The 144,179-nt window shown below is 40.0% G+C and overlaps 1 protein-coding gene across 1 annotated transcript; it reads left to right on the forward strand.

The window, feature by feature from the left end:
- The first annotated feature begins 4,054 nt into the window (after nucleotides 1-4,054).
- On the forward strand, nucleotides 4,055-112,679 carry LOC309601828 (F-BAR domain only protein 2-like). Its single transcript, XM_082335003.1, has 24 exons — nucleotides 4,055-4,176; nucleotides 12,549-12,640; nucleotides 21,575-21,649; nucleotides 22,951-23,092; nucleotides 23,184-23,336; nucleotides 28,478-28,582; nucleotides 35,008-35,106; nucleotides 36,532-36,628; nucleotides 62,219-62,263; nucleotides 64,649-64,721; nucleotides 70,814-70,838; nucleotides 76,769-76,823; nucleotides 80,960-81,172; nucleotides 83,045-83,087; nucleotides 83,747-83,841; nucleotides 93,059-93,162; nucleotides 95,113-95,242; nucleotides 98,606-98,717; nucleotides 100,501-100,656; nucleotides 102,959-103,091; nucleotides 106,307-106,506; nucleotides 109,490-109,554; nucleotides 112,018-112,182; nucleotides 112,436-112,679. Exons 1-24 carry the CDS (start codon nucleotides 4,147-4,149, stop codon nucleotides 112,456-112,458), a joined length of 2,430 nt encoding a protein of 809 aa, XP_082191129.1. The 5' UTR covers nucleotides 4,055-4,146; the 3' UTR covers nucleotides 112,459-112,679.
- The last annotated feature ends 31,500 nt before the right edge of the window (nucleotides 112,680-144,179 follow it).

Genomic DNA, 144,179 nt, shown 5'->3' on the forward strand with positions numbered 1-144,179 from the left:
GAGTCTCCGAGGGCTTCCATGGGGGGTCTTCAGTGGTCCCTGGTGGTCCCTAGTGGTTATTGAAGAGGTGTCTCTTAGTGTTCTTTTCATGAACTCCGAGTCTTTCTTCCAGATGTGGTCTTGTCTTAGCTCATCCCTTTGTAGAGTTCTCAGTTTCCTTATCTTGATTTCAATGGGTTTATCTGCACTCCCCCAGGATATGCCAGTCACAGTTGGAAAGTCATGTCCTTGGGTGCATTCTTGTCTGAGGCCCCTGATAACAATCTGCATTCTTGTCTGAGGCCCCTGATAACATATATATTTCAGAAAAGGGCATAGCCTGTCTTAAGATTGTGTTGGAGAATTCCCAATACCCTTTGAATAAATTATTTCAAATTTGCTGTATTCACTGCTAGTTTTTATAATCTCTTACTCTAACCAGATATTTTTTTTTTCTAAGCTTTTCTAGCTTTAACTTCTGTCTATGGGCTTTCATTACACTTTTTGTATGAAAAACAGGCTGTGATAAATCTCTAGTCATGAAAGTAATGTGTAGGTCATAAGCAAGTGAATTTTTAAACTTCTGGATAATGTCTGCAGGTATTCAGGTACAATTGCTTGGTTAGAACAATATGTAACCTGATAGTACTTAGCATAGTTAAATGACTCTTGAAAGGGATTTACCTAACAATTCACTCTGTCTTCTTTCCCCATCTTCTGTTCTCCACCACAGTGGTAAACAGTTCTGGCTTTTTATATCTTCTGGTGCTCATAATCTTTTGGAACCAATCTCAAATGGTAGTATAAATTCCTGTTTACCTATCAAGATTCTTTGTGTAGTTCTTTTAACAAGGACAGTAAAGAAAATGCATTTTTTCAAGGCATATCCTCAATCTGGTATATAAAATGGCTCCACCTCCATCTGCTTCTTCAGGTTCTCTTTAAAGTGCAGTGTTAGATTATGTGTTTTACCTGAATTGGTTTCTTACTAATTTTTTTTACTTAAAAAGAGCTTTAAATATTGACTGGCTCTTTGGCAGTTCATTATGACATTAAATAATGTAATAATTGCCAAATATAATTCCGATTGTTTGGATTATCTTCATTTTTTTTTTGTCTTAAAATATTACTGCGTTCAGTTGTAGGTTCATGTATCAAGAGTTTTACTAATAATTGTATGCATTTATTTTACCTAGAGCTCATAATCCATTTTCAAATGGCTTAGACATAAGGCAAATTAACTTAATTACTGTAGGTAAAAATACAATATACAATCCTTATTTTTCAATTGTATTAATGTCTGTAGTCTAGATGCACTGTATCTTTAGTATCATATTTGACAAATTCTTTCATGTAGCAACTTAGTGTATATAATGCTACATCTCAGATAATCTACACCCTTTAAAAGAACTGATTGTTAAAAATGAGTTAGTATTAACACTTATAAAACCAGAAGCTGAAAATATGGGAGGATGGGTAAATGGAGATGCAGAGAGCAAACTGTGCAATCAGGGATGCTTTTCTGAGAGGGGAACTCTGAGCTAAATACTTCCTTTCACACATATGCAATCCACATTAATGTCAAATGGCATCACTTTGCAAAATTAGGATTGTATTTGTGAAATATAACTGTTAACTAGTACAGCCAAGAAGTCTCTTTAGTCCTTCATACTCTTACTGTGAGGTATATTGTTGTGGTTCTTTGTATATTGTTGTACTTTTGCAAAGTATTCCCACAGGCTTCACTAAGTTGCAAATCAGGGAATTTCAGAATAAGTAGTATTCATAGAATGGTTTGGATTGGAAGGGACTTTTGAAAACCATCTAGTCCAACCCTGCTGCTGTGGGCAGGAACATCTTTCACTAGATCAGGTTGCTCAAAGCCCCATCCAACCTGACCTTGAACATTTCCAATGATGGGGCATCCACAACTTCTCTGGGCAACCTGTTTCAGCGTCTCACCACCCTCATTGTAAAGATTTTCTTCCTTATGTCCAATCTAAATCTACGCTCTTTCAGTTTAAAACCATTACCCTTTGTCCTGTCGCAGCAGGCCCTGGCAAAAAGTCTCTCTTCCCCCTTTAAGTATTGAAAGGCTGCAATAAGGTCTCCCTGCAGCCTTCTCTTCCCCAGGCTGAACAACCCCAGCTCTTTCAGCCTTTCCTCATAGCAGAGGTGTTCCAGCCCTCTGATCATTTTTGTGGCCCTCCTCTGGACCCAATCCAACAGGTCCATGTCTGTCTTGTACTGGGGACTCCAGAGCTGAACACAGTACTCCAGGTGGGGTCTCACCAGAGCAGAGTAGAGGGGCAGAATCACCTCCCTCGACCTGCTGGCCACGCTTCTTTTGATGCAGCCCAGGATACGGTTGGCTTTCTGGGCTGCGAGAGCACATTGCTGGCTCATGTCCAGCTTTTCCTCCACCAGTATCCCCAAGTCCTTCTCCTCAGGGCTGCTCTCAATCCCTTCATCCCCCAGCCTGTGCTGATATTGGGGATTGCCCTGCCCCAGGTGCAGGGCCTTGCACTTGTCCTTGTGGAACCTCATGAGGTTCCCATGGGCCCACTTCTCCTGCTTGTCCAGGTCCCTCTGGAAGGCATCCCGTCCCTCAGGCGTGTCGACTGCACCACTCAGCTTGGTGTCATCTGCAAACTTGCTGAGGGTGCACTCAATCCTGCTGTCTATGTCATTGATGAAGATATTAAATAGTATTTGTCCCAGTACGGACCCCTGAGGAACACCACTTGTCACTGTTCTCCATCTGGACATTGAGCCCTTGACTCTAACTCTTTGGATGTGGCCATCCAGCCAATTCCTTATCCATGTTACAGTCCATCCATCAAACCCATATCTCTCCAATTCAGAGGCAAGAATATTGTGGGGGACTGTATCAAAGGCCTTACAGAAGTTCAGGTAGATGACATCCATAGCTCTTCCCTTATCCGCTGATGCAGTCACTGCATCGTAAAAGGCCACTACATTAGTCAGGCACAATTTGCCCTTGGTGAAGCCATGCTGTCTGTCTCCAATCACCTCCCTGCCTTCCATGTGTTTCGGCATGTCTTCCAGGAGGATCTGCTCCGTGATCTTCCCAGGCACAGAGGTGAGGCTGACTGGTTAGTAGTTTCTAGGGTCCTTCTTTCTACCCTTTTTAAAAATGGGTGTGATGTTTCCCTTTTTCCAGTCACTGGGGACTTTGCCTGATTGCCACGACTTTTCAAATATGATGGAGATTGGCTTGGCAACTACATCAGCCAATTCCCTCAGAACCCTGGAATGCATCTCATCGGGTCCCATGGACTTATGTATGTTCAGGTTCCTCAACCCATTACAGATTTTTACTATGGATCTAGAGAAACCTAGAAACTTTGTCCAGTTCCCCCTTTCTTCCAACTTGACTGAATTCCTTGCTTGTGCTTTCATTAAAACGAGTTCAAAATTAAAAATACATCTTCTCTATTCCTACTCATGAGTTTTCTTTATATCTTATTATTTCTTAGTCATTTCTTTTCCAGCCTGAAGAATTCTAGTTTACTTGGTAGATGTTTGTTTCCATATCATGGATTGTTTTTTGTTGCTTTTATTTCAATCTTCTGGATTTTTTTTTTGTTTTGTGTTGGGTATTTTTTGTTGTTGTTCATTTGTTTTTTAAGATAAGGGGTACTAGTATTGTGCACAGTATTCATGGTGCAGGTGCCCACACACACAGGTTTTATACACTGGATGAATTAGGTTCTCTGTTCCTTTCCTAATACATCTAACAATTTGTTCTGAATGTGACTGAGCATCAATCTCTGCTTTTAAGTACTGTATTTCTGAGTCTGCCTTCTGCAAGTATATTCATATTTTTATAGAGATCAGGGTTTCTTCACTTCTGATATAGCACTTCTCAGCTGCGGTGGGGCCGGCGCTCTGGGCACGCGCGCCGCTCCTCCACCCGGGGGGGGGGGAATGCGACGCGCTTGCGCAGGATCCGCAGCGCCCGGCGGCAGCTGGGCACATGCGCAGAGTCGGAGGTGGTGAAGTTCTGTGGAAGGAGGCGGTTGTATCCTAACGGGAAGGGTGGTGCGTCGTGACGGCGCTCGTTTCCTCTGTTGTGTCTCGGCGGCTGAGGCGGCCGGGCTCGGGCTCGGGCTCGGGCTCGCTGAGGGCCGGGGCGGCGGCGTGATGATGGCGTACTTCGTGGAGAACTTCTGGGTAGGGAAGTGCCGCGGGCCGGTTCCTCTGTGTCGCGGGTGGGACGGGCAGGGTGCGGTGCAGTGCAGTGCAGCGCAGCGCAGCGCAGCTGGCGTACTCTCCTCGGGAGCAGCCTCGACTCTTACTCCACCCTGGGAACTGGGCTTGGGCCTTGCCATGGGGAGCGCGGCGGAGGGATGGTGGCCGCCGTCCCTTCCGCGGCACTCTGTGCCTCCTGCGGTGACCTCCTGCGCCTGCCGCGGCTTGCCTCGCCTCTGCTGGGCTGGGCCGTGGGGGAAGCGCCCTGCCCCTGCCTCGCGCAGTGCTCGGTGGTCTGTTAGGGAGAAACGATGGGGGAGAGGGTTTGCTGGGCCAAGGGATGTGCAGATACGAGCGGGAGACCATTTGCTAGGGGGTCTTACTCTTGCAGCCACTGTGGTGCATAGATGGGGCTTCTACTGCAGTCTGTTCTCTTTTCGTTAGGCCTTCCATACAACGCAGTTGTTTGGGGGAATGGCACTAACTGTAACAACTTACAGTTGTATTATGCAAAAGCAAAACTGCATCTCGGAACTTTATGCTTTTGTCCTGACAACTTATTTCTATCTGCATGATAAAAGGTACAGCCTGAACAGCAGCCGGCTAGAGAAACAACAGACTTTCCAGTCTGTTTTAAAAACATAATTTGTCAGTCTTCTCTGTGCAGTTATTTATATTTTTAATTGGGTAGTTATACATGGAGAAAAACTTAAAATCTGGATTTGGATTATTGAGCCTTGCATGAAACGAAACTTTTCATTGTGACTGTAGCTGGTCCGAAACATTAAAGTGTTCTTGTAAGTTATTTCTATTATACATAGCTAGGTTTTGTCACTTTGAGTACACTCATACTGGTACAGTAGAAAAAAAAGTATTTGTTATCATTGACTTATTGTTTTCTTAGCACTACTTAGGAAGTGTTGCATAAGCTTTGACATAAGTTTGATTTTTAAACTGACTGGTGCAGGTGATACTCTTGTTAATTGTGAGTCTATTAAACTGTTTCAGGTCAACCAAAATAAGTCAGTTCTAAGTCAGTCAGTATATATTTGGTAATTGTTTTAAATTAATTTGATTCAACTGTTGGAAGTTCTATGTATAGCTGGAACTGGTCTCTGTGTAATGCTGTGCATGGTAAGTCTGGAAGTTCTGGGATATAAAAATGTGTGTTTAAATTGGTTTTGATGAATTCTTTTTACTTTATCTTTTTAATTGCTGGTGTTACCTGTAGATTTTTGAGAATGGCTGCAAGGAAGATTCCTTTCTTTTCAAGTTCTCTTGTAACATGTAAGGGCTGGCTGTGTCCAGGGTTATCTTAGCTTTGTGAAGAGGCTTGCTCTAATGAGTGTAAGACACATTCTCATATGCACTTATGTGATATGAGTGATAATGAGACTTGTCATGCTTCCACCTGGAGTTCCATTCACATGTCTATGCAGTGCTACTCTTCTGCTTGGCATACAGTTGGATGCTCAGTTTCAAGAGAGCCGTTGTGCAATATTTGCTCAGTCTCCTTCCTCTGTGTGTGCATTTATCATGTGTTGACAACTTTTCATCTTTTTGTTCAAAAAAATATTTTAAATTATCTAGATAGATGAAAATATCTGTTCTTCATATGCATAGAGCCTCTCTGGAGCTGATCTTTATTTAATTTATTGAAACTGGAAGAAGAAAATTGAAATTGCCAGGTTGCTTTTGTGTTCAAACTCCTCAAAACTTTCAGAACTGAAGAAGATATGTCGGCAGTGTAAACATCAGATGACTACTTTTCTTATGTTTTGATGCTCTCAATTTTATGTAGCTCTTTCAGACACTTGGTAATTGAAAATTACTGCTAGCTAGCTTTCAAAAATATAACATCATAATATTAATCAGAGGAATATTTTCATGTATACATGGTCCATTAAATAATTGCCTAGGTGGAAAGTATGAAACATATGTTGCTTATTTGAAACTGCAGCAAGCAGCAACAGTTTAAACAAAATGACAGTGATGTTTGTCAGAGCATCTAAAATTAGTTTAAATTTACCTGGAGTTAGGTGAATGAAAAGAAGTCAACAATACAAATGGACAAACCATAATGACTAGTATATGTTTTTCTAAGTTTGTGGGTAAAGAGAAGATTGTTTTTGGTTAATATTTGGAACTTTCATTTTAGCATTACAGGAATGTACACCCAGTTTCTATTGTTCTGTTGCACTAAAATTTGTAAATTAATTATTAAATAGGGTATCTTTTAAGCAGCATAAATCAAATCTTGTCATTGTTGAAAAGTTGTACCTAGTTTCAGCAAATACTTTATTTCACCTATAAGAGGGAGTTGTGCTGCCCCCCCCCCCCCCCGATTGTCTACACCAATATTTGGCATATTGGTGTAATTCTGGAATTTTCTTGATACAGACAAAATTTTTCTACCAAAAGGATTCATGTGCTATTATAATTTATCTGTATTAGAATTCTTGCGTGCATAATCTGTCGGCCAGGGGTGTGGTTTTTTATTCTCCTGACAGAATAGTACAGATAGTACTTTTAAGTGTAAAACTAGCTGTAGGACAGCTTCTTTGAAGCTGACCAAAACAAGAGGCAAAGGATACAAACTTTTCAATTCTCATCCCAAAAATTGAAGCAAGTGACTCTATTTCCCACATTCATTCTTTTTTAGGCTTTTCCTATTTAGTGTTTATCTAACAAGAGGGGCGGGTTTTTTTGGTCATATTTCATTGATATATCATGTTTGCCATAGGCAGTTGTAAGGTTTAACTAGGGTTTGGAAACTTAATTTGGAGATTATCCAGTCTTCATTTTATGACAATTTGAAGTAAATTAGGGACCTAAACTTTTTATGGTTAAAAAAAAAAAATCCTGTAGTTAAAGTGGAGTACCACTTCCAAATGTTGCAGTTTGAATATTTGCCTGTTTCCTGGAGAATAAGTTGTGGGCTTGGTAGGCTGTTTTAAAAAGAGGATTAAGCAGGTTATGACTTAAATTATTTATAATCAAAAGTATATAGTTTTTCTCAGTCTGTTCCATTTCTTCAGTGTAATGTGGTGATATGGTCATGTTTAAAGGGTTAAATGGGGTGAAGGATGATTGTGCATGCTTAACCACTGCTAATGCACATTATAAAAGCATAGGTTGAAATGATGGTAATTCACTTACTGTCAAATGTTTCTTTACTTGCTGAACTTGGGGGGGGGGGGATCAAACTTTGTCTGAACTTCTCTCATCCAGCTTCTGAAGTTTGACCAAAATCAAAATGTGTTTGAGAACTGCATGTGCCTTTTATTGTCTCATCTGCTCTGGTTTTCTGTGAAAACAGTATTTGCAGCTGTCCTCTTCTTGTTTCTCACATTAGCTCAACAAGTAGTAAGTATCTGATCAGTCATGGGAACTTTAGAATCATCTTAATAGTTGAGAAACACTTGTTTACATTGAGTAAAAAGAGAGTGCTATAATAGAGAGTATTAGCTTTTTACACTAATAGATGTTAATGTGGAACGGTTTTGGTCCAAAGTAGACAGAGCTTCCACTTATACAATTTGATTAGAAACATAGGAAATAAATACTGCTACAGATAGCCAGAAATTTTTGTGCAATTTTACCAAACATAAGTTTTAAATTCAGAAACATCTTTTATATGCAACACAAACTTATTCTTAAAATTTTTTGAAGTCTATTAAGTAGTTTAGTAAAACAGAGTTCTTGTAATCTCTTTCCTGTTTATGTACAAGTCATGGAAATGTTGAATTCTGACTTCACAATTGCTGACAGGGTTACTTTCATTTCCATGAGAAAATCATTGCAGTTAGTTCTCGATTAAGGGTTATGGAAGGACCATCTGCCCTCTTTTTCCATGACTCTTAACTTATTTTGTATGTAAAGTTGGTCAGTAATGCCTCATTGTAGGCTTATTTAAGTGAAGTGTTTACTTGTATTTGAAGTCTTGTTTCCTCTTATGGCTTGCTGTCAGGAAACAACTATACTATATCCACAGAAAAGCTCTTTTATGGCAGTGTAAAGTGGGAAACCTCAACAAGAACACTAGCTTCTGAAGAGAGTTTTGTTAGCTCTAGGGGAAAAAGGAGAAAACTGCTAATGAACTTCAAAGTAATTAAATGGAGCCTATATGGAGAGAGGACTGCTTACATTTTGCATTCTCATACACAGTTTTACAGTTGTTTTCTGTTGAGTAATGATGGGATCATCCTCAACAGATGGTGTTTTACCCCGAAATGACATTCAGCATGATCTTTGATGTGGAAGTCTGTTGCATATAACCTGATATTATAAATGATAAGAGATTCCTCTTTCTCCAAGGTTCAACTTATAGAAGAATCTGCATCTGACTTCACTGTCTGTCTGTCATAGCAGTGGATGGTAATCGCTTCTGAATGGGAGTGAAAAGTCTCATCTCATCTCCACTATATGCTGCCTTTATTGTTACGAAAATTTCATAACTAGCTTGTACCCACCGAGGAGAGAGGCTAGGATGCAAAGAATAGAATTACAAGAGTAATTCTTTATTCATGCGCATGAGGGGTCCCATTCAAATTGGGGCACCCCAAATGTGGTTTTACCCAGGGTTCTTATACCTTTCAAGTGTTCAGGTACAACGTGATTTGACCAATCACTACTTAACACGCACTACTGTTTTGCAAAGCAACTATAATTCTATGGTGTCATCATCTATCTGCTTCTTTCTTGATCTAAATGTCCCTGGAGTCGGTCTTGCTACAGTTACTTATCTATGATGCCAGATAACAGGAGGGTTTCACAGAGGTGTCGGAAAGGCTGGGATGCTGGCGTGATCTGGGTAGTCCAGGAGTACTCTTTATTCTTCAGGGTGGGGGCTGTCATCCTCCTCCTTGCAATGAGCTGGGGTCCTTTAGTCATGCTTACTTAACCATGACTATGCAGTATACAATGTAAACTATATATATCTTAAGAAAGTTCATACAATTTCATACTATAAAGACTAATTGGTACAATGGTTAGGGAATGACATTTTTCCTGACATTATTTATTTTTAAGTAGGCTGGTACTGGGCTTTTTGTGATCCTAGCTATTACTGTTGCCATCAGGAAGGAGCAGGTAACAACACATAATGAAGAAAAATTGGCTAGACATACAATTTCCATGTACATAATTTTATACAATGTGTATGGGGAGAGGTAGTGTTGAGGAAAAACAACCAAAACACAAATAAACAGTGTTGATGGCTGTTGTGCAGGTAGATAATACATACTTGTTTTTTGTAAATTGAACTACCTTTTTTCCTCTTAGCTGCAGCATACATCTCTGTCTTTATCCTAAATAGAGAGCCTTAACTCTGCTGTTCCGTGTATGAATTGTTTGAGCTACTCTTCATGAAAATAAGTACTAAATGAAGTAGTTGTGGATAGGCCATGTAGCTTTTCCTAAGCAGAAAAATGTATGCTCTCTGCACTGAGGTACTGTACTTTGACATAGGTACACATAGGTCTCCAAACATGAGCAGAAGATAATGTAATTTATAGAATTGTCATCAGGTTAATAATCAGTACTCTTGATCATGTAACTTGTAAATAATTGAACAATTTTGAAATCTAGATGTTTGTGCTCATAGGTAGAGCCTGATATTGGCTGCACTTGGCATTATATTTGCAAGTGAAAATGTTTTGGCTGTGCCAAGCTTAAGCCACGTAGGCCCTCAAATCTGGGAGTCTGCTTTGGACTTGCTGCTTTGTTTAAACATTAATATATTTTTCACATAGCCTCTTAGTCTGTGATAACTATTGATAATATATAAAAGGTGTGGCTTTCAGGGGACTTTTTTAATTGAGGAAAGTATCTGTTCTGTTTCTCTTGTGCTTTCTGCTATTCAATGTGAAGTCAAGAACAAGAGTAGGACTGATTTGAAAACTTCGTTTAAGTAGAAAAACTAGTTTGTTTGCAGTAATCTTCAGTTACAGTTAGGGAACAAGATGATGATGGGAGTTGTTTTTTCTGTCTCATTCCATTCTGTAAAGGTTTGCAAAGTTACATTTCTGATCAATTATCAGCCCTCAGGAAGGCTGCAGCCAGAGGCCGGGTCATGGCTATGCTACCCTTCCTGTATTTCTAAACTGGCAGGAAATTTATGGAGCTCCAGTATAGAAAAGATTAAAAGCTACCCCATTATGAAAAGTTGCTTTTAAAAGATCAGAAGCAGTCCACGTTCAGCACGTTTTGATCAATGTGTTGGTTTAGGTAGAAATACCTTAAAGCAAGGGAAAGAACACTTCATAAAGGAGAATTTTATTAGTTTTTCTGGAAGAAATGCTTAACACTTTTACAAATAAGTTTATCTACAAATTTGGGCACAATAACAACTTTGGAGTAGTTAAATAAGAGGGTTTTTTGTATTCTAATTGAAAATATTAGTAAGGTCTTAATTACAGAGTTATTCTGGTGGTTTTGTAATGCAGTGGTATTCAGGGTTTATATTGAGTAAATACAGAAAGTTAATAAGGTACCTGTTAGTGCACCAGTATTCAAAATTATTCTGAGCCTCAAACTGGCTAGATAGGAGTGAAATTGTTTACTTTTTGCATTTTCAGATATCTTATTTTTAGTAAAAGTGGATTTGGCTTCCTCAAACCTAATTTGCTAGTTATTAGTTCTTAATTGCATTCCCTGTGCACAAAGTGTTTAAAAACATGTTTGTATAGCATCATATTTGTTGTCATTAACTACTCCAAACAGTTTATTGAACTGTTATGATTAGACTGGTACTTGGAATAGTAAGACTATGTTTTTAAAAAAAAAAAAACAAAAAAAACCCCACCACATTTCCTACTACTTGGTGTTCTTATCTTATTTTGAAAACTAAAAGAAGGATATTATTTTTTTTATTTTCCTTTTAAAGTTTGCTGTATTTTGGTGTATTCAATTTAGTTCTGCTTGTACTTTTTACAGACCTTTCTGTAATTGCACTTACGCTAAACTAATCTGCATTTTGATGAACTTTTTCAGGTTACAACTTACTGCAGTCTTAGGAACAGTCATTTTATAGGTGTCTGTCTTTTTGTTTGTTTGGTTTTGTTTTTTTTTTTTTTTGTTTTCCCCAGTGCTTGGAAGAAGTAAAGCAAATAATCCTAGTGCAGTTAACACTTCACAGAAGTGGGCCTACTACTGTGGCTGCTGTGAGGTTCCTCCATCCACCTGTGGCTGCTTCCACTTAAGCTGGCGGATCCCTGCTGTCTCCTACTTGCTCACATCTCTTTTGCTGAGCAATGCAGCCGTTCGTGTCGTCATAGTGATCTGAATCACTGATCTTTATTTTTATTTGCTAGCTTTATTTTTTAGCTGTATAATTTCCCTGATCGGGTGTACCTTATGGATGCACAGACAAACTTTTACAGAACAAAAAGGACAGAAATGATTGGAGTGGTGTCTGACCAAATCCTTAGGCTTCTTTCACTGGAGATGTAGAGCTGCCATTGTGAAAAGTCCAGGATTCTGCTTCCCATCCTTCTTTCCCTGCTAACATGAACATGCACGCGATTTTCCCGAGGTTGTGCTTCTGTGTCTTTAGCAGCAGCAGTGTTATGGATCTGAAGATTTTGGAAGGCAGGAGGGGAATGGATAGTTTGATAGGAAAACTCTTATAGTAGCAGTGTTGTTATGCCATGCCTTGCCTTGCCTTCTTTTCATTTATTGTTGCTTTCTCGTGTTCGGGGGAAGTTCACCATGGTGCTGGAGGTGATAAGCTGGCTGAGTTTATTAATTGGTTTTTAGGGCAGTGTCTCAGTTTTAATGGTGAGATATGCCTTACTGATTGGAAAATGTTTTAAGTTTTAAAACTAAACTTAAGAATAGACAAAGGGAAGTTACCTGTGAGAAGGAAGAAGTTAGTGATTTTTACCAATTTTACAAAAAACAGAGAAATATCCATGAAGTATGAGGAATTGGGGAGGTGGGATATCCAGTGATCCCAAAGTGTGAACTTTAGTTCATGGGGAAATAATGAAAGATATGAGGGAATGAAGAGGGAATGCAGTATTAAGTATGTGTTTAATAAGATGGGAAGTGAAAGAATACAAGACCTATAGAAATCTAGAAAATAAAGGGCTTTAAATATAGTCTAGAAATATGTAATAGAAGAGTTGTCATTCAAAGGGTAGTAGTGGCTGCTGAGGTGATTTTTAGTTTGTTTTACATATAAGGGATTGAAGGGAACTAACAGCAATTGGTAAAAAGCTGAAGCATTAGAAATCATTCACTTCATGAAACTTGATCAGTTATTAAAATGCATAGGTTCTATACTTTGTTCTGTAATTGTTTTAGCATGTTGTGTTTCATAGTTCTAATTTCTTTTTATTATTAATCTTTAGGGAGAAAGGAACAATGGTTTTGATGTCCTCTATCACAATATGAAACATGGACATTTGTCAACAAAAGATTTAGCAGACTTTATAAGAGAGAGGTAAGTATTCATCCTTGCTAATCCTGGCTTTTTAATACACTGTTTGTAGTTTTTATTTAAGTTTATCGTTATGTTTTACAGTAACATGCAAAATATATAAAAATCAACGAGCATTTTAAAATATCTCTCGTACCGTACAAGAACATTTAAATTTATTCCATTCGCTTAAACTGAATAGTGAGTCTTAAGTATTAATTAATAACAAGCTTCTAATTTTTAGGCTTGAATTAAAAAACATGTAAAAAGCTAAAATGTCACATTAGGTGTCCAGCAGTTTATTTAAATTAATCCCAATTTTTTGTCATGTTTGGAAGAAAAGCAATAATTTCAGTAGTAAAAATTATCAGTCTTTCAAAGTTTTTGACCATAGATATAGAATTAGGGTGTTAGCAACTTCTAGTATGATCTTAAAAAAATTATACTTTTAGATTAAGATGTTGAGAAACTAGGTTGGTTAAAGAAAATGGAGTGATATGTATGGGCAAGAAAATAATATGCAGAAAATAACCCAGGTGGTTCTTTATGGGATGGAAGGGAAAGAACTGAAATCTGCAAATGTGACAACTTCCTAAAAGGATGTTTTTTATAGAAGACGACTGCTGCTGCTACTTTGAACATAAGAATTTCCATTCTGGATGAAATTAATGATATGTCTGCTTCAGAATTTTGTCTTGTTCAGTTACTGACACCAGATGACGCATGGAAAAAAACTTACAAGAGGCTAATTGAGGACCTGTTTCAGTGAAGGTTTCTTGCAGTAAAAGTTATCCAAAAAACTAGCCTTTGTTTTCTGGATTTTTTTCATCAGAATTTCAGTTTTGGCCTGAAATAGACCTCAACAAAGAATTTTTTTAAAAAAATTTCCACAAAATGTAACCATGATGGATCTGGCAGGTACTCAGTGACACTGACGTTTGCATAGTTTCAAAGTGAGTTGAAGTGGAGAAAATGACAAAAATCTTTCCACTAAGTGAAACAGGTGAATTCCAGAGTTCATATGTGATGGGCAGTCTCCTGTTGGAAGGACTGCACAAACCAAGGAATGTTGTGTTTCAAGAATCCCTGATCCCAGAAAACACATTATGAAGCCAGACAGGGTTCCAGTGAAATCCTGCTTTGGATTTAGTCGAGGGATATCACGCTGTTGATGTTTAGTCTGAAATATTTAGGGCTTTACAAGCTGCTAAAAAAAAAAAAAAAAAAAAAAAAAAATTTAATTTCAAAACTGCCTAACTGCTTTTAATATTGACTGTTATGAAAGTTTGCCTTGTGTTATCTTTGTGAGTGCCTGGATCTTTCCTTTGAAACCTGCTTTAATTCTTGGAATCAGTCATTTTTTTTTTTATAGTAGTAAGTCATAGACCTAAGCTGTACATCACTTGGACACATATTTAATTTTATTAGTTTTAAATCTGTTGTGTTTTTATTTATCTCCATATTTAGATCAGAAGCTTCCTCGCTCACTCTGCTTATCTCCTTTATGTTGTATTCTTTGGGCACGCTCCATTTTATTCATACTGATCCTAAGGTGAAAGGTCTTACGTAAATGGGTAAAAATAACTTGATGCTATATCTGTCTTGGATTCTTTGCTTTATTATAGTGACGTAAATAAAACTTGACAGTTCATTCTACACAAAATTACCAGTAAAAAGAATGTGGAATTCTAGTTTTATTTTTCACTCTATTAGATCCTTCAAATGAAATTTTAAATAAGATGTGCCTTTACAATCAATAAATAAAATATTTGGACCTTTCTCCACATATTAAAAATGTTTTAGCTGAAGTTTCTGCTAATTAATTCTAGTGATTTGGCAAGAAGGAGGCAATATTTCTTTTCCAAGTAAACAAGTTTAAATAACATTTAAGACTAAAGATTAATGACTGTCTAGGAACACAAGAGAGATCAAGAAATGTAGTTTCTCTTGTGAATAGATCAGGACATGCCAAAGAGATGTGCAGTCATCTTACCTACAGCATTTTTGGTAAAATATATGAAAAACTTCAGTTCAAGTTAACATACTGATATTCACTAGAACCTTAGCACTACGTTTTAATTTATTTGACAAGACTTCAATATACTTCCTTAAGAACAACTTGCCCTGGGATTGGAAAATCTATCAGTTATGCAGGTCAGCAGCAACTAAGTTCAGTCCTTTCCAGTGATCTTCTCCCTGTCAAATATTAAACCTGGTATCCTAACTGTTCCATTGTGTTTTCTTCAGCTCTGCTTTATTGATCCATCTGGGTATGCAGGCTGCCATTAAAAAAAAAAAAAGTTGAATGCTAAATAGATGCTTCTTTTCAAGTCAAGGGTGCATCACTGATGAATTTCAGTCTAAGCTAGTGGTAGTTTGTAATTTCAAAGAAATAGATGGACTTTAAGTATTTGGTGTCCTCACTTTAGTAAAAATGTTTGAGTGTCCATATCTAGGCAGTGAAGCCCTTCCATTACCGTTGTGAGGTTATTGCAGTATGTCAGTCTATTTCCCAGGAAATAAATATGGTTCAGTAGCACACATTTATTCATGTGGGTCAAATTTTTGATCTCAAAAGAAATTGTATTGGGCAGTACTTCAACAGTACTTTACAACAGTCTGTCTTGACTGTATTCTGTTTTGCATCTTTGTTTATTGCAAAGAAATTAAGAGGTGTCGCACACAATTATCTTTCCTCTCCTTCCTCCACAGTATAGTCTGAATATTATTTTGCAGTACTCTTTTCTGCTAGAAGTATGTAAGTGGATGAGCAAGATTGATTAGGAGGCTCCTAGATCGAGTATTTTTATGCCCTGCTTATACCTGATTTTCTGAGCTGTTCCCTATGAAAACTAAGCTTAATATATTTGCAATTTCTTCACATCTGCCCTTCCATTCCTTCTGAACATATTGGCCAGTTTTATTCAGATGTGGAGATATAGGAGAGTGAAAACTGAAAACTGCTGGCTAGGTAGAGGAGACACATCTGAGTTGGTGATAGTACTTACAAAAAGTTAAAGTACTGTCAAACAGTATATACAGTTGTCGTCAGCTGTGAATGGGAAAGACTTGCTCAGTCAGTAGTTATTGCTTTCTAGGAGGTTCAGATATATGTCTCCTGAAAGAGTGAATTTTGTGGCAGGCAATCTGCTCAATGTTGGTAAATCTTGGGTGTAGCAGGATATCTGTCTGCTGAAAGATAGGTATCTTTGTTCTATTCTTGATAAAGCATGTAGAAATTACATTTTTAAAGAAGTTAAAATATAAGAAGATTGGGCTGCCCCTGCAATGTTGTGTTGTTTTTGTTTTTTTTTTTTTTTTTTTTTTTTTTCTTTAAATACTAGGAAGATTTTGTAGGTGAACTGTCTTGTGTTTGTGTGTTTTTAACACCTAAAATGTTTACGTGTAAGAAACCACTGTGCTCAGCTAGGAACTGAATAGATATTGTTGACTTTTCTCCAGAAGTCTTTAAAACATTTTTATGTACTAGTTGTCTGTAAGTGTCATAAAAAAGAAACTCCTTGATCAGAAGAAACTGGCAATGCACATATTCCCATTTCAGTTTAAATGTTTAACAGATTACAATCTGTCCTGGTTTCAGCTGGGATAGAGTTAATTTTCTTCTTAGTAGGTGGTATAGTGCTCTGTTTTGGATTTAGGATGAGAATAATGTTGATAACACCCTGATGTTTTAGTTGTTGCTAAATACTGCTTACACTAGTCAAGGACTTGTCAGCTTCCCATGCTCTTTTGGATGGACAAATAAAGTGGATGTCGTTGTGGGAGTCTACTATAGGCCACCCAGCCAGGATGACGACACGGATGAGTTATTCTTTAAGGAACTAAGGGATGCTTCCAAGTCATCTGCACTTGTCCTTATGGGGGACTTCAACTTGCCGGATGTCAACTGGGAATACCACACAGCTGGTACAAGCAGGTCCAGAAGATTCCTAAACCATCTGGATGATAACTTCTTGGTACAGGTACTAAGGGAACCGACCAGGAAAGGTGCCTTCCTCGATTTGCTGCTTACTGACAGAGAGGGTCTCGCGGGTGACGTGGCGATTGCTGGCTGCCTTGGTCACAGCGACCACGAAGCAGTCAAGTTTAAACTCTATGGTAACAGGAGGAAAACTGCCAGCAGGACCCCCAGAGCCCTGAGCTAGAGAACCATGACTGCGAGAACAACAAACTCCCAACCAACCCCGAACTTGTGTGATATTTGCTGCTCCAGCTGGATCCCTATAAGTCAATGGGGCCCCATGGGATTCATCCGAGGGTACTCAAAGAGCTGGCTGATGTCATAGCGAGACCTCTCTCAATGATTTTTCAATGCTCTTGGGAATCTGGGGAGGTCCCAGTTGACTGGAAGCTGGCAAACATTGTCCCAGTCTTCAAGAAGAGCAACAGGGATGACCCTGGTAACTACAGGCCTGTCAGTCTCACCTCTGTGCCTGGCAAAATTATGGAGAAGATTATTCTGGGAGTTATTGAAAAACACCTGAAAGACAACGCAGTCATTGGTCCCAGCCAGCACGGATTCACGAGGGGAAAGTCCTGCTTAACAAACTTGATTTCTTTCTATGACAAGATTACCCACCTAGTTGACCAAGGGAAGCCAGTCAATGTAATCTTTTTGGATTTCAGTAAAGCCTTTGATACTGTCTCTCACAGTATCCTCCTGGACAAAATGTCCAGCATACAGCTGGATAAACACATAATGCAATGGATGAGCAATTGGCTGATGGGTCGGGCTCAAAGGGTTATAGTAAATGGGGTTACATCAGACTGGCGACCAGTCACTAGCGGGGTTCCGCAGGGATCCATCTTGGGGCCAGTGCTCTTCCATATCTTCATAAATGACTTGGATGCAGGACGCGAAGGTTTGTTATCAAAGTTTGCCGACGACACAAAACTGGGAGGAGCCGTTGACACTCTTGAGGGCAGAGAGGCCCTGCAGAGAGATCTGGACAAATTGGAGAGCTGGGCAATCACCAACCGTATGAAGTTTAACAAGGGCAAGTGCCGGATTTTGCACCTGGGACGTGGCAACCCTGGATGTACATACAGACTGGGGAACGAGAGGCTGGAGAGCAACCCCGCGGAGAGGGATCTGGGGGTTCTGGTTGACGGCAAGTTGAACATGAGCCAACAGTGTGCCCTGGCAGCCAGGAGGGCCAACCGTGTCCTGGGGTGCATCAAGCACTGTATTGCTAGCCGGTCGAGGGAGGTGATTGTCCCGCTCTGCTCTGCGCTGGTGCGGCCTCATCTTGAGGACTGTGTGCAGTTTTGGGCACCACGGTACAAAAAGGATATGAAGCTACTAGAGAGTGTCCAGAGGAGAGCCACGAAGATGGTGAAGGGTTCAGAGGGGAAGCTGAACAAGGAGCAGCTGAAGTCACTTGGTCTGTTCAGCCTGGAGAAGAGGAGACTGAGGGGAGACCTCAGCACAGTCTACAGCTTCCTCACAAGGGAAGCAGGAGGGGGCAGGTACTGATCTCTTCTCCCTGATGACCAATGATAGGACTCGAGGGAATGGCAGGAAGATATGCCGGGGCGTTTTAGGTTGGACATTAGGAAAAGGTTCTTCACCCAAAGGGCGGTGGAGCACTGGAACAAGCTCCCCCCCGGGAGGTAGTCATGGCGCCAAGCCTGACAACATTCAAGAAGCAATTGGACAATGCCCTCAGACATATGGTGTGAATTTTGGGGTTGTCCTATGCAGGGACAGGAGTTGGACTCGATGATCCTTGTGGGTCCCTTCCAACTCGGTACATTCTATGATTCTTTGCTCTGCCAGGTGCATAAAAAGCTGGGAGGGGGCATAGACAGGACAGCTGACCCAGACTGGCCAAAGGGCTATTCCATACCATATGAGGTCATGCTCAGTATATAAACTGGGGGGAGTTGGCTGGGGGGGGGGGGTAGCGATCGCTGCTCAGGATCTGGCTGGGCATCGTTCAGCAGGTGGTGAGGAATTGCATTGTACATCACTTGTTTACTTGTTTGTATATTCTTTTATCATCATTATTATTATGTTACCTTCCTTTTCTGTCCTGTTGTTGCGAATGGGAGAAGGGTGATTTATAATGCTTAAGGAATTGCTGACAGAGGTATTAGCAAAAGTGGTTTTAATATTATGTTGTGAAAGTGTGACTTAACAAAGTTCGATGGCAAGGTTCACTCTATTAATTACTGCATGGAAAACTCATGCAAAGGGAAGTTGAGTTACACTTGTTAAAATGATTTACAGAGAGATTGAAGATGCAGAGAGTAAGGAGGACCTGCCTGTTGAGTTATGAGGTTCAGAAAGGACCCCCTTGCTTTCTAAACTCCTTCCTCAGAGAGGAGTCTAGGTGCGGCCGGATCCAATCCTAGTCCCTGACTTGGTCAACAGTTTGTGTCTAGAGGATTATATATGCAAAGCTTATATAATGTTTCATTAGCATCAATTCAGCATGCAATCAAAGTTACCAAGAAAAAAGGTTATGTGCAATATCAGTTGCTTACCAACGATCTGTTGTCAGAAAAAGGTCTCTCTGCTTCAAGGAGCAGCCTTGAGAGGTGTCTGGGGGTGGGGTGGGTGACCGCCATGCAGCCACACTGCCTAGCAGGGAGAGCTACAAAAAAAAAAAAATGCTCACTTAGGCTGTCATATTTATAGGATAAAGTGGTTGACTTGTAGTCAAAATAAGAGAGAGAGTAAAGGTATGCAGGAGACTCCTTGTACCCACAGCTTGCTTTGTTCCTTGATAAAGGAGTTGCTCTTTTCTTTTGTGGGTTTTCAGAAAATAGATTGAAACTAGAGGCTACAACTCAGTCCTTTATCTCTTTTGGAGCCTGCACCAAGCCACTGCCAGTCTGTTCAAGGGGTTGAGCCTATTAAATTGTCTTTATGTCAACCTGTGAGTTTTGCCTTTTTTTTTTTTTTTTTTTTTTTTTTTCCTTCTGATTCTCTCCCCCATCCCACTGTGGGGGGAGTGAGCAAACGGCTGTCTGGTGTTTAGCTGCCTGCTGGGTTAAACCATGACACAATCAAAGACAGATTTTCAAATCAGTGAAAATTAATTTCCTCAAATGTTCATAGTGTGCTACCAGTGCATCAGAATGCTCTGGGAAGTCAGTTTGACAAAACAAATGTAGATATGCATGCCCAACTGGTCAGCAACAGCATATTTGGTTGTTAGTGTTTGTAACTGTTTTATGTTGATAATGTGTAGTAAGTTGGGGAACTCCAGTTTTGTGGTGATTGCTCATGTAAGTATTTTGTTTTGGTCAGAAATCTTGTGCTTAAAAAAATAAAGCATTGAGGTCTCAAATCTAGAAAACTTTGATAGAAGCTGTTGATAATTAATCAAAACATATTGTTCATCATGGTAATTAAAAAAAAATCCGTGTCTCTTCTGGGTGTCTGTACATATGTGCTTGTTGCTGTGCAGTGAGCAAGAATTCCAAACCTTGGAAACTTAAACTTTTTCAGATCATCAAGAATACTTACATATGGGGAAGGAGGAGAAAGTTTAGATTTTTTTTTTTCTTTTTTTTTATGGTGATTAACTTTGTAGTTGTTTGTAGGTGAGATTTAAAATGTAATTGAATTACTGCATTTTACAACTGAATCCCCTTCTCCAAATTGATTGTGTAACTGACTGGATTGTTATTTTTGGAAGTTCAGTAGGTTTAAATACATGCTCCTCTGTCAAAGTTTCAGGTGACTGCTACTACTTTGTTTCATATTTTCATAAGAAAATTCTTTTTGCTTGGAAAGTGTTGCTGTGAAGGAGAAATAAAAACATCTGCCTCAGCAGTAAGTGCTTATAGTCATGGTAACTTGAGAAGGGTGAATTTGTAATCTCCCTTTTTTCCTCTTCTGCCCCTGAATAAAGGTATTACGAAGCAGGAAAGAAATTGCTTCAAGCTTTTGGATTTTGACGAAAACCAATTACAGCATTTGCTCAAATCCAGGATTCTTCTAAATCTAAGTTGACGCTACACATTGAGTATTGATTTAGAGTGGAAAATTAAAATAGTGTGTATCTTAAGGTTAATAATAGGAGGGTGAGGAAGATTGATGGGGGAAGGACTTCCAGGGGAGTCACTGCCATGATATGTTGTGTGTGACTGCTGTTCCAATGCAATTGCCCCAGCACAGGCTCTAAGGAGGAAATCTATGTGGACCCTTGGATTTTGAATCTCCAAAAGACAAGTAAAAATGTGGGTTTGAGTGCAGGAAAATATAATGAAACTTTATGTAGGGAAGAGTTTATCCAAAAGAAATCAGAATGTATTGAGAGAAACTTCTTTAAAAATAATTATAAACAGTAGAACACAATACATTTCATTGCGTGTTATTTGATTGTGGTTTCCAAACTGAAACATCGCTATGCAAAGAACTTTAAACAAAAAAAAAACAAACAACAAAAAAACCCAAACCAAAACAAAAAACAAAAAAAAAAAACCAAAAAAAACCCACACTAGACAAGACCCCATTTTATTTAATGTGAACAAATGTAATTGCTCAGTAAGCATTCAGTTTATTTTTTTTTTTAATGTTTTCATTACAAATATATTTGATTTTGTTGCTTTGTAAATCTCTGGTATTTAGACAGTGTTAGGTGGGTGATTGTAATGTCACCGTGTTCTGACTCTTACCTAAAGAATGTTAAAGGGAGAGGGGAACAGCAGAGAGTATAGGAAGGAATCATCTTTTGCAAGTCTTGAGCCCTTGGGTGTTACTTGTTTCTGTTCCCTGCAACTTTCTGTCACAGTATTCTTAGATGATTTTCTTTTTTAAATATTCATCTGTGGTTTTGCATATAGTTTTTGAGGGGCCATTAAAATGGGGTAATTTTCAGCTAAAGTAAAAAGTCCTGTGCTTTGCACCTTTAGAATGCATATTCATCTGTCTTCAGATATCTTCAAAATTTCGATTATGCTTTTGATTGCTTTCTTTGACAGGGCTACGATAGAGGAGGCATATTCAAGGTCCATGACAAAACTAGCCAAATCAGCAAGCAATTACACACAACTTGGGTAAGTAAGTGTGTATAAGACAGAAATAATTAACTGCATACATGTTAAGAATCAAGTTTGATTCTGAATATTTTATTGATGATGTTGAAAGTAGCATAACTTTGCCACCTTTAAAAATTATTTTTAGTTCTTCAGTTACTATACAGCTATGCAAAATATCATACAGCTATGAAAAAATCAAGACAGTACAGTTCTTTATTTACAGTTTTAAAAAACAAAAAGCCCCAACACCATGGAGGAATTGTCTGTTCCTCTGTTTAAGGTTGAGTTCTTTTCAGACATAATAAAGAATGTGACTTTCTATTCCGTGCTCCCAAGCCGATGGTAATTATTTTGAAGAGAGAACATACAGTCTGCAAATGTGGCAGTGAATTTATTTATTTCTATTATTTCTACTTTCTCAAGTGTTATCTCTGCCCTCAGACATATTAAGAATGAGACTTTTCAATAGATTTATTCCATATTTTAATTAAAATTTTATACGTGGGATACATTTGAAAAAAATGGAATGATTAGTGGATGTTGTTTTCATTAGAAAGATTCAACAGCTCAGACTTCTTAGATGAGGCTAAAGATTATTTTTATTTGTAGTAATCACAGCTAGAAATGTGGAGAGCTTTCATCAGTGGATAATTTGATACCAGTTTTTGCTGCTCTTCAAAGTTTCTGTATCTGCATGTTAGTTTGAACATCAGTGCTTTAAAGGCTATGCATGGTATTGATTTTTCAGCAGTATTGACCTGGAAACTGAGGTAGGAATGTATCTTTAGAATAGCTGGAGAAGTCCATTCAGTATAGAAATCTGGATCTGAGGAATGACCTGTCCCCCACCTTCCTTTACCATATGGTTAATCTTGTGGCTGTAATGATGTAAGACAACTGGAAACTTAACTAGCCAGGTAATTTTTGGTTTCTTTTTGCTATTCAAGTATGCACATAAAAATACTTGTACATGTTAATTTTTTTTTGAGCTGCTCTTGCATCATCTTTAGGAATATAATTTGTCATTATTGTGTGTTGATGATGGAGAAGAATAAGTGAATTTTGCTGTGTTTTACTCAGAGTCAATACAGGTAAAACACTGAAAATACAGGTAGGATTCCAAGTACGTTTGAAACATTTAATAAGAATATAATTTATAGCAATTTTTGGGTTTTTTGTTTGCTTCAGTTTAAGGAACAGAGCTGAAATTCTGTAAACATATCAGTTATACTTCAGCACTATTTAAAAAAAAATTGTAGCCAACTGAAAGGAAAAAAAATCCAGATGAGCATTAATTTTTCTTTTTTCCCTCAATCTAGGACATTTGCACCAGTTTGGGATGTTTTCAAAACCTCAACAGAAAAACTAGCAAGCTGTCACTTGGACCTTGTGCGGAGATTACAAGAGCTAATAAAAGAAGTTCACAAGTATGGAGATGAACAAATCAAAACTTATAAAAAGGTTATTAATTTTTTTTCTTATGTGTGTCCAATGACTTGTTAACGTTAAAATTAAAATGGTTTGGTTTTGACAACTATGTGATATTTGGCAGACTAAAGAAGATGTTTCAGGAACATTGGAAGCAGTGCAAAATATTAGAAGTATCACTCAGGCCTTACAGAAATCAAAGGAAAACTACAATGCAAAGTGTGTCGAACGAGAACGTTTGAAAAAGGAAGGAACAACACAGAGAGAAGTTGATAAGGTAGTTCTGTGACATCTTACTTAAATTCATTGTGTTGTCAATCTGTAACACGTTCACCCTGTATTAGTAAGTGAAATGATCAAAAAGGGCTAAAAGTAGTTGTAGCTATTTCATAATGTGCATGATACTTTGAATGCCTAGTTATGTTTTGTTTACACTTCTTATCTGTTCTAACTGCACTACAGTTCTAGTTCTTTATTTTGTAATTACCTGGATCATATGATAATTTTGTTCAGTGGCTTTTACAGAAATTGCATATAATTGTTTCAGCTTCTATTATGTTTTCAGATGCATTTTCTATGTAAATATGTGAACAGTCAATCCCTTTGTTATTGAATTAAGTAGTAGGAAGTTTTGTGTTGTCCCCTCAAGTGAGACAAAGTAGACCTTGGGCTGCCTCGTCCCCTGAGTCTGAGGACCGCAAGTGCGGGAACAGTGATTTTTCGATTTGTGGGCACTGAAATTGTAAATGATTGGCTGTATTAGCTGTATGTTCATAAGTCCATTGAGCCTGATGGGATTCATCCCAGAGTACTGAAGGAGCTAGCGGATGTTACGGCAGGACCCCTCTCCATCATCTACCAAAGGTCTTGGGAGTCTGGGGAGGTCCCCGCTGACTGGAAGCTAGCCAATGTTATTCCAGTCTACAAGAAGGGCGTGAGGGAAGACCCAGGAAACTACAGACCTGTTAGTCTAACCTCAGTACCTGGAAAAATTATGGGGAAGATTATACTGGGTGCTATTGAAAGGCATTTAAAGGACAGTGCAAGCACCAGGCACAGTCAACATGGGTTCACAAAGGGAAAGTCCTGTCGAACTAATTTGATATCCTTCTATGATAAGGTCACCTGCCTAGTGGATGAAGGGAAGGTGGTGGATGTAGTCTTTCTGGATTTTAGTAAGGCTTTTGATACTGTCCCTCACAGCATCCTTCTGGACAAGTTGTCCAACTGTGGGATGAGCAGGTACATGGTGCACTGGGTGAAGAACTGGCTGAACAGCAGGGCTCACTGTTGTAGTGAATGGGGCTACATCTGGCTGGCGACCAGTCACCAGCGGTGTTCCTCAGGGCTCAATCCTAGGGCCAATTCTGTTCAATATTTTTATCAATGATCTGGAGGCAGGAGTTGAATGCACCATTAGCAAGTTTGCTGATGATACCAAACCGGGAGGTGCTGTTGACTGTCTTGAGGGACAAGAGGCCTTGCAGAGGGATCTAGATAGACTGGAGCATTGGGCAATCATCAGTGGCATGAAATTTAACAAGTCCAACACCTGGGATGGAGTAACACCAGGCACAAGTATAGACTGGGAGAGGAGTGGCTGGAGAGCAGCCCTGCAGAAAGGGATCTAGGGGTGCTGATTGACACAGCAGGCTCAATAGGAGTCAGCAGTGTGCCCTGGCAGCCAAGAGGGCAAACCGCATCCTGGGGTGCATCAAACACAGTATAACCAGCAGGTCAAAAGAGGTGATGGTCCTGCTGTATTCAGCGTTGGTGCGGCCTCGCCTAGAGTACTGTGTGCAGTTCTGGGCCCCACCATTTAAGAAGGATGTGAAGGTCCTTGAATGCGTCCAGAGGAGGGCAGCAAAGCCGGTGAAAGGGCTGGAAGGCATGTCCTATGAGGAGCAGCTAAGGACTCTGGGTTTGTCTAGTTTGGAGAAAAGGAGGCTGAGGGGAGACCTCATTGCTCATATCTACAGCTTCCTGAGGAGGGCAAGTGGAGAGGGAGGTGCTGATCTCTTCTCCCTGGGATCCAGTGACAGGGCGCATGGGAATGGTTCAAAGCTGTGTCAGGGGAGGTTCAGACTGGACATTAGGAAGCATTTCTTTACCAAGAGGGTGGTTAAACACTGGAACAGGCTTCCTTAGAGAGGTGGTCAATGCCCCAAGCCTGTCAGTGTTTAAGAGGCATTTGGACAATGCCCTTAATAACATGCTTTGACTTTTGGTCAGCCCTGAAGTGGTCAGGCAGTTGGACTAGATGGTCATTGTAGGTCCCTTCCAACTGACATTCTGTTCTCTTGTATTGGGGAGCCCAGAACTGGACACAGTACTCCAGGTGTGGCCTCAGTAGTGCTGAGTAGAGGGGAAAGATCACCTCCCTCGACCTGGTGGCAACCCTGTGACTTTTTCTGGTTTTCAGGAAACAAAGCAGTAGAGGAAAGAGGTCGTTTCCCTATCTCTAATGATGTCTTCTCTTTTTAAATCTCGATACCTCTGCCTATTTCCATTTCAATTATCTGATTTGTGTAGGGCTCTGTTCTTGTTAGAATGGTCTTAGTGCCTTTTGTGCTGCTGTCTTGGTGGAGCAGATAGAGTTGGTTATTTTCTTGTCACTGATGATGAAAGTGATCCTGTTGACCATGTTCTGATTGTTTTATCTTTAATATAAATTTAGCTTTTTTCTAGCTTCTGCCTCAAATGACAGTCAGTGTTGAGTTCTAGACATGAATCAGAAGTATTTTGGATGGCAGATGTTTTCCTGCCAGTTCATTCAAAGTATAGTTTCTTCTGAATTCTTGTAAATTGAAATTTTTCAGTAGGAAAAGTTGACTTGATGCAAGTCTTGCTTTTAAGATGTAACTTTGCATTCCCTTGTCCAGTTAGAAACAAAAAAAATCTTCAGTCTGACTAATGTCTACATGCAGAAGGGAGAAAGAGGAAGCACTATAGGCTGAAGGCCATTTTTTTTTTTTTACTGTTTTATGCATCTTCCTTAGATACTTTTGTTTGAACTATTAGGCTATAGTTGAATGCTCAGCTAATACTTCAAAAACGTTTCCAGTGGGAGCCAGTAACTGTGACCGTCACATCTCTTTAGTCATGTCTTTATTCGAATTTATACTTGTAATTTCAGAAATGGTGACAAAGATTGTATTAATTTGTTTTTCCTTTGGCAGAGAATAGGTTTATTACTTTTAGCATAACATGAAAAATGTTTTTAGCAAAATCAGAATAGCTGCTTTATCAGAAAGCAGGGGATCTGCACCAATATGCTAAGAGCTTATCACAAAGCCATATATTTGGAGAAATGCTTTATTGAAGAATCTGAGGAGGTATCTGAGAGCTTGCAGTTTTCATTGAAGCTGTAAGTTAGTGTTAACTTGTGTAATAATTTCCTATTGTTCACTGATATGTTAACTTCTCAATAGTGACTTAACAAAAAAAAATTTCTTGACTGATACTTATTCTTTTAGTTACTGTAAATCTGCTAAATAGAGTTCTAGCAATTGCTGCACCTGAGAATAGACACATAGTGTTTTCAGAAGAGATTACTAGTTAATCATACAATGTTTGTGTGCTTTATTATTTTGTCTGTCTTGCTGATGAGTTTTTTGTAGATGCTTCAGCACATAACACAATTCTGCTCATGGTTAAACATGATTACAAGAGACAGAGAATGTTTTGTTTGTGTCAAAATCCCATGTATATGCGGTTCAATTATGTAATGCTTCACAAAAAGACTTAATAAAATAAGTCTTTTAACTTGACATTTCCTTCCTTTTCAATGATTAAGTTTGGAATCATCTTATTGCAAAAGCAACCTTAATTCTTTTTAAAACCAGGTGTTCATAGAGCACCTTTTACTTTTGGTATAGTAAATGGTGTTTGGGAATTCCCCTATGTGAATGTGCAAAAGTGAGAATCATGAAGTAAAATTCAGAGCAAGTAACTGATGGGTTTGATACATCCTGTCATGCCATCCTTAATGCCTGAAGGATCCATATTCTTCATACAATGAAGTATTTTCAGGCTTTGTTATGCTGGGTTTAGAGGACTACATGAGCAAGATCTGCTTAAGCTTTCTCTGTAACTGGAAAAATGGAACTGTAGCTTTGATTCCTCTTCCTTTGAAGTCCTGGTTGATGTTTCCCCAGGTGAACAAGTCCTAATGCTATACTGTTACTCATGATTTTCAGTTATTTTTCTCTTGGAAATCGCAGAATATAACTATATCTTTCCGGAGGGCATCTTTTCTATTAATTTGTTTGAAAGTTGTAGATAGTGGTCAGCTTTACAAGTCATTGCAAGTGAGAAATAGTTTTCATTTTTACTGTGGGACAGATGAAATTCATTTGAAAGAGGGGAGGAAAGCTATTCGGATCTAGAACAAATAGTAAATATACAACTGTCTTTACTTATGTCATTAATAATTCAGAAATACTTTTGAGTTACAACTGATGAGAAATTTCAATGAGATAAAGTAGGCATGTTGAACACAAGCTAGAAAAAAGCTGATGTTCAAGGCAAATAATTTTTATTTTAATTGGCTTTTAACTTGGAAATAGCAAGAATATCAAAGATTTTCAAAACTTCATCTCATGTTTGTCATGCTGTAAACTTTGAAAATAACTTTTTATCTACCAAAAACAATCAATCATTCAGTTTTGTTGTCCATGTAATATTGGGATTCTCCTGTATTTCTTTTTGTCTTTTAAGACTATTAAGCCCACAAAAAGAACATTTTGGTTTATTAGCAACAACTAATGAAACAAATCAATAAATTATAAAGCCAAAAAGGACTATTATAAACAACTCTGAGCAGCATAAATCTGGCCATCCGTATGTTCTGCATTAACTTCACTTTCAAATATCTCTTAATCTTAAAATTTCCATTGATTTAACACCTGTAGTTTTGAATGTGTTTTCCCTTATATTTTTTCCTTCGCTTCTAACAGAGAACTGTGCCACCTTTTTTTACCATTAACTTTCAGAATTGCGTTAATAACTGTTTGCTCTGTATTCCAACCCTGCTTTCTTCCTGTTTTTCTGTTACAGATCTAAATATTTGACATGAGCTAATTAGTTGCCTTCAGCAATACAAATTTTAAAATATTTATTTCAAAACAAGTATAAGTTAGTCATTGCTGATATGGGGAAGGGATTTAAATGAGGTAATTGCTTTGTTACCTTTTTATGTGGTTATATATATACCTTTAAATAGAAATCTGTAATGGCTTGAAGCAGAGTTATTTGGTGGTGAAATTGTTATGACACTTCACTGTTTTGATATGCCCCTGAATATTTTTATAGGTCATCCTAGGCTTTCTTTTAATAGTAACTTTAAAAGCCTTGGATCAGACTGGATGTGTGACATTTGATGCCTTTTTTTTTTTTTTTTTTTGTACTAATCTATAGGCAGCAGTTAAATCAAAAAAAGCTACAGATACCTATAAACTATATGTGGAGAAATATGCTGTGGTTAAATCTGTTTTTGAACAGAAAATGACAGAAACTGCACAGGTAAGTGTTATATTAAATGAGTTACCTTTAAAATAGATTAATATGTTCTATTTTATCTCTATGAAGATATCTGAAATCAAAGCTTTTGAAAAATTGGTTCAAGATAGAATGATCTCCATTGGAAATTGATATGAACAATAATGTCAGAAGTAATATGTTTGAAGGGCAAACATTGATCATGTATGCTGTGATGGCAGTGTTTTTGAATGACACAGTTAAACACTAGCACTCTAGAAAGACTTTTTGAAGAAATTTTTAGGAAGAAAACAAAATGAACTTTTGGAAGTATTGTAGATGCATTGTTATCGTGCGGGAAATCCTGTGAATTGCTGGATAGCCAGAACTCATTCATAGGAGTTTTAAAACTGGGATCCATCATGGTTTTTTCATTATCATTCTGGCAAAACACTTCAGTAACAGCTTGTTAAAGTGTCATTCCAGGGTTTATCTGAGGTGGTCAAAAGCCCCTACATATATTCAAATTTTGTTTTCTTTTTTTTAAGATGTTTTAATCTGTATTTCAGAGGATATTAAGTTCTCTGTATGATTATACATGCTGCTGCTTGTTATGTTTTAAAGTTTCTTTTTCAAATGTTGATAGCAGACTTTTCCACTGCCCCAGATTTCAAAAAGCAAACCTCACTGTTTCTGCTTTTAGTAGTAATATTTAGTTGAGGACTGGTTGGCATATTTATTTGTATATGTTTCTTGGTTTAGTAAAGCTTTTACAAGATAGGTATTTTCTTTTTGGTTGAAGAGTCTTTGCTCTCTTCCTTAGTTTCAAAGATTAATTTTTAGGCATAGATGGAATTATTAGGGAGATTCAGTCATACTTGTATTATTAATGTAGAAGTGGAAAAGTGTTAGGGTTTTCCTTAACTCCTTGGAAATTAAAATTTTACAATATGGGGATTATGTAGGCTGACATGTAAAAAGCTGCCCTGTCCTAAACTATAAACTGCTTTTCTACTTTGAAAACTTCATTAGAACTTGATCTAGTTCATCTCTGAATAGATACTCAACACAGCTGTTACAGAAAGCGTACCAAATATATCGCATACTAGAACTCTTCCCTCCCACCCACCCCCTCCAGTCCAGGCATTTGTGACGAGGAAGTACTCAGGCATGCTACTGCAAAATTCTGCCTTTAATGTGACTGTTACTTTAAGAGTCTTGACATCCTTTTGTTGAAAAGTTCACAGTAGGCATCTTTTTGTGCAAGTATCCTAACTAGGTTCTGGTTGGAGGAGCTATACTCCCTATGCTTTTCTTTTCAGTTTGAGTTAAATTTAGTTAAGTACATTATTTTTCTCTCATTTTAAAAATATATGTGACTCTTTAAATGCTTTTTTGTTGTTGTGTAGTGTAAGACAGTGATGATTGCAGTTATTCAGTGGTATAAAAAGGCTTTATTTAAAAAAAAAATCACCAAGAAAATTAATGGGTACCATGGTCTGGGTTATAAGGCCTGTTGTACTTCTCTCTGGTGTGTGAAGCTGTATTTTCAATATATGTTTTAAATTAGTATTGTCAAAACCAGCAGTTCTCTTTCCATGTTTCTTCCTTTGTCAAGTATTTGTTCGAGGAACTACCTTGTAGAACTAATCCAACTAAAACTAATGTATTAAGGAAGGTTGGCTTTAACCTAGAAGAGACCTGGGGTCTGGTTTATTGAGAGATCACACAAGCATTTGTGTTGGCACAAAGGAAGAGGCAATGTGGTACTAAGGGTAGAGACTTGTGTCTTTAAGCTGACTTAGTGTGTGACACCTGGCCTGGGCTTACTTTAATATGTGTCCACCTTATACATTTACATCTGTTGCCTTAGCAGTTTGTCTCTCTCACTGTAACTTAAAATATTTGTGTATCAGTTACCCCTAGGCAATTTGATTGGGATTGGCATTGGCATGTGTGATTCCAATCACTTGAGAATTTTGGGACTAGGCAACATTTTTAAACTTAAATGTATCTTAAAACAATTCTTAGAAACAAGTATAATAGTAACAAAAGAATCTTTACCATTGAAGTGTAACGTTCCTCCTGGAGAGTTTCCACAAATAAGGTGGAAGCAAACTGACATGTAAACACATACTGCTGTTACCCAAAATGGTAACTTTTCTGTAGTGTTCTTGTTAATGTAACTGTTGCAGTTGCTCAGTAAATGTTCCATCATTGTGTGGTATGTATAAATTATAGTGCAAACTGACTTTTGCTGTAGACCCCACCTTTTGATACAAAGAAATCAAGTAATACCAGAAAAATACTGAACTGTTCCGTTGATTTGTTTCAACCCATATACAAGTGTGGCTCTTCTTCAATTATTCTAGATAGATCCAGATGTTCCTGCCCTGTTTGTTACTTACCTTGCTCTGGAAGTTACTGAACCCCCACTGAAATAGATCCTGTGAATGCTTCTGAACCACTTCAGAGCAAGTTCAGTCAGGTTGCTTTAAATCTTTATTTAGTCTCACAAAAGCTGTCTGTTGTTTATTCCTTACCTTACAGGAAAGAGACTGTGTTTATAGCAGTTGACTTATTGCTCTCTGAAACAATAAGAAAAAATTTAACAAATATGACTTTAATAAACTGGCCTTGCTAAAATTGCACTGCAAACTTGTCTCCAATGATCAAGAAAGCTGTGAGTAATGAAAAGGAGTTCTTGTTTAGAACTGACAGAAGATAAACATGAGTATTTGAAATGGATTTTGTCAGTGAATTAATGAAAGAAAATGTAGGGGCTTTCAGCAAGCAAATTAGCTGGGCTTTTCATAATGTCTTAAAAAAACTTCATTTGAACAATTCACTACAACAAAAGAATGAAAAACGTAACAGTTTATTTTGTATCTAGAGACAGAATATGAAGATGCTTTTTGTTCAGCTTTATTTGTGTTATTAGGTATGCATTAGTTACTTAAACTGGGCTGAGATAGAGGAAAAAAAAAATTTACTGTACCAGATGTTATAGCTGGGAAAATGTGACCATGCTTTTCAGCTATTTGTTTTGTTTTCAATACAAAATGATACAAATTTATCTCTCACTACAAACCATGCTTGCATAAATAACCTTAGTTCCTTAACTGCAACAGCTCCTTTACTCAAAATTTAAATTTTCACTTAATGTGACAATGGACATCTGGAAACTCTAATACCTTCCACAGCTATCCATATTGAAAATGAAAATTGGAATTCTGCCAGTATAAGTCCTGTCTGTGGAATTTGTTTTAAGTATAATGGTGTAGCTGCATCTGCAGTTTGATTCCAGGCGGGCTACTTTAAAGATGATGCGGTAGGGAAAATAACACTCATGAATATGTGGAAGCCCACTTCTGAATCAATCGCATCCTAGATTATTCTAATTTGGAGTACATTTCACTTGAAATATACTAATTCTGAAGACAAAATAAACGAGCAGTGTGACCATTCTCAGCTGTTTCAGTGCAAAAACAGTTGGCTTAACTTAAATCTGTCTTAGGCTGTTCAGATAAAATTTTTCTGAGGACGTGAACACCTTGAATTGCTGTGGCTTTATTCTAGGTAATAATGTAGTAATGTCCTCACTTAGCTGTCCTCTTTCCTTAGTTAAACTCCACCAATCCTGTTGCATAAATTTTTACATATTTTTCCTTTTTTGTCATTTACTATCTTACCCGCAGATATCAAAGTGACATGGCTTGTGATACATGATTTTGAGAGGTTGAATTTAGAAACATGATCTTAAATTGCAAGTTATGTTTTTTTCCTGCAGTGAACATGGAAGGGTTTTTTGTGATTAAAGACATTGGAAAATATAATTCACTTTGTTTAGATATTGGATTTCGCTTAAATTCTTCATGTTGAAAGATTTTCTGAGTAAAACTATAGTTGTATTATACAATTGCTATGTACTTTTTAAGAAAACGTCTCATTTGCCAGTTATTCCACCTTTTTAGAAGGCTTTTTTTATAGTCACATAACACAGTTATTGGAATGGATCAAATAGATGAAAGTGCTAAGTTATTCTTTGAAAGTCCTTCTGTCTTAATTAGAACTGAGTGCAGTTGACTGGATAACTTTGCTGTTGAGCAGTCTGCATATGAAGTTCAAGAATGAATAATAATTCTTCATGCTTTAAAACTTACAGGAAAAATGTACATGTTTATAAAAAAGAATAATGCTTACTTAAACTGTGTATGCCAAGTTGGATAGATAAAGATCCTGTTGATGATTTTTCATTTTTAATGTAGCTTAAAATGCTAAGAATTGACTTGCATTTGTTGGATCATTAACATTACAGATTCAGTACATGTTTTCAAAATGGACTGGTCTTTCAAAAGTGAAAGTAAACAATTTGGTTAATGATTATATCTGTGATATGAATTATGTGGTTGTATTATAGTACCTAGATAGCTTTAGTCTTTGATCAGACCCCTTTGCGTTATGTACTGTACAAGGCCAAGGTGGCTTCTACTTCAAAGACTTAAACAATAAACAAGAAATAAGGAAACAATTGAGAGGAGGGGGTTGCTGTCCACTGACATAAGAGACAAAAAAAATTAATCTCTGAATGGCCAGCTGTTTTGATATGCATTATAGAGAAGAGTTTAAAGGAGAATGTTTTGCAGAGTTTTATGGGGAGCTCAAACCAAACACAAAGGAAGTGGCATTGGCATAATCTCAAAAGTTGACTTTGAGTTTAGGTAAAAATTAGGTAGTGGAAACAGGCTGGAAAATAATATTGTGTACAGGTGTTGACACCCTGATAGTGATTGAGAGCAGATATTATAGATGTGGACCATAGATAGCTTTGAAAGCAAAAGAATATAGTTTATGTAATCAGGCAGTCAGTAAAAGAAGTAATGTCATAGAATAGGCTACAGTGGATGACAATACCCTCTGTATTTAAGAGGAAGGCTACTTGAGGGGGAAAAATAAATCATTTTAATCTGCTTGATTGATGGCTAGAGAGGCTGTCGTGGTTTAACCCCAGCCAGCAACTAAGCACCACACAGCCGCTCGCTCACTCCCCCCCGGTGGGATGGGGGAGAGAATCGGAAGAGTAAAAGGGAGAAAACTCATGGGTTGAGATAAAGACAGTTTAATAGGTAAAGCAAAAGCCACGCACACAAGCAAAGCAAAGCAAGGAATTCATTCACTCCTTCCCATCGGCAGGCAGGTGTTCAGCCATCCCCAGGAAACCAGGGCTCCATCACGCGTAATGGTTACTTGGGAAGACAAACGCCATCACGCCCAATGTCCCCCCCTTCCTTCTTCCCCCAGCTTATATACTGAGCATGATGTCATATGGTATGGAATAGCCCTTTGGCCAGTCTGGGACAGCTGTCCTGTCTATGCTCCCTCCCAGCTTCTTGTGCACTGGGCAGAGCATGGGAAGCTGAAAAGTCCTTGACTAGTGTAAACTCTGCTCAGCAACAACCAAAACATCAGTGTGTTATCAACATTATTCTCATCCTAAATCCAAAACACAGCATTCTACCAGCTACTAAGAAGAAAATTAACTCTATCCCAGCTGAAACCAGGACAGAGGCATATAAGTATGGCAATAGAAAGATTGAGAGTTTAGAAGTTAAGAGATATTTGACTTTTCTGTATGGAATTGTACTTGTTTGTGAATCAGAGTACCAGGAGGTGTGAAATGTGGAGAGATGGTCTTCAGAGAACCCTGCAAAAATTGGAGAGAGGATTAGGTGGTGCTCCAAAGTTTGGACAGTTACAGAAGTAGGAAGAGAACTAGGACAGCAGGAGTAAACACAGATTTCAAGATGACTATGGTTGACTGTTGGGGAGGATGAGGACATGTTTAGTTCTGATCTTTGGCTAGGGAGGGGCCATTAGAGATGTTGGAAATGGTTTTAAAATGGGTGTCAGGTGGAAGCCTGGGTAAGATGGAACAGGAGGACAAATTCCATACAAACTACAAAGTTTTTATACAGTGAGTTTAAAGATCAAACAAATGAATTGCATTTAAAGAAGCAAAGGATGTAGATTTAACTAGAGAAAGAGAAAGCATGTGTATATTGTGAGCAGGAAGAGAGGGTGATAAGGAGGAGGTGCAAAACAGATACAGAAATAGGATTTCTGGGCTTAGATGGAAAACCAAAACTCTTCAGTTATGGAAAAAAAGATATATATTTTTTTTTTTAAACACCCTCCAACTCTATTTTCTTTTGGTAGAAATAGGTCAGACTTTTTAAAAAAAATCAAGATAGATGAAGGTTTACAGAGTAAGTAAAAAAGTTGCATAATGGTTCTAAAAGGATATTATAAAGTAACTGTGAATTCTGCACCTTCCTTTCTTAAACACTGTAATTACAATGATCAAGATCTGAAAAAAAAATTGGGTTTTTGTTTAGTATATTTAATTATTAAAAGGTTTAGTATTTCAAGAATTACTTTCATTATGAATAATTGTTTGTATTGGTTTACAGAAATTTCAAGACATTGAAGAAACACACCTTCTTCATATAAAAGAGATTATAGAATCAATGTCAAATACCATAAAAGAAATTCATTTACAAATAGGAGAGGTAATTTTTATATTATCATTTGTTTGGATCATGCTACATATTTTTCTTAACTATTAAATGAAAACATTTCTTACTGTGTGTGTGGTAATTACAAGATCACATCTTTCAAATGATGGTAACTTTTTTAAACCAGTATGAGTAGAAGGAGATAAACAGAAATGATCCATAGAATTCAAAAGACTTTCAAGCAGATGTGGTTCTTTTTACCACAGATATCAAACATTATGCGAGTACTGAACTTGTTTGAGATGTTTGAAGGAGATTTGAACATCTACTAAATTGCTGTTTTGCTCTTTTGTGATGTTTCTATATGTGTATTCTCTTGTTATTCAAGCCTCTCTGAAATTTTTTTATTAAATGGATCATCCTCTAATTTTGTTCATTGTATTGGGAATCTTTTTAATATCGAAATTCAACATGAGCTGAATTTTTTACTGCTTCCTGTTGTATTTATAAGTTCAATATCACAAATTTTACAGAATAAGGCTGAATAATTGTTAAATTTTGTGTTAACAGAAAAGAAAATATTTTGACAATTTGGAGAATTGTTAGTGTATTTCAAAGTTCTGTTCTCTAGATATTAATTAGCACCCATTTCATACGTTTCAGGATACCTGTGATTTTCTTCAACTAAAATTTGAAATTATATCAGTCTGCAAAGCTTTCAAATTTTTGATACACTTGGGTTTTTGAGCAAAAGACCTTCAGTAACTGTTAAAAGAAGCTTTTATAGTACCTTTTCTTTAGATACAAGTTGGTTTAATAATCCTTATAAGTAGTCTTTAATTTTCTGATGTTCTGCAATGTAGTTTTATTTGTATATGCTTAATTTGAGTCACTGTTTTCCTCAGTTTTGAGATTTTCTGCTAATGAATGATGGTCACAAGGGTCATGCTATTTATTTCTAAAACATGTACATACTGCCTTGTTGGAAAAACTTATTAACAATGTGTGGTTGTTCATTTGTCAGACCAAAAAACGTTACAACAGTAATGCTTTTACTCAAGCAGGTGAGAAATGAGATAATACAGTGGTAACCGTTCACACCCTTAACTGGTGCTGGCTTAAGAGACCACTTGTCTTCCTGACGTTATAGTGGGACATGTTGCTGACAAATTCAGAAAATTATGGATTACAAAAGTGGTTTAGATGGAAGAAATGGAAATAAATCCTAGCCCCATCATCAAGCTGTATTCTTTCATTCCTCATTTGTATCTGTATTGTACACACACACTTGCTAATACTGAAGCAAAGAAGGGATTTCCTTGGTAAAATGCCTGTTGATTTTTGGAAGCCCTGTAATATATTTGAGGCAAGTATTTTTGAACTTTAACTCTAGAGAAAAACACTTTTTAAAGTTAATTACATTCTTTCAATTACTGGTTTTAAAATTCCTTGTGTGGTGTGTGTTTTTTTTTTTTGAAGGTGCATGAAGAGTTTATTAATAACATGACAAATACTACAGTTGAGAGTTTAATACAGAAATTTGCTGAGTCAAAAGGAACTGGCAAGGAAAGACCTGGTAAGAGAGAAAAAATAAGAGTAGGAAATGTTAATTTAAAAGCTGTAGATTTCCACTCCTAATGAAAGGTCAAACCCTATTTGTTAATGTGTTATAGTGGTAATGTACTTAAAATTTCAAATTCTCAGTGTTCATTAGTTTGGATATTAAATGATTCATAGAAATTTAACAACACAATTATGTAAGTGTAGTATTTGTGTTCATAAAGCATAGCGTTTTATAGCTCTGAGTCCCTCTATGTAGACCTTCAAGGAAGCTCTTAAACTATACTGCTCCTTGGTACATCAGTGAAATTTGTCAAGAAACTCAAGTTCCTTGCAGAAACTTACCTCTGCTATGTGCTTCTGCATAAATTATATTTCCAAACTCTATTTAATATAAATTTATGGATATATTCAGAACAAATGTCTATAAAGCTGCTTATAGAACTGTTGGAACAGTTGCATCAGTTAATTTGGTTAGCTTATTAAATTATGCATTTTAATAGATCATATGTAGATTGTTTCCTTTAATAAGCAGCAAATTGAATAGTACTTTCTGAAAGTACTGCTTGTTGGGTGTGGTGTATAAGACTTTCCTGGACTGGGATAAAAAGTCTTACAGTACTGTGTATCTAACATTATCGGAAAAATATAGAGTTCACTTTAATTTTTGGGCATGAGTACATGGTCACTAGGTGTGTGAGTACAGGAATTCAGTAGTACCATTTCTCTTTGAGCGTTGGGAGTCCTGGCTAGCATCTCTGCCTTCTAGTACAGAAGCACAAAGGTTTTTTCAGAGCAAGGATGTACATAGCAGAGTAGATCTTGAGAATTTATATTAAATTGTTAAATATGGTTACTAGGTGTCTTACAGTGCCTCTGTGAGGTGTTTTTAACATAACATTGATATTCTCTGTGATCCGCTAATGCTGATACCTGAGTGGGCTGAGGTAAGATTGTATATGGAACAATTTTCGAATGTTTCCTGTATATTTTACAATTTTTCAATAAAGAGTAAGAAAGAAAAAAGTATGAACTTCAGGGGTTCAAGTTCAGTTGATCTGAAGTCAGGGTAAAGACATGTGAAAACTCGGTGTTCAGACTTCTTCGATTAGCTATTGCTGAGATGTCATGGCTAGGGATCTCCATCTTGCATTTAGGATCCTGACTCCCTGGGTTACAAAGACCCTTGCTGATGTATCCTAGAGTACTGTGCGCTTCAGGCCATCCTCATTATTAGTGTGGGTTTTTTGCTAGACAACATAGTAATCATAAGAAAAATAACACTTTTTAAGTTAGTGGGAGAAGTTGTACACAGTGTGTACTTATTTGCTGCTATACAGAGTTCTTCAAATCCCATTTGTATTCTCTGGGGTCAAATAAAACCTTTTGCCATAGTAAATTTCATTTCTTCAATCCTACAACTATTTTAACAGCAAAATATTTTAAGGAAAGATTACGTTATTAGTGTGGAAATGTATGCACCTTGAATCTTACTTTACAGAGTGAAATTATTGTATTGATATCAACTTCGTAAAGCAGTCATGATTCAGAGGAAAGCATAGACAAATTCAGCAGCAAAAGAATGCAAATTCACAAGAAGTTGTGAAGTGTCAAAGATAGGAGACTAGAAACAGATTGCTAGTGACGTTAATTATGGTTGCTGCTTCTATTATGTTCATTTTATTAACTTAAAATCATATATCTTTTTACAAAGATTTGGAAGGCAAAGTGAGGTATCGGTCTTCTAAGAATGAAATGGAAACATCCAGCATGGGAGGGAAAAATACTTTTCTGCAATTGAGTTCTGTTCTTAACAGAAATGTATTTTAACTCATGGAGCAAATGTTAGAAGCCTTTCTGTGGTGTGAATTTACTAATTAAGGTGGAGAACGAAATGGCTTCTCGGATAAATCTAAGTATTCAACATATAAAAATGATACTGACTTGGTGTACGAGACAAATGTAGAAAGAATGTCTTAGTGCTGTCACTGTTGCTTAAGATTCCAGTCCTAAATCTATTTGAAGGAAATACTTTAAAAATCCCCAGGACTATGTAGGTCTTCTCCCTCCCGTATTATTTGTGAGCTAATATACTGAATTAGTTGGTGGGCTGTGTTCTGAAATACTGAAGTTTGAGAACAAAATAAACTAAAAGGATAATGCATAACAAAATATTTTAGATAATTTCAATATATTCTAGCTATAGTTATAGTACTACATGGCAGAGTTTACTTACTTTTATTTATATCTGTAAAAATAAGAATGAATCTGAAAGGAAGTACTGAGGAAGGCTGGTTTATTTCATAGATTATAAACAAATTAAAGGTTTCTAGATATAGAGGCAATTACTTAAGCTCTTATCTGCATATCTGCAATTTCTCTTTGTACAGCAATGTCCTTTATACCAGGTAATTAGCTCCCTCTGGTGGCTAATTTCTGTCACCTGAAGTCTTAATATACAGGGGCTTCTCGAGTTTAACACAAGCTGTTTTTCTAGTACAAATAATATTTCTTTCAAGCAGTAATGCTTTGAGGTTTTTTTAACTTCATTTATCGATTTCTTTTCAACAGCTTTGCTACCTAAATAACTTATCTAGTCAGCTTTATCACCTAATTCTTACTGAATTTACTTTAAATATTTTTAAAATATTTAGTATTAATACAATACTTGAAGAAGTTTTAATCTTTTTTTTCTTACTTCCATTCAGCATAAAAAATATCCACATTCAGTTACAAATCTTTTAACTGGGGGGGGTGGTGTCACTTAAATGTAAAACATTGAAAAACAGAAAGAGAGGTGGCAGGACCTGCAATAACCAGTCCGGCTTCAGGTCAGAATTTAATTTGCTCTCTGAACTGTTTTCTAAAGCCTATATGTTCCTGCTATTAGGTCTAATAGCAGGTTTGATACTATCGGTTGGAAGATGCTTCTGTTACTCGTGGTCCTGCAGTGTTGATCAAAACTATTGTTGGCTACTTCTGAAGAATCAGTTTTCTGTTTCTGATAGGCTTCTGCTCCATGTTCCTTGGAAAATGAGCATGGCAGAAAATGTCTGCTTTTCTTTCACCCAAAGTATATGTTAAATCAATAGTGGAGATGATGTGTATTCCAGTTTAGTGACATATCAATGACTTCTAGCTTTATTTACTTAATCTAATAATAATCTATTAAAAAACTTGGGTTGTTCCAGTATGAAAAATTGATGCCGCGTGAAATAGAAACTGCTAGGAAGTATGAGCTCGTGTTCTTCTAAAATCTTATGCCTGAAGTTGGCAGGGTGATAGATAATGTGTTTAAAGATACTTGTGAATGTCTATATAGCTGTAGTTGGTCATGAATGATTTTCCATTTTTAGCTACTGAATTACTGTGCCCTCTTCTCATGTGGGAAACTGTGTGTGTGTTTGTCCTTATATTAGTTTTTGCCCACTACACAGTTTATCCAGAAGGTACCTTTGAAGGCCAAATGAGAAGACTCAGTTGTGCTGCATTTTCAAAAAAAATCAGGATCAAAAGCTAAATTTAGATGATTGGTTTTCATTAATTTGTTCTGATGTCATTGTTGGTGGTTGTTGGTAATTTATTAAGTTGTTGCTCTTATTTTTGCATTTTTCTTAAAAATTTAATAAAGAAGAAAACAGAATTTTTATTGTAATACAGACAACAATGGAAAGCCAAAATCCTTGCTGTCTCCTTAACCCTCCAATAAAACAGTGATCTGCAGATGGCAATTATTACATATGCTGTGCCATTATTCAGTGTGAGAGGTGCTGGGTCATTTTTTAACTATAATAAATATTTCTTCATTGGTTTTGTGCTAGCTTGATCCATCTTTCACAATCAGAATCAGCCAGAATGTGATTTGCACTGCAACCCTGCATTCTAAACCACACAAGCAGGCAGAGAAAATCTAGCAAAGAGGAATAGTCACATACAAGTTGTCTTCTAAGTGTACCAGTAAAAGCATCTAGAATTTGGGCTGTGAAAACCACAAGCCCATAAAAATACTTCTTGTCTTCTTCCACTATCCATCCAATAAACTTGAACTTTATGGAGGGGCTAGAACTTGTTTGTGTTTGTTAAAACATTGCAAAATTAGTGCCTGCAATCTGTCTGCTCTTTGGATTAAATGATAATGGAAGTAGTTGACAATGTTTATTGTCCACAATTGCTATTGATCAGCTGTCACTGGCTCTTGCACATATAGTAAAGCATTTGACTTCTGTCCCCCTTGTCCTTTTAGATATTAGGAATAATAGCATAGGTCCTTTTAATCAAATGGTGCTTCCACAGTTAACAAGATTCAGAAAAGGACAGATATTGTCTCTAATCCTTTTCCTCCTTCCACCAAAGCCAGAAACTGGCAATTTTGTCAGTAATTGATCAGTAATACTTGGTCTGTTGCTTTTTGGAGCTGCTGAAAGCTATTTTGCTTTATTTGCCCATGCAGAAAAAATTGTCTTAAGGGTCCTGGTAACTCCAGTCATGGGAGAGTTTAAGGTCATGGATGTCAAATGGAGACATAAGTCCAGGATTTTTTTTTTTATCATTTTGAAATTCTTCTTTCTGGGAAGGCTATCAAGTAGTCTAGAGTTGAGAAATTTATCAGTGACTTAGGACAGCTATAATGTCAAGATCTTCACTGCCTCACAAGGTAGCACATGTCAGAAAACTATGTCCTGGCATCCTTGTCAACATGCTGATGATCCTTGTTTGTTCTGAGGGAATGCATCTGGGAGCTCTGTTTCTGGAGTGCCAACACAGTTTATATTTTGAAGTCTTAAAAAATAATGGTTTATCTAGGTATGGCATTCCTGCTGAAAGTAATGTGGAGTCTTCACAGGCTGCAAAACTGTTGATAAACCATTATGTTTAGTATTTGGATGGCAATCAAAACAGTTTAATCTGAATTCCTTACAAGTTCATTAATGCTGCCAGCATTGCCTGTTACCAGAATCATAAAGCATCAGTGCTTCAATTTAGGAAACATTTAAAACCTCCAAATTTTACCTAGGCTTTAATTCAGCTGACTTATGATTTAGTGAACTCAACTGAATTATTGTTCATTGATGAGAATAATGTTTTATGTGGCTGTCTGTTGGTGGCACTGGGGGGTTAGTGCAAAGTTCAGTGTGAATTTGACGTGCTATCAGGTCTTTTCTAATCACTTACATGGGCATTTTAGTCCTAAATGCCTGTGGAACACTGCTTATGTGGTGTGTTTGGGTGTGTTTTGGTGGTTTTTTTTTCTTCCCCAAAGTGAATGCAAGAGCATTGAAATGAGCCGCACCACAACTAGGAAGCTAGTGCAAAGTAACTAGCATACTGTAAATGCATAGTTTTTCTCACTCCATGTTAATCCTATTTAAGTTAGTGTGTTGTGTTAAACTGTGTTTTCTATCTAATGAAGAAATGTACAAGATGAACAAGGCTTCAGAAAAGTATTCTTTGTAAAGGAAGGCAATCCATTGCTATATTTCAGAAGCTAATGGGAGAAAATAAGTGTGGATATCTGAGGATTTTTATAAAATGCTGGGCTTGAGACAAATTTTATTTTTTTTTAATTATTTAAGGGTGCTGTGCTGTAGAGCTCTGCTTTCAAAGAGGAGGTGCAAGCTCAAGAGCTGTACCAACAAATGTATCTTAGTTCCTGTCCTAGACCTCTATTTGATTTTGCCTGCAAAAGTTGGGTCCCTTCACAGATAAACCTGCCAGAGCTGGTGTAGACTTTAGGAAGTCTTGTCTGCCAACATAGACTTCAAATAATTACATATACCTAATTTGCAATTTTTTTTTTGTTGAGAGTTATAACTGTACAGATTTTGCCCAAAAGTTTCTTAATGCAAGTGTGTTGTGGTTTAACCCCGGTTGGCAACTAAGCACCACACAGTCGCTTGCTCACCCTCCTCCTTGCCAGTGGGAGGGGGGAGATAATCAGAAGGGGGGGGGGGGGGGAGAAAACCCGTGGGTTGAGATAAAGACAATTGAATAGGACAGCAGAGGAGGAGGAGGAAATAATAATAGTAATAAAAATAAAAGAATATAAAAAACCAGTGAATAACAATGCAATTGTTCACCACCCGCTGACCTATGCTTAGCCTGTCCCTGAGCAATGCTTGCTGCCCCTGGCCAACTCCTTCCAGCTTATATACTGAGCATGATGTAGAATCGCTAAGGTTGGAAAGGACCTCTGAGATCATCGAGTCCAACTGTTAATGGCCTAGTCCACCTCTAAACCATGTCCTTAAGCACCACATCTATGCATGTTTTTGAATACTTCGAGGGATTGTGATTGCACCAGTTCCCTGGGCAGTCTATTCTAATGCCTAACCACTCTCTCTGTGAAGAAGTTTTTCCTAATATCTAATCTAAATCTCCCCTGGCACAAGTTGAGCCCATTTCCTCTTGTCCGATCATCTGTTACTTGGCAGGAGAGACCGACCCCCACTTCGCTACAACCTCCTTTCAGGTAGTGGTAGAGAGCAATAAGGTCTCCCCTCAGCCTCCTCTTCTCCAGACTAAACAACCCCAGCTCCCTCAGCCACTCCTCATAAGACTTGTTCTCTAGACCCTTCACCAGCTTCGTTGCCCTCCTCTGGACACGCTCCAGCACCTTGATGTCCTCCTTGTAGTGAGGGGCCCAAAAATGAACACAGTACTCGAGGTGGGGCCTCACCAGGGCCGAGTACAGGGGCACTATCACCTCCCTGGGCCTGCTGGTTACACTATTCCTGATACAGGCCAGGATGCCATTGGCCTTCTTGGCCACCTGAGCACACTGCTGGCTCATGTTCAGGCGGCTGTCAACCAACACCCCCAGGTCCTTTTCTGCCAGGCAGCTCTCCAGCCACTCCTCCCCCAGCCTGTAGCGTTGCATGGGGTTGTTGTGACCCAAGTGCAGGACCCGGCACTGAGCCTTGTAGAACCTCATACAGTTTAATATGAAGATATTAATCCAACTGGATTTGACTTCATTCACCACCACTCTTTGGGCTCGGCCATTCAGCCAGTTTTTTACCCAGTGGAGAGTGCATTTATCCAAGCCATGAGCAGTCAGTTTCTCCAGGAGAATGCTGTGGGAAAATATCATATGGTCATGTGGGAAAATGTCTTATGGTATGGAATAGTCCTTTGGGCAGTCTGGGTCAGCTGTCCTGGCTGTGCTCCCTCCCAGCATCTGGCAGAGTATGGGAAGCTGAAAAGTCCTTGACTACAATAAACAGTGCTTAGCAAAAACTAAAACATCAGTGTATCATCGACATTGTTCTCATCCTAAACCCAAAACACAGCCCCATACTGGCTACCAAGAAGAAAATTAACTCTATCCCAGCTGAAACCAGGACAGTATCCACCCCTTATTTCATACCATATATGTCATACCCTGGTCTTACACTTTCCAGTACATTCCAATTAATCACCACCACTTTTCCTGTCTTTTGATATATACACACAGATATCATTCCCTTAGTCAATGGGCCAGCCCTCTAGAAAGTCCATTGAGTTCGTTTAGTCCATGACTTTGGGCTCTATCTGTCATAACAGTCTTTCAGGGCAGGAGAGATGGTGTGTGGTGTTGGATTGTAGCATGCTGAAGCCAGTTCTAGTTCTATCACCTCTGCACTTTGTTCGGTTTCATCAAAGTTCATTCTTCATTAATCTGGGTGATTCTTACTGTAATACTGTTGATATGGCATATAGTAATCACAGAAGTGATGACATCCAGTATTATATAGCAACTAACATTATATAATTCAGTTCATTGTCTATTTTCACCCAAAATCAAATCCCCTTGAGGTACACATTGGGCTTCCCCATCCTTCCGCAGCACCCACCAAGTGCACCCAGGTCCTTGAGCAAAAGCAATCCCACGAATGCATTTACCTTTGCCTGAGGCGGGAGTAACCCAGACTGTCTTCCCCAGCATATTTTTTATGTGTGCTACAGGGACTTTATCCCCCTCTACAGTACGTAAAAGTCTTGATTGGGCAGGGCCAGCTCGATTGGCAGATCCCCTACTGTTGACTAACCAGGGGGCCTTTGCTAAATGCGTATCCCAGTGTTTGAATGTTCCACCACCCATTGCTCTCAGTATAGTCTTTAACAGTCCATTGTATCATTCTATTTTCCCAGAGGCTGGTGCATGATGGGGGATGTGATATACCCACTCAATGCCATGCTCTTTGGCCCAGGTGTCTATGAGGCTGTTTTGGAAATGAATTCCGTTGTCTGACTCAATTCTTTCTGGGGTGCCACAGGACTTGCTTTTCAAGACCCAGGACAGTGTTCCGGGCAGTGGCATGGGGCAAAGGATATGTTTCCAGCCATCCCGTGGTTGCTTCCACCATTGTAAGCACATGGCGCTTGCCTTGGCGGGTTTGTGGGCGTGTGATATAATCAGTCTGCCAGGCTTCCCCATATTGATATTTCAGCCATCGTCCCCTATACCAAAAAGGCTTTAACTGCTTGGCTTGTTTGATTATGGCACGTGTTTGACATTCATGGATAATCTGTGCAATGGCATCGATAGTCAAGTCCACCCCTCGCTCACAAGCCCATCTCTATGTTGCATCGCTTCCTTGGTGGCCTGAGGTGTCATGGGCCCACTGAGCTAGAAATAATTCACCCTTATGTTGCCAGTCCAGATCCACTTGAACCACTTCAATCTTAGCAGCCTGATCCACCTGATGATTGTTTTGATGTTCTTCAGTGGCCTGACTCTTGGGTATGTGAGCATCTACGTGACGTACTTTTACAACCAGGTTCTCTCCCCAGGCAGCAATATCTTGCCACAATGCGGCAGCCCAGATGGGTTTGCCTCTGCGCTGCCAGTTGCTCCGCTTCCTTTGCTGTAGCCACCCCCACAGAGCATTTGCCACCATCCATGAGTCAGTACAGAGATAGAGCATTGGCCACTTTTCTCGTTCAGCAATATCTAAAGCCAGCTGGATGGCTTTCACCTCTGCAAACTGACTCGATTCACCTTCTCCTTCAGCAGTTTCTGCAACTTGTCGTATAGGACTCCATACAGCAGCTTTCCACCTCCGATGCTTCCCCACAAGACGACAGGACCCATCAGTGAACAGGGCATATTGCTTCTCATTTTCTGGCAGTTTATTATACGGTGGGGCCTCCTCAGCACGCGTCACCTCCTCCTCTGGCGATATTCCGAAATCTTTGCCTTCTGGCCAGTCCATGATCACTTCCAAGATTCCTGGGGGACTGGGGTTTCCTATTCGAGCCCGTTGCGTGATGAGTGCAACCCACTTACTCCACGTAGCATCAGTTGCATGATGTGTACAGGGGATCCTCCCTTTGAACATCCAGCCCAGCACCATCAGTCGGGGTGCCAGGAGGAGCTGTGCTTCAGTACCAACCACTTCTGAAGCAGCTCGAACCCCTTCATATGCTGCCAATATCTCTTTTTCAGTTGGCGTATAGCGGGCCTCGGATCCTCTGTATCCCCAACCCCAAAACCCTAGGGGTTGACCTCGAGTCTTCCCCGGTGCTTTCTGCCAGAGGCTCCAGGTAGGGTTGTTCTCCCCGGCTGCGGTGTAGAGCACATTTTTTACATCTTGTCCTGCCTGGACTGGCCCAAGGGCTACAGCATCTCCTGTTTAATTTGTTCAAAGGCTTGTTGTTGCTCAGGGCAATTTTGTTGATCACATCCATTGGGATCTGATGATGTCCATCTTGCCATTTTATTCCTAAAAACTGGATCTCCTGTGCAGGTCCCTTGACCTTACTTTGTTTTATGGCAAAGCCGGCTGTCAGAAGGATTTGGACTATTTGTTTCCCTTTCTCAAAAACCTCTTCTGCTGTGTTGCCCCACACGATGATGTCATCAATGTATTGCAGGTGTTCCGGAGCCCCACCCTGTTCCAGTGCAGTCTGGATCAGTCCATGGCAAATGGTGGGGCTGTGTTTCCACCCTGGGACAGTTGATTCCAGGTGTACTGGACCCCCCTCCAAGTGAAAGCAAACTATGGCCTGCACTCCTCTGCCAAAGGGACTGAGAAAAACGCATTAGCAATGTCAATGGTGGCATACCACTTGGCTGCCTTTGACTCCAATTCATATTGAAGTTCTAGCATGTGCGGCACAGCAGCGCTCAGCAGCAGCGTGACATCGTTCAGGCCCCGATAGTCTGCTGTTAGTCTCCACTCTCCATTAGACTTTCGTACTGGCCATATGGGACTGTTAAAGTGTGAGCGAATCTTGCTGATCGCTCCTTGGCTCTCCAGTCGACGAATCAGCTTATGGATGGGAATCAGGGAGTCTCGGTTGGTGCGATGTTGCCGCCGGTGCACTGTTGTGGTAGCAGTTGGTACCTGTTGTTCTTCAGCCCTCAGCAACCCCACAACAGAAGGGTCCTTCGAGAGACCAGGCAGGGTAGACAGCTGTTTAATTTCCTCCGTCTCCGAGGCAGCTATACCAAAAGCCCCCCAGTACCCTTTTGGGTCCTTGAAATACCCTCTCCTGAGGTAGTCTATGCCAAGGATGCACGGGGCCTCTGGGCCAGTCACAATGGGGTGCTTCTGCCACTCATTCACAGTTAGGCTTACTCTGGCCTCCAATACAGTCAGCTGTTGGGATCCCCCTGTCACTCCAGAAATACAGATGGGTTCTGCCCCTTCATAGCTTGATGGCATGAGGGCACACTGTGCACCGGTGTCCACTAGAGCCTTATACTCCTGTGGGTCGGATGTGCCAGGCCATCGAATCCACACAGTCCAGTACACCTGGTTGTCCCTTTCCTCCACCTGGCTGGAGGCAGGGCCCCTCTAGTCCTGGTCATAGCATTCGCTACTGACTTCTTGTAAATGCGAGTCAAAAATCCCTTTATTAGGATCGGAGACAAAATCAGCCCTTCTACTCTGTCTGGGGAACTGCTCACTGGAAACTGGAGGAGCGATTGTCCTGGAAGAACCCCCTTGTGTGATTGTTTTTCCTTGCAACTCACGTACCTGTGCCTCTAGGGTCGAGGTAGATTTTCCATCCCAGTTCCTCATGTCCTCTCCATGGTCACGCAGGTAAAACCACAGGGTGGCCCGTGGTGTGTATCCACTATATCTTCTCTCTTGAGCAGAGGGATGCTTACTCCTAATTGCTGAGATACTGGTCCATACAGGTGGGGAGTAGGACCTATCCTCTTTGAGTTGTTTAACCCTAAACAAGACCTGAACCACATTTGGGAGACATAGCAATAGGACCATGCTGGTTTGAACATCCCAAGGATATTCAAAATTCTCAAGAGCTGTTGTAACTAGCCTGAATGAGAAAGGGAAGGTGAAGGAGCAGGGGTAGGTGTCCGCCCGTCTCCCCCATAGATTGGTTCTCTTGAGAAGAAGAGGTAAAAAGTGTAATTATTAATAGTTTCTGAGAGATGGCTCCCGAAGTACAGATATGACGGCAGCACTGAGTACAATCTCGTGACCGATAATTTTAATCATACCATAAGCCAGTGTTACACAGCACAGCAAAGCGATAATTTTAATCCAACTCCCAGAGGCGATAAGCAGCACCACAGGGAGCGCATACGGCAAGTAAGGTGTTACATAACACAACTCTCAGAGCAAATAAATCAGCATTGCAACCAGCGACTATTAAACTAATATAATGAATGCTTATCACAAATTTGTTTTAACATGCTCTGGTCAGATCTGTCGTTATCTCGAACCCTTTGAGCCCCATGTTGGGTGCCAAAAAGGACTGTTGTGGTTTGACCCCAGTCAGCAACTAAGCGCCACACAGGTGCTTGCTCACCCTCCCTCCTGCCAGTGGGATGGGGGAGAGAATCAGGAAAAAAAGTAAACCCGTGGGTTGAGATAAAGACAGTGTAATAGGACAGCAGAGGAAGAGGAAATAATAATAATGATGATGATGATGATGATGATGATGATGATAACAGAATATACAAAACAAGTGATGCACAATGCAATTTCTCACCACCCGCTGACCGATGTCCCGCACGTCCCTGAGCAGCGATCACTGCCCCTGGCCAACTCCCTCCAATTTATATACTGGGCATGACGTCATATGGTATGGAATAGCCCTTTGGCCAGTCCGGGTCAGCTGTCCTGGCTGTGCCCCCTCCCAGCTTCTTGTGTACCTGGCAGAGCATGGGAAGCTGAAAAGTCCTTGACTAGTGTAAACACTACTTAGCAACAACAGCTGAAACATCAGTGTGTTATCAACATTATTCTCATCCTAAATCCCAAAAACAGCACTATACCAGCTACTAGGAAGAAAATTAACTCTATCTATCTCAGCCGAAACCAGGACAAAGCGGAAGACTGGTAGCATTGCACTGCCAATATTAGCTGAATATGCCAGCCAACTGGGAATTTAACATTATTTGGCAGGCAGGGCTACAAATGTGATACTCTGAGGAAGCCAATTAAGCTTTTCCTTTTAGCGTGATTGTGTTTTAAGCAGTAGCAAGGAAAATTCATATTGAAAACAAAAAATTATTCTTGCTGTAGCATCCTTATTGAATATATAGTGTTAGAAAGGAAGTTCTTGACATGCACATACATGCACACACACAAGTCCACATATCAATTTGAAAGCTTGGTGATCTTTTCCTAGTGTGTGAAAAATTGTTTGGACTCATTCTATTTGAGAAGGAAGAGCCCATCCAATTCACAGAATGAATTGGATGAACATCCACTTCCCCTGAAGTACTCGAAGAAATCAAGAGCTGTCTGTGATATCTAGCAAGAAATTTTGTAAAATAACCACCCCAAACTCAACTGCATTCAACCGTTCAACAAAAAGAGAAAACAGCAGAACAGCAGAAAAGAAAAAAGTGTACGTTGTTGATGTGTCAAAAAAAAACCCAACCAAACAATAAAATGTCGCATCAACATAATATTTAAGAATGCTTTTGCCACACCTTCTGGGAACATACAGTTGTTATAGTTTTTTGGAATTCATTATGATTCTGCAGTATATTGGTATGATCTCTTCCACAGAGCTAGCTAAAACACTAAAGTAGAGTATAAATATATTCAGCAGCAAGTGACGGGGGAAAAATGGAAAAAAAACCCCAACAACAAAAAAACCTTAGACAACATTTGTAGATTCAACAGGGCAAAAGCTGGGTTTTGAGTGATTTTTGGACTCAGATGAAGTACTGTCAGGTTCTCTTGAATTTTCCTGCTTACAAACAAAAAGAAACAGTTGCAGCCTGAGGCAAATAATTTTTCTGGGCTGTGGGAGCAAAGAAATGTCCATTTCAGTAACTTAAGTAGGAAAAAGATATTAAGTGATAGTCATCAGAAAATGCAGTAGTATGCAGGATGGGTACTACTGTGATAATAAAAAAATTGTGGATGAAGTGTTTTTAAACACCTGAGAATAGAAATAACATCCTGAGGCATGTTTTATGCTAATACATTAAATAAGACTTCTAGTTTACTTGTGTAAAATAGCATAACCTTATATGGAATTAATATTGAGGGAAAAGGGGTTTTGTTTTGTTTTTTTATTTGTTAGAGACATACTTTTATTTTAAGATAGAAAATGTTCTTTGGACAGAATAAATGTTAACTAAATGACCTTTTCAAACATGAAATTTTCACAGGAAGCGTACTTAGCAAAATTGGAAGGAAGAAGTGTATTTATTTTTTTCTTTCAGAAGATAAAGCTTACAAAAAAATGAAACTTTCTGAATTCTGGAAAGATTTGGAAACCTGTTTATAAACAGCTGTACTGTAGTTCATTCTTAGTAGACTGCAATGTTAGAGAAGAGGAACATCTTCATTTTTGTAACAAGCTTTTAGAGGAAAAATGGGGTTTTAAACTAGGGAAAGCAAACACAGAAAGCTAAAGTTGGACTTAAAAACAAACTCAAAACCTTGTATCTTGTCTCATATTCTACTTTTCTAATAAAATTGAAATAAATCCTAAACTGTACATATAGTATTCTTATATTAGTCACTAAATTGTGCTGCGCAGGGTCCCGCTTCTAATTAACTCATAATTTCATTGACCATAATACTGTAGTGTGGTAGTACTTTATATCAGGGCGAACTACCATTGGACAGCTTCTGCAGTGAATTGACTGTCTGGGTCAACTAGGTCTGTATGTCATACTCTTTCTTGAACAAGAATATTTACTTCAGCATTTGAAAATGAATTCTCACTAGACTTACATTTGACTTTGTGTGTCCATGATGGTTCTCAGGAAGTGCAGGATCTTGTCTGCTTTGTCTTCAGTATCTTTTTATTGTCTTCTTAGTTGTCATAGATCACCTGGGTGGCGTTCTGCATCAGCAATTCCATTTTAAATGACGGATATCGATTTGTCTGCATTTTGGCAATGGAAGGTACAGTGGGGTACCCCTTGACCTGTTGCCTGAATAGTATGGGGGTAGGAAAAGAGTTAAATGTTGAAGCAGTAGCTAATTGAGCTAGCTACACAGATATTTTCCATCTTGTTTAGCTATCAGTCTAACTTCATATGTGTGAAATTGTTAAATATTACCAAAAAGCCTAAAATGGAAATTTCTTGATGCTTTCTTACAGGTATATGTGTTTAACACATACACTTTTCTATCTAGTGCTTGGCTTAAATGATTCTTAGACTTGCATTCTTTGTACCTAAGCCCAAATTTAACCATAACAATAAAATTTCAAATTCCTATCTTTTATTAATAGTGTTTATAATTTAAATTTTTTGTGTGTAATGTTGACATGGATTTGTTTTGAAGAATTTTCTCTATCGGTTGCCCTTTTTGGGGGAAGGGGGGTTTCTATAAAAACGGTATAAGAAATGCTGTTACTAGCATTAAACTTCTTCCTAAGCCTTGGGAATTTAGTTTCACAGAGTGCCTCTCTGTTTTATTGTCATAGCTGATACAGTCCAGAGGATGGTGTAATTCTATACAATTTTTGATAGCATGGTTCAGAAAGATCAGACAGGAGTAGAAAATTGGGGTCTTGTCACATATGTTTGTACTTTTTGCAACCACTGACTTGGATACCGGCACATTTACCTTATGTTGCTTAGATGTTTTTAATGTCAAATGCTAGGATCAAAAAATTAATATGCATATTTTGTGTCTTTAAATGGTGAGACATATTTCAAGGTCAAACCTATACTGCCTTGGATTCCAAGTAGCTCTTTGGGCATAAATGGGGGGGAAGGGAGATTTTGTGGTAATCCTTAATAACATTTCTCTCATTTGTTATTTCTGTGGGTTCAACTCCCCCCCCCACAAGAAGTGTCTCATGTACTTCTCATGAGCTGCAGAAAAAGCACACCAGGAAGAATTTCACATTGACTTTTTTTGGTTATTGGTGGCACATGTATGGAAACTGTCATACTCTAATCAGTACTTCCCATTTTACAGGTGGGGTGGAGAGGTGTTATTTTCACCCTTTCCCCACAAGCTGAATCTTCTGTACAACAGGAAAGCACTTTCAAAACACTACAAAGCAAGAAAATGTATAATTCCCATGGAAAGGACTTTTGCCTATCTGAAAAAAGATTTTTCTGTCTGAAAAAAATTTGGATACTATAAAATGTATTATCCTCTTTTTTTTCTTTAGGAAACAGGTCCCATTAAAGGTTTTAACCTCCAAAGATTTCATGGGTTTAAATTCAGAACTTCAGTAAGAAACCATACCCCTCTTGGGTTGCAAGGACAATATGTGACTGTTACAAAGATGTGATTCTTTGAAGCAGTCTTTAAAGACTATAAGGGCTATAATTTAATGTATTTACAATGTGTAGTGTTCCAAAATCTTAGCTGACTCTTCTTTAAGAAGAAAACTACTTGAATGTCTCTGTGCATTTCTTTCATCACTGCATACTTGCATGTTCTGCCTTCAGCAGGTGAATCACACACCATGCAGTCAGGCAGAGTCATTTGTTGCAGATACTTATATTTATAGACTAAGCTTATGCAGTCCTGCTGTTTCTTACTATTTTTTCTGCACCCACCCATATAGCTTTCATAAAACTTTGCTACTTTTGACCCAATTTGACGGAAAAGTAGTATTGCAAAGATTTTATAAAAATGAGGAGATAGGTAGAGAAGAAGGACCCAAATTAGTTGTGCCATTTAAGGGAAAGGCAGTTGTAATGATATGAGTTACTCATTTGGAGAGTCAGCAGGCAGCTGAGTATGTGTTTGTATGTATGTGTGTATGTTGGCCAGCCACCTAGCCTGTGGACAGTTCAAAACCAGCTATATCTCATGTCTTGTTGTTTATCCAGCCAGAAAGGAAATATGGGATGAAGTTGAAGTGTAAAGAAGAGTAGGAAAGGATGAGAAAGGGGCTGGGAGTGATGTGGCAGTTGGGACTTTGGAGAACGTAGCATTCTGCAGGTTGGTGTCCTAGCTGACGTTAATTTTGCTGCTCACAAACCTCATGCTTTCATAAATTACGACTGAAACTTCCAGTGTTTGTTGTCATGTTCAGGTGTTGCAGGCTCATTGGATCTCTTAACTTTAAACTTTGCCTTCGGTATGTGTTTAATGTCTCTTGTTGAAAATTCTTGTGTTATCTGAGCAATAAAAATGATTTTCTTTGTAACTGGAGGTGTTTGCCACCTTTTTATTTTAGAGAAAAAAAATTGCTCCTGATAAACATCTTAATTGATAATAATTATTTTCAAGCTACTCAGATTATGATCCTTTTCTACTTTGTAAGGATCAGGGAAATACTGCCCCTTGAGAGTAGCATGCTTGCTGTATTCACGGAGCTTGTACCCACAGTACCTGAAGAGCCTGAGATGAATAATGTTTCCTTTGATCTAGTGAACCGAGTGCAGGGCCAGAAGCCTAGTAACAGAATCAGGGTTAGAATTGATTGCTTGTTTAGTGGATGCTCTCTTTGTGTGTTAATTTCATCTAAAAAAAGACTTTTCTTGGAAGTGCTACACATGTTGCTACTGATAATTGTAGTTATTTATGCTGCCACTATCACCTCTATCTTTTCTTTTTCAAAAGGAGTACTATCACCATACTATAGTTTTCTTTTTTCAACATGAATTTAAAAAAACAGGAGGATTTGGTCAAGTCTTAAGCATCTCTAGATGCTATATATCAGCTAGGCTGATATATAAGCCTGAGGATGTAACAAAAAGTAGTCAGAAATTCCATGATTATTGTAGTGGAACTGTGTATTTGTAGAATTAGAGTTAAGGATACAATTTTACCAGTGTTATGTTAATATTTTCCCCTCAGATTGGCCTGTTATCAGGCCAGTTGTTATATTTTTTGTCCCTTATCATCTTTTTGGGGAAGTAGTGCTGACCGAATCCACGAATCCATTTCTTGACGCAGTCTGGTACTAGCATGATAAATATACCATAAATATGTTATTTACCTCAAAGATGATAACAGACATTCATCTTTATTCTGCATTCCTACAAATAAGCTATGCTTGAATTTGGTTTTGTTTCTTCTTTTTTAATTCTAGAATAAAAGAAGTCCTTTTCCAGGGAAAAATTAAATTCTCCTTATCTTTTTAGAAAAACACTTCTCTCTCTTGAACAGGCAGTAAAAATGGGAAGTTGGTGTTAGAAACAGTAATGTTGAGAAAATATATTTTGGTTTCCTAGTTTCTAAATTTGAAAGCTTGAAAATTTTTGATAAACATGAAACAGGATCAGATGATAGCAAGAAAAAGATTGCTTATGTGTTTGTGTACTTAAAAAATTGACCTTTGTAATGCAGCTTAACATCTAAATGGTAAAAGCAGTCATTTGTTTTGACAGCAGAATTAATTGAGGCTAAAACAGTCGAAATTCCACTTGTATATCAAGCCTGTTCATTAGGAATCGCTGTCTGGCCTTTGTGCTGTCAGAAAAATGACCTGTTCTGCTATGATTAAATAGCAGAATGATGGTTGGTCCACTGAATTTGAGAGAAAGGTTGAATAAACTTTCTACTGCGGAAACAATTCAGAAGTGACACGCTGCAAGGAGGGGGGGCAGAACGTGCATTGATATCCAGCTGAGCTGTCAACCGGCACTGAGCCAGGCACACAGACTTTTGCCATTTGAAGCAGCATGTGAAGCATATGCAGTTTTAAAAAAAATTGTCCTCCTTTCATGCATGATTTACATTCAGAGACAAACTTTTGTTTTTATCAAAAACAAAAATATGGTTTGTTGTTATATTTTTAACTACAAGTACAGATTTATGGATTTTTTTTTAAAAGCTTTTGCTTGAAACAGATATGTTAATGTTTATATGTGTGCATGCATGTGTGTAAATAGATTCCTTGGGATGGGGGGGAAGGGCAGAATTTTTTTTGAGTGCCTGAGTGTTTCCAGTTATTGAAAATTAAATGTAGTTAATAAAAATATATGCTTGGGTGGGATAATATTTTTCTGTCATACATACCCTCCTTAAACTAGAAAGGAGACAGTTTCCAAAAGCAGATACAAATGTAAAACAGTTTTTAGTTGATTTGTTGACTTTTTGATTTGTTTACCTTCTTAGCTGGGCAGGATTTTTCCAGTTCATTTATATACTTACTGGGGGCTCTTTTTCAGGTTATGACATAATATTATGTTTTTCTTCCTAGTAATAGTAGTTGGCTTTTGTATTTGCCTTGTTTGTTTAAGAATCCAAACAATAAAACTTTTTTCCCTCCATTGAGGAAAGTGCAAATTATTTTATTCTTTTGACCTTAGCAAAACCTTTATCTTCCCAATGACTCCCTCACAGTATACTAGAGATAAGTTTTGTAACTGTTTTCAAGGTAGTTGACAAAGAACTTTACTGTCTTCAAGACGATTAGTGTCACTTTGTAGATAAATTAAGTAGCAGGTGTAATGTTTTTATTTATAAACCCTCTTCTGTAGTTGCCTCATGTATACTCTGAAAATACTGTTCCCATAGATGTGGGCTAAATATGTAGTAGGTACTGTATTATAATTAAGAGTGCAATTGTATCAGTGTAATTACATTTTCTTCATTCATCTTTGAATAAGATCAGTATCTCCTTATTGCTAGCCATCCACTTTGCCTTTTAGTGTCATGAAAGTCCACATACTCACATGCCTCTTGTAACAAGAAAAACAGTATATATATTTTCTCACAGTCTGAGATGCATCCTGAGCCGCAGACTCTGTTGCTTATTTTATGCCAGTGTCACTTATTGTATGTTGTTAGATTAATTAAAATCAAAATTGTCCATTTATTCTAATTACCTTTCCCCTCTTATGTTCTGGCAAACCAAAGCTTCCTCATTTTCAAAAGCCTAACAACTGCCCCACTTCTGATTTATTTGCTTCAGTCTCTTGTCAAATAGCAGCTGTCTGCTTCCATTATAGACATAAAACCATCATCCATTTGCCTTTTCTTCATGTCCATATCTGTCCCAACTGGTAGAATGCTGTGAGCTGCAGCAGCTTGCCTTGGAAAATGTTTTAGGATGGCGCTTGGTGGGAATGTTTATATACAATTAGAGGAGCTAACTGATTTTTGAGGCTTGCTTCCTTTGTAGAATACTAAACTCTCGTTAGCATCCTGCTAGCTAGCTATGTATCCTTAAGTGACTGAAATCCCACTAGATATTCATATCTCTTTCTGTTATAAAGGGTAACCTTCATTTACACACTATATTATTTTTTTCTATCCTGCGTGTGTACCATATCAAATACTTCTTTCAAGTCTATGTACAGATATTTGAGGTATTTAAGCCATAGAGTTACCATTCTATAGCTCAACGTAACAACAGGCAGACCAGACTGTAAAAGTTATCTTGAGCCTGAAACTATCCATGCTTAACACGACAGAACATTAATTCAGAGACTTTTGCAAGGGTTGGACTAGATCTCAGCTATTACTTTTTACTTACCCCAATAAGTGTCTTAAAATTTTTGATTTTCACAGTTCTGCTTTAGTTCTAATATTTGCTTTTATTTTGCGTTCATATGAAAGCTTGAGAAAAGGCTTCCTTCTCAATTCACATTGTTTTCTTGTCTTTTACAAGAACGAACAAAGGAAATCTCAATGCTTTGACTGTAGTACTGCAGATGATGATGATGATGTGATGATTACTATTATTATTATTTATTGCAGTGTGGCAACATTTAGATGGTCCTTTTTGGTGCTTTGGGCTATGATGTGGCAGGGACTCTAGAGACTACTTCAGGGAATGACTTCAGTCCCCATCATCAGCAATACCTCTTAAATGTGAAACAACTGCTTTTCTTTCTTTGGACTTTGCAATGGACAGTGAATCTGTGTACTTGCTTCAGAAATTTTGGTGGTTAGACTATGCAGCATGAGGTTCTGTAAACAAAAGTATCAGTGCAGTTAAATTAATCTTCCAGATTCTTCCTGAAACCCTTGTTGGAGTTAACCCTTTGTCTATACTTCAGTCATTGAGCATAAGTCTGTTAGGAAAACTTTTCTGCCTCATAGTGAAGAGGTAGTGCATCTACATTAAAATCTCCATGTAACTGTTATGAAAGTTATTGTGATACCAGCACATGAGTTTGCATGCTTTGACTTGCATCTATGTATTACACCTGTTTGGCAATCTCCATTAATGCCAACCCACTGGGAGTTTTTGACTGTATCATCTAATGATTGAGGAAGCAGGAAGCAGAAAGATAGATTATATTAGTGGTTCAGAGAAGAAAGATTTTTGAGGTTTGGGTTTTTTTGGGGTTTTTTTGTTTTGGTTTGGGTTTTTTTCAATGATAATGCAGATGTTTTTGTCTACAGATGCGCAAGTACAGTGGACAGTGCAGGGGAATTTCTTGAGAAAGCATCCAAATTCCTTATTGATGGTATGCTTCCACAGCAATGTGTGTGCCTAAGGCCTTTTGGCTGGCTAGGAGACTGCAGCTGATTCTAGTGGGAGACAATGTGGTCACAGGACACACTTCTGGCTGGGCCAGAAGTTACCTCTTTGGGCACAAAGCCATTTGCCTGTGGGAGACTCCAGCTATTATGTGGGCTACCAAAAGCTCATCACAGCTATCCTGTGTTCTAAATTGGTTCACCATAGAGTGCCACAGAAAATGTATATTTCTGAAATGTTTTTTTTTGTTTAAAAATTCTACTCCCCAGACAAAAATGTGGTGCTCTTTACAGCAGGCATATAGGAAACAGAACTGTTGGGAGATCTGAAGTTACAGAACAAAACTCTCAGGAAAATTAAGAACTACTACAAATTTCACTCTGTTCTGCTCAAAAGGGCAAAATGTGTGAATTTGCCTTTGCTACAAGCAAATAGTGCAACGTGTTGTATTGGTGGGGGTGGGTTAAATACAAATTTTAGAAAAACAGCAAACATCTTTGGGGATTGGAGGAAAATGCTAAACTTAATTTTTTTAATGTTCGTGGATTCATTAGCAACAGCCACTAGCATCTTAAACTTCTAGGATTCCAAAGGATGAAAGGCCCTTAAATTGAATTAAGTAGGAAAAATAAGTTAGAATCAAAAGATGCTTTAGAATTTTAACTGAATCACACAATTTGTTGTAAGAGAATGCTGTTTTCATGGTTATTTATCTTTCTTGCAGTAAAGCAGCTAGTAGATGCAGGGGAAGGAGAGTGAGCGTGTGGGGAGAAGGGACTTGTCTATTAACTCTGCCCATTTTGGTGAAGCATAAAATAAGCTAATAGGTATCATTAAGAAGAAAGTGTATTTAAAATTTCCAAGTTAACTTCATAGAGAAAAGTGGGACCTGCTTACTGAAATTTTTTGCGCAGCTTCCATCTCATTACTATCTCTGCCAATTCTTCAGTAACTGAGTTTTTCAGATTGTGTTTTATAGTCTTCCCTATGAGAAAAGAATACATTGTTGCAAGAGCGAGGGGGTAAGCTGGCTTCTGTTAAATCAAATTGAAAATACTAATTTGATCATCATATCTGTGTGTGTTTCAGTACTAAGCATGAGTGTTTGTCTCTTATCAAGCTGTAAAAAAAACACCCTCAAAGAGAAGTGTTAGGCAAGTGTAATGGACAAAATACAGAAACTTGGTGCTGTTAAAGAAAATCTTTGCTTTCAGCTTGTGTTAGAAGTGAAGGTTAAAGATACTAATCTGAAATAAGGATGAGTTTTACTTGAGCCTTGAATATTTATATATTTTAATCATTAGTGTAAAAGTCTTAAAAGTCTGGGGGTCAGTCTTAGTAGCTGGGAAGGGTAAAGAAAAAGATGGTATTCTGAAAAAGCTTGAATATTGTTTTGCTCTAAAAATATGTTTAAGTCTCTGTTGTTTACAGTTTTATCCTTCTGTTTTTGTTTTGGGGATGAGTGTTTATGGTTGGTTTGGCTTTTGTTTTTTTCCTGGCCAAATGGGAATATGTGTAGAAGCAAGAAACAGAAGTAGTTCAATCCTTAGCAAACTGATGAAAAATGTATTGTCTGAAGTGTAGTGCTGAAGAAGTAATTGATTTGTTCTTCAGCTTCTATGTTTTATGGTATTTTTTGCTCAATATATTTTGAACAATAGAGTTTAAATACCTAAAATAAAATGTTGATTAAATCAGTTTGAGGATGTAGACATCTACAGTTCCCTGAATCAGTTTTTCTGGGTTATTTTTGTTGTTGTTTTTGTTTTGTAAGACACACAGATTTGCTGACTTGTGGAGTATGCTGACTTTGTTTTACTGTGAATTTAATGGAGAGCAAAGGAGAAGGGATTGGAAGAGCAGCTTAAAATGTCCATGTATTTACAATATGTAGTAGAATGGGAGCGCTGTTAGGAATTTGTATTTCGTCTTGTCATATTGAATAATTAGACTTGCATTTGAAGTTATTTAATAATTGAAACTTAAAGGGCATTTAAGACTGCCGTTTGAGATTGGCCTTTTGATATTCTGCTCTCAAGAGCTTCATTTGGAGGCCAAACAATTACATTATGATAAATGGGATATTGATGGGTTCTATTCCCAGATTCTCATCCTGCTGCTGGTTTTACAAGCATCCAGGGTTTTTTTACTGGCAGGGAAAATTTTGCAGACTCAGTCTTAATTACAATAAATACAAGTCATTACTTTGAGCATACCTTTTTTTAAAAAAAAAAAATCATTAGATCTCTGCAAATTTTCAAAGACAATATCTGGTAGATTTTATCTAATGTCTAAAATAATTAAATTTATTTAACATCAGTGAGTATCAAGTTACATCATCAGATTCTCAATTGTCTTTCTATTTGTTTGACATAAGCATAATTTTTTTCATTTGCAGTTTGAGAAATGCTATCAAAAAATAGTGTTTATACTGAGTTGAACACAGATTTACACTGCAAGAGTTAAATATACATGTTGGGGGTTACATTGCAAATAGAACCATTTGAGGTACTTAATTTGTATTTGATACATGCAGTTAATCCCAGTTGTGTAATTCACAGATAAATTATTTTGTACTTTCATTGTGGCATCTCTAATTGCAGCACAATGATTTGCTATGTTGTACTATTTAAAAACAAACTGAAGCTTGTAGTCTCCATGTTTCTTGTATCTAAGATCTGTTTATATCAGCTACTTATTTTAAGACTAAGAGTATGACATATTCATTTTGAAAAGAGTACAAGTGAAAACACTGGAAAATGCTTGCAAGTACACCTTTTATTTTATGTGAAAACACCCTGAAAATTGCACAGCTCTTGGTTTTTGGGGCAGGAGTGAAAGTAGTTTCTGTATTTGAGGTTTCCACAATCTATTTACTTCCAGTTGCTTGTCATTGAAATTTTCAAGATTTCAATCTCTCACTTGAAGTAGTTGCATAAGGTGCAATGGGGAGGGGGAATTTGGCTACCTTAGAGTATAGAATTGGGAACAGTTTTGTGGTTTTTTTTCCTCTGTCTTATCTTTAATGTGTGTATATATAAACTTGTGTATACTCCCTCAAAATGATTACAGAAAGATAAGTAGTAACCCCTGTGTCACAGCGCTAACATGCTAAACTTTTTGTTTTTACTTTTGTTGGTTCAGTTGCAAGTTACCGTTTCAAATACGGGCCAAGGGGCTAATTCTTAGTAGGGGCTGAAAGTAATGGTGCCTGTTTGCACGTGCTCTCTGCTTTCTTTGCGCTTGCACAAGTGCTGGTGTGATTCTGCCATTTTAACTTCCTGAACAAGGTCTTATGGAAAATCACTGTTTTTCTGCAAGTTTGCTCCCTAAAATGGCTCACAGCAGGGTTAAATAAATTCTAGACCTAGCCAGATTGAAAGAATGAGGGTTAGGACTGCCCTTTGCAATGATAACTGACTGTGTCAACTTGTCGTGAATCCTGATTTAGGATTCTGCTGACTACACCAGTTTGTCACGAATGGGTGATTTAGACCACTTAAAGAACCACTGTCAAAGGTATTAGCAAAAGTGGTTTTATTGAAATATGATGTTGTAAAAGTGCAACTTAACAAAGTTGGCAAGGTTCACTCTATAACTGTACTGCACAAAGGATATAACAATGAATCAAAGTTACCAAGACAAGATCTTAGTGCACTATAATACAAGGTTATGCATGATATTGGTTGCTTACCAAAGACCTGCAGTTGGTAAGAGGACTCTCTGCCTCGAGGAGCAACCTTGAGAGGTGTCCCAGCTCAAGGGGGGATCACCGCCATGCAGCCATGCTGCCTAGCAGGGAGAGCTCAAAGGCGGCTTGCTTAGGCTGTCATATTTATGGAATAAAATGGTTGGCTCGTAGTCAAATTACATGCGATGGAAAAGGTATGCAGGAGACTCCTTGTACCCACAACTTTCTTTGTTCCTTGATAAATGAGTCTTGGAAAAGCCACCTGCTATTCATGTGTCAATCGCATGATCGGTGTTCCAAGCTCATATGCATCAATGCTCACTGTGTCACTCTGCTCCTTTGTGGGTTTTCAGAGAACAGATTGGAACTAGAGGAGTTCACGGCCTGGCTACAGCTCAGGCCTTTACCTCCTTTGGAGCCTATACCAAACCATCGCTAGTTTGGTTAAGGAGTCGAGTGCATCCGTCACACAACTATAACAGGAAGCCATAATAATGAATTTATTTAGATACAGCACTTAACCAGTGCTCTCTGCTTTTTTGTCCTGTTTACTCTTAATGATTTTTTAAAAGCTTTTTATCTTCTTTATTGCTATGTTTAAGATTCTGCACATCACTTTTAACTGTCCAGGTAATTGGCTATGAAGAGGAAACAGAGGAACTAACAATACAGAGTTAGAAAAAGTGTGAATCTCAAAATTAGGGCTATAGCTATGTTTTTTTCCTTTTTGATTTTTCTTTACATAGCTCTTGTTCGTTACAAGAAGATAAATCGAAAGCCTTACACTGATACTATATTATAGATGCAATTTTGAATGAGAAGAGTAAACAAATTAGAAATGTTTCATGTGGTTGTAATAACATAGGCAATTAAATTGTATTTAGACAGTGTGCACTAGTATTTTAATTTTTCAGTATGACAGAGTGAAAATATTTAATGATTTGCTGTACATGTATGATTTTGCAATCTGTTTGACCATTGGCAAAGTAATTGTGGTTTTCAGTTACCACCTAAATTTTTAATTAGATTACTTAGTATTTTCAGGAAATATTAATAGTTGTTAAACTATCTTAGGGTTTGGCCTTCATTTGAGATTAAATTTAACCTAATGTTTATCTTAATTGTCATTTCTTTAAGGCCCTATTGAATTTGAAGAATGTAACACATCCAGCGCAGCTGAAGGTGAGTTGTTGTAGCAGTTATTTACCTAACAATCCTGTGGATAGGACCTGAAACTGAGGAGAGAAGGATATTCACATGTGAATTTGTATAACTTTAAAGTATTCCAATAGACCAAAAAGCTGTTTTTCTTCTGAGAAACAAACTTCTATGAAAATGAGACCTACAATACTTTATAAGCCTAATGCATGATGGTCAGAGAATTTTAATGTTTCTTATAAATATATTTTGGCTAAGACCCTGTCTTTGCAGAGGTTTGGATTTGGTTCACTTATGACTGTTTAACTTAATTTACAAGTGTCAAAACATGGCCCTGGCTCTTTCCATTGTTGCCATGTTAGTTATAGCAATTTTAATGCAGTGTTATGGTCGCAAAGCCTTCCTTTGTTGGTGTAGCTTATTTTGCTTAGGGGATTGTTTTAAGTGGTTAAGAACTATATAAGCTATATATTTACTTTTGGGACAGAGGAGTTGACAGTATAGCTATAGCAGCCATCAACTTTTAAGTTGCCAAGATTGCAGCTGAGACTTAAAATCTTTTTTGACTGAAGCAGAGAAGATCCATGTTTAGAAACTACTCTCATAATCCATTTGTCATTGTTTTGGGCTGGATAAAGCACAGAAAGGAAATAAATCCCAGACTAGCATTTAAAATAATTTTGGAGCAATTTCTGTCTCTATTAAAATATAAGATATGGCTGAGTATATAGCTACTTGATTTGTGAGAAGTTTTGAGTTATTTGACCCTGAAAATTTCTAAAAGTGAAGAGATTCCTTATGTGCTATGTAATGTATTTCTGTAAAGGGGAATACAGTGGGTTTTTTTAATGATGTGCTCGAATTGTCAGTTGTTAAATTTTGGAAACCAAATTATTTCCACCATTTTGCTCAAAAGCTTCCTGTAGGTAGTATCTTACATCAAAACAAAACTGTAGACTAGTTGGATCAGATGCTTGCACTCGGTCATTTTGTTTAAAGCTTGGCAGTCTACTTTGATTCAGCAAAAATTGGGGAGAGAAGCAGACATGACAGTGTCTGATGGAATATTTAAATGTACTTTAATTTTAGTACATTAAATGGGTATGAAAGCAAACTTTTTTTCTGTACTAAAGCTATATATATCCAGTGCTAAAAACAGGGAAGACAGGGGAGGCATGGTTCCAGACTCGGTGGGAGCCAGCATTAGAGCTGGCTACAGCACTGGGAAATCATGAACTTGGCATCAGCTGGGAAGCCAAGAGATGTTCTTGTTTTTACAGGAACAAGATCCTACTTTTTAGGAGAGACGGGGGCTTGCAGCTACCGGGAACATGCAGGGAAATAAGAACAGGGTGTTGAACTGCAGTAGCTGAGAGAGACAGGGTTCAGTTTCTGATCCAAGTGCATTGGCTATTCAGGATCAGCTGGAGCAATAGCTCCTGTTGAGTTTCTGTGAGCAGAAACTGGCAGTGTACCCATCTCCTATAAAATAAGTGACAGTCTAGCATACCCAGCTTGGAGAGTTGGATGTACAATGCAGATCAGTTTTATAAAGACTTATGTTATTAATGTGTTGCTTGAACCATATTTTAATTTTTTTTTTGTATGAAGCTGATATGGTTTAACCCTGGTAGGCAGCTAAGCACCACACAGCCACTCGCTGTAGGATGGGGGAAGAGAATTGGAAGAGTAAAAGGGAGAAAACTCATGGGTTGAGATAAAAGACAGTTTAATAGGGAAAGCAAAAGCCGCGCATGCAAGCAAAGCAAAACAAGGAATCCATTCACTACTTCCCATTGGCAGGCAGGTGTTCAGCCATCTCCAGGAAACCAGGGCTCCATCACGCATAACGGTTACTTGGGAAGACAAACGCCATCACTCCAAACATCCCCCCTTCCTTCTTCTTCCCCCAGCTTTTATTGCTGAGCATGACGTCATATGGTCTGGGATATCCCTTTGGTCAGTTGGGGTCAGCTGTCCCAGCTGTGTCCCCTCCCAATTTCTTGTGCACCCCCAGCCTGCTCGGTGGTGGGGTGGTGTGAGAAGCAGAAAAGGCCTTGACTCTGTGTAAGCACTGCTCAGCAGTAACTAAAACATCCCTGTGTTATCAACACTGTTTCCAGCACAAATCCAAAACATAGCTCCATACTAGCTACTGTGAAGATTTAACTCTATCCCAGCCAAAACAGCACATTGTGTTGCTGAACAACATATTGGAATAATGTTCCTTTAGTTTGTTCTTGTGTTCCCTTAGTTTGGCTCCATACCTGCCTCCACTATTAGATTTTTGTATCACTTGTTATGGCAACATTTGAAAGGTATTGGCATTGGTATGCACCAGTGTTTGACATCATTGCTAAATATATACTCATCTCTTTGATCTTTAAATGAAAAGTGTTTGTTCCATAGGGATAAAACCACGGAAGAGGAAGCCTTTTGGTTTATCAGGAATAATGAAAAAAGAAAAAGATAATGAGTCTGTGTAAGTATATTTCCAGCTTGAAGCCTTGTCTTGTATGAAAACTAGTAAATTTATGGAGATAAACATTAGCTGATGTTTAACAAAAAAATGGGTTTATAACAGAAGTTTAGAGGAATGCTATGAATATGAAAACATCACAGCTATTTAAGATTTTTGGAACTAAGTATTTTAATGAAATAATATAAATGTATTCATAGTAGTCTACTCACGTTTCATTCTTTCCTCTGCATAGGTACGTAGTTCTCCTTTGTTCTACATCTGAACATTGTAGATAATGTGATTCTCATTTGTACTCCTAACAAAATAGTAGCTCTGTATGTGGAAAAAGTACTGTATGTCTGTGTTTGCAGAACTGAAGCTTCAGTTATTCTTTTGTTAGAAAAACTTTTGTATACTGTATAGAAGGACAGAAAAATTTTTGAATTTTTTTCAGTAAATCATGTGCACATTCATTTCTGAAAGACCATCATTCTAACTCATTATTGATGTCCCAGCTATACCCTTTGTCATATTCACTGCACGGTCTCTGTCTTAGATGGATCGGCAGCATTCTATGTATTAGTAATTATGATTACTATATTTCAATGTATTTTGTTCATAATTTCTAGATGTGTTTTCTCAGTAGAAGTATTTGATTTAACAGAAAATTGCTTTCAATTTAACAGAAACTTAGCAATATAGAAATATTATCAGTGGCAACATCTGTATATATTCTTTTGTAAATTAAATTTTTTTTAACCAGCCTTGGTTTTTTAATATAGTGCTGAAAAATTTTCCTGGTTTCGGCTGGGATAGAGTTGATTTTTCTTCCTAGTAGCTGGTATAGTCCTGTGTTTTGGATTTAGGATGAGAATAATGTTGATCACACACTGATGTTTTAGTTGTTGCTAAGCAGTGCTTACACTAGTCAAGGACTTTTCAGCTTCCCATGCTCTGCCAGGTGCACAAGAAGCTGGGAGGGGGCACAGCCAGGGCAGCTGACCCAGACTGGCCAAGGGGCTATTCCATACCGTATGGCGTCATGCTCAGTATATAAACTGGGGGGAGTTGGCCAGGGGCAGTGACTGCTGCTTGGGGACATGCTGGGCATTGGTCAGTGGGTGGTGAGCAATTGCATCGTGCATCACTTTCTTTGTATCTTATTATTATTATTACTACTACTACTACTATTTTACTTTATTTCAATTATTAAACTGTCTTTATCTCAACCCACGAGTTTTCTCACTTTTACTCTTCCGATTCTCTCCCCCATCCCACCGGGGAGGGGGGAGTGAGCGAGCGGCTATGCGGTGCTTAGTTGCTGGCTGGGGTTAAACCATGACAGAAATTAATGACCTGAGATCTGCAGATGCTAATTATTTGCACATACAAATTTCCTTAAAGCTATTTTTCTTTTGGCATTTGATTTTAATAGTGATATGCTTCTAAACAATACTTTTTCTTCTTTCTGTCATGATGCCATTAGGGCTCCAAGGTGTTATTTTTTGAAGTCATTCCTCTCTATTTCTGTTCTTTCTACGATCTAATCTTTCCCCCATCCTCTCTTCTGTACTTAATTATGGTGAAGTAAATGGTGAGAGAAATGTTGTATATAGCATGATTTTGGTGAGCAGTAATCTGAGAAGACTATTCTGTTTCAAAGAATTATTTTTTATGATGATGATGATTTAAAATATTTAAATTAAAATGTTATAAATATTTGATGTATTAGTATTTTAAATACTTTTAGTCCCCTTTTAAAAAGTAATCCATTCTCTCTGGAAAGTTATTTGCTACACTTTTTTTTTTGTGATGCACAACCGTTGCAGTATCAAATAGCTGCAAAAAAGTATATGTTTGATCATTTGCCTTTTGTTTCTTGCATTTACTTCATTGCGAAGTAGTGATTTTGATAGTATTGAGTACTGTTGTATGATTGAGTTCTGTAGCTGTCAGCTTTTCTTGTCCAACAAAAAAAAAGATTTTGCCACCACATGGGTTATTACTCAGGCTAATCTCATGTCATGTTATTTGCCTGCTTGCAAGCCAGGCATCTCCTTCCATCCATTCTTTGGCAGATGATGAAATGTAATCTGGCCCCAGCAAAGATTCAGGGCTCTTAATAGTAGTTTTCTGGAGACAGTAAAGGCCAGGAAGCTCCAAATTAGCTCTTCCCAGGTGTATCACTCAATGTATCCTTACTCAGAGATCATGTTTTTCCTTGACCTGTAACAGAAAGAAAATTTTCTCAGGCACTGAGGGCTGAAAACTGGCTTCTGTACCATGTGAAATGCTTTGTACCTTTGTATGCTTGTCCACTGGATCTGAATACTTTTCTAAATGCTGTCTTTTCCCAAAGACATTTTATTTAATATTGAAAGATAATACGGATTTCTCTTTGTAGAAGAAATTTTGTTTTTCATGGCACAATGATGTAATCAGAAAATATAAATCAGCGCAGCCACTCTGAAATGGGAAAATAATTTGACTTGCTTTCGACAAGTTGGACTGAAACTTGATTTATATTATATTATTTGTTTCTATATTTATACACAATACAAAAATTAATAGATCCTGAGGTCAGAAAGAATGAAGTATGACTGCATGATATTGACCTCCTATGTAACACATGCCATTGGCTTTTACAGAGATTCTTGCATTAATTCATAACTTCTAAATGAACTAGAACATCACATTTTAATGTAGGGTTTTCAAATAATAGAGGATCCATTATGTGCTTAAGTAAAATATTATAATAGTTATTTATGACCTCTTTAAAAAATTTTATGCTAGTCTAAATTTTGTCTGATTTCATCTTTAGCTGATGATCTTGTTATAGGCTGTACATGATAGAACTCCATATCATCAGAAACTTCTCTGCACATAAAGGTCAAGTCCTTTCTTAATCTTCTGTTAAATTAGGCTGTAAGCTTGTTTAGTTTGTGTAGGGCAGGCTTTCCACACCTAGAAAAACTCTCATGTTTTGTAGGCTTTTTGGTTTATCAATACAGGTTTTTAAAGTTTTGATATCTAAACTGGATATTGTATCTAGTAATGGTTTTACACAGGGAAATACCATACACAATGTATTCTATTACATATTGCTATACAGGTTCAGTCAAGGATTTCACTTCTTTTTCTAATCACTGCTTTGCATGATTTGGTTGTTTTAGTTTTTAGCTACAGTCCTCAAATTCCCTTACAGAGTCCCCATTTGCTGAAATGTTACCTTATAGTAGAAGCATGACCTTGTCCTTTAATCTTAAAAGAAAGATCATGCACCTAGCAATGTAAAAGCACATCCATCTAAAACCTGATGTCCTCATTTTCCACTTCACCAGCATTTGCAGACTATTGAGTTTTGCTTTGTATCTTGAGAATGGATCCTGTGAGGTCCTGTCAATCTTCTGAATGATACTAGATCTGCCATTACTTTTTGAGATCTATTAGCTCGCTAATTTTGAAAATCTTCATTATGGGCTGAATTGCTTTCATTGTAGTTTGCCTCAAATCCTTCACATTTCTTAACTTTTATGGACTTCAGGCTGTCTTGTTTGAGTACAGATGCTTTTTAAAAGCAGATGTCATAACATAACCTGGTCTCCTTCTATGACAAGGTGACCCGCTTAGTGGATGAGGGGAAGGCTGTGGATGTTGTCTACCTGGACTTTAGTAAGGCCTTTGACACTGTCTCCCACAGCATTCCCCTGGAGAAGCTGGCTGCTCACGGCTTGGATGGGTGCACTCTGCGCTGGGTTAAAAACTGGCTGGACGGCTGAGCCCAGAGAGTGGTGGTGAATGGAGTCAAATCCAGTTGGCGGCCGGTCACGAGTGCTGTTCCCCAGGGCTCTGTACTGGGGCCGGTCCTGTTCAACATCTTCACTGATGATCTGGATGAGGGGATCGAGTGCACCCTCAGTAAGTTTGCAGATGACACCAAGCTGGGTGGAAGTGTTGATCTGCTGGAGGGTAGGAAGGCCCTACAGAGGGACCTGGACAGGCTGGATCATTGGGCCGGGGCCAACTGTATGAGATTCAGCAAGGCTAAGTGCCGGGTCCTGCACTTGGGTCACAACAACCCCATGCAATGCTGCAGGCTTGGGGAAGAGTGGCTGGAGAGCTGCCTGGCAGAAAAGGACCTGGGGGTGTTGGTTGACAGCTGCCTGAACATGAGCCAGCAGTGTGCTCAGGTGGCCAAGAAGGCCAATTGCACCCTGGCCTGTATCAAGAATATTGTGACCAGCAGGCCCAGGGAGGTGATAGTGCCCCTGTACTCGGCACTGGTGAGGCCGCACCTTGAGTACTGTGTTCATTTTTGGGCCCCTCACTCCAGGAAGGACATCAAGGTGCTGGAGCGTGTCCAGAGGAGGGCAATGAAGCTGGTGAAGGGTCTGGAGCACAAGTCTTATGAGGAGTGGCTGAGGGAGCTGGGGTTGTTTAGCCTGGAGAAGAGGAGGCTGAGGGGAGACCTTATTGCTCTCTACAACTACCTGAAAGGAGGTTGTAGCGAGGTGGGTGTTGGTCTCTTCTCCCTAGTAACGAGTGATAGGACGAGAGGAAATGGCCTCAAGCTGCGCCAGGGGAGATTTAGGTTAGATATTAGGAAAAACTTCTTCACCAAAAGGGTGGTCAAGCATTGGAACAGGCTGCCCAGGGAAGTGGTTGAGTCTCCATCCCTGGAGGTATTTAAAGAACGGATTGATGTGGTGCTCGAGGACATGGTATAGATGGACTTGGCAGTGCTAGGTTAACGGTTGGACTCGATGATCTTAAGGGTCTTTTCCAACCTTAACGATTCTGTGATTCTATGATTCTATGAACATCTGTTTGTTATACCTTTTGAGAGAAATCTAATATGTTGTCTCTTTGTTCTGTAAAATAACTTTTAAAATAGCTGTTTCTATTGCTGTGAATTCAGCTTAGCCAGCAGAGGGAGATAAGATGTAAGTCAATTAGAAACTTGGTCACGTGTTTTCTTTTGTGTAGGGCTGGCCTTTCAGAGGAGACAGGATCCTTCATATCACTGTCAGTTCCTTAACAGCCTGTACTGAATTCCGTATTAATGCTTCCATGTTAGCAAATTTTCATATCTGTTTTTAAACACACTGTAGTTTTTACATTTAACCCGTTTAGCCTTTCAGAAAAGATGATTTAGTTTGCTACAAATTTGATTTTTTTCTCTTTTTTTAATAAGTACACATTTAAGATGTTCAGTTTGACTATATAAAAACTGTTACACTGTTAAACACTGTACTGTTACACTGTAAAACAGTTACACTGGCATTTATGGCATTATTTGTCAGGGTGCATATTAGAGAGGACCTGTATGCTACTCAAGTATTTCCACATACTGTAAATGTAATTGCTTCTGCTTTTTGCATGCATCAGTGAGAGAGATTCAGTGTGATTAATTTTTTAAAATATTACTCCTTAAATCCAAGTTATAACAGAAAAATATAACACTTGTGAATAACGTGCTTGCAATCACTGCCTTTCTGCTGACAACTTTTTTTTTTTTTTTTTAACGTGTGTCTTAACAGGGTATTCTATTATTTTTTCCAGCATCTTCTGGTGCTTGACTGCAACTGTGCTTGATGAACTCAAACTAAGAATGAAATTCCAAAAGAGAGAAGCTCTGAATTCCTTTAAGAATAGTCTTAATTGCTTTAAGAACTGGTTATTGTCCAAAATGTTTTGCAATTGCGTGTGGACTATTTCATTAGGATTGGTGACTTTTATTTATTATGCACATCATCCATAGAGACCTGACTCTTAAAGTATATTCATCCAAAATACAGCGTGATACTCCAGACTTCCACTGATTTTTTTTAATTTTTTTTTTCACTGTGAATGTGAGTTTGGTTTTTCACCATTTACTATGAATTTTTCTTCTGCAGTGTTTTTAGCATAAACTTTCAGCTTCTTTTATTTAAATCTCATTCAGTTGAATGTGGATTATTTATAACGAAAATTTTAACAGAGTTTGAGAGGCAAATGGGTCACATGCAATGTTTCAAATTAATTGAAAATATTAAAGGAAGTACCAGAACTGTATGAATAAAATCATTTGTGCATTCTATAATGGTATATTTTCTTTCTTTTTTTTTTAATAGGGAGTGTCCAGATACAGACTCAGTTGTAAGTAGACTTATTTTCAACACAAATGCATATGCTAACATTGTCAAGCACTAAAATCTGATGAAACTTGACTTATATACAGTACCTGCAATGTATTATTTATGTGATAGAGGATTTAATATTTTGATAACATAGTTGAAGTGTTAATAGTGTTAATTTTGCTCAGAACATAAACTTTAGCAGTATATGCAAATATGCATCAGTAATACATTTATATTTCCTAACAATCTTAGGTTTTAAACGAGGTGTTTTTACTGCAATTATTTGCTATTTTGTTTTGCAAGTTAATAGTTTAAATTGCTTGACTAATAGATTCTAAGTAAGAAAAAGGTTCAGAGGACCCAACTTTGCATCATCATGTTCCTCTGCTTACTACTGTCTCTTTGGAGAACCCTTCTAATAATAATGGGGTTCTGCATGATCGTTGGCAATAGTGTGTAGGAATATACTTTTTAAAATATGGCTTTTAATGTAGTATCTCAATGCACTTTATTCATGGTTTGTTTTTCATTGCTCTCAGTGTGATCTGTGATGTGTCTTACAATTTTATTTATTAAATTCAAATAAGTGACAGTTGCAAATGAAATTGGTATGTTAATGTTTTTTTATTTCCTTATTTGAGCATTTTCTTTTTATTTAAACATGTATGTTGTCTTGAATTATATGTAATGGAGATTGCAGCTCCCTGTAGCTATAGTAGGGAATAATTTACAGAATGATTTAAGTGACTTTATGTAGACTGATTTGGTTTTCAGTTCATTTATTTAGATGGCAATTATATTAAACAATTTAAGTTTCCAAGCTCACCTGTTTTGTGGATTTTCTTCTTTGCATTTAATATCTGGGAGTTTTAGTACCTAATATTAAAACTTATTTTGAGAAACTTGGTTTAAAAAAATCTAGTAGAACTATTCTTTTAAATAAGGAAAACTAAGTTTTGCCACATAATAGAACTATATGTGCATGAACAGCCTTATAAGCATCATTTGAGACAGTTATTTTATCCTGTACAGTCATCTTGATTTAGAGCACATTTCTTGGGTACGTTTAAAGTAAAGTAACTTTAGGATCATCCCTATAATTATGAGATTTTTCATGGAAATAATGTCTTTTGACAGTTCACGTTGAGTCATTGGAGTGAAACACAACTGGGTTTGATGTGCAGTGTTTATTTTCTTCCTTGCTTATTTTGGTTTCTACAGTAAAAAAAAAATAATTCAACAAATTCAACTGTAAATGTGTTTGACATTCTGGCTGCATGAGGCACACCATATGATCATTTAATTGTTCTGTCTAGATGTAATTTATATATGGTTAAAAAAAAAAGACCTAACTTTCATAGTGTCTAACAACAAAACTAATACTTTTGTTGCATTCTCTTTTTTTATGCCCAATGTTTTATGAATGCATTTGGAATTTAAAATGTGGTCTATCATTTCTTCCTGCTTTTCACAAGCAACAGTATTATTCTGAATGGTTGAATGCTTTAATAGCAGAAGCTATTACTGTCCTTCTCATGGAAAATGATGCAGCATACCATAGATGAGATTAATTTCACCCCTTACAAATAAGCACCCCAGAGTGCTTTTACATTTTAAGGCTGGCATCCTCTTCTAGAAGGTCCCATTTCAAATGTTTTTCATTTTTCTTGTCTTTTACTTTAAGATTTCCTTTCTGTTTCATTTTTCAAACTTGATCTAAATAGTTATAGCCATCCATATTTTTATCTCTATGAGGATTTGTTTTGTATGCATCTTTACAATAAATTGCACATTTCAAGAAATTGAACTCGGAAAAGTATTATTGAAAAAAAAAAAATTAAAGCGACTGTCATTTTTGTTTGATTGCTAGAAAATACTGAGAACCAGCCCTCAGAAAATTCAAATTATTTAAGTTGTCCCCATTATGATTTTGGTCAGCTTTGGTCACTCACAGAAAATCTCTACGTCTGGCTTTTATATTATTAACATGATTTTTTTTGAAAATGTGCCTTTTGTTTATTTGTCAAGAATTTTAATTGTTGTTCTCTTGTATGAAAGGAATGTAAGAGAAAACCACTCTACAATTATTTATAGCTATAAGCACTGGCACTGAGGTAAATATATTGAAACTTTAGAAATTAAGGATTTGGTAAGAACTGAATTAAATACTTTATCTACCAGTTCTATGCGATATTGTGGCTCTTTCAACATACAGTATGTAGCCAATACCATTAGGGCCTTCTCACTAGTCCAAAATGTATAATGCAGTGTGTTCTAACTTGTATTCTCTGTTTTCAGAAAACAAAGCAGTGAGATGGTCCTAAGAAATGTCTTTTGTACCAAAATGGAAGTTCTCAAATTTATCTTTGGCAAGCTATCTGCTTATGTTCAGGCAGCTGTGAACTGAGAACTGGTATTTGCTAAAAAGATTGACCTCTTCAATAAGCAGTCTCTGTTTAAATATAGATAACTATGTCATGAGATTCAAAATTCCTGTGCTGTTATATGTCTATCTTCATATGTAACTTCCATTAAGTTAAGCCTTGATAATTAAGAAAAACAGAAAGTTAACTGTGTGTACACTAGAAAGAGATAGCAACTGAAGTTTGGCTCTGTGTGCGTTTATTGCCTAGCAAATTGCTCTATGGGCAGAACTAATTGTCTTGTATCCCATGGGTTTGCCATGTCTCTAGGGATGGTCTATAGGAAGATATGAGCTCTAGTAGAAACTTTTCTTCTGGGGAAGCATTTACAAGGTTCCACTTGTGTCCAGTAAGATCTGAGTTTGGATTGCAGCCCTTCCCTTGGTTGGAATACTTGCAGATCTCTCTTCTACTTGATTGCCTATTTTCATGAAGACTGTAGTAATGTTGTTATCTTTGAGTCCTCTGTTCTGTCTGTCAAATCAATTTAAAATTGTCCAGTAAGTTCAAAAGTAATTAAAAAGGGAGCCACAGATGCACAGAAAATAATGCTGAACCTTTTTTCATAGGAAACAGGAATGCAAATATATCAAGGCATCCAAAACTTTTCATTAACCTCTTTACATATGAGTGTAGCATAATTAAGGTTATATAGAATTATACACCATTTTTATTGCTAGGGACTGATTGAATTTGGAACTTTCAAACTCTGATTTGTGGAACACAAGTGTAACCTTTAGTTAAATTAAATATTTTTTTTTTATTTACATATTGTAATGTTCTGATATATTTTGAATAGCTGCCATTGATACAGGGTACGAGGCTTTGTAGTCACAATACAAGACAGCAGGAGCACTTTGAATGCCTGATTTTCTTTCTGCAGATCTGGCAATGGAAGAAAGTGACTGGCTGCTCTTTGTTTTTGTGTCTTTTGGGTTAATAGGCACCCTAAGGAGAGGAAACTGAGAATATGTTATACCTCTGTCTTAACCTAAGGATATACTTGAGTCAAGTATCAAATATGTCAAAAGCGGAGAGGCTCTTTTTTCTCCTGTTCAGGTTATGAGTTTCAACTGCTTACTTTGAGTTCGCTTTGATCCTCGTCTGGATGTACAGGAAGTCAGTCCAGTTCAGTAAAATGGTAGAAAGTTCATCTGGCAAAAAAAGAAACAGTGAGCAGTTCAGCTCAGTGGTATCTTGAAGCATACTCTGAGGAAAACTTGATAAGGAGCTCTCATAACCACTGTAGATATCCCGGAAGAAGAGAAAATGGGCAGAAATCAAACTGAAGTGCAGTTAAGGTTCTTTGCTTCTTGACCCATTGACCAACCTGTGAGCAGTGCTAATGTTGCTGAGGAAGGGCCAAATGAAGTAGCTAGACTGCAGTATGCTCCATATGTTCCTCTCTTGTCCTTTGTATGTACCTCAGAGGAACCAATGACATGGTTATGGTATGGCTTCTTCCATTGCTTTTTGGATGCCAGATGGGACAGAGCAAGGAAACTGAGTCAAAGTATTGACTGAAACTCTAAAAATAAGTTTTGGGAATAGAATGCTCAGTCCTCATGCTTTTTGTATAGGCAGTTTTACTTCGTTATTTATTATGTCCTTATGTTTTATTTCTTTAAAAAATTATTCACCCCAGAAAGTTTGTAGAACATACTAATGCAAAGGCAGAGTTATAAACCCTAAATTTTTTATGTATATTTAAAACTATATAATACCTTAATCAATAATGTGCTGTATTACATCTGCAAACACAGGGAAAACTCTGTGGTTTTTATAGTTATATGTTTAATTGCTTGATAGAACCTCTGAGAATGTGAAACCTTCTTCCAAGGAAGTCCATCTTTCCAGTGACTTCCAGAGAGTTCAATTCACATCCATACTGAGCTTATTTCTACTGCAAATACTACAAATAACATGTTTGGGTAGGGGGCTAGACCTTCATCCCCAGTCATATTAATAACTACTTTTTACGGAAACCCAAAATTTGCAAAGATCTTCCTCTGTGTTGGTTCAAAAATGACACGTATACAGGAAGGTTGTGGTTTTTTCCTCCGTTCAGCGTGATAGGCAAATCAGGTCTTGTCTGCATTGTGTGCCTGGTACTTAAAAGATGCACTGTGATCCACCACATAACATATAGTTCTGTCTTTGTAGGAGTGTGGAGAAGGGACCAAGAATTAGTCAAGTAAATGTAAATGCCTTCATTAACATGAGATTTGTGGTTATGTATCTCACCCGAAGGGCTGTGTCTTCTACCGCTGTTACAAAATGTAGATTAGTAAATAAAGTTCTGATGTTTCAGAAAACAGAACCGTCCAACTGTTCAAAATGTTGAAAACAATATTTTGAAATTACTACTTAACTTGTAAGTAAGATTTTGAGGTACCATTTTGCTTGTATGTGACACAATTTGTCTTTGTCGATACAAAGGTACATTAAGTATCTCTTCCACCCTTTGTAATTTTTATAAGAAATTTATAACTGGTGAAATTTTGAAGACATCTGGGTTGTGTTTTATGTAATAAACTTACTGTAGTATCTTAGCAGTTTACATAGACTAACTATGCATGCGGGCTTTTCTTTTTCTGTTTTGAATGGGGAAAGTATCTGTGTATCCAAGTCTATCCCTTTATATATAATATACACAAGTGTGGTTTTTTGCACATTTTTAAAATTTAGATGATCATATTGGAGACTTGTTTCTCTCTGTCCCAAAGCACTTTTATGAAACTAATTGCTTAACTAAGAATTCTAAATGATTTTAAACATAATTCTCTTGAATTAATATTTAATTGCCTGCAAGAACTGAAAAACTGAACTAGTTTGAAGTTCCCAGATGCTTATTAGCTTTAAAAATCCAGGACGGTGCTGGAGATGCATAAATGAAAACTTTGGAACCTGATTTTGAGCACTTGTATTTTAAGTTTCATTCATGCATTTTAATTAACGTGGATATTCTTTGCTAAAGCAACGATACAGGCTTGCTGTCTTTTCAGGGGGGAGAGAGGAAGTTGCAACCTGTATAACCTGGAATGCTTTTACTCAAATATTAAAGTACTGACTGAAAGGTTATGCTCTTGCACCATCAGAGCCTCCAGTGGCTTAGCTGAAAGAATTAGAAGTAGAAATTGGGAAAATATTTGGGGCTGAGGATTGTAGGCTTATTTAACACTCAGTAATAAAGTTAAAATGCTTCTGTTGGTTTCTGACCTTTTTGATAGAATACAAGTAAAAGCAGATGCATTAAAACTTGCCAGTTTTCATAGGAAATTTGGAGGTTGTTTTGTTGCATTGTGTTCCTGAGGTATCTTATCTGTCACACTACTTCTGAACTACAGAGCATAACTTAAGATAACTGTAATAATTAATAATGAATAAAAAGGACTTTCATGAGGTGTTGTAATCAAATTTTAATTTGTCAATGATATAAAATTGTCTGATGTAAGAAAAACTTTTTTTTTTTTAGTTATTTGTCAATACCATCATTTTTGTTGGTTTTTTTTTTTTTTTTTTTTAGAACATTCCTGATGTAGATGATGAAGGATACAGCATTAAACCAGAAGCATCACAGGATATCCTTTTTGCTATTATTGTCCCAAGTTATGTCCTGTTATTACAATTATTCAGGGAGGGGAAGTACTCATTAAAGTGTTAAGTCAAGGAAGATGAATGACATTCATGCTTATGTTGCAACCTTGTAGTCTTATGTTCATAGCTTCTGCAAAATGCACAAAATTTTGTCTAGCTTAGATTTTGTGTGTGTGTAAATGTTAAAGTTTAGATCAGATGTCTTAGGAACTTTAAGAGGATGTTTTTTGTCTGACAGTAAAAAAAAAAAATCCACCAAAAAAAACCCTGAACAAAAGCTTTAAGGTAACCATGTAGCTCTTTCTCTATGAAAAGCTTTCAGAGAGTTTGTAAAGTAAAGTTTATAAACTCTTTTAAACATACTGAGTGGTTTTCTGTTCTATACCTGCACTCTCCCCACTTTTTAATAACACGATTAAAAAGATTGGGAGCTCCAGCAGTCTAGAAATAGAATTTCTGTTAATTAATGAAGTATCACGCTGTGTCTAATTGGTGCTTCTAGCTTTTATTGTATTTTTAATGATAGTTTTGATATGCTGAATAGGTTTTTTTATGAGTAATTTTTTATGGATTTCATGATTTTCTTTGCTCTTCCTTTGAAGAAAAAGATTCTTGTCCTCTTTTTTTCTTCCACCAGAAACAGAGGGAAGCTCTACTTAAGAGCTGGGAATAATTGCTGTAGATCTAAGCAAGCCTAATATGTTAGCAAGATAGCTAATTTTTGGAAATGTATTCACTGATTTTTCTGGGGACTACAGATAAAATAAAAGGTAAACTTACACTTTACAATTACTTTAAATTGTGAAAACTTTTAACCAGTTGAGAGCACCTTAGAGTGGGCCAGTCTGTCATCATAGCTTCTCTGTTCTCATCAACTTTGCTGAATATGCCTCTGTTGCCCCCAGTGAAGGTTCCTGTACTGATAAAAATAGTTCATGCCATCTCTTATTTACATAATTGGTATAAAAGCAAAATACCAGTTGGGGGTGTATGTGTGTGCATTATTTCATGTTTTGCATATTTTTATGAAATGGAGGCAGGAGTGAATAACATTCATGCTTTGTAAATGATTCACCTTGGTGTCCTTTTCTCCATTATCCTTTTTGTCATGAAGCAATGGAAAAGGCCATAAATCCAGTGAAAAAGCTCAGTGGTTTGCAATTCCTGTCAGCCAGGTAGTACTTCAGCTTCTGAAAATCTTGAACAGATTTATGAAGTCATCAGTTCCCTTCCTCTTTTCCTCCCTTAGCCTCCAAGAGTGTATATTTATTCTGTTGATGGGAACTCTTGAGATGATTTGTTGGAGGACATCATTATTTTACCATAACAGCAGTCAGCCTTAATAAGGCCGGTCTTAAGTGTTGGAAAAACACTTATCCTAAAAATTACTGACTGACCTTTCAGTTCATGGCATTCAGGTCTAAACTGAACTTTGTCAGTAACTGTTTAATAGACATACCTCAGTGGTCAGCTCATACCACTTTACAAGAGCCACCTGATTCGTAGGAAATGAATCTTGAAACTCGGTGATAACTTTCAAGGCAAGAAATCTTTTGGTGAAATGAAAAACGACTTGTCTTTTAAAATTTTCTTTTCCAGATGTGATCCATTTTGGGGGACAGATAGCCTGTAAGATGAAGACGTTTGACTTTTTCCTCACCACATTTCAGGGTTTCTGTCAGTTGAATTGGATTTGGAATGTCTGTAGGGTTCAGGGTTTTAATCTTTGTCAGGGAACCGTTTGAAGAGATTTCATTCAAATGGCTGGCATATTTCCAAGTGAAAATAACAGAAGTGATGTATAGAATATGTATACTCCCCCTAGGTGGCAAGACACTTTTATGTTTCAGTAGAGGAAAATTTTCAACTCGTTTCTTGTCAAAACAACTACCTCTTTTAAGACTTAGCATAGGCCTTTCAGAGCTTTTGTTGAGTGCAGTTCATAGAATCATAGAATCATAGAATCGTTAAGGTTGGAAAATACCCTTAAGATCATTGAGTCCAACCGTTAACCTAATACTGCCAAGTCCACCACTAAACCATGTCCTTAAGCACCACGTCTACCCATCTTTTAAATATCTCCAGGGATGGAGACTCAACCACTTCCCTGGGCAGACTGTTCCAATGCTTGACTACTCTTTCGGTGAAGAAGTTTTTCCTAATATCCAACCTAAACTTCCCCTGGCGCAGCTTGAGGCCATTTCCTCTTGTCCTATCGCTTGTTACTAGGGAGAAGAGACCAACACCCACCTCACTACAACCTCCTTTCAGGTAGTTGTAGAGAGCAATAAGGTCTCCCCTCAGCCTCCTCTTCTCCAGGCTAAACAGCCCCAGTTCCCTCAGCCACTCCTCATAAGACTTGTTCTCTAGACCCTTCACCAGCTTCGTTGCCCTTCTTTGGACACGCTCCAGCACCTCAAAGTCCTTCTTGTAGTGAGGGGCCCAAAAATGAACACAGTACTCGAGGTGCAGACTCACCAGTGCCGAGTACAGGGGCACTATCACCTCCCTGGTCCTGCTGGGCACACTATTCCTGATACAAGCCAGGATGCCATTGGCCCTCTTGGCCACCTGGGCACACTGCTGGCTCATGTTCAGGTGGCTGTCGACCAACACCCCCAGGTCCTTTTCTGCCAGGCAGCTCTCCAGCCACTCCTCCCCCAGCCTGTAGCGTTGCATGGGGTTGTTGTGACCCAAGTGCAGGACCCGGCACTGAGCCTTGCTGAACCTCATACAGTTGGCCCCGGCCCAATGATCCAGCCTGTCCAGGTCCCTCTGTAGGGCCTTCCTACCCTCCAGCAGATCAGCACTCCCACCCAACTTGGTGTCGTCTGCAAACTTCCTGAGGGTGCACTCGATCCCCTCGTCCAGATCACTGATAAAGATATTGAACAGGACCAGCCCCAACACTGAGCCCTGGGGAACACCACTCGTGACCGGCCGCCAACTGGATTTGCCTCCATTCACCACCACTCTGGGCTCGGCCATCCAGCCAGTTTTTAACCCAGCGTAGAGTGCACCCATCCAAGCCGTGAGCAGCCAGCTTCTCCAGGAGAATGCTGTGGGAGACAATGTCAAAGGCCTTACTAAAGTCCAGGTGGACAACATCCACAGCCTTCCCCTCATCCACTAAGTGGGTCACCTTGTCATAGAAGGAGATCAGGTTAGTCAGGCAGGACCTCCCTTTCATAAACCCATGCTGGCTGGGCCTGATCCCCCGGTTGTCCCGCACGTGCCGCGTAATGGCACTCAAGATGATCTGCTCCATGACCTTCCCCGGCACCGAGGTCAGGCTGAGAGGCCTGTAGTTCCCCGGATCCTCCTTCCGGCCCTTCTTGTAGATGGGTGTCACATTTGCTAGCTTCCAGTCATCTGGGACCTCCCCGGTTGACCAGGACTGCTGGTAAATGATGGAAAGTTCCTGTGCATATAAGGAACCAAGGCTAAATTAATCTGTATGTTTTGCTTATTTTGAGGGCTGAGTTGTCATTGTGATTCCTTTTTCGCCGAGGATGACAGTACTTTAAGCAGCTGATGGGGTTTAGCTTATTGTACAGCCTTCTGTGTAACTGGCATCCTTTATTGCAAAATTTTCAGTGCCTCTGCAAAAAGGGCAATGGTGGCTGCTGCTTCCTCTACTGTTATGTAGAGATACCTCTACTGTTATGTACAGATACCTTGGGCATTTCATTGCTAATTAAAAAGGCTAGGAGTTTCCCTCACTTGGTTTAAAAGGATTTCTACAATGCATACATTTTTCATACATGCATTAGAATCCTTTGTTGAGTCTTACAAATCATAAATTTAACATACAGAAGTGTTGCTACTCTAGAATCTTTCATTTATCCTGATATTTTCAAATATGCAGTTGTTCAGTTATATGACATCATGCCTTTGATAACAGAATACCGTTCTGAAGATGAATAGAATATAAAAACTGGATTTTAACTGTGAGTTGTGAATTTTGGACAGTGGATATAATTGAAGTGTCTGTATAAGCACAGAAAGAGCTTAGGCAGCATTGTTTATCTGTGGTGTTTACTTAATATGAGCATTTTGTAGAGAGTGATTATGAAACAGATTAAACAGATGAATTTGAAGTATTTCCACCTTAACTGAGAAAAACATACCAAAGAGAACCATTTCTATTCATCCAGTGATTCTGACTCTGAAGATGATGAACCCAGGAGGTTCCATGTAGAAATAAAGCCAATAAAGCCTGTCCAGTCAAATAATAGCTTGCAATATGCCATGCCTTCCTTGGATGAATTGAAAGTATCTATAGGGAACATTGCTCTTTCTCCAGCAATATCTGTAAGTAATTTTGTTCCTTGTATTTTTAATGAGTAGAGAAGAAAAGTGGTAAGGAATCTTTAGTGTTAACATATATTTTACTGTTCAGAATTTATTCTAGGTTCAAGTTCAATGATGCTTTTTTTCTTGTGCACTTTATTCTTTATTTATATCTTTGATACACTTTATTGCAATGTAATGTTAAGTAATTCTCCTTTTTCAGATTTTAACTTTACTTTGAGTCTTGGGAGTGCTCAGTCCTTGTCTTTCTGCTGTTGCCACCACAAGACATTTGAATATATATAGAGTTAGCTGAGCATGGCTTTTAACATAGTTTACTAATTCGTATTCAATAATATACAGACCTTTAAAACAGATCATATAATGTGGATACATATAACTTTTACAGTGCAGCTTTATTGTATGTATTCTGCCAAACCACAGAATGATCCTTTATACCGTGGGATGATATTACAAATAAATAGTATTAAAGTATGCTAGTACAGTATTCAGATAAGAATACAGATTACTCTGATTTTAAGGAAAATATGCATATTAAAATATTAATGATGATTTTTCTCTTTTTTTCCCCCACGTTTTGAAAGCAGAAACACAGTTCTGTAAGTACAAAATGGCTTTTTATTCATGTTTTTAAATTAAAACCAAGTAAGTGTAGTATGTGAGAAAGTTATTGGGAAAACCTTAGGAATGTTTCTATTCTTACCTGTCAGGCATACCATGTGATATAAAAGCTGTTTAATTTTACTGGCCCAGCCTGTCAAGGGATTTAGTCATACTGTTGCCTCTGTCAGCTCTGCAGTCTTCATTCCTGCCTTTTCTTACCAGTGTGGCGGGCATGCACTAGTTGCGCTCTGTCCTGGCTCATGTTCTGGTCTTCTGCAAGCTCCAGAATGTTCTGCCTGACATTGAAAGCAAAATATCACATGGAAAGTTGAGTGGAAATAAGAACCCTGGGACTGTTAAGTGGTTTATTTGACAGTTGGTAAAATAATTTATTCTTATGGGTTTGGTTTTTTTCTGTTTCAGGCACAAATGAATCAAAAGTCATCTAGTAAGTGTGAATATTTAACTTTTAGTCTATTTATGTTAGTTTTTTAACATAGCATGAAAATATATTTTTTTTTATTATTGAAGAAATAAATTTATTAAGTATTTGTATTTTAAGTAGAAAAAATATTTCTCTTGTCAGTTCTAGGTACCTTTATGATATTTGTCTTTGAACTACTCACAGTAAATTCAAAGGACAAAATTAAGTTATTTGGTCAAAATTTCAAAGCAGCTAGCAGATGCCGCCCAAAGACCTCTTCTTTTTCTGTATACTCAGCTGTTCCCTGTTCTGGGAAACAGGCTGACTGTGACAGTGATGAGGAACAAGTCCAAGAGCCAAAGGGGGGTGTGTGTGTGGGGAAATACAATGGAAATGACTCTTGTGTAAGTTCTTAAAACCCTTCTACCCGCTTGAGTTGAGTATCATCCACAAAACAGCAAAGCACACTCTCTCTGTTTTATAGTCAAAAACACAAAACATGGCCATGGAGATAGAGGATAGAGCATTAGAGCATTAGTCTCTGTCCTTCAGGGTTTTTCTCAGTGGGAAACCAAGCCAGGTTTCCTGAAGAATAATATTGATGCAAACAGTATAATTTTAGGAAGAAATTTCGAGTGACCAACACTTTCTCCTGAAATGCATTGCTCTGTTTAGTCCTCTCCATTTAGAAGGTATTTCAGGAGCATCTGAATTTATATTGTCAGAGATAATGCATTTTCTCTTCTCTATTTTAATAATCCATAATTAGTTTTGAACTGCAACTATTAACATTTACTATCTTTTTATAATGAAGCTGAAAGATTTTTATTTTAGAGTGGTGATAATACTGTGTCTTTTGCTTAGGTGAAGAGTTAACAAAATCAAAGCTTTCTACTCCAGCTAATGAGTAAGTTCAACTTTTAAAATTATATCATCAAGTGTAGTTTTGGGGGAATTTGGTCTTATTTTGATTTAAGACTCCGAGACTCATTGGAAATATCAGTCGACTGCTATTTTAACTCAGGCATCTATTGCATCATAAGAGTTAAAGAGTAATTATGTAACAATGGAGATTTCTATTAACTTGTTTTCACCTTCTAATGCATTTGCTTCGTTGTGATCTGTCTCAATTGATATTTATAATTATGTGATTACAAAATATTGTTTTTTATTAAAATTTCAGATTTTAAATAAGATGGGTTTAGTTTCCATCATATAGTGTTCCATTGTAAAGTGTTTAAGATTACAAGCCCCAAATTTGGACAGGTCTATATACATTGCTCATATATGTATATACTAAAACAAATTGATTTGTAGACGTATGTCTTGTCGAAAATGAAAAAAATTTACTGACATTAGCAAATATGTCCACACACAAACTTGCACCAAGGTATCAGTTCAGATAGTTTCCTTACGTGTAAATCAGTTCCTTGACCTGCAATTTGTAAGTATTTTTAATTTTTAGATGCAAAGACTAATACAGAAGATGAATTACCAAAGTTGTAATTTTATTTTTATGAGTATATACATCTTTCATTAATATTCCAGTTGTAACTCTTACTATAGAAAGGGGAACAGTGACCTTCTGGCATGGGATCCACTCTTTAGCAGTCCTCTTGAATCTTCCTCTTCAGCCTCCTTGGCATCCTCATCCTCCTCAGGTAAAATATTTGATAGTAGAAAATGTTTTCTGCATATTATTCAGGATGTTCTGTTGTTGCTTTTTTTAGTCATTGCAAGGGGATGTGCTTTGACTATTGAAATTAAAGAATTTTGTAAAGCAGTATCCTATGTTATGAGTAATACACAACTCAGGGTGCAGTATATCAGGCTTTCAAGCTAGGGAGCAAGGGGGAAGAGGGAACACTAGAAACCTTAGGAAAATTCTATCATTCTTTTGTCTTTTTTTTCTTTCCTTCTCTCCCTTTACAAAAACTGATCATCATCTATTCTGGAGGAAGAATATAATTCTATTTTTTCAGTTATTAAAGTTGGGAAGTTAAATGGAGGTTGTCACAGCAACTGAGAGATGCTGAGCTTGCACTGTGAACAGGGATGGGTTTCTTCTTTCCAGGAAAGCCTGTTGAGCTATATGTAGTACAAAGCCACTGTGGAGCTTTGCTGTGAGGAACTTGTTTCTTGTAGGAAACCATTAATCTCTTTGGAGATGTGTGGGCATAATCCAAGGGGAGAGGGAGAAAAATGGCAGGACTGAGACTGCAATTAAGGGGGAGTTCCTGGCACCACCTGAGAGTAGGTGTATTGGGAGGAAGAGGGTGGGCTGAGGAGTATGGGAGGTGAGGGGAGGGGGCAGATACTGCATGGGAATTTTGGGTGCAGGATTTTGGAGGATATTAGTGTGGGCAGAACACTGGCAGGCTTTCGTGAAACTTGGTCTTTGGGGGGAAAAAAAAAGTTTACCGAAATAGGCAATATTGATTTTTACATTCAAAATGCAGTGAGGGAGAGGGAGGCAAAATAGCATGTGAGTGGGTATGTGTGTTGAAAAGGCTGAGAGCAGGAGATGTTGAGAAACTAGTTCAGAAAGAGGAAGGAGAGAGCAAAACAAAAACAGATATTACGGCTATGTTAGGACCTGCTTACTAAGAGTATTTCCTTAAATTATTTACGTTGATTATCTCAGGGGATTTAAGGTGGAATCTACTATTTACTAACAGTAGCAGATACGTTGTTTCATAGTTCTCTTCAGTCTACCTACTGCATGTCTATTTTCCAACCCCTACTGTCTTAATGTAGAGACTCTTCACCTCCCATGTGCCTGAGAAAGGAAGTGTTCACTGTTGATTTTAGCTAGGTATTCCTATTCCAAAAATTATAATAGACCTTACTTCTTTGTTCACGATCATGGCTTTCTAAACTGTTTTCATCTGTACTTGATCATACAGGTTGAAGAACAGTAAGAAAGAGTACATATATCAATAGGAGAATTCTGACAACTAGTGCTAATTCTACTTGGCCTTAGTAATGTCCTATTAGCAGCAAGCAGCATTGCTACATAACCCTTAGGGTTTTAAGTGGAACTTATTCCTCCACTACAAATTCATGTTCCTTAAAAGTTATGTTTTATAACAAATCTAGCTTACAGAAATCATTAGATTGTCTCTTCCTCACTTAGGTATCCGGTCAAGATTATTGGCTAGTGGATCCACGTTTGTAACATATTTAAGGATAAATTATATATATATATATATTTATATATATAATTAATAGTAAGACCAATTGTTCTCAGGGTACCCAGCCCCCTGAGATGGAAGACAGGGACGGGGAGCAGAATGAAGCCCCCATAATCCAAGGGAAACGGTTAGTGAACTGCTACACCACTTAGACACACACAAGTCTATGTGGCTGGATGGGAGACACCCAAGGGTACTGAGGGAGCTGGCGGAAGTGCTCACCAAGCCACTTTCAATTCTGTATCAGCAGTCCTGGCTAACCGGGGAGGTGCCAGTCGACTGGAGGTTAGCAAATATGACACCCATCTACAAGAAGGGCCAAAAGGAGGATCCGGGGAACTACAGGCCTGTCAGCCTGACCTCGGTGCTGGGGAAGGTTATGGAGCAGATCATCTTGAGTGCCATTACGCGGCACGTACAGGACACCCAGGGGATGAGGCCCAGCCAGCATGGGTTTATGAAAGGCAGGTCCTGCTTGACTAACCTGATCTCCTTCTATGACAAGGTGATCTGCTTAGTGGATGAGGGGAAGGCTGTGGATGTTGTCTACTTGGACTTTAATAAAGCCTTTGACACCGTTTCCCACAGCATTCCCCTGGAGAAACTGGCTGCTCATGGCTTGGATGGACGTGCTCTTCACTGGGTATAAAACTGGCTGGACAGCCGAGCCCAGAGAGTGGTGGTGAATGGAGTCAAATCCAGTTGGTGGACAGTCACAAGTGGTGTTCCCCAGGGCTCAGTAGTGGGGCCAGTTCTGTTTAATATCTTTAGCAATGATCTGGAGGAGGAGATGAAGTGCACCCTCAGGAAGTTTGCAGACGACACCAAGTTGGGTGGGAGTGCTGATCTGCTGGAGGGTAGGAAGGCCCTACAGAGAAATCTGGACAGGCTGGATCGATGGGCCAGGGCCAACTGTATGAGATTCAACAAGGCTAAGTGCTGAGTCCTGCACTTGGGTCACAACAACCCCATGCAATGCTACAGGCTTGGGGAGGAGTGGCTGGAGAGCTGCCTGGCGGAAAAGGACCTGGGGGTGTTGGTTGACAGCCACCTGAATATGAGCCAGCAGTGTGCCCAGGTGGCCAAGAAGGCCAATGGCATCCTGGCCTGTATCAGGAATAGTGTGGCCAGCAGGACTAGGGAAGTGATGGTCCTCCTGTACTCAGCAGTGGTAAGGCCCCACCTTGAGTACTGTGTTCATTTTTGGGCCCCTCACTACAAGAAGGACATTGAGGTGCTGGAGCGTGTCCAAAGAAGGGCAACGAAGCTGGTGAAGGGTCTAGAGCACAAGTCTTATGAGGAGCGGCTGAGGGAACTGGGGTTGTTTAGTCTGGAGAAGAGGAGGCTCAAGGGAGACCTTATTGCTCTCTACAACTACCTGAAAGGAGGTTGTAGTGAGGTGGGAGTCAGTCTCTTCTCCCTAGTAACAAGCGATAGGACGAGAGGAAACAGCCTCAAGTTGCACCAGGAGAGGTTTAGACTGGATATTAGGAAAAACTTCTTCACCGAAAGGGTAGTCAGGCATTGGAACAGGCTGCCCAGGGAAGTGGTTGAGTCCCCATCCCTGGAGGTATTTAAAATACGTGTAGATGTGGTGCTTAGGGACATGGTTTAGTGGTGGACTTGGCAGTATTAGGTTAATGGTTGGACTCAATGATCTTAAAGGTCTTGTCCAACCTAAATGATTCTATGATTCTATGAATATGCTGAAAAGAAGTTGTGCTTTCTCAAAATGTGTTTTGCTAGCTGCATTATTGCTTCGATCTGGTGTTGGAGTCTGTAGAGTAAGGCAAAGGATACTTAATTTGTTGTACTGGTGGTTGTTACTATATCCATTTCTTTATTGCTACACCTGGATAGGATGCTAAAGCAGGTTAGAATCATAGAATCATAGAATATCCTGAGTTGGAAGGGACCCACAAGGATCATCGAGTCCAACTCCTGTCCCTGCATCGAACAACCCCAAAAATCATAAGATATGTCTGAGGGCTGTCCTGGTTTCAGCTGGGATAGAGTTAATTTTCTTCTTGGTAGCCAGTATGGGGCTGTGTTTTGGGTTTAGGATGAGAACAATGTCGATGATACACTGATGTTTTGGTTCTTGCTAAGTAGTGCCAAGTAGTTGCTAAGTGGTGCTCACACTGGTCAAGGACTTTTCAGCTGCCCATGCTCTGCCGGGTGCACAAGAAGCTGGGAGGGGGCACAGCCAGGACAGCTGACCCAGACTGGCCAAGGGGCTATTCCATACCACATGACGTCATGCCCAGTATATGAGCGGGGGGAGTTGGCCGGGGGGGGGCAATGATCGCTGCTTGGGGGACGTGCTGGGCATCAGTCGGCAGGTGGTGAGCAATTGCACAGTGTATCTCTCGCTTTGTATTACTATTGTACTATTATTATTTGCTTTTATTATTCTTGTTGTTATTATTACTATTACTACTGTTCTATTTTTATTTTACTTTAGTTATTAAACTGTTCTTATCTGAACCCACGAGTTTTCCCCTTTTGCCCTTCCGATTCTCTCCCCCATCCCTCCGGGGGGAGAGTGAGCGAGCGGCTGCATGGTGCTTAGTTGCTAGCTGGGGTTAAACCACGACAGGGCGTTGTCCAATTGCTTCTTGAATGTTGTCAGGCTTGGCGCAATGACTACCTCCCGGGGGGGAGCTTGTTCCAATGCTCCACTACCCTTTGGGTGAAGAACCTTTTCCTAATGTCCAGCCTAAAACGCCCCTGGCATATCTTCCTGCCATTCCCTCGAGTCCTATCATTGGTGATCAGGGAGAAGAGATCAGTACCTGCCCCTCCTCCTTCCCTCGTGAGGAAGCTGTAGACTGCGATGAGGTCTCCCCTCAGTCTCCCCTTCTCCAGGCTGAACAGATCAAGTGACTTCAGCTGCTCCTCATACGGCTCCCCTCTGAACCCTTCACCATCTTCCTGGCTCTCCTCTGGACACTCTCTAGTAGCTTCATATCCTTTTTGTACTGTGGTGCCCAAAACTGCACACAGTCCTCAAGATGAGGCCACACCAGTGCAGAGTAGAGCAGGACAATCACCTCCCTCGACCGGCTAGCTATGCTGTGCTTGATGCACCCCAGGACACGGTTGGCCCTCCTGGCTGCCTAACCTGCCAGGTTAGGAAATGTTCATACAGTCCCTCCTGTCAGCAGAACTGTGGAGAGAGTAGCCTCTGGCTGATGACCAGTGACAGGTAATTGGGATCCGTAACATCCTCTGTAGCCATATCTGGGGGGAGTCATCTGCCGGAGCCCGCATACCTGGAAGTGGCTTATGCAGAGAGCTCTATATTTCATTGAAATTGGTGGAATATAGTACCCTGTGGGCATAAGTAGATTTTAGTTATGAAACATCTGTGCCTTGGCAAACTTTATCTGCTAAATAATTATTTAAAGCAGCGTTGTTCTAGGAGTTAACTAAGCTATGTACATTTGTGAAATTATCCATGGAATCTGAGTGTTCTAAAGTATAACAAATTACTGAAAAAAAATACTGAATTGGGGTATTTCATGATGTTGTTTAAATCAAGTTAGCTTCTGATGCTCACTAACCTCCAGCTTAGTTATGAAGACTTTAAAAAATAGACAACTTTGATCTGATTGTATTTTCCTTGAAATCGGTGTTTTATCTTCAACTTGAAGGTCAGTATAGGTAAGCTGATGCTTAAAGCTTTTGAAAATCTCAATCCAAATATTTTGTGTCCAGAATATATACATGTCATGATCTAGCATGTCCCACAGATACTTTTTTTTTCTTTTTACTGTAAAACATTTCTTTAGATATTGTTTTGTAACTCTGAGTTAATCATTGAACACCTAAACTACCATGGTATTTGAGCAGACAGTGGTTTATGCAGCATAGAAGTAAACTTTGGTCATCTGTGAATAATCCTGCTTTATTAGAAGTTTAAGCTAACTTTGTTATCTTGAACAAGCACAACAAACATTTTTAGGCAGCTATTGATATTATAAAAATGCTTATTTTTATTTATCATCTTCTTCATTTTCATCCATGTGTATTTTTAAAATAGTCTTGCACATTTCCACATTGCTTTTGTATAGGATTTGTAGTAGTATTTCAAAACCTTCAAATTGTATTTAAAATACCTGTTAGAAAGGGAAAGCTGTGTTAAATCTGTTTATTTGGGCTTGGAGAATATACTTTTTCATGACAAAAGGACGACTGTAGAAAGGACACCTATACTTTTGATCTGAACTTTTAAATGTGTTGCTCTCTCTTTAATTCTGTATGCCACTCTGCTGTTGTTCCTAGCTTTGCCAATCTGCAAGATGTTGAGAATTTACTAACCTTGCATTTGCTGCTTCTGTTGTCATCTACTGCAACAGGCAATAGCCAAGTGCAGGGAATACTTGTGGAAAACTCCTGTTTTCCAGCAGCCTGAAGACTCTAGGATGAGAGAGGAAATAAACTGGGGCAGATGATGCCTCATACATACAGTTACTCACTAGATACAGATTGATACAGACAGAAGAACATCATACAGGATCTCATGACTGCATTGTCTTCATTCATTCACCGGACAGCAATTTATGTTGGGCCTTCCCATTACAGATGTTAAGGGTAAGAGGATAAAAATGTTTGGAAGGAACAGAGAAGGGTAGGTTTGATTAAATAACTTTGAAAGAAATGAAAAGCAGAAAGCTGTGGAGAGGAAACAAACATGGAGTAGGACACAAGGAAGAAAAGACAAAGATGAGAGAAAGTGAAACCATGACAGGGAAGAAGTTAGAGGAATAACGAAAGTCATGAGAAGTAGGGCCTTAAGGGGAGAGAAACAGAATAAATTACTTGTCTTATTTAAAAAATGGAAAATGACATGGTTGACAGTATGAATGAAGTACACATGATATGTGGCTGGAGTTTTTTTTCTTTTTTTTTGTAAAATTTTTAACCTAGTAGAGCAGTTATTTTTCATGCTGGCTAGTAATCCTCATGCAGTGGATATTGAATATGTTTTTGAAGTCTGGATTCATATTGAAATTTTTATCATTTCAGTATTGCTCCTAGTTTCAATTCTTCCCTTTTCCTTCAACTACACTGAAAGAGCATAATAGGAGCTCCTCCTCATCTACCACTGATTTGCCTGAGTGTAGAGTATCTCAGTCTTTGCTTGGACACAAGACAGATTCTGGGTCTAGAAGCCCATCTTCACCAGACTTTACCATTAGTACTTGTGCAAATCTGGTGTTACGGCAGCACCATCAGGGAGCACCAGTACTTTATCCTCTGTTTCATAGTCTCAGAGTCAGTGGATTTCCTTTACTGATGAACTTCTTACAATTAGACACACAAGCACAGACAAGAAGGAGCCCCAAAGATTGCATTTTAAAACTGAAAATGCCTGCCTTGCCTCTTCTGCTTTGCTTGGGAATTCTTCCAACAGCTGTGCTTCTGAGGACCAAAGTGACCTTTTCAGTAATACTCTATGCCACGAACAATTATTCATTGAAGAAACCGGCACTGCTGCTGAAATTTCTTCTGCATCATCTTCAGCACTCCTGGACTATAGTTGTCATGGTTTAACCCCAGCCAGCAACTAAGCACCACACAGCCGCTCACTCACTCCCCCCACCCCAGTGGGATGGGGGAGAGAATCGGAAGGGTAAAAGGGAGAAAACTCGTGGGTTGACATAAAGACACTTTAATAGGTAAAGCAAAAGCTGCACACGCAAGCAAAGTGAAACAAGGAATCCGTTCACTACTTCCCATTGGCAGGCAGGTGTTCAGCCATCTCCAGGAAACCAGGGCTCCATCACGCATAACGGTTACTTGGGAAGACAAATGCCATCACTCCAAACGTCTCCCCTTCCTTCTTCTTCCCCCAGCTTTATATGCTGAGCATGATGTCATATGGCATGGGATATCCCTTTGGTCAGTTGGGGTCAGCTGTCCCAGCTGTGTCCCCTCCCAACTTCTTGTGCACCCCCAGCCTGCTTGCTGGTGGGGTGGGGTGAGAAGCAGAAAAGGCCTTGACTCTGTGTAAGCACTGCTCAGCAATAGCTAAAACATCCCTGTATTATCAACACTGTTTCCAGCACAAATCCAAAACATAGCCTCATACTAGCTACTATGAAGAAAATTAACTCTATCCCAGCCAAAACCAGCACAATAGTTTAGTGTCTTCTTGTGTTCATACAAATAAGGGTATGGCAAGCATGCATTGTGTACTGCTCTTTGCTAATAACTGACTCCAAAAAGCAAGCTTTGGACTGATTTTTGTTTTTGTTATTATTGCTCACCTTACATTAAAATTAACTCATCTTCTTTCTTAGAATGTACTAAACTGCTTGTTAACACCAACTTCCTTCAAAGTTAGGACAATGAATTAAATATTCAGCTTGAAATAAGAAGAAAAATTCAAATTATTTGATTAAAGGCATTGTTTTTTCTTAACTGTGCAGAGCTTTGCTTTTCTAGAAATAGGAATGTATAGATGTTTTCAGATTAAATGCAGTTAGATAAATTGGATTTAAAGCTGTTCCTTTTTAACACCCAGTATTTTGAAGCGTGGATGATATCGTGGTAATGCTACATACTAAGAGGGCAAAGGAAAAGTGCATTTGGACAAGTGGGCCAATGACTCACTGAATACCTGTGATACTGCAGCAGACTACTTAATGTTTAGCATGCACTATCTTCCTGGGGCATAACAAGAATTTTAAAGGAATGACTGATATTTCAGAAGTGAATTTACTTGGGGACATTTGAGTTTGCAACTCTTAAGGTGGATGTGGTCAGTATTAGCCTAATTTCTTTCTTCCCAAGTCAGTGATGAAACTCCCATACTCCAATGACGGCAGAGTTATGCTGAATGCCTGAGAAAATCCCATACTTAAAAGTTACATTTTTAAATAACATTAACTGATTTAATTAAAAAAGAACCATCCAGAATAATTTGAGGGAGATGATAGGATGTGCTGCAATGACATAGTTTAGGATTTCAGTCTATTTTGAAGTTAATTTTAGATCTGGCATACTCATTGGATGGCATCTCATTTATTTTGAAGTACAGTTCTATTTGGAAAAGTGACTATGTAAAAGTGGCATCTTTGTACTGCTGCCACCATCTGTTACTTGTGTCTGTTAGGTTTAGAAGGACATGAGGGCAGTATTTTTTTTAACTGCTTTTTACTTCTCATAGTTTGGTTAAGAGATAATATGGAGTTACTGTGTTCCTGCAATCAACAGAGTAATTTATCTGTTATACTGGTGTATACTTATTGAAGTCAGTGGGATTTCAGAGGGCATAATTTGATATAAACAGAGTTATGCCATTGTCAGCCAGGACCAGATATGAATTTCCACTGAATTTTCCATTTGTGGTGAGACATAAAGACTGTCCTATATTCTGAATCCATATAGAGTATACACAAAAGAGAACTCGGGTAAAATCATCTTTTTACATACAAACCTCTGAGAATAGTTAGTATAAAATCACTTGAGAGGAATGAGGAAGCCCATGATGCCATTTTTAGAGTCACTTTTCAGGGTATCACATGGCCCTGTTTTAAAAACATTTATGATTAGTGGTAAATCTTACAAAATGGAGATTGAAGCATAACTTCCAGTTATTCTATTTAAGTGAGTACATATTTATGTTCAGTGTGACCTTTCTAATATTGATTTTCTTAAATTTGCTTTCTTTCAGCAAGGCCCACAACTCCTCTTTCTGTAGGCACCATTGTACCCCCTCCAAGGCCTGCTTCAAGACCAAAGTTGTCTACAGGGAAACTTAGTGGAATTAATGAAATAGTATGTATTGATTGTTGGTTTGTTTTTTTTTTTAATTCTCCACTGTAACTCGATTCCAGATATATCATTTATGCTGTTACAATGGAGTTACTTTCCAGCCAATGTTCAAGGAATCACATACTCAGATTTTCACCATTGCCAGATAGGCATGGAAGTTGTTCATGATAAACATGTTACTATAACAAAATAATTCTTAACTGAACTAAAAAGCTCCAAAACATAAATTTTGCATCAGCTGAATGTTTTTAATTGAACAAATTAATAACTTGAAAATTAAAGGATAGCATATGTGTGGGATTAAAGTTTTCAAAATGTGAAATACTAGTGAAGTTAGTGAACTCCATTGATTTAGAGATATCACCAAAGCTTTGGGGAATGACTGGTATTAAGTAGATCTTTATCAGTCATGTGTTGACACAAGTAGCCCTGCTGTGACTTCTCCCTGCCCTTGGTGCTGGCTGGTGGAGAAGGGAGGTGGCAGATTGCAGTAGCTGTCCATTGGGATAGTGAGAGGTTGCATGCTGCCTGCATCTCTGCTCACTGCTTGCAGTGCAGGTCCACCTGTTGATAAGGAATGTGGCGAAAAATGCAAATACCCAGACAGCATATCAGACCAAGCCATGCTTAATCTCTTCTATGAATATTATGATTCTTTGGGTTTCATTTGACTTACTGACTTGGAAAAATTTTACCATGGTAAGATTCTCTTACTGTCTTTCAAAGTAGTAAGATACTTTTACCATATTCTCATTATGGACAAAATTCTGGTCTTATGCTTTAATAAAACTGAAACATTGTTTAACTCTTTTGCTTTTCTGTTATGTTATAAGGTCAGAATAGGGTTCATTTTGAGATTCTTTTCTTATTCCAATATAAAACTGTAGTAATTGCACTTAGACCAAGAAATCTGTTCTTCATATCATCAGAATTAAAGAGAAGAATTTAGCTGGTACTGTTCTGCTATAAAGTATGATTCTGCACAAAGTTACATGTTTTAGAAATTGACTTTTATCTGGATACAAGAAGATTGTGAGTTGTCTTCATTATACGTCACCTCCTTTTACAATTCCCACAGTCTGTATAAAAGTCATATACTCAGTGACAAGTGTAATAGAACTGAAATAAAAAAACAATTACCCAACCAAAACAGATGCTTCAGGAGTTCCAGTACCTTTTAGATAGGTTAATCCCAAAATGATCATTAGTTATTTTAAACTAATACCTTAACAGTTAAATGTATCATAAAACTATCCAAAGATTTAGGGTGGAAGGGACTTTTGAAGATCTCTAGGCCAACCTCCTGTTCAAAGAAGGGCCAACTTCAAAATTGCATCAGATTGCTCAAAACATGCCTCTTTGGGCAACCCAGGGCTTAACCACAAGGTTATAAGAAGGAATTTTTTCCCTATATTCAGCTGAAATTTCCATCAGCTAGTGAAAGACTGCTAGTAGATCCCTCCTTAGGCTTCTCTTCTCCAGGCTGAACAAACCCAGGTCCTTCAGCCTCTCCTGCTCTCTCATGTCCTCCAGTCCTCAACTATTTTAGTTGCCCCCTGCCGAACTCACTTCCAGTTTGTTAGTAGCTGTCCTTTAGCTCTGAAAATCCACATTTGCTGCACACATATACAGGGCTATAGGCTTAGGTTCTGCTACTGTGTTATAGTGCGATTATTGACAGGCTGTTACATAATCAAATACATTAGACTTAACTACCCAGGCAAAAAATTAATAATGATAAGCTCTGAAATAATGGAATTAATTCCCATAGAAAATGTGGGTTCTGTTTTACACTAAAAACTAGGATACATAAAGCATTAAAAGAAATATGTTGAGAAACACTATGAAATTGATTGGGGAATTAAATGAAGAACTCTTCTATTTACAGTCTTTTTTCATCTTTTTAAAAGCACTTTCTGTCTCTGTAATACTCTTGTGATCTCTTGTGTTTAGCCTAGGCCATTCAGCCCTCCATTGACCTCTAACTCAAGTCCACCACCTGCAGTTCCCTTGGCACATGCAGAGAGCATTTCCTCAATATCCTCTTCTGCTTCCCTCAGTGCAGCAAACACATCTACAGTTGGTAAGTTAAATTAACGATTTTAACTCATTTTAGAAATGGTATAATTCAGCCACTGAGTTCCACCTGTTAGGAAAACCATTCCTTGGAGTTAGTTGTTCCATATGTGAGTCCAGTCTAGGTACTTCAAGTATCCTTTGCAATACCTGCTTCTAAATGACACTGAGAGACAGAACAGTGGATTTGACTAGATTAGACCATAGATCCAATTATGGCATGTTTTTTAGTGAAATATTTTTCAAAATTAAAATATTCCATGAATTCGTATTTGGTGTGCTTGTATATCCATTCATCAAGCACAACGTTATGTATTTCTTCAGAAGATGTTATTGTATAGGTACAGAAATATTTTGGGATACTGATAAATTTGAATTAATATAAATGTTCACAAAATAGAGTTCTTTTTATGTTATTTTAATTTTGTTTGTTTTCCTGTAATTGCAGTTTCCAAAAAAAATAAAACTAATGCATCTTTTTCTTCCAGTTAGTGAAGTATATAAGCTAAACAGAGGTGTTTAGTAAAAGCAAAACAACCAAGCAAACAATAAAGATGAAGATGAAAAGCAAATCAGTCTTCCTGTGCTGCCACTAATTTCAGAAGGTTTTCTTGTGTTTTTAAAGTCAAGTCCTTCAGTTATGATATTTGATTATAACAAATAACAAGGAGACGGGGGGGGGGGGGGGGTTATTTGTGGGGTTTTTTTAAAGACATTTTAACTTGTTTCTGTAGCAGAATTGAAGTATTTCATTCCTGAACACTATTACCACTTTAGCCCCAAGTTAAATCAGACTCTTGAGTTAACACTCAGTTATCTATGAATGTTACTGATGCCAAGGATTCCTCACCCAGGCTCAGCACCTTAGAAGAGCATCTGCACAGCTTCTAGCGGGAGCTCTGCATTGAAAGCAATGCAGCTGTTTCCACCCTGTGCAGGACCAAAGCTAGTAAGGTCTGCCTAGTCTTAGCTGCTGCAGTGGTGGCACAGTTCAGTGTCCCAAATGCTGAGAAGCATCATAGAAAGATAACTGATATTTTGGTTGCCAGAGTCCATCCAGGCTCACTTCCTCAGGCCTCAGCACTGGTGCCAAGGAATCAGAAGTTGGTGGCAGCAGCATCAATAGCCCCAGCTCTGTATGTGTGTGTTACTGGAGACAGTGACAGAGTGAAATCGTGAGGTGCGGGAGGAGGTAAGGAAGTGTGTGCTGACACCAAGGTTTGACATGGTTATTAACCTGGCCTAGCAAAAATAAACAAGGCCAGTTCCATCTGCGCTGATTGTATGAATTAAATAGTCCTGGAGAGCTGGGAAGGGCAGTGCAGACGGCTGAATGATTTTGGGGCATGAGGATATACTCTGCGCTACTGTCTATTCTTTTGGCTTTTGCACAATCCAGTGTTTCCCTTACCTCATTTGTTCTAAATAATGGAGAATTGACTATAATTATCTTGTTCCAAGTGAACTTGTAGGCATGCATAATTGAATTTCTTTTATGCTTTAGCCTTGTTTTCATTTGAAACGTATTTTTTATATATTAAATTGTTTAAGATCTATAACATCTATTTTTGCTTGAAATATTTTGTTTTCTTGCAATGTTTTGTTTCATTTAAACATAATAGAGGATGATCTTTTGATTGGATCACTTCCTACAATTGAAAAGCTTTGTGAGACACCACCAGGTATTGTATTAGAAGCAGATTTACATGTTAACTAATCATCTTAGTGCACTACAGCTAATAATATTGTATTTCTTTTGAAATAAATTTCTTTAGCTATTTCTGGTGTCTGGCAGATACAAGTAGCTTGAAAGCTCAACTACTTAACAAGTTATATGTTGCTGAAGTCACCAAAACTTGATATAACCACTTTTATGCAACATAATCTTCCATCTATTCCCCCCCCCCCAAACAAGCTGAAAATTGGTCTTGTTTCTTCAGTTTGTCATTAATACTTTCTTGGAAGAAAAGAGAATATATTTTTACTGTGACAATCCTTATTCTCTTAAGACGAGTAGATAAAACTGTTTCTATATTTCTAAATAATACAAAGCTTTGAAGATACAGATAATAAAGATAATATTTTTTAATACATTTTATTTTTACGGCAGCAGTTTAGCCAATATTAAAATTACCTGAATTGTTGTTCCTAAACTGAACTAAAACCATTTGATCAGACTTATTTATTTGCCCTTTTTATGGCTAATGATGCAGTCTTTTATTCTGCAGTTTGGCAACCTCCTCGAGCATGTCAATGCAACTGTTGAGTCAGCACAGCTGAAGGGCTATTAACAGTGGTTAGGGCTGAGGCAGGTGGCAGGGCATCAAAGCCAGATTTGCTGGTGCTGCCAAAGGTCCTAGAACTGGACCCATGAGCTGGACTGCAGCCTGAGATACAGCGAGTCTGCCTTGGCACAGCTCTGTGACATCCCGTCCCTCTGAGAGCTCACAGCAGGCATGTGATACAGGCTGTTTCAGCAGTGGTACAAAAAATTAGTAAGATGCTCTCCACTACACTACCGCACTAATAAAAAGATAGAACTTATAGTATTGTCTTTTATATTCAGTACACATATAAAACACTACTGAAAAGTAAAATCCCATGACAACTGGTTTTGTCACTTATACACACACATTTCAAAAAGCCTTAGCTGAGGTCTGAGTTGATTTTTATAGCTATGCATTGGAACTTCGTTGCGTAGGCACAGGCATCTGTGAAAGCTGACGCAGGCCTGGTAATTATTGTAAACTGCTATGTATTTCCAGGTACCTCCAAGGTACTCCCAGAATCTTTACTACGTAAACATTAGACAACTTTGCAAAATACTTCTCCAACAATTTCTGCTTGGGAATTGTAATCTTTGTTGGCTGAAATAGTTAAAAGAATGTTCAACAGTTCACTTATGTGTGGTAATATTAATGTATGTGCATTTATGTTCATACATACTGTAAATGAATTCTTTGCATTTTGTGACTCTTTTATCATACATTTTTCCATACTATAAGCATACAATAGGGACTTTTTTAAAGTATTGTAATTAATGTCTAATTTCCTTTGGATCTGTTGACTTCAGTTTCATCAGTAGCCATTTTAATGCAGTGTTCTTCTGTCTCATATGTATTTCCTTGTGTCTGTCCGTTTACAAAATGTCATACTGATAGTCCTGTTTTTTTAGGCTGCTAAGCAGTGTTTTGATGGTGTGATTGTACTGTACTATGTTTATATTTTTCTACACACTTTTCAAGTAATACTTCAGACTCTGCTGTGACCTTGATGGTAGTAACCTCTTGTAAAAATGAGAAGTGTAGTCAACCATTCTGAAATCTATTGCTAAGCTTTTTGAAAATTAAACCTATACACTGTATTCTAGGTGTTTCACGTGGTCCCAGCCCTGTCAGCCTTGGAAACCAGGACACCTTGCCTGTTGCAGTAGCCCTTACTGAATCTGTTAACGCCTACTTTAAAGGAGCAGATCCCACAAAGTTAGTTAAATAGTGAATTGTTTTGAATGTAATAAGTTACAATAAGAAAATATACTGGTTTTACTTTTAATATTTTGGGGGAAAATGTATATACATTAGAAGGGGGATTCACAGGGTTTTTTCCCCTGATATAACGGATGTCATCTATCTGGACTTCTGTAAGGCCTTTGACACAGTCCCCCACAATATCCTTCTCTCTAAATTGGAGAGATATGGATTTAATGGGCGGACTGTTTGGTGGATAAGGAATTGGCTGGATGGTCGCATCCAGAGGGTAGTGGTCAATGGCTCGATGTCCAGATGGAGAACAGTGACAAGTGGTGTCCCTCAGGGGTCCGTTCTGGGGCCAGTGCTGTTCAATATCTTCATCAATGACATGGACAGTGGGATCGAGTGCACCCTCAGCAAGTTTGCAGATGACACCAAGCTGAGTGGTGCAGTCGACACACCTGAGGGATGGGATGCCACCCAGAGGGACCTGGAAAAGCTGGAGAAATGGGCCTGTGTGAACCTCATGAGGTTCAACAAGGACAAGTGCAAGGTCCTGCACCTGGGTCGGGGCAATCCCCAGTATCAATACAGGCTGGGGGATGAAGGGATTGAGTGCAGCCCTGAGGAGAAGGACTTGGGGGTACTGGTGGAGGAAAAGCTGGACATGAGCCAGCAATGTGCTCTCGCAGCCCAGAAAGCCAACCGTATCCTGGGCTGCATCAAAAGAAGTGTGGCCAGCAGGTCGAGGGAGGTGATTCTGCCCCTCTACTCTCGTGAGACCCCTCTTGGAGTACTGTGTTCAGCTCTGGAGTCCTCAGCACAGGAAGGACATGGACCTGTTGGATTGGGTCCAGAAGAGGGCCACAAAAATGATCAGAGGGCTGGAACACCTCTCCTATGAGGAAAGGCTGAAAGAGCTGGGGTTGTTCAGCCTGGAGAAGAGAAGGCTGCGGGGAGACCTTATTGCAGCCTTTCAATACTTAAAGGGGGCTTATAAGAAAGATGGGGACAGACTTTTTAGCAGGGCCAATAGCGATAGGACAAGGGGTAATGGTTTTAAACTAAAAGAGGGTAGATTCAGACTAGATATAAGGAAGAAATTTTTTACAGTGAGGATGGTGAAACACTGGAATGGGTTGCCCAGAGAGGTGGTAGGTGCCCCATCCTTGGAAACATTCAAGGTCAGGCTGGATGGGGCTCTGAGCAACCTGATCTAGTTGTAGATGTCCCTGCTCATTGCAGGGGGGATGGACTAGATGACCTTTAAAGGTCCCTTCCATCCCAAAGCATTCTATGATTCTATGATTCTATAAGTGACAGCAGTGGCTTATCTCTCTCTATTGACCTACATCCCTCTAGGAGTTCATATATCCCTGCTTTACAAAAATGTGTTCAATGAAAACACTGAAAATGAGAAGTGTTTTTATTATAGTCAGGTAGGTGCTACATGTAAATTTGGGCAGCTTAAAAGCACCTCATTCCCTCTGTCACATTGCTTGCTATGCTACTTAGGCTTTGCCTTAAGCATAGTTGTGTCATGTTTTCAAAGCCTGAAAAATATCCACCCATACTACTGTATGCTTAACCAGCTAAACTTTTTTTCTTATTTCATCTGACTTCCAAGTTGAAACTGATAGTATGTTGTCATAGTGCCACCTTACCCTCATTTGAAATTGATTTTCTGTTTTGAATTCAGCTCATCAGATTGTAAAAGTACGATTGCTTTAAAATTAGTATTAAAACTAGGCAGTTAATGAGTTGCAATAAAACTGATGTTTTCATTCTCTTCTAGATGTATTGTGAAGATCACTGGTGATATGACAGTATCATTCCCAAGTGGGATTATTAAAGTCTTCACCAGCAACCCATCTCCAGCTGTGCTCTGCTTCAGGGTAAAAAACACAAGCAAACTAGAGCAGATTCTTCCAAATGCACAACTTGTATACAGGTTTTGTATTTTTTTTTTAATATAATAGTAAACTACATGATTTGTAAAATGTGAATTGTTGTATATGTAAATCAGAATTCTCTACAGTCTTGTTGATTTGCTTATACATAATTTAATTTCCTGAACTAATCTTGTTTAGCTCAGTTCCTCTCCACTGCCACCATTAAAAATTTCAGTGATTACTGGACTTGAAACTTATGCTGAATATAACAGGAGCCATTAAAAATAGTTTGCAAATGTAGCTGTGTTTTTATACACATTTTATAAAAGAAATGGTTTAATAAACTATTTTAAAAAAAAAACAACATTTTTTTCTAATCAAGCTACATGAACAATATAGCTAATTACAGATACGGAGAAAAATTAGATGTCAGAAATAGGACACTAATATTGTCATATGGATTTCTTTATACAGTAGTAACAATGGTAAGATTAAATTATGAAACAGTAGCCTTAAATAGAAAACAAGTAGTAAGAGCTATACCTAATCTCATTTGTCAGTTACTAGTGTATTTTTTAAGCTGTATCATTTCTATGGTAGATCAGATCCATTACATAATTGTATCTCTCAAGTGTATAGCAGCATGCTTAGGAGTATTCTTAAGAAAAAAAGCTGCTGGTTGAGTAGGATAAATCACAGCATTTGGATATCTTTTGCAAAAAAAACCAACAAAGAAAACAATTCTAAAAGCAGATATCTGTTTCAGCTGAGCAGTTTCTATTTCATTTATTGGAGAAATTATTTGAAAACCAGTTAAACACTTCTAGATGCTACATTTTTTAAATTACTGAAATAACTTGAAACAATCAAACCACATGCATCCATTCTTTTGTATTTAATTTCATTTTGATCATTCATACTTAATGTAATGAATGATTCATACAAAATTAAATTTATCGTTCTTTGACATGACAGTTTATAACTGAAATGTTAGCAAAGCTGTATCTGACAGTGAATTATACTGAAAAAATATATTTTGGAAAAAAGTGAAAATGTCTAGTATTCTTGTTTGAGTGCTGTAACACTTCACCTCTAATTAGAAAGGATGCATGTACTGGATATTTATGAAGTTAAACCTGTATGGTAATAATTTGACTTTTAATCATATACTGCAACGACTGTCATTTGCTTAGTATTTATAGAGATGGAACTTTTTAATGTGAGTGATATTTGTGGAGACATCAGAATTTCTGTTTTGTATTACACTTGGTTGTGGAGCAGCAAGAAGGATTTTGCTACTGGTTTCACTTGTTTAAATTTTGGAAGGCCTCTGTGATAAGTGTTTATCTATATATTTTACTGAAAATGGAAATTGCATGAATGACAACACTGTATTGAGAACCAAATTCTAAGTAAATTGGACAGGCTACTGGTATGTAAGTCACTGTTCTAGGACGTTCAACCCATTGCAGTCATATTTACTGTGTTCCAGGTGCTCGTTTTCAGCTTTCACTCTGCATGCCTCCTTAGGGATGGATGCAGTTCCTCTATGTATCCACAGATGATCCGCAGAGTGATTCTTAAGTGATTTGAATTTTGTTTCTGAATCAGTTTTCTTAAAAGCTTCATCCTTATTAAAAAATAAACCTGATGCAACCAGAGCTGAAAATATTCTTGATCTGCAAAACACCTTTTCGTGCTCCAGTAGCTCCCAACCAGGATTTTGCTTCTGCAGTCATGTGCACACTTTTACCTACATATAGAAATGATATAATAAATTGTTACTAATATTGAATGTAACTATAAATATCTGAGAAACAATTTTTATAATAATTTGAAAATAGCTTTTAATTGAAAAAAATTTGAAAGCTTACACTCTCTATAAATATGTGAAAGTGTGGTAACACATACAGCACAAATCTTAATTCAGTATATTAGTGAACCTGTGTCATAACAATTTTTTTTTTTTGATTTTAGGATATATTCCAAATTGGATAACATTCCTTTTCAAAGACTGCTTTCATCCCCACCTCCCACACATTCTCACAGCACCTGATTTAATAAAACACAATTTTAATACAATGTAAAATCCAAATTCGGCATTAGCTCCATCTTGTGATGCAGATCATCAGTGGAGGAAACTCACTGCTCCACAACCTGGAAGGAGAATTTTTACCAGATACAACAAGCGGTTAATTTGTCTTAATATTTAGGAAGGTACAATTATGTGTTATAAAGCATTAGAACAAATTCTTGCTTGAATTAGTGAAGAAGGGGAAAGATCTAGTCTTAATTTTTAGACATCAGAAATAATAAAACTCAGTGTTGCTTTCTGATTCCTACCTTTCTTTTTCTTTGTAGTGATCAGTCACAAAGTGACTCCAGTACTAAGGATTTTTGGATGAACATGCAAGCTATAACTGTCTACCTCAAGAAATTATCAGAGCAGAATCCATCTGCATCCTATTATAATGTGGATGTTTTAAAGTATCAGGTAAACACTTTTTTCCCTTTGGAATTTTTTAAGGAACTCTGGCAGATTTCATATCTATACAGAAATTATAAGAATTGTTCTTCGCCTGCTTGCATGCATATGAACTGTCATCCCTCATCTAGGCCAATTCTGGGTATGTCATTGTTTCCAATGCAGAGGCTCTGCCCAGGCTGAGTGCATTTGTGTTATGCCTTCATGTCATTCCCTGTTCATTCATGACCTGTTTCAGCTTGCTCACACTCCAATTCATGTGTGCAAGCTTCAAACACTGCTTCTTTAGGTATTTGTTAACAAAGTTAAGTTTTCCTTGAATTTAGGGGTTTTGGTGGGGGTTCGTTTGAGTTTGTAATTATATTGTATTTTGATTTTGCAATTGCATAATTTTTGGATGCTGTAGCTAATCAACTGTAATATATGAGAACGCATGATGTTCTCACCTCTCACAGTATAATGGAACAGCTCATCCTGGAAACCATTTACAGGCACGTGAAGGACAAGAAGGTCATCAGGAGTAGTCAGCATGGATTCACCAAGGGGAAGTCATGCTTGACCAACTTGATAAACTTCTATGATGAAATGACTGGCCTTGTAGATGAGGGGAGAGCAGTGGATATTCTCTAGACTTCAGGAAGGCTTTTGACACTGTCTCCCATAGCATCCTGTCATGGTTTAACCCCAGTCGGCAACTAAGCACCACACAGCTGCTCGCTCACCCCCCCACCCCCCCCCCCCCCCGGTGGGATGGGGGAGAGAATTGGAAAAAAAAAAGTAAAACCCACAGGTTGAGATAAAGACAGTTTAATAGGACAGCAGAGGAAGAAAAAATAACACTATACCAGCTACTAGGAAGAAAATTAACTCTATCCCAGCCAAAACCAGGACACATCCTCATAGAGAAGCTGATGAAGTATGGGCTGGATGAGCAGACAATGAGGTGGATTGAAAACTCTGAACATCCAGGCCCAGAGGGTGATGGTCAGTAGCATGAGGTCTAGTTGGAGGCCAGTAAGTAGCCAGTGTACCCTGGGGTCAATACTGTGTTCAGTCCTGTTTAACATCTTCATTAAAGATCTGGATGAGAGGGCAAAGTGTACCCTCATCATGTTTGCTGATGATGCCAAACTGGGAGCAGTGGCTGATAGGCCAGAGGGTCGTGCTGCCATCCAGAGGGACCTGGACAGGCTGGAGAAATGGGCTGGCAGGAACCTCATGCAGTTCAACAAGGGGAAGTGTAAAGTCCTGCCCCTGGGGAGGAACAACCCCAGGCACCAGTATATGCTGGAGGCCACCCAGCTAGAAAGCAGCTTTGCAGAAAAGGCCCTGGGGGTCCTGGTGGAAACCAGGTTGAACATGAGCCAGTGTGATGGTTTTGGCTGGGATAGAGTTAATTTTCTTCATAGTAGCTAGTATGAGGCTATGTTTTGGATTTGTGCTGGAAACAGTGTTGATAATACAGGGGTGTTTTAGCTATTGCTGAGCAGTGCTTACACAGAGTCAAGGCCTTTTCTGCTTCTCACACCACCCCACCACCGAGCAGGCTGGGGGTGCACAAGAAGTTGGGAGGGGACACAGCTGGGACAGCTGACCCCAACTGACCAAAGGGATATTTCATACCATATGACGTCATGCTCAGCAATAAAAGCTGGGGGAAGGAGGAGGAAGGGGGGACATTGGGAGTGATGGCGTTTGTCTTCCTAAGTAACCGTTACGCGTGATGGAGCCCTGGTTTCCTGGAGATGGCTGAACACCTGCCTGCCAATGGGAAGTAGTGAATGAATTCCTTGTTTTGCTTTGCTTGCATGCACAGCTTTTGCTTTCCCTATTAAACTGTCTTTATCTCAACCCACGAGTTTTCTAACTTATACTCTTCCGATTCTCTCCCCCATCCCACTGTGGGGGGAGTGAGTGAGCGGCTGTGTGGTGCTTAGTTGCTGGCTGGGGTTAAACCACGACAGCCAGCAATGTGCCCTTGCAGCAAAGAAGGCTAATGGTATCCTGGGCTGCATTAGGCAAAGTATTGTGCATGCATTACCTTGAGGGTGACCGAGCACTGGCACAGGTTGTTTAGAGAGGTGGTGGAGTCCCCATCCTTGGAGATATTCAAAAGCCATCTGGACATGGTCCAGGGCAGCCAGCTCTAGGTGGCCATGCTTGAGCAGGGGGATTGGACCAGATGACCTCCAGAGGTCCCTTCCAACCTCAACCCTTCTGTGAATCTGTGAGAAGATGTTCTGGCTGTCAACAAAAAATCTTCATGAAAATTCAAGACAGACAGACTCTTCTCAAAAGGGAGAACAGGGATTTGCTAGGCCTGCATTGAGATGGTTGAACATCTGAGCCAACTGTCTCTACATCAAAAAACAAAAGAACCTATCATTTCAGCAATTAATATCATTGTAGCTTTTGACATCCTCCCAGTATAGTTTAAAATCTTGGCATACTGAATCTATAAAAAGCATGTTAGGTACACAAAGAATTCCTGAGAAAGATGGAAGGAACAGAACATATCTTTGGATTGCAGAAATGAGTACTGTGGAAGAATGAGATCTATTTAAGATCTTTACTGTTGGGGGGAAAAATGAGGCAGTGGCATACAGAAGCCCTGGCAGATAGAAAGGGTTCTGGGCTGCCAAGGAAAGGTGAGAAGGGACGCTGGGGCATAGAAGGTTCTTCAAGTAGACTAGGAAGGTGGTAGAGGTGCAGCAGGGCAGTAGCACAAGCTCAGCTACAGAAGCAGCAGCATCCAACCCTCCTGCAGCAGGAAAATAATGCATTTAATAGGTAAGAACTGTTTTGCTGGCTGCCTGTCCAATGACAGGTATTGCCCTCTGCTGCTGGCTGTTTGGGCAGCTGAATTGGTACGGCACACAACTGCTAAGGATGAAGTCATTTTGCCACAAGCATTTTTCTTGTGTGAGGCAGAACACAAGATTAAACAAAACTGTTTTGACTTATGAAAGCCAGAATGGGAAGGAGCCTCGTGGGCCAGAGGGAGTTTAAACCTTTTTAAAATTATTTTAATTTAAAATTAAAAGAACAGGAATTACTTTAGGCTACAACAGTCTTCAGAATTCTGAGATTAACGGCTCAGAGGTCAATTGTTCTTTTGGTCTTTTGTCAGGATTTAGAGTTATACTCGTTACCATCATTCCCTAATTCTGCCCAAAAGGGGAATATTTCAATTAAGCTGCTTTCAATGGTTTATTCTTTTACAGGTATCTTCAAATGGCATCCAGTCCACTCCCTTGAATCTTGCAACTTACTGGAAATGTAATGCTAGCACTACTGATGTGAGAGTGGATTATAAATACAATCCAGAGTCTATGAATGTGCCTAGTATGCTGTCTGATGTCCAGGTTGTAGTACCAGTAGATGGAGGAGTAACAAACATGCAATCACTTCCACCTGCAAAATGGTAATATTAATACCTTTCTTTTTATTATTTCAAATTCATTTCAGTGTATTCATTAGTGTCAGCCTGTCAGGGAGGTACACTAAAACTAACCCAAACAAAGGACAAGCTCAAACAACTTTATTTCACAAAACAGCCAAAACCACATGACAGAAACCAATGAGAAACAGGGGTAAACCAAAATCAGTCAACACTGATAACATTTAACACATAACAGGTTCGAGGTGTCAGTCGGGGTATTGTTACTACACGTCAGTACACACGAGAATGATGATCCAAAGTGCGCGCACACGCTCACTCACAAGGGGGGGAAACTCTCTTCCTCTTGTGGGTACCCAGAAGATGTAATTGCTCACCCGGGGCGGGGGGGGTGGGCTCACTCATGGATATATCCAGAAGAAATCACTCACCAAAAGGAAGTGAGGGCACTCAATACTGGGAAGTTTCCTCAGGCAGCATCCCAACCCAAGGGGAGAGGTTTCAAACACAGACCCATTGCTCTGAGAAGACCACTCAAAGGGGGTCTCCGGTGGCGCCCCATTTATACCCTGGGTCGGGTCTGAGCTGTGGTTGTAATTGGTCATGATCCACAAGCTTCTCTGAGCCAAGGCACCTCATTGGCTGTGGACCCTGTCTGGTGACCGAGGGGCTCCGCTTCTCCTGCTCCCCCTACCAAGGGGTGTATGGCGCCCTGGTGGGTGCATGATGGTCGGCACTTGACCAAGGTGTGCACATGTCGGCAGGCACAGTAGAGCATAAAAGGTGCGAAAAGTCAGTGAAAACCATGTTAAAAGCCTTGATCTTCGGGGGGGGGGGGGGGGGGGGGGGGAAGGTGGCAGAGTGTACCTGTCACAGTCTGAAAAATTTCACTGGAAGAAACAGCTAATTTTTTTCCTCTTGATAAAATGCATGGTATCAGATGTTTAGGACATTTTCTGGTCCAAAACAGATCATGTACAGCCAATTCACATAAACTAAAATGAGACTATATGCACCCATTCCAACTGTGTAATAATACAAACCTTTCTGAATACAAGCCTTTCTGAAATTTCCAATGTTTGCTTTCTTTTGGCCAATAGACAGGATAGATATTTTTAATAACGTGATTTGAAACCAAAATATCTTAATGGTTAAAAAACATTATATATATATGTGCATGTGTGTCTATAAATATATCCATATATATAGATTATATAGAGAGAATAGAAGAAATGCAGTTCTTAAAAAGATTTCTTGATTGTTCTAACTTAAAAATTAGCTTCTAATTTAAATAGTTTTAAAAAAAACAAACTTCAGTAACTGAGGAGCTCTTCATAAGCCAGGTAGCATTGTCTCTCAATTCAAGTGTCGTGCTGATTATTATCTGGCTTGCTGCTACCTGCCACCACCTTCTAAGCCTGCAGACCATTTACAGCAGCACTTGAAAGTGAGACGTGTCTTGGATAACTATGTTTCTACAAGTTTGTGAAAACAAGCAGAGGGTAGCAGGGCTAGGCAGAGCGGGACATCCCTGGAGCAAAAGGTGAGCAGAATTCGATCACTGTGCCTGTGGTTTGGCAGCACATAAGTACTTGCCCAGCTGTAACGTAATTCCTGGACTGTTTATTTCCAAGAGGAACAAGAGGGTCTTTTTAACATGAAGGTTAAGAGGGCAAAGAATACCAAGTTGAGGGAAGTCAGGCTTTGTTAACCTTATTACTTATAGATCAGTTTACCTTATAAAGCAGGGTTCAGAAATAAAATAAACCTGGTGTATTTATCAGAAAGGTTCTGATGTTTCTGGAGGCAATACATTTAAATGTGTTAAATAGACAAAGTGGTAATACAGTATCATTTTAAGTGGAAAAAATACTGGCAAGACTGAATCTTTCTTGACTTGGTATTTCAAGGGAGCAATACTTTTAACCAAATCACATTAAGCTTATTGTGAGCAAGGGCAGGTTTGGTATCCTGCCTGCACAACTTGACTAGAACTTTTGGTGAAGCCAGTCTCATTCCTCCCTGCTCAGGCTTCTTCCACAAACCCTTCAGTAATGAAACCTGAGTGAGAGCCAGAATGCCCATCCAGAATACCTAGTGTTAGCTAAGGAAGACTCAAAACTTAGTGACAGTTCCATTGCAGATTCATCAGAGTAAGGGACTCAAGCCCAGGTATTCTTTCACCTAGGCAACTACCCAAGGCCAGAATTTTGAGCCTTGAAAGCTGACAAAAAAAACACAGTCATGTCCCAGGCAGCTCTAGTATGTGTCTCCTGCTATATGTTTGGTCTAGTGAGTTGGGTGGTGGGTTTTGGGGGTTTTTTTTTAAGAATAAATGTTTTATAATTCGACCTCCTGCAAGTAACCACTACCATCTATGCTACTTGTGTGAGCATTTCACTCCTGCTACACCAGTACTTCTGCCAACTAGTTTTACTAGAATGGAAATGGAATAAAATTCATACAGCCAGGAGTCTCACATAGGGGAGAGCAATCAATATTGCTCCCCCTCATACCATCGTCATGAAGCATAAAGACCCAGCTTTCAAACTGCTTCCAGCATGTTTGGCCTTTCCTTACCCTTTGAGACCACAGAGGGTTTTGAGTTGTGAAGCGGAGCCATAACCTGGGCATAGGACAGTGTTAACCGTATAAAAAGATGGTATGTACATCTTAGATGTGGTGCTTGAGGACATGGTATAGTGATGGACTTGGCAGTGATAGGTTAACGGTTGGACTCGATGATCTTAAGGGTCTTTTCCAACCTTAATGATTCTATGATCTGAGCTCTGCTGCAAGCTCAGGGGCAATGCAGACATACCCCTCTGTTTTCCTGTTTGCTTTGTATAGTTTTCCACAAACTCACCTTAAAATGATCAAATATTTTTATAAACCTCCATTGAGAGATGTAGGTTATACACGCATGGTCTGTAAGGTACCAGGGTAAATCTAGGGAAATAATATTCTAAAAATTGGTGCTTATAACTAACCTACCTTTCCCTTACAGGAATGCAGACCAGATGAAAGCTTATTGGAAAATATCTAGCATTTCAGAGAAGTCTGAGAATGGAGGCAAGTTGAACTCTTTTGTTTTGTTTTCTTGTACAGAAAAATGATAACAGTAAAAAAGCCTCAAAAAGGCATTTTAGCTTCTATGTCCTCATGCCTGTTTACACTTTCTGTATCCTGTTTATCAGTTCACCTTCTTCTCAATGAAATTCCTCCTAAGAGATTCCATTAACAGCGAGATGTAAAAATATTAACTAATTATAAAAAGAAAAATAGTGAAGCCTCTTGAAAGCAGCTAGTACCACTAAAATAGAGTTTAGACTGAACAAGGAAATTATTACATCAATGCTATTTGGAAATGAGCAGTTATTCAAAGTAAAATATGTTTAATATGTGTGTTCTGTTTTTCCACACACTGACAATTGAGATAAAGTAGAAAGAGGTAAGTGGAAGAACTGGGGGGGGGAATCCAAAAGTCCTTTGCTGAGATAGGCTCAACTATAGATGATTCTTGACCAACATTTTGAGGGTTTCTGTTTTGACCATATATGACTCCAAGAAAAAAATACATCTATGCACATCTGCTCAGAGTGGTAATTTATATAGCATTTTGTAAGGTACCAATAGTTGTCCTCTGCCCAGCTGCCTTTCCCTGAGGTCCAGTTGATGTCACAGCCCTTGCAGCCTTTGCAGATGCAATGTTTTTCTGAAGCAGAAAAACAGGAGCCAAATGGAGGCATCTCATCCAAAAAGCCTCTGTGGAGAAATGGACTTGCAGTGTAATGGAAAGGCCTTTGGCCCTGTTAAGAATTTAGTGAAGGGAATTATGAAAGCACATATTTGCTTGTAAATATGACTGGTTTCATATAGGAACCACAAGCCTGGGAAGGGAAAACCTCTTCTATTGCTGCAAAGGCTGCAAAGCTGTGGTAGTCATTCAAACAAAATCAGAGAGAATTTGATCCGATAGAAGTTATTGCTGTAGTCTGGTGTACTTTATCATTCACTGACCTCACAGTTCTTTGCCATCTGTCTTCCATTATGATTCTGTAGGGATAGCTTTCTCTTTTTTTCCTTTACCAAACTGTGGAGCTTCTTTTAAAAGAAAAAATCATACTAAAACATGAATGCAGCCAGATAAAGAGCTACTGCACACCTGCAGAGCAGCATAAAATGGGCTGCCAGTGATGCAGATCACGTCTTGTGTGTGTTCAGTAGACTTGCACATATCCCACTGCTTCTGCTATATTCCCTTCTCTTCCCACCATCTTTCTTCCCCTTTTGTTTGAGTATAAACACTTAGTACTCACAATTCAGTGTTTAAGAGGAAGTAATACTATGCCAGTCTTACGCTTATGGAAACAAAGGGAGAAGTTGCAGAAACACTCTTAATATTAGGAGAAATGTCTTGAAGTCCTCCTTATTCTGGTGTACAGAGTGGTAAAATGTTTTGGTTTTTTATGTGCCAGCACATTATGTGAGCTGTCAGTTGCAGACAGAGATAAAACACAGAACTAACTTTGAAAGCACTTGAATATATGAGTTTCCATACTTACAGTGGAAAGAAGTTCCGATTTACCCAAACTGTGACAGACCTACTGAAGAAATGAAATGGACTTTAAGCCAAATTTATCAAGAACAAGCCATTGCATAAAACAATTTCATCAATTCCTGCTTTTACCCTAGTAACATTTCAGTTACTAACTTTCCTCCTCATTTAGCAGTTCCTACTGACTAGTTGTTTTAAAGAAGTAAAAATACTTGAATTTCACTATTCTATTAATTAATTATTTAAATCTCTTTTTTTCCCAACATATTTTGCAAGAACAAGAAAAGACTTGTTTAAGAACTAGAAAAAGAGACCAGCAGTAATGTTGGGTTTTTTTAAAATGCCTTGCATTGACCACAAAGGTGTACTTAAAGTAATTTTGAACTATTGCTACTTTATAATGGCACTGAAGTGAACTTCACCACAGTCTATGAAAAATCAACTCAAGTTTTTTGGGAAATGTATTTAATCAGACCTTGTCTTTATTAGAAAAATAAGAATTTCTTTCCTCTGGGTACGTTACCGTTCAGCTGCATTTCTTCCAATGGTTTTGTTCATGTACATTCATCCAGACAGATAGTGACATTTAAATATTCTGATGTACTTTCAAATCTGCTAATGAAAAGTACTACATACAAGATAGACCAGCAAGCATAAATGATGATTATAGGGAACAATCAGGTATTTAATGTAATAAGAGATTACCAGGCTGTCCGATATACACATTCTTCTATGAGTATAATCTTGTAGAAATGTGTATTGCTTCTCTCTAAATCATTCACTAGTCACTGTCTTAAACAGAGTATTGGAAAAAAAGAGAGTTGTACTCTCATCTTTTCTGAAAATTTATATAGGACTGCCACTAGGAATAGGTCTTAAAGATCACCATGTTAGTTCTACTCCTTACTACTAAAAATTTTGGGAGATCGTCTTGGTCTTGCAAAACAACCAGCCTTTCAGTTTTGTTATTTTTATAGGTTCTGGATCCCTCAGGGCAAAATTTGAACTTTCAGAAGGACCCAGTAAACCAGCAACACTTGCAGTGCTATTCATTAGTGAAGGAAGCACCCTTTCAGGAGTAGATGTAGAGCTAGTAGGCACTGGCTATCGACTTTCCCTCCTTAAGAAGAGATTTGCCACTGGTAAGACTCCAACATGCTTATATATTCAAATTAATTTAATATATTCTATAGTGCTAAATTATAAAATATGAAACTGTTAAATAAGTGATGCATAAATACTTTTCCTCAAAAACATGGCTGAAAACTGTTTCACTTTTGTTTTTCCATACTGTTTCACTTTTGTTTTTCCATAGTTAGTCAAACTGCTCCCAGGAAAATACTGACAAAATCTGTTTTATCTACTGAATGCAAAAAACCTACCTTTATTTTTCAGGACGGTATATGGCAGACTTCTGATGAACCTGTGGAAGTCATTGGATCAAAGGAGTGCAAGAAGCTCACTCCGCCCTCTATACTTTTCAAACACTATTTTAGCATGCATTAATTTTTTTAAAATGTTGACCTACTTTGAGGCTGAACTACAGAACAGAAAATGCACTTTTAAAAGTCATTTTGCAAACTTTTTATTACTTTATAATAGCACTGAAGTTAACTTCAACACTGTCTGTAAATGATCATCTGCAATATTTGGAAAAATTTATTGAAATTTTAGTAAATTTATATAGATGAAGTCAAAATAATAATCAGTAGTTGTAATGAAAGTATGAAGTTGTATTTTATACTGTAAACATTAAACCTAAAAATGTAGGAAAGCAAGTAAGAAATATTTGAGCTTTCCATAAGTAATATTAATTTTTCAGATTCTTTAATTGCCAGTTTTTAAAGAAAACAGAGGCAAAGTCTCACATAGTTCTTCCATCCACTTGTGCCATAGAACCAGCTGAGTTAGAGATGTATAAAAAAATGTAACTTGATGCCTGTGTATCATATATTATTAACATGTAAGTTGTTTTATATAGTGGTTTTTTCCTAAGTGCAATGTGTTACAAAATTGCAAAAGACAGAAGAGATTTACTTCTGCAGTTAGTAAATTTTATGGGTGTTGTGATTGTTTCAATCAATGCTGTAGATTTAATTTATTTTTATATGAATTGCATAACATTTGTGCCTTTAAAAAAAAAAAAAACAAACAACTGTGCCTATCCACTTTGTTATTCACATGCCTCAATTCCTTTTTCAAAGTTTGGCTCTTCATCAAGAAAGCATGGTGTTTGTATAATACATACAACTTGATAAAAATTCCTTCGACTGGGATTTAGAAAGCAGATTTGCAAAACTGGAGATGATTGTTTTAAAAGAGGTTTAAAATACTGGTTTACTTCCTCATGGGGAAATTGCAATAAATGCAGCTGTAGTAAAGGGAGATGCATCATGCAGGACTTTTTGAAACTTTGAGATAGTAACTTTAATGTCACCAAAGATGAAAATCCTGAAATATCACAGAAGATGGTAAAAGCAAACAGCATTTCCTTTCACTTAGACTGCAAGTCTTTGGAATTAAAGTGCTTTGAGGGTTGTGTGATGTGAATGTAAACATAGTACTTTGGGAGGAATAGCATTTTAGAAGGGTATTTTATAGCAGCAAGATGACAAGTACTGCCATTTCTATTATTTTAAATTTTATCTAAACCCACCAATTTTAATATTTTTATTGTCATCTAATCTGCTTGCCACAACCTTAGCACAGGGAAGTGACACAGCAATAACGTCTTTTAAAGCAAGTCACTAATTTAGAAAATCTTTTATGTATTTGTATTATCAAGTGTTTTTTCAATGCTGAAATCAAAAGTATTGGGGCAAAATAATTCAATAGCCTACAAGTGGGAATTTTATATGACCATTTTGAGTATCAGTATCTATTTCAAATTCTCTACTAAAACAACAAAACTTGCTTGAACTAATTCATTCAAAACCAGTAATGAATTGGACTGCTGAAGCTTTACAATAAATTAAGCTTTGTAGAGGCTATATAAATTCTAATGTATACTACACACTTTTGCAGATGAGAGTTCCATTATTAGCACTAAGCACATACTGTACTGTAGATTTGATTGGAAGAGTATATTTGGCTCTTAACTTGCTAATCTTATTGAATGGTAAATTTCTAACTCATAGAAAATGGTACAGTCTTTTTACTGAAATCTTAATTGTAATCTGCTTTGCAATCAAACCGTGTTTAACATGACTATTTTATTAATGAAAACCCAAAACTGCATTGCTGTTTTTAATCAAGTGTTACTTTCATTTCTTAGTTAAATTAAGTAGTTATGTTTCAGCACTTTTAAACTAGGTGATTATACATACATTTGTATTGGGTGCAGGTTACAATTTTGAAGCCATACAAGCTTATATAGACTTTTTGTAAAGAAATTAAAAAACAACGTAAAAAGTACATGTGTGTGTTGGATAAGAAAACCATATGTAGCAAGCTGGTTCTTGCTTGTGTATACAGCACTATCCATTGTAGCTGCCTCCTAAGAAAATTAATTTGTAAACACAACTCTAAAGGATCTGAATTTTTATGGATTGTTACTACATTGGATCGTAAATTAGAACATACAAGTTTATCCTACAAAAATTGTAAATATCTCTGATTTTTCATAAAATATAAATTTTTAAAAAATTTTGCACCCATAATAAATATGTAATGTATAATTTAAATACTGATTTATATTGCTTATCCTTTCGCATTTAGTCCCACAGAGCTTCTAAGCAATTATAGAACAAAACTATGCCTGTATTGAACATTTTTAAAGTGTTAATTGATTTGTAAGTAAGTGATAAGTAGTAGAGATAATCAGTACAGGAAAGACATGGACCTGTTGGAGTGGGTCCAGAGGAGGGCCACAAAAATGATCAGAGGGCTGGAACACCTCTCCTATGAGGAAAGGCTGAAAGAGCTGGGGTTGTTCAGCCTGGAGAAGAGAAGGCTGCGGGGAGACCTTATTGCAGCCTTTCAATACTTAAAGGGGGCTTATAAGAAAGATGGGGACAGACTCTTTAGCAGGGCCAATAGCGATAGGACAGAAGGAAGAAATTTTTTACAATGAGGGTGGTGAAACACTGGAACGGGTTGCCCAGAGAGGTGGTAGATGCCCCATCCCTGGAAACATTCAAGGTCAGGCTGGATGGGGCTCTGAGCAACCTGATGTATTTGAAGATGCCCCTGCTCATTGCAGGGGGGATGGACTAGATGACCTTTAAAGGTCTCTTCCGACCCAAACCATTCTACGATCCAACCGTTAACCTAGAACTGCCAAGTCCACCACTAAAACATGTCCTCAAGCACCACGTTTCCCCGTCTTTTAAATACCTCCAGGGATGGGGACTCAACCACTTCCCTGGGCAGCCTGTTCCAATGCCTGACTACCCTTTCGGTGAAGAAGTTTTTCCTAATATCCAACCTAAACCTCCCCTGGCGCAGCTTGAGGCCATTTCCTCTTGTCCTATCACTTGTTACTTGGGAGAAGAGACTGACCCCCACCTCACTACAGCCTCCTTTCAGGTAGTTGTAGAGAGCAATAAGGTCTCCCCTCAGCCTCCTCTTCTCCAGACTAAACCACCCCAGCTCCCTCAGCCACTCCTCATAAGACTTGTGCTCTAGACCCTCCACCAGCTTTGTTGCTGTTCTTTGGACACGCTCCAGAACCTCAATGTCCTTGTAGTGAGGGGCCCAAAAATGAACACAGTACTCGAGGTGTGGCCTTACCACTGCTGAGTACAGGATGACCATCACTTCCCTAGTCCTGCTGGCCAAACTATTCCTGATAGAAGCCAGGATGCCATTGGCCTTCTTGGCCACCTGGGCACACTGCTGGTTCATATTCAGCCAGCTGTCAACCAACACCCCCAGGTCCTTTTCTGCCAGGCAGCTCTCCAGCCACTCCTCCCCCAGCCTGTAGCGTTGCATGGGGTTGTTGTGACCCAAGTGCAGAACCCAGCACTGAGCCTTGTTGAACTTCATACAGTTGGCCTTGGCCCATCGATCCAGCCTGTCCAGATCCCTCTATAAAGGCTCAATCCCCTCATCCCAGTCATTGATAAAGATATTAAACAGGACCGGCCCCAATACTGAGGAAGAGGCAGAACCCATAAATGAGATGGTAACCATCCGATCCCTGTACCTGAGTGAGCTGCGAGATATGCAAAAAGATTTTGTGTGGGAATAAATGAGATGATAGTGTTTTACTTTGACGAGATGCAGCTGTGCGCTTGAGGCTTGTTACAAACAGGTTCACAGGAATGCAGCTGTGGCCTTGAGGCTTGTTACAAACAAGTTTGTGAAACTTAGAGGCAGAAAAATAAGGATGAGATTGGATACATCCCTGAAAGAGGAATTCGCGTGCACCAGCTTGAAGAACCAATAAGTAACGCTGAAGAGATGCGTGGACGCAAGACAGTAGCCAATGAAATGGGTTTTGCTTGCTCGTGAACACTAGATCATATTATAAAAGGGATAGGTTGTAGAAATAAAGTGTCAGTGTCATTGTCATTGTCATCGTCGTCGTCGTCATCTTCTTCGCTTGTCATCTTCGCTTGTCTTCGCCTAAAATCATACGCAGAGTCCGTGATTAATTGCCACAATTTCGGTCGTCGTCCAGGTGAGCACATCGTCACCTGGCTGCTCCGATGCTGGGATAACGGGACCAGTAGCCTGGAATTAGAGGGTAGGGAAGCCAAGCAGCTGAGATCCCTTTCTAGGGAAGCAGGCATTGACAAAGCGATTGGAAAAGGGGCAAAAGCCCTCAGCCTCTGGAGGCGACTCCTGTCAGGCGTGAAGGAAAGGTATCCCTTCAAGGAAGATGTTATATGTCACCCAGGCAAGTGGACCACCATGGAGAGAGGTATCCAGTACCTGAGGGAATTAGCCATACTGGAGGTGATTTATGGTGACCTGAACAACGAGCAGTTATCCAAAGATGCAGATGAAGTCAAGTGCATGCAACTCATGTGGCGGAGGTCTGTACAGAGCGCACCATCATCGTACGCAAACTCATTGGCAATAATGACCTGGAAAGATGAAGAGGGACCAACGGTGGATGAAATGGCTGGCCAACTCCGACAATACAAAGAAAGTCTCTCTTCCTCCCTACAGGCCTGCGTCTCAGCTGTGGAGAAACTGTCCCAGAAGGTCCAGCAACTCGAAGAGGATATATCCTACTCCCCACCTGTACGGACCAGTATCTCAGCCATTAGGAGTAAGCGTCCCTCTGCTCAAGAGAGAAGATATAGTGGATACACACCACGGGCCACCCTGTGGTTTTATCTGCATGACCACGGAGAGGAAGTGGGATGGAAAATCTACCTCGACCCTAGAGGCACAAGTACGTGAGTTGCAAGGAAAAATAATCACACAAGGGGGTTCTTCCAGGAGAGTTGCGGCTCCAGTTTCCAGTGAGCAGCTCCCAGACAGGGTAGAAGGGCTGATTTTGTCTCCGATCCTAATAAAGGGATTTTTGACTCGCATTTACAAGAAGTCAGTAGCGAATGCTATGACCAGGACTAGAGGAGCCCTGCCTCCAGCCAGGTGGAGGAGAGGGACAATCGGGTATACTGGACTGTGTGGATTCGATGGCCTGGCACATCCGACCCACAGGAGTATAAGGCTTTGGTAGACACCAGTGCACAGTGTACCCTCATGCCATCAAGCTATGAAGGGGCAGAACCCATCTGTATTTCTGGAGTGACAGGGGGATCCCAAGAGCTGACTGTATTGGAGGCCAAAGTAAGCCTAACTGTGAATGAGTGGCAGAAGCACCCCATTGTGACTGGCCCAGAGGCCCCGTGCATCCTTGGCATAGACTACCTCAGGAGAGGGTATTTCAAGGACCCAAAAGGGTACTGGGGGGCTTTTGGTATAGCTGCCTTGATTACATAGAAGATTAAACAGCTGTCCACCTTGCCCGGTCTCTCAGAGGACCCGTCTATTGTGGGGTTGCTGAGGGCTGAAGAACAACAGGTACCAACTGCTACCACAACAGTGCACCGGCGGCAACATCGCACCAACCGAGACTCCCTGATTCCCATCCATAAGTTGATTCGTCGACTGGAGAGCCAAGGAGCGATCAGCAAGACTCGCTCACACTTTAACAGTCCCATATGGCCAGTGCAAAAGTCTAATGGAGAGTGGAGACTAACAGCAGACTATCGGGGCCTGAACGAAGTCACGCCACCACTGAGCACTGCTGTGCCGCACATGCTAGAACTTCAATATGAATTGGGAGTCAAAGGCAGCCAAGTGGTATGCCACCATTGACATTGCTAATGCGTTTTTCTCAGTCCCTTTGGCAGAGGAGTGCAGGCCATAGTTTGCTTTCACTTGGAGGGGGGTCCAGTACACCTGGAATCAACTGTCCCAGGGTGGAAACACAGCCCCACCATTTGCCATGGACTGATCCAGACTGCACTGGAACAGGGTGGGGCTCCGGAACACCTGCAATACATTGATGACATCATCGTGTGGGGCAACACAGCAGAAGAGGTTTTTGAGAAAGGGAAACAAATAGTCCAAATCCTTCTGACAGCCGGCTTTGCCATAAAACAAAGTAAGGTCAAGGGACCTGCACAGGACATCCAGTTTTTAGGAATAAAATGGCCAGATGGGCATCGTCAGATCCCAATGGACATGATCAACAAAATCACAGCCATGTCTCCACCAACCAGCAAAAAGGAAGCACAAGCTTTCTTGGGCATTGTGGGTTTTTGGAGAATGCATATTCCAAATTACAGTCTCATCATAAGCCCTCTCTATCAAGTGACCCGGAAGAAGAACGATTTCAAATGGGGCCCTGAGCAACGACAAGCCTTTGAACAAATTAAACAGGAGACAGTTCATGCAGTAGCCCTTGGGCCAGTCCAGGCAGGACAAGATGTAAAAAATGTGCTCTACACCATAGCGGGGAGAATGGCCCTACCTGGAGCCTCTGGCAGAAAGCACCGGGGAAGACTCGAGGTCAACCCCTAGGGTTTTGGAGTTGGGGATACAGAGGATCCAAGGCCCGCTATACGCCAACTGAAAAAGAGATATTGGCAGCATATGAAGGGGTTCGAGCTGCTTCAGAAGTGGTTGGTACTGAAGCACAGCTCCTCTTGGCACCCTGACTGATGGTGCTGGGCTGGATGTTCAAAGGGAGGATCCCCTGTACACATCATGCAACTGATGCTACGTGGAGTAAGTGGGTCGCACTCATCACACAACGGGCTCGAATAGGAAACCCCAGTCCCCCAGGAATCTTGGAAGTGATCATGGACTGGCCAGAAGGCAAAGATTTCGGAATATCGCCAGAGGAGGAGGTGACGCGTGCTGAGGAGGCCCCACCGTATAATAAACTGCCAGAAAATGAGAAGCAATATGCCCTGTTCACTGATGGGTCCTGTCGTCTTGTGGGGAAGCATCGGAGGTGGAAAGCTGCTGTATGGAGTCCTATACGACAAGTTGCAGAAACTGCTGAAGGAGAAGGTGAATCGAGTCAGTTTGCAGAGGTGAAAGCCATCCAGCTGGCTTTAGATATTGCTGAACGAGAAAAGTGGCCAATGCTCTATCTCTGTACTGACTCATGGATGGTGGCAAATGCTCTGTGGGGGTGGCTACAGCAATGGAAGTGGAGCAACTGGCAGCGCAGAGGCAAACCCATCTGGGCTGCCGCACTGTGGCAAGATATTGCTGCCTGGATTGAGAACCTGGTTGTAAAAGTACGTCACATAGATGCTCACGGACCCAAGAGCTGGGCCACTGAAGAACATCAAAACAACCAGCAGGTGGATCAGGCTGCTAAGATTGAAGTGGCTCAAGTGGACCTGGACTGGCAACATAAGGGTGAATTTTTTCTAGCTCAGTGGGCCCATGACACCTCAGGGCACCAAGGAAGCGATGCAACATAGAGATGGGCTCATGATCGAGGGGTGGATTTGACCATGGACAGTACTGCACAAGTCATCCATGAATGCGAGACATGCGCTGCAATCAAGCGAGCCAAGCGGTTCAAGCCTCTCTGGTATGGAGGACGATGGCTGAAATATCAATATGGGGAAGCCTGGCAGATTGATTATATCACACTCCCACAAACCCGCCAAGGCAAGCGCCATGTGCTTACAATGGTGGAAGCAACCACGGGATGGCTGGAAACATATCCTTTGCCCCATGCCACTGCCCGGAACACTGTCCTGGGTCTTGAAAAGCAAGTCCTGTGGCACCCCAGAAAGAATTGAGTCAGACAACGGAATTCATTTCCAAAACAGCCTCATAGACACCTGGGCCAAAGAGCATGGCATTGAGTGGGTATATCACATCCCCCATCATGCACCAGCCTCCAGGAAAATCGAACGATACAATGGACTGTTAAAGACTATACTGAGAGCAATGGGCGGTGGAACATTCAAACACTGGGATACGCATTTAGCAAAGGCCCCCTGGTTAGTCAACAGTAGGGGATCTGCCAATCGAGCTGGCCCTGCCCAATCAAGACTTTTACGTACTGTAGAGGGGGATAAAGTCCCTGTAGCACACATAAAAAATATGCTGGGGAAGACAGTCTGGGTTACTCCCGCCTCAGGCAAAGGTAAATGCATTCGTGGGATTGCTTTTGCTCAAGGACCTGGGTGCACTTGGTGGGTGCTGCGGAAGGATGGGGAAGCCCAATGTGTACCTCAAGGGGATTTGATTTTGGGTGAAAATAGACAATGAACTGAATTATATAATGTTAGTTGCTATATAATACTGGATGTCATCACTTCTGTGATTACTATATGCCATATCAACAGTATTACAGTAAGAATCACCCAGATTAATGAAGAATGAACTTTGATGAAACCGAACAAAGTGCAGAGGTGATAGAACTAGAACTGGCTTCAGCATGCTACAATCCAACACCACGCACTACCTCTCCTGCCCAGAAAGACCATTATGACAGATGAATCCCAAAGTCATAAACTAAATGTACTCACAAACGTCCTAGAGGGATAGCATATAGACTAAGGGAATGATACCCGTGTATTGTATCAAAGGAAAGGAAGGGGGTGGTGGTTAATGAGGATGTATTGGATAATGTGGGACCTGGGCATGACGTAAATGTTATGGAATAAGGGGTGGATACTGTCCTGGTTTCAGCTGGGATAGAGTTAATTTTCTTCTTGGTAGCCAGTATGGGGCTGTGTTTTGGGTTTAGGATGAGAACAATGTGGATGATGATACACTGATGTTTTGGTTCTTGCTAAGTAGTGCCAAGTAGTTGCTAAGTGGCGCTCACACTGGTCAAGGACTTTTCAGCTTCCCATGCTCTCCCAGGTGCACAAGAAGCTGGGAGGGGGCACAGCCAGGACAGCTGACCCAGACTGGCCAAGGGGCTATTCCATACCACATGACGTCATGCCCAGTATATGAGCGGGGGGAGTTGGCCGGGGGGGGGCAATGATCGCTGCTTGGGGGACGTGCTGGGCATCAGTCGGCAGGTGTACAGTGTATCACTTGCTTTGTATTACTATTGTACTATTATTATTTGCTTTTATTATTATTGTTATTATTACTATTACTACTGTTCTATTTTTATTTTACTTTAGTTATTAAACTGTTCTTATCTGAACCCACGAGTTTTCCCCTTTTGCCCTTCCGATTCTCTCCCCCATCCCTCCAGGGGGGAGAGCGAGTGAGCGGCTGCATGGTGCTTAGTTGCTAGCTGGGGTTAAACCATGACATTAAGAAAAGTCAACAGTTGTCACAAGTTGAAAAGAAGCTTTCCAAAAATAACACATCTTTCTTAAACTGGTGACTGTTACTTTGACACCAGTTTTTAAGCAAAAACCATATGGAGTTTTACCCTTAATGAGTCATTCCCAGCACAGGGGAACACAGACTCAGCTATACTCCTATTCAAGTCATCAAGAAAGGTAAATGTGTGTTTGTACCAACACACAGCAGTAGTAGTATCCAGCAGACATGTTTCACTATTATTTCAACTACTCACAACAGTCTATGAGCCATTATTTCAGCATCTGGATCTAATCTTAAGACCTTGTTCCTATGTCCAGCAGTACCAGTAGCCAGCTATGTCCTCTTCACAGAAGCTGTGAAAAATGCACAGCATGCTGTGCTGTATACAATGCAGTTTGAAAGCAAGACCAATTTCTACATTGACCCTGTAAAAGTTAACTGGTAACAATTTGGAATCTCCTGCTACTGTATTCGAAGTCCTGTGTTCTCTTCTATTGCTTTTTTTCTAGAATTAAGAAAACAGTAGAATATTTTTAAGAATCATAGAATCATAGAATCGTTAAGGTTGGAAAAGACCCTTAAGATCATCGAGTCCAACCGTTAACCTGTCACTGCCAAGTCCACCACTAAACCATGTCCTCGAGCACCACGTCTGCCCATCTTTTAAATACCTCTACGGATGGAGACTCAACCACTTCCCTGGGCAGCCTGTTCCAATGCCTGACTACCCTTTCGGTGAAGAAGTTTTTCCTAATATCCAATCTAAACTTCCCCTGGCGCAGCTTGAGGCCATTTCCTCTTGTCCTATTGCTTGTTACTAGGGAGAAGAGACCAACACCCACCTCGCTACAACCTCCTTTCAGGTAGTTGTAGAGAGCAATAAGGTCTCCCTTGAGCCTCCTCTTCTCCACACTAAACAACCCCAGTTCCCTCAGCTGCTCCTCATAAGACTTGTGCTCTAGACCCTCCACCAGCTTTGTTGCCCTTCTTTGGACATGCTCCAGCACCTCAATGTCCTTCTTGTAGTGAGGGGCCCAAAACTGAACACAGTACTCGAGGTGGGGCCTCACCACAGTGCCAAATACAGGGGCACTAGCACCTCCCTGGTGGTTAGTGTGCACAGTGGACAACAATATCTGCCATCACCCAGCTGTCCAGTCCAAAGACACATTATCCAACTGCATTAAAATTCTTTTAAGTCTCTTCTGCACATTTTTCCTTTAGTTAAAGGACCTTCTATTCTCTTAGACTTGTTAAAGTATTCTGTACTTGCCTCTGTATCTGCACTGTGAACATTTAGCAAAGCCGCCTTCACCTCTCCCAGCAAGGTAGGTTTTTTTTAATTGTTATTGCTGCCATTAGCTATATTTAAAGACAGGCATGAAGTGTATGTTTACAATAGATACACAAGCAGATCTAACCAGAGTTTTGCAAATTATGATTCAAATGAATGTTAGGCCACATCAGATACATCTTTCAGCGTTCTTCCCAAACTTCACTGGCTCTACAGAGAATACTCTCAGCATCTTGTATGCACTCCACTGTCATCTCTGTAAACTGTTACTGCAAACCGGTCCAAAAACTTTCTAACACCAATTTGGCATTTAGAAAGTAGGCATTCTTTATTGCAGCGCTGGATGCATGGGGCATATCTCCACCTAGCATGCATACCGTCATACAAAACTACAGCATATTTATCAGGCTACATGATTAGTATAAACCCGCCTAAATTTACACTTATTGGTTAGTGATTAACATTGCATACACTGTTGGTTTACTGTATTTAGATTAGCCTCGCTTGCTATGTAAATTAGCACACATGCTCCTTTCGGGGGGGGGGGGGCAAGTCTTTTCAGTCCTGAATTGAGTCTGTGGTCGCGATCTCCCCTTGCTGCATTTACCTTTCACCCAGTTTCTGCCATTTTATCAAACTTCATGCTTCTCTGGCCACCGTCCAGTCTTTGGTGCCAAGATGTTCCCTTTTATCGGTCTGTTAGCTCTTCAAGGCTAGAGCCTTTAGTTTTCCACAGTTCGTTACTTATACAAACACTTTCATATCTTTTAGCTCCCTCGCAAATTCCTTTCCCAAGGCACAAGTGGTTAGTAGTTTTGCTAATTGGAAAATTACTGTTTCTGCTTAGCTTTAGAAACTATTTACAACAGCATGTTGGTTTGCGTGGTACATTCTGCGTATGCATGCACCATGTGTGCGCTATGTGTGGGTGCACACAGTGTCTGTGAGCGCTCTACATCCATGTACATGATACCCTAGCTAGGGTATCAACCCAACTATGGTAATTGTAGCAATTGGGTTGAGGCAAGGAATATATTAAAAGTAATGTGGGAGTATTTCTGTAGTGAATAAACTGGTGCCATCTTTCCAGAATAAAGAACACTGCACTAAGATTCAAGAGACCTCCTTGCTGTATTCAAGATGTACTTTTAAATCAGAAACACACAGGGCTGCTGGTAAGGACTGTAGTGCTACTACTTACAGTCTGCTCACACCTTTACTTAGAAAGATACTGTTAGCATTCGAGTGATCTGCTCTCAGCCATACCTAATCTTGGAGATTCCCTTTGGACTGTCACTTTCCTGAGTTAAGAAATACTGTGCTCTGATAAATTTGTATAGCAGCTGCTTTCCTCTAGGAGGGGCCTAAACTCTGCAGAAGCCCCCACACCTACTGGCTGTGAGCAGATTATGGGCAATTCATTTATAGTGCTCCAAATTGGGCTCTGAACTAGAGGTTGGAACATAGAGGTTGTGCAAATGAAATAAACGTAAATGAAACACTTTCTAATGTAGTTGCCAAACAAAAAAAAAAATCATAAATTATACCTCATCTTAAGCTGCTTGGCTGGATTGCACAACCAAGTATTAGTGACAACCAAGTCACCATTACTTGATTGGATTTGTTGTTTATAATCAAGTTCAAACTAATAGTATGGGGCAGGTGGTACTTCAAAAGGTCAACTTTTAGGTTTTTCTAGATGCTCATAAAGCAATAATCCTGTGATTGATTGAGATGCCTTCACTAATTAAAAGCACCCAAACTGGCTTAGGCTACAGCTTCATGATGGGCCAGTTGAACAGCCCAATATTGCCAAAAGACATAGGCCACGCTCTTCCTTTTCACCCACCTGTACTGGTTTTAGCTGGGATAGAGTTAATTTTCTTCACAGCAGCTAGTATAGGGCTATGTTTTGGATTTGTGCTGGAAACAGTGTTGATAATACGGGGGTGTTTTAGCTATTGCTGAGCAGTGCTTACACAGAGTCAAGGCCTTTTCTGCTCCTCACCCCACCAGCAAGCAGGCTGGGGGTGCACAAGAAGTTGGGAGGGGACACAGCTGGGACAGATGACCCCAACTGACCAAAGGGATATCCCAGACCATATGATGTCATGCTCAGCAATAAAAGCTGGGGGAAGGAGGAGGAAGGGGGGCTGTTCAGAGTGATGGTATTTTGTCTTCCCAAGTAACCGTTATGCATGATGAAGCCCTGCTTTCCTGGAGATGGCTGAACACCTGCCTGCCGATGGGAAGTAATGAAGGAATTCCTTGTTTTGCTTTGCTTGCGTGCACAGCTTTTGCTTTCCCTATTAAACTGTCTTTATCTCAACCCATGAGTTTTCTCACTCTTACTCTTCTGATTCTCTCCCCCATCCCACTGGAGGGGGAGTGAACGAGCAGCTGTGTGGTGCTTAGCTGCCTACCAAGGTTAAACCACAACAGTCCTTTTTGGTGCCCAACATGGGGCTCAAAGGATTTGAGATAACAACAGGTTTAACCAGAGAGTATTAGAAGGAATTTATTCTATCTAATAGTTGCTGGTCACGATATTGACTTATCTGTTCTTGACATTAGTTTAGCTGATCTGTGCCATGCTCCCTTTTTCACTGTACATGTTAAAAAGATTGGTGTTGGCTTTTGCAGTTTGCTGTGCTCTGTAGCGCTTAGTGGTGTTTTGCCTGGGAGATTTATTATTAAAACACTGTCCTTGAGGGTAATCTGGTATTTGGGCTCTGCACTGATGCCATTACTGAGCTTTGGGAATCGTCTCATGGACACAATTAACAATTACACTTTTTCTTCTGAGATGTTTTTGGTGGCAGAAACACAGAATGGCACCTTCACCACCTTCTTCTGTAATGTTTTCTCCCTCATTACAATAACTCTTCAGTATCTTGAACATCCTTGGGTAACCAAAATACTCCTATTGGTACTTCTTAGGAATATTGTTTCAGCTTTTTCTAAGGTTAACCAACTATTTAGGAATATCCAGTCCCCAGGCAGTGTAGTTGTATTGGGCCTGGCTGGGATGGAGTTAACTTTCCCCATAGCAGCCCTCATAGTGCTGTGCTTTGTAGTTGTAGCTAGAAAGGTGTTGATAACACACCAGTGTTTTGGCTGCTGCTGAGCAGTGCTCCCACAGCATCAGGGCTGTCTCTCCAACCCCCCTGCCCCAAAAGCCAGTAGGCTGGGGGTGGGCAAGAGGTTGGGAGGGGACAGAGCCAGGACAGCTGACCCAAAGAGACCAAAGGGATATTCCATACCATATGAAGTCGTGCTCAGCAATAAAAGCTAAGAGAAAGGGGGCGGGGGGGGGCATTCATTATTAAGGCGCTTGCCTTCTGGAGTAACCGCTACACATACTGAGGCCCTACTTCCCAGGAAGTGGCTGGACATTGCCTGCTGATGGGAAGTAGAGAATAAACCTTTTTGTTTCCTTTGCTTCCGCGCATGGCCTTTGCTTTTCTTTACTAAACTGCCTTTATCTTGACCCATGAGTTTTTTGCATCTCATTTTCTCCCCCTGTTCTGCTGAGGAGGGGGAGTGATAGAGCGGTTTGGTGGGCACCTGGTAGCCAACCAAGGTCAACCCACCACAGTGGTTATGGATGGCAAGGCATGTGGGAGAATATGGGCAGGTATCTAGAAAGGTTGTCACCTCTGATGGTCTGGGACTTCACTCCCAATCAAGTGCAGGATCCTGATGAAGTGATAGAATGTTTGAAAAAAGGATGCCCTGGCTATTCCAAAGAGGCACAACTTATTGCACTGTGCTGGGGCCTGGCCTATGCCTACTGAGCACTATTCAGCACCCTCAAGGAGAAGAGAAGGTTTCTGGATCTGAAGACATACAAACAGACACTGGGGCTAAACCAGAGACCCAACCCTCAACTCTATCAGTCGCCCCTATAGTCAAGAAGAAACAATGGAAGCAGAAGTCAACTTGTTTAGTAAGGGAGAAAGAAGCTTCTCCCAAGAGGGAGCAGGAGGGAGAATCAGAAGCAGCAGCCTGTTCTGCAGCAGAGGAGGAGACTGAAATCATAAATGAGACAGAAACCACCAGATTCCTATCTCTGTGAGCTGCGAGATATGTGAAAAGATTTCAGCCATCATCCAGGTGAGCAAATTATCAGCTGGTTGCTCCAATGCTGGGATATTGGGGCCAATAGTTCGGAATTAGAGGATAGGGAAGCCCAACAGCTGGGATCCCTTGCTAAGGATAAGACCATTGACAAAGGAATTGGAAAAGGGGCAGCAGTCAGTCTTTGGAGGTGACTCCTGTTGAGTGTGAAGGACAGGTATCCCTTCAAGGAAGATCTTGCAAATTTCCAAAGCAAGTGAACCACCATTGAGGGAGGTATCCAGTATCTGAGGGAATTAGCCATGGTGGAGGTGATCTATACCTTGTACCAGCTCTGGCGTGCATCATGTCTGTCTATGAATCAGCTTAACTCACCAACCAGACATACATCAAACCCAGAAAAAAAATATATTTTGTGCTAGGTTAGCCAACTGAATCAGCTTGCAGCAGGGTCTGGCAAGCACCAGACACAGGAATTCCCTAAGAGCAGAGAAGGGGTAGGGAATGAGATCTCCCTCTTTTGGCAGCAACATATAATCAGCCTGGCTCAGCTGTTCACTAAACCACAGCCAGAAAGGGGAACTGAAAGCAGCTAGCTCCAATGACATAATGGAAGACTTTTCTTAATGGGGGATATAAACCCTGAAGTCATAAACTGTAAGAGATTGATAACAAAAGCAAATAAACACAGGAGGTAGGAAAGTCCATGTAGATAGTTTAACTGAGGGTGACATGTAGTCACATGGTGAAAATACTTTGCAATCCAACAGTATCTAAGAGAGATGTTAAAACATCATCTACTAAAGCTAAATATTTTTAAACCAGAAGATCAGATAAATAACATCCAAGAATTTAGGAAGTTGGACAAGCCATACTATGGACCATTAATTTTTATTTCAGTGAGTTTTGAAATGCTGGAAAGTATTAGAAGATTGGAAGAAAGCTAACACTGCATCATTACAAAAAAAGAAAAGGTGACAATCCAAATAACTGTAATATAGAACTTGGTAAGAAAATTAAAACACAGTTAAGATAATTAGTATCAGTCATGGATGTACTGAATAGAGGTCTTTTAAACTAATTTAGGATTAGGTTGAAAATCCGGATCATAAGAGTAATAGGGTCAAAGGAAAAAAATATGTAAGATACCTGATTTAGTAGTACATATTTTCATTTATAACTAGAACAATGCAAGAACATGATAGATTAAAAAATGAGTCTTAAGATACAACTAAACAGGGAATCAACTTTAAGTGCATTTCTGGTGGATTCCTGCAGAATTCATAATATTTAATATTTTTCCAATTACCTGAAGTTAAAAAAACTAAAGTTTTGCAGATGACAAAACACTCAAGGGGAAAAAAATAAGCTAGATCTCATGTACAAACAATTTGGACCACTTAATCATCACACAAAATAGGCAGAAAGAAGCTTTATGAGGTAGCCTCCTGTTGAAACAAAATGATTTCCACCCGCAGCAACTGCCAAGCTGTGACTGAAACCCAGGTGGAAGTGATAAAACCTCCCTATGTGGACACCTACACCCAGACTGACTCCCCAAGAACTGAAAGAGCTGCCCAGACCCAAAGTTGCATGGAACTCCAGAACCTGGAAGTCCCCCTAGGGTCCAAAGGCAGAGGTGGATGTCATGGGTGCAAGTGTGCCCAGCTGGAGGAACTCTTCAAGCAAGTGGCCATGTTACAAGAGGAGCTTAACAGGCAGTGCAGTATCTGGGCATCTGAGCAAGAGGTGATTGATGCATGGATGCATGGTGTTGTGTGCTGTCACAAGCTGAGCAACAGCCCTGCCTTCAGACTTTGCAAAGGGAAGGTAAGCTTGCTTCCAACCCTGAGGTGACAGACTCAATCAACTCACGAGACAAAGGAGACTGGACTCTCATCTCTGCTCGGGACAGGAGGAGGATGTAGAGAACTGCTAGTGTAAAACAACAAGATGTCTCAAACAGCCTGGTGCTAAAACCACAATGCAGAGCGACGGTCGCTAGGACCCAGGACCGGACAGTACCCTGGAGTGAGGGTGAGGGAGGGAGGGAGTCCTGTGGAGACAGGGCGGCCTTGCCTCGGCCCCATTTCCCATGGTCTGTGAAGCGTCTTATTCCCCCCCACCCCTACTGCCTGGGGGACAGTCCTGGTATCGCTCCTCTTGGTTTGACTGGTCGCTGATGTAATTTTCCAATTAGCAAAACTACTAACCACTTGTGCCTTGGGAAAGGAATTTGGGAGGGAGCTAAAAGATAACAACCTGTGGAAAACTAATGGCTCTGACCTTGAAGAAGAGCTAACAAGCCAATAAAAGTGAACATCTTGGCACCAAAGACTGGACAGTGGCCAGAGAAGATAAAACTGCAGAAAGTAGGTGAAAGGTAAATGTGGCAAGGGGAGATCATGACCACTGACTCAATTCAGGACTGAAAAGACTTGCCCCCCACCTGAAAGGGGAATGCGTGCTAATTTACATAGCAAGCGAGGCTAATTTAAATACAGTAAACCAACAGTATACGAAATGTTAATCACTAACCAATAAGTGTAAATTTAGGCGGGTTTATACTAATCATGTAGCCTGATAAACGTGCTGTAGTTTGTGTGCTTGTGCCCATGCTCGTGCGTGCGTGATTTGTGGAATTATTATCACCGAGCACCCTGCGCAGAATCAACATCTCTATAAGAACCTTCACTTCTCCTCACTCTTCTCCTTTTTTCCTCACCAAATACCCTTGTTGGCAGGACCAACGCTGGATCCAGGACTGGTGATTCTCTTTTCCTTCTCTCTCTCTCTCTCTCTCTCTTTCACTTTTCCTAAGGTGATTAAGTTGTTAAAATTGTTAAATTGTAGTCAAGTACTGCACAGCCTACCTTGACTCTCCATAAAGCCGCATAGCTGGGGTAGATATGAGAGGGTTGGCGGGTATCAAATATTTGTACTCAATATTTGTCTCTATAGAAGCTTTCTATTAAAGCTGTTGTTTGTGTACGGACCTTGAGTGTTGGCCCACCTTAATCCACACCGAGAGGATTTGTGAGTCTTAGTCACTCCTCCCCCCTCCTCCCCAGGTGGGACGTGACAGAGGAATCTTCCCCCTCCCCCTGAAGTGCCCCTAGGTAACAGGTACGATGCCCTGGGGCTGGAGAATGAAGAGAGTGTGAGTAACGGGCAAGACCCATGCAAAGTTGGTCCAACCACCCACCTGCATTAGAAATGGTGCCACCAGAAAAGTACACAGGGTGTTAGTCTCCACTCCTTGCTGAGAGGCACCGAAGCGCCCATTTGTCACCCAGACAATGTCTCAGAGAAGTTTGCTGCCTGTGAGGAGCTTGCATCTGTGATGTCACAGAGAGGCTGCTGAGCCTGGTAAAGACTATCACCTGTTCCTACTATTCCAAGTAGGGTCTACTGATGCTGCAATGAGGCAACTTGGAAATATCAAAAGAGACTTTATGTCCCTCGGAACGATGTTAAAGGGACCAGGAGCACAGGTGGCATTCTCCTCTGTCCTCCCAATCAGAGAAGGGGGTTCAAGAAAAAGGAGATGAATTGAAGAGGTGAATGACCAGCTGCGTAGCTGGTGCCATGCTCAAGGTCTCGGCTTCTATGATCTTGGGCATACCTTTGAGAAACCAGGCCTGTTGACAGCTGACGGTGCTCAACTGACCAAGTGGGGCAAGAGTGTCCTGGGCAACAAGCTGGCTGGACTTATAAACAGAGCTTTAAACTAGATTTAGTGGGGGAAGGGGACAGTGTTCTAAGCACTCAAGAAGAGCCAGAGGCTGCTGAAGCATTAGGAAGCAACAGGGAAACACCTGTGAATTGCCTCAAGGGAATTAGGACAAACTCCTCTAAAAAGGGGATGTGGCCAATAGCCCAGCTGAAGTGCCTCTATACCAATGCACACAGCATGGGAAACAAACAGGAGGAGCTGGTAGCTACTGCCCAGATGGAAAACTACAACCCGATTGCTATCACAGAAACTTGATGGGATGAATCGCATGATTGGAGTGCTGTGATTGACAGCTATAAACTATTCAGAAGAGACAGGCAAGGAAGGAGAGGTGGGGAAGTTGCCCTCTATGCTAAAAACAGGATTGATTGCACAGAGCTATCTTTGAAGAACAGCAATGCACAGGTCAAGAGCTTATGGGTGAAAATTAGAGACCAAGCCAACAAAGGAAACTTTGTGGTTGGTGTCTACTACAGGCCACCCGATCAAGGAGAGGAGGTGGATGAAGAGTTCTTTCTTCAACTGCAGGAAGCATCATGCTTGCAGGCCCTGATCCTGATAAGGGACTTCAACCACCCAGACATCCGCTGGAAAAGCAGCACAGCGAACTGCAAGCAGTCCAGGAAATTACTGGAATGCTGTGGTGGGTTGACCTTGGCTGGAGGCCAGGTGCCCACCGAGCCGCTCTATCACTCCCCCTCCTCAGCAGGACCAGGGGGTGTGGAGAAAATAAGATGGAAAAAAACTCATGAGTCAAGATAAAGGCAGTTTAATAAAGAAAAAGCAAAGGCTGCGTGCAGAAGCAAAGGAAAACAAAAGATTTATTCTCTACTTCCCATCAGCAGGCAATGTCCACCCACTTCCTAGGAAGTAGGGCTTCAGTATGTGTAGCGGTTGCTCTGTAAGACAAATGTCTTAATAACGACTGCCCCTTCCCCCCCCTCCTTTCTCTTAGCTTTTATTGCTGAGCATGGCATCACATGGTATGGAATATCCCTTTGGTCTCTTTGGGTCAGCTGTCCTGGCTCTGTCCCCTCCCAAGATCCTGAGGCGGGGGAATGTTGGAGAGACAGTCTTGATGCTAAAACACTGGTGTATTATCAACACCTTTCTAGCTACCAATACAAAGCACAGCCCTATGAGGGCTGCTATGGGGAAAGTTAACACCATCCCAGCCAGACCCAATACAAGTGCATTGAGGACAACTTCCTATTACAGGTGATGGAGAGCCTGACCAGAGGAGAGGCACTGCTGGACCTGTGCTCACTAGTGCAGAAGAACTTATCGGAGAGGTCAAGACAGGAGGTAGCCTGGGCTGCAGCAATCACGCCCTGCTAGAATTCTCAATCTTGAAGAGTACTGGATGGGTAAAAAGTAGAGTCAGGACCCTAAATTTCAGAAAGGCAAACTTTCGGCTGTTTAGGGTAGCTAGTACATGGGTTCCCTTGGGAAACTGCCCTCGGAGATAAAGGAGCGAACGAGAGATGGGAGATATTTAAAGACATACATAAGTCTATGGGACCTGATGAGATGCATCCCAGAGTCCTGAGGGAATTGGCTGATGTAGTTGCCAAGCCACTCTCCATGATATTTGAAAAGTCATGGCAGTCAGGTGAAGTCCCTGGGGACTGGAAAAAGGGAAACATTGCACCCATTTTTAAAAAGGGTAAAAAGGAGGACCTTGGGAGCTACCGACCTGGCAGCCTCAGCTCTGTGCCTGGGAAGGTCATGGAACAGATCCTCCTAGAAGCTATGCTAAGGCACATGGAGGACAGGGAGGTGATTTGAGACAGCCAGCATGGCTTTACCAAGGGCAAGTCCTGCCTGACCAACCTAGTGGCCTTCTGTGATGGAGTGACTACATCAGTGGACAAGGGAAGAGCTACGCATGTCATCTATCTGGACTTCTGTAAGGCCTTTGACACGGTCCCCCACAACATCCTTCTCTCTAAATTGGAGAGATATGGATTTAATGGGCGGACTGTTTGGTGGATAAGGAATTGGCTGGATGGTCGCATCCAGAGTAGTGGTCAATGGCTCAATGTCCAGATAGAGAACAGTGACGAGTGGTGTCCCTCAGGGGTCCGTTCTGGGGCCAGTGCTGTTCAATATCTTCATCAATGACATGGACAGTGGGATCGAGTGCACCCTCAGCAAGTTTGCAGATGACACCAAGCTGAGTGGTGCAGTCAACACACCTGAGGGATGGGATGCCACCTGGACAGGCAGGAGAAGTGGGCCCATGGGAACCTCATGAGGTTCAACAAGGCCAAGTGCAAGGTCCTGCACCTGGGTTGGGGCAATCCCTGGTATCAGTACAGGCTGGGGGATGAAGGGATTGAGAGCAGCCCTGAGGAGAAGGACTTGGGGGTGCTGATAAACGAAAAGCTGGACATGAGCCAGCAATGTGCTCTCACAGCCCAGAAAGCCAACCGTATCCTGGGCTGCATCAAAAGAAGCGTGGCCAGCAGGTCAAGGGAGGTGATTCTGCCCCTCTACTCTCGTGAGACCCCTCTTGGAGTACTGTGTTCAGCTCTGGGGCCCTCAGCATAAGAAGGACATGGACCTGTTGGATTGGGTCCAGAGGAGGGCCACAAAAATGATCAGAGGGCTGGAACACCTCTCCTATGAGGAAAGGCTGAAAGAGCTGGGGTTGTTCAGCCTGGAGAAGAGAAGGCTGCGGGGAGACCTTATTGCAGCCTTTCAATACTTAAAGGGGGCTTATAAGAAAGATGGGGACAGACTCTTTAGCAAGGCCTGCTGCGACAGGACAATGGGTAATGGTTTTAAACTAAAAGAGGGTAGATTCAGACTAGATATAAGGAAGAAATATTTTACAGTGAGGGTGGTGAAACACTGGAACGGGTTGCCCAGAGAGGTGGTAGGTGCCCCATCCCTGGAAACATTCAAGGTCAGGCTGGATGGGGCTCTGAGCAACCTGATCTAGTTGAAGATATCCCTGCCCATTGCAGGGGGATGGACTAGATGACCTTTAAAGGTCCCTTCCATCCCAAAGCATTCTATGATTCTATGAAATAAATAAGGACAAAATAACCTCTCACTTTGGGATAACCAAGGGCTTTTCTAAACTATTCTTAAAAGTCAACCAGGGCCAGAACTGCTGACAATGAATCTGCAGATCTTCACAAGGTCACAGAAGAACTGAGGCTGAAAGGGAACTCTGGAGATCATCTAGCCATTTCTCCTGCTCAAAGCAGGGGCAAAGACCTGAAGTCTTACCTAACTAATGAACTCCCTCCAGTTTATATACTGAGCATGATGTCATATGGTATGGAATAGCCCTTTGGCCAGTCTGGGTCAGCTGTCCTGGCTGTGCCCCCTCCCAGCTTCTTGTGCACCTGGCAGAGCATGGGAAGCTGAAAAGTCCTTGACCAGTGTAAGCACTACTCAGCAAGAACCAAAACATCAGTGTGTTATCAACATTATTCTCATCCTGAATCCAAAACACAGCACTATACCAGCTACTAAGAAGAAAATTAACTCTATCCCAGCTGAAACCAGGACAAACTGCAAAAGAAGAACTATTTCAGGGTTAATTGTTTGGTTCAAAAGCTTACTGACTGTTGGCACCAATGCTTTTGTCATTTCTGAGTCTATGAATTGACAATTCTAATAAAACAAACATTTTTATATCCTCATATTTCTAAGTATAGCTCTTTTGAGCCTACCAGAACTTAAATAAACCAAACCACACAGTTCTCAGCAGTTCAACTGAGCTTTGCAGTTACTATGCACACCAAGTGCTTGCTGTGAACTGGCTGTACAGAACTTAATGGGAGTTGGAGAACTGGGTCACTCGACTTCTGCACCATCATCTCATTTGGTCCACACCATCACAGCAAGCAAGTTACAATTTATAAAGTAAAATTTATTATGTGTTACTCCATGTGTTCTTCGGCAGCTCTTGCTTCAAAGCATACTAATAAAAGATCAGCTCTTACTGAAACAAAGCAAGTAGCACCAGCCTTGATTGAAGGATCTTGTATGATTTCAGAAAAACATAACTGAAAAGCTTCCAAGTGTGCTGTGAGTTATAAACACTAGATGTTTTTCCAGTGGCTACATTCTCATTAGGACAGGACAGCCTGGATTCTCTCAATGTGTTTTCAAACACCTAAACAGGTTCTGCAGATCATATTTGGTGTTTTGAACTGAAGCACAATCTCAGCACATCCAGTATTTCGCATGTCTAATCTAGAAAGAGAAAAAATTACTCCAACAGCTGTGATTTTATTGACCAGTCTCATATTGCCCATAACAGATTAACATCTCTTCTGCACAGTGGAATGTTATTCTAGAAGTGACCAGCATTTGGTCTACTGGAGATGAAATATTCTTAGTCTTACTTACTGCACTTGTGCCGTCCTCTCTAGAGACCATCATCATTAGGCAAACAATTCAAACCACATAAATGGCTTTGCCATTTATAAGCACGTTTGCTAATTAAACAAGCAAACAAACAAAAAAACCCAACCAAATGCAAAATTAGTAATTTTTGTTTATATTTCATCAGATTATTGCTTTAAGTAGTAGCTTCCATCACAACAGCTTTGACTAATTCCCAACCAATAAAATATCAACAACTATATTTCTCTGCTCATCATCCCAAATGGCAAATATGTCTTGTCAGTGTCTTCACAGTCTTACTGACTGTAACCCTAGAAATAATTTCAAAAGCAATTACTTTCTGGTAGTTCTAGGTTTCCTGTCATGCTCCAGCTGCAAATGCACTGTAGCTTTCTATAGCTCTAGGATTGCTTTCTATGCCAGTTCAAAATACTTTATTTTCTCCATTAGCATCAACATCCAAAAATATCGTCTTACAACTATGTCCAGACTTAACACAAACAACTCTCTCAGTATTTTCCTGTATGGGGAAAACCACTTTAGCTCCATTTTTGCCAAATATTACCACTTAGGGTCTGGAATTAAAATATGCATAATTCATAGTTAAACAGTTACTATGTTAAAGGTTTTTTAAAAAATAATTCTTATCTTAAATCACAAGATAGGGCTCAAGACTACAGCTTTATGATTGTAGTGTGGTGAGTTGACCTTGGCTGGCTGCCAGGTGCCTACCAAGGCACTCTATCACTCCCCTTGCTCAACTGGAGAGGGGAGAGAAAATATAACGAAAGGCTTGTGGGTCAAGATAAGGACAGGGAGATCACTCAGCAATTACTGTCACAGGCAAAACAGACTCGAATCAGGGAAATTAATTTAATTTATTGCCAGTCAAATCAGAGTAGGATAATGAGAAATAAGAACAAATCTTAAACCACCTTCCCCCCACCCCTCCCTTCTTCCCAGGCTCAACTTCACTCCTGACTTCTCTACCTCCTCCCCCCGAGTGGCGCAGGGGGACAGGGAATGGGGGTTGCGGTCAGTTCCTAACGCTTTGTCTCTGCCACTCCTTCCTCCTCATGCTCTTCCCCTGCTCCAGCGTGGGGTCCCTCCCATGGGAGACAGTCCTTCACAAACTGCTCCAACGTGGGTCCTTCCCACAGGCTACAGTTCTTCACAAACTGCTCCAGCATGGGTCTTTTCCACAGGGTGCAGTCTTTCAGGAACAGACTGCTCCAGCATGGGTCCCCCACAGGGCCACAGCTCCTGCCAGAAAACCTGCTGCAGCGTGGGCTCCTCTCCACAGGGTCAAAGGTCCTGCCAGGAGCCTGCTCCAGCACAGGCTCTCCATGGGGTCACAGCTTCCTTCGGGCACATCCACCTGCTCTGGCGTGGGGTCCTCCGTGGGCTGCAGGTGGATATCTGCTCCACTGTTAACCTCCATGGGCTGCAGGGGGACAGCCTGCCTCACCATGGTCTTTATCACAGGCTGCAGGGGAATCTCAGCTCTGGTGCCTCCTCCTCCTCCTTCTTCACTGACCTTGGTGTCTGCAGAGTTAGAACCATAGAATCATAGAATGTCCTGAGTTGGAAGGGACCCGCAAGGATCATCGAGTCCAACTCCTGTCCCTGCATAGGACAATCCCAAAATTCACACCATATGTCTGAGGGCGTTGTCCAAATGCTTCTTAAATGTTGTCAGGCTTGGCGCGATGACTACCTCCCAGGGGAGCCTGTTCCAGTGCTCCACCACCCTCTCGGTGAAGAACCTTTTCCTAATGTCCAGCCTAAACCTCCCCTGGCATATCTTCCTGCCATTCCCTCGGGTTCTATCATTGGTCATCAGGGAGAAGAGATCAGCACCTGCCCCTCCTCCTTCCCTTGTGAGGAAGCTGTAGACTGTGATGAGGTCTCCCCTCAGTCTCTTCTTCTCCAGGCTGAACAGACCAAGTGACTTCAGCTGCTCCTTGTATGGCTTCCCCTCTAAACCCTTCACCATCTTCGTGGCTCTCCTCTGGACACTCGCTAGTAGCTTTGTGCAAAATCTGGCACTTGCCCTTGTTAAAATCATAGAATCATAGAATCGTTAAGGTTGGAAAAGACCATCGAGTCAAACTGTTAACCTATCACTGCCAAGTCCACCACTAAACCATGTCCTTAAGCACCACGTCTACACGTCTTTTAAATACCTCCAGGGATGGAGACTCAACCACTTCCCCGGGCAGCCTGTTCCAGTGCCTGACTACCCTTTCCGTGAAGACGTTTTTCCTAATATCCAACCTAAACTTTCCCTGGCGCAGCTTGAGGCCATTTCCTCTCGTCCTATCGCTTGTTACTAGGGAGAAGAGACTGACCCCCCACCTTGCTACAACCTCCTTTCACGTAGTTGTAGAGAGCAATAAGGTCTCCCCTCAGCCTCCTCTTCTCCAGACTAAACAGCCCCAGTTCCCTCAGTCGCTCCTCATAAGACTTGTTCTCTAGACCCTTCACCAACTTCGTTGCCCTTCTTTGGACACGCTCCAGCACCTCGATGGCCTTCTTGTAGTGAGGGGCCCAAAAATGAACACAGTATTCGAGGTGTGGCCTCACCACTGCCGAGTACAGGGGCACTATCACCTCCCTGGGCCTGCTGGCCACACTATTTCTGATACAGGCCAGGATGCCATTGGCCCTCTTGGCCACCTGGGCACACTGCTGGCTCATGTTCAGGCGGCTGTCAACCAACACCCCCAGGGCCTTTTCTGCCAGGCAGCTCTCCAGCCACTCCTCCCCCAGCCTATAGCGTTGCATGGGGTTGTTGTGACCCAAGTGCAGGACCCAACACTGAGCCTTGTTGAACCTCATACAGTTGACCCCGGCCCATCGATCCAGCCTGTCCAGGTCCCTCTGTAGGGCCTTCCTACCCTCCAGCAGATCGACACTTCCACCCAACTTGGTGTCATCTGCAAACTTCCTGAGGGTGCACTCAATCCCCTCATCCAGATCATTGATAAAGATATTAAACAGGACCAGCCCCAACACTGAGCCCTGGGGAACACCACTTGTGACCAGCCGCCAATTGGATTTGACTCCATTCACCACCACTCTGGGCTGGGTCGTCCAGCCAGTTTTTAACCCAGTGCAGAGTGCACCCATCCAAGCCGTGTGCAGCCAGCTTCTCCAGGAGAATGCTGTGGGAGACAGTGTCAAAGGCCTTACTAAAGTCCAAGTAGACAACATGCACAGCCTTTCCCTCATCCACTAAGTGGGTCACCTTGTCATAGAAGGAGACCAGGTTAGTGAAGCAGGACCTCCCTTTCATAAACCCATGCTGGCTGGGCCTGATCCCCCGGTTGTCCCGCACGTGCCGCGTAATGGCACTCAAGATGATTTGCTCCATGACCTTCCCCAGCACTGAGGTCAGGCTGACAGGCCTGTAGTTCCCCGGATCCTCCTTCTGACCCTTCTTGTAGATGGGTGTCACATTTGCTAGCTTCCAGTCAGCTGGGACCTCCCCGGTTGACCAGGACTGCTGATAGATGATGGAGAGTGGCTTGGCAAGCTTCATACAGTTGGTGATTGCCCAGCTCTCTAATTTGTCCAGATCTCTCTGCAGGGCCTCTCTGCCCTCAAGAGTGTCAACAGCTCCTCCCAGTTTTGTGTCGTCAGCAAACTTTGATAACAAACCTTCAAGTCCTGCATCCAAGTCATTTATGAAGATATGGAAGAGCACTGGCCCCAAGATGGATCCCTGCGGAACCCCGCTAGTGACTGGTCGCCAGCCCGATGTAACCCCATTTACTATAACCCTTTGAGCCCGACCCATCAGCCAATTGCTCACCCATTGCATTATGTGTTTATCCAGCTGTATGCTGGCCATTTTGTCCAGGAGGATACTGTGAGAGACAGTATCAAAGGCTTTACTGAAATCCAAAAAGATTACATTGACTGGCTTCCCTTGGTCAACTAGGTGGGTAATCTTGTCATAGAAAGAAATCAAGTTTGTTAAGCAGGACTTTCCCCTCGTGAATCCGTGCTGGCTGGGACCAATGACTGCGTTGTCTTTCAGGTGTTTTTCAATAACTCCCAGAATAATCTTCTCCATAATTTTGCCAGGCACAGAGGTGAGACTGACAGGCCTGTAGTTACCAGGGTCATCCCTGTTGCCCTTCTTGAAGATTGGGACAACGTTTGCCAGCTTCCAGTCAACTGGGACCTCCCCAGATTCCCAAGAGCACTGAAAAATCATTGAGAGAGGTCTTGCTATGAGATCAGCCAGCTCTCTTTGAGTACCCTCGGATGAATCCCATGGGGCCCCATTGACTTATAGGGATCCAGCTGAAGCAGCAAATATCGCACAAGTTCGGGGTTGGTTGGGAGTTTGTTGTTCTCACAGTCATGGTTCTCTAGCCCAGGGCTCTGGGCGTCCCAGAGCCCATCATCGGTGTTGAAGACCGAGGCGAAGAAATCATGAAATGTCTCTGCTTTGTCTGTATCCCTGTTTGTGAGGTGACCATGCTCGTCAAGTAATGGGACAATGTTATTTCTGGCCTGCCTTTTGCTATTTACATATTTAAAAAAGCCCTTTTTATTGTCCTTCACAGTACTGGCCAGCTTCAGCTCTAGTTGAGCTTTGGCCACGCGTATTTCCTCCCTACAGTGGCGAACGGCGTCCCTGTAGTCCTCCCATGTCACCTGACCTTGCTTCCACTGGCCATACATTTTCTTTTTTCGCCTTAGTTCTAGCATAAGATCCCTACTCAGCCAAGCTGGCCTTCTACCTCGCCTGCTTGAGTTCCGACATTTTGGAATTGCCTGCTCCTGTGCTCTTAGGAGGTGGTACTTAAAAAGTGACCAGCACTGATGGACCCCAGCACCTTCAAAAGCTTTTTCCCAGGGGACCTTACGAAGTAGTTCCCTGAGCAGCCTGAAGTCAGCTCTCCTCATATCCAGAGTTGAGGTCCTGCTGGCAGTTTTCTTCCTGTTGCCATAGAGTTTAAACTTGACTGCTTCGTGGTCGCTGTGACCAAGGCAGCCACCAATCGCCACTTCACCCGCGAGACCCTCTCTGTCAGTAAGCAGCAAGTCGAGGAAGGCACCTTTCATGGTTGGTTCCCTTAGTACCTGTACCAAGAAGTTATCATCCAGATGGTTTAAGAATCTTCTGGACCTGCTTGTACCAGCTGTGTGGTATTCCCAGTTGACATCTGGCAAGTTGAAGTCCCCCATAAGGACAAGGGCAGATGACTTGGAAGCATCCCTTAGTTCCTTAAAGAATAACTCATCCGTGTCGTCATCCTGGCTGGGTGGCCTATAGTAGACTTCCACAACGACATCCCGCTTTATTTGTCTGTCCCTTAATCCTTACGCAGAGGCTCTCAACTGTGCCATCGCCCACTGCTAGCTCCATGCATTCCAGCCCCTCCACTACATACAGTGCCACCCCGCTGCCTCACCTGCCCTGCCTATCCCTCCTGAAGAGCCTGTAACCATCCATCGTGGCACAATAGTCACAGGACTCATCCCACCAGGTTTCACTTATGCCTATGATGTCATATCTCTGGGACTGGGCCAAGGCATCTAGCTCCTCTTGCTTGTTCCTCAGGCTGTGTGCATTTGTGTAGAAACACTTCAGTTGCAGTTCATTGTGCCTGTTGCCTCGTGGAGCAGTCTGAGGAATTTCACTAGCATGCAGCTCCTCGAACTTTGGCGTGCCATCCCGTTGCTCATCGCTGACTAGCCAGGTATTGTCCCTTTCCCCCTTCCAATCTAGTTTAAAGCTCTATCAATCAATCAGCCCTGCTAGCTCCTGAGCAAAAACCCTTTTCCCCTTCTGAGAAAGGTGCATCCCATTGTGAGAGTTGTTTCTCTCACATGTTCTCACTCCTCTCTCCCAGCTGCTGTTGCACAGCAGTTTTTTTCCCCTTCTTAAATATGTTATCACAGAGGCGCTACCACCGTCGCTGATGGGCTCAGGTTTGGCCAGCAGCGGGCCCGTCTTGGAGTCAGCTGGCACTGGCTCTGTTGGACATAGGGGCAGCTTCTGGCATCTTCTCACAGAAGCCACCCCTGTAGCCCCCCCGCTACCAAAACCTTGCCACGTAAACCCAATACACTGTAGTCATATGACAGGAATCAACATCCACTTAATCCACTGAAAACGCAAATCAGGTTGAGTCAGAATCTCACAAATTGAAGAATGATATTCCTGCAATCCCTTCTTCCATCATTGGTGTCAAATCCTGAAGGCCAAGAAACCCAAGTGGTGGATGGAGGGGAAAAGCTGATGACAAGCTTTGGAGAGAGAAATCATTTGCATGTAGATGCTAACCAATAAACTCGTTAACTTTTGTAAAGAAGACTGAGGGTTTTTTTTAATTAAAGAAAAAAAAAAGAAAAGGAAAAGTGACACGTTAGGTTTGGTACAAGAAGTATTTGCATAAAAGGAAAAAAGCATTTACATAACAGGAAAAGAGAGAGAACATATAGAATCATAGAATATCTCGAGTTGGAAAGGACCCATAAGGATCATTGAGTCCAACTCCCTGCTCCTCGCAGGACAACCAAAAACTAAACCATATGACTAAGAACGTCATCCAAACACTCCTTGAACTCTGACAGGCTTGGTGCTGTGACCACTTCCCTGGGGAGCCTGTTCCAGTGACCGACCACCTTCTTGGTGAAGAACCTTTTCCTAATGTCCAATCTGAACTTCCCCTGATGAAGCTTCATTCCATTTCCTCATATCCTATCAATGGTCACCAGAGAGAGATCAGCACCTCCCCCTCCACTGCCCCCCTTGAGGAAGTTGTAGACTGTGATGAGGTTACCCCCCAGCCTTCTCTTCTCCAAGCTGAACAAGCCAAGTGACCTCAGCCGCTCCTCCTAAATCTTGCCCTCAAGACTTTTCACCATCTTGGTCACCCTCCTCTGGACACACTCTAATAGTCTGATGTCTTTCTTATATTGAGGCGCCCAAAACTGCACACAGCACTCGAGGTGGGGCCGCACCAGTGCAGTGTAGAGTGGGACAATCACCTCCCTCGACTGGCTAGCTATGCTGTGCTCGATGCACCCCAGGACACGGTTGGCCCTTTTGGCTGCCAGGGCACGCTGTTGACTCATATTCAACTTGCCATCAGTCCAAACCCCCAGATCTCTTTCCACGGGGCTGTTCTCCAGCCTCTCCTCCCCCAATTTGTACATATACCCAGGATTACCCCATCCCAGGTGCAGAATCCAGCACTTGCTCTTGTTAAATTTCATACGGTTGGTGATTGCCCAGCTCTCTAGTCTATCCAGATCTCTCTGTAAGGCCTCTCTACCCCTGAGGGAGGCCACAGCTCCTCCTAGTTTAGTATCGTCGGCAAACTTACTTAATGTACATTCAATTCCTGCATCCAGATCATTTATAAAAACATTAAAGAGCACAAGCCGCCAGCCTGATGTAACCCCATTTACTAGAACTCTTTGAGCCTGACCCGTCAGCCAATTGCTCACCCAACGTATTATGGACTTGTCTAGCTGTATGCTGGACATTTTGTCCAGAAGGATACTGTGAGAGACAGTATCAAAAGCTTTGCTAAAAGCCAAAAAAACCCCACATCTACTGGCTTCCCTTGGTCAACTAGATGGGTGACCTTGTCATAAAAGGAAATTAAGTTAGTTAAGCAGGGCTTTCCCCTCGTGAACCTGTGCTGGCTATGACCAATGGCTGCATTGTCTCTCAAGTTTTTTTTCAATAACTCCCAGAACGACCTTCTCCATAATTTTACCAGGCACTGAAGTGAGACCGACAGGCCTGTAATTACCAGGGTCTTCCTTCTTACCCTTCTTGAAAATTGGGACATTTGCCAGCTTCCAGTCAACTGGGACCTCTCCAGACTCCCAGGACCGTTGAAAAGTAATGGAGAGAGGTCCCATGATAACATCAGCCAGCTCTTTCAGTACCCTGGGATGAAACCCATTGGGCCCCATAGACTTATGCACATCCAGCTGGAGCAGCAAGTTTCAAACAAAAAAGTTCAGAGTCAGCTCGGAGTTTATCGTTCCCCCAGTCACGGTCTTCAGCACATAGCACAGCAGTGGTCCTCTCATTTAATGATACCAGACAACTGAAGAAAATTTAGCCTGACAAGATACTTCGTACAGAAATGAGCACCACAGAAATGTTTTTTTATTATTAAAGCTCTATGTTGGAAGAACAACAGATCCAGAATCAGATAGTAGAAAACTGCCACATAAACATATTAAATCTCCTCCTATCACTCTTGTCACATATGATAAAATAGTCTGATTATACATTTTGATGCTCTTTCTCTCTTTGCAAGACTTCAGCTTCAGCTTGTGTTCATAATAAACAGTGCTCATCTTTTGTTCTCTTCAGGCTTTTTTTTTTCCTGCTTTTTTCTTCTTCACTGAAATACTTCACTCTTCACTGAATACAGAAATCATTACTTTCCAGTCTCTCCTTACTGTGAGACTCTTCACAACAGCATGCGAGTGTTTCACAACTGAAGCCCACCTTCAGGTCAGTAGTAGCTGAGTTGGGACATAAAACCACAGAGGGTCAATAACATCCAGGAATCTACAACTCTAAAAAGCCAGAAGCCTTCTACCCCATCATAAGCTCCTTCCCCCACCCCACATGTATTTTCATACTTAGTGAGTCCCAGCTCTTTGATTTTTCATTCGGTTTCAGGTTTTCCATAGTTCTTTACCCAAATCCAGATCCCCTCCAAAAAACTACATATCCCACTTTCCCCCAGTCTCATTGTCTAGCCAAACTATCTCCCTGTCAAACTAGACTTTAATCCCCTCCCTTTTCTTCCTGCCATCCATTTCCTGGGCATCACTCCATCTTTCACCCCTGTTCTGGCTCCTCTCACTGACTCACATAAAACTAAGTATCCTTGTTTCCCTCGCACCTCACCAGCTACCAGTCTGCACCTAACCAG

This window comes from Platalea leucorodia, assembly GCF_965183815.1.
Source record: "Platalea leucorodia genome assembly, chromosome: W".
Lineage (NCBI taxonomy): Eukaryota > Metazoa > Chordata > Aves > Pelecaniformes > Threskiornithidae > Platalea > Platalea leucorodia.

What these genes read in the sequence shown, in the direction of transcription:
- LOC309601828 (XM_082335003.1), top strand. Translation starts at nt 4,147, where the DNA reads ATGATGGCGTACTTCGTGGAGAACTTCTGG. An exon ending in AAATCAAAACTTATAAAAAG is followed by an intron (nt 23,093 to 23,183) that starts GTTATTAATTTT and finishes GATATTTGGCAG; the next exon opens with ACTAAAGAAGATGTTTCAGG. An exon ending in TAAACCAGAAGCATCACAGG is followed by an intron (nt 76,824 to 80,959) that starts ATATCCTTTTTG and finishes ACCTTAACTGAG; the next exon opens with AAAAACATACCAAAGAGAAC.